Genomic DNA, 128,855 nt, shown 5'->3' with positions numbered 1-128,855 from the left:
CAGGGTTCCTTGGTTACAGTGAGAGATTTCATCACCAGATTCTGACCTCCTAACAAAAAGGTGCTCAATCTCTTTGATGTGTATAACTTAGCAAGCCAGAAGAATTCCTCTGTCTGGGGGAAGCTCAAGAGAGGCAACAGGAGGTTTCACAGGACTGTGGAGCCCAGGCAGAAAAGTCACATCTTAGGTTCTGGAAAACTGTTCCTTCAAAAGCAACACAGGACCCCAGAGATACCTATATGCCTTTTGGATGTTCATTTTGGTGAAACGGACATATTAGACCTATACTACATCATTTACAAGAAAAGTTTGGTATAACGTTTATTCCAAGAATATAAGTAGATACTTTGTCACTGCGTGTAATGCACTTGTAGCACTACCTCTAGAAGCAGCCCTTTCTGTTAAGAACCTCTTCATCCCTGAAGGATGGTTACTGAACTAGAGGGAGATTTGGCATATCTTTTCTTATTCTTTTGATTGAAATTCAAAAATAACAGCACAAACCAGGTTAAAGTTAAGTTAGAATTTATCACCATGTATTCTTTTTTACAAGATTTCTATAGATTATAGTTACTTTTTTGTTATTAATTGGTCTGGAGCAACAAACAAGGGTTTTTCCTGAATACATTTTCAAATACCTCCTAATAGGAAAAGTTCTGTGCATTTTCTTGGAAGGGAAGGGCAGATTATTTTTTCTATAAAGTAATTTATGAGTTCTAATTTTCTAATGTTCCTTAGGTATGTACCAAAAGATGGAATAGAAACAGTAAACTGATTCTTGAAAAAAAATTCTTACTTTTTTTTTTTAGCAATATTATTTGTAGGTATTTCCAAGTTAGCTGGGCTTTGCAAAATCACATCTAGAATATTTGGCTCAAGGAAAACTCAGTCCCATGTTCTGACTTTTTTAAAAAGTAAAATTTGGAGGATTAGGAATGATTTAGTCACTTTGCCATAGAAGGAAACAGGAACACGGAACATAACTGAAACAAGGTTTAATCACAGAGGGTACCGAATTTATAAGCTTTATTTTGTGAGCTATGTGATGAGTCGAGGACCTGGGAATAGTAAAAGAAGGAAGATAAAGACTATTTATTTTTAAGACCTAAAAGAAGGAAAATTACAGGTTGAGCAGAAGAAAAAACAAACATCATATTTTATTCTAGGATATATAGAGAGAAGATAAGTGAGAGTCTAAGACTGTTTTGCACAGTTTGGGTCTGTTAAACCAGCAATGTCTGTTCCTCCTATAAATATGCTTAATAGACTAAATTACTTTTGTTGCCTCATTGTTTCTTGTAAAATAAGCTACAGAAAGGGGTGGGGGTGGAGGCCCACGTGCTTTAAAATACTCCCTCAACCAGGTCCTGCCATTATTTGGAGATGGGTAAACTTTGGAATTCAGGTTAATTTATCACTCAAGGATAACCCTGGGTTACCTAAAAGCAAAGAGAGTCCTGTATATCTTTCTGAAATTTATTCCAATTTCCTGATCTTGTAGCCATTATGTAAACAGTCCTTGTTTGGAACACTAAAAATCTAATGCTGTTATTTGGAACAGCAGTTTGTCATGGATTGTGAACAGCTCTGTAAATTCTTGTGGAATGTACCAAATTGATCAGTTTCTAGAGCTAGTTTCATTGGCAACTAAGTAATTCAAACCACCCACAATTTGCTGTAGTTTGTCTTGCTTCTGTTTGCTACAATGTTTGCTGTTGGCTCAAAATGACCTTGGTTTATCTCCTTGTCAGGAAGGGGAACAGATGGAAATATGCTGATTTTTATCCTGCTTGCTGGATAATAAGTAATAATATCCTTTGTCTATTGTCCACATCTGTGAAACAGTATCAGACTAACTGGTCAGCTTGATAATAGAGTAAAAATTCAGATGCTTCATAATTCTTAATACTGTCTGTTCCCAGATTTCTCCATAAAACTTTTCACAACAAAAGACCAGTGTAGTTATCTGAGAGTCAACACTGACTTCTGTAATTAAGTATTGCAAACAAGAACGAAAGAGAATAGATAAAACAACATTTTGAGAGAGTTGTACAGATATTAGCCTTGCATTTAACTTTGTCTAAGGCAGTACTAAATATGCACAATTATTACACACACATATAAAATGATAATACATGTAATAACAATTTTTTCTGCTTAATGACAAATCTCTATTGGCAAAAAATTAAAAATACAGGCACAGGGTATGTCATTAATGCTGTCTTGTATTACCTTCTTTTTAGATCCCATGGATAACCTTGTTTGGCCAGCCATACTTTTCTGGAGTAAAAAAAAAGAGAGATCTATGGAGATATTGACTCTATCACCTTGTTTTAAGGTTATTCCTAATACACAAGACTTCTTGCTCACTGCCATGGCTGATTGATTGCTCATGCCCCAGCTTCCAATGTATCAGACACTGCTTTTCCTGGGTGTAGCTGCCTATATCCCTGATCTAGTTTCTAAATACCTTTCCTTTCACTAACTCTGCTGCCGCTACACTTGCCTTGTTTTCTTGTTTGAATATACAAAAGCTATTTCTGTTTATTTATTTTCTTCTCACTGTTTCCTGTGCCTAAATACCCTCCCAGAGATCCTAACATGACTCTTTTTTCTGCATCATTTGGCTCCTCATGACCTCTTCAGAGATTTTTCTGACCGAACAAAATATCACATGACCCTGACTTATTTCTATTGTAAAACTCATCATTAACCAGTTTCTTCTTTATATGCCCCATTTATTGTGGCTTTTCTAATCTTTCTATGCTATTGATATCACAAGAGCAGAACACCACTCACCATATTCAAAAAACATATCCCCAAAACCAAGAAAATTTCCTGAAAAATAGTGGGCAATAAATATTGTGTAATAAATGAATGTGGTTAAACCATGGCCCCTTATAAGAAAACAAATCCTATTCCTAATTCACAGCTCAGATTATCCCTTCTAAATTCCATGATGTTTTCAAAGTTTAACTCAGCTAGTAAATGCTAAATGTAGCAGGTCTATTGCCCAAAAATTGAGCAAAAGAAAGTTGATTGAAAACTGTGTGAAGTAGTTTAAGGTTTATTAGGAAAAAAAACAGGTTAAAACTCACAGCATACACAATGATACTCAATGTTAACTATCAAGTGAAAGAATTTAGACATTTTTTCTCAATAACACACAAGGACTTTGCATACATAAACCTTGATTTTTGATACTATTATCTAAAACTTCCCAAACTATTTCATCCTAAATATTTGTAATTGCTCCCCCCCCCCTTTTTTTACAGAACTCAAATTCCAGGCACTTTTATTTTTTTTAAAGGATTGACCCATTACAACACACACACAAAAATCACACTCTTTAAGAAAAAAAAACATATCTTTGATCTTTCATTACTGAATTCAATAGATAATGCTAGGTAGGCACCCAGTAAATACAAAATGAATGAATTTTGCTTGTTTCATATGAATCTATTTGATGTAAAACTAATCCTCTAATTCAATTCCTTTTGCTTTCCTTTAAACAAAGGATTAGAATGTTTGAAAGAAGAACTAAAGTGAGGTATTGGTCATGGACAGAAGTTGGGTGAATGACAGATTTCATTTTCAAATTTTTTTTTAGTTATTAGAGAGAAGAAGGGTGTCTCCCTAAAGACCTTATAATTAGAAATTCAACATTTCAGTGATGATTCATTTCACGACACATTCGTTTTCCAAGTTTGTTAGATTTGAAAACCTTACAGACAAAAAAGTTCTTTTTCCCTCCTGCAGTCTTTGGAGAACATAGGGACCTTGTAGATAAGGAAATCCCAAAGAAGGAAAGGCAAATGCAGAAGGTCGCTCCTGCAGAGCGTCAAAGTGCAGCAGGCCAGAAGGCTAGTACCCAGACTTCCAGAGGCTGAAACGAGAATTGAACCAACTTGAGAGAAAAAGTCTCATAATTTTCTAATGAAGAAGTTCCATTTTCCTAAAGTCTTGTCACTTCTTGGCTTTTTTTTTTTAATACCAACAAACAGTGAAGTATTAGGGGTATGAAATGCGGGCTCGGTGGAATGAGCTTTTTATGAAGGCGTCTTTCATGTCGGCATTTCCTCTTGGTTTATTTTATTAACCTTCTGCTTGGGATAAAATAACAACTTTAGAACTTTCCTCTACACATGTCAAATATGTCCGAGATGTTCATCAGAGTGACAGGAGTGGTGGCCACGACCACATAGTCGTGTTTCTCATACTCCAGACCAAGATGCTTGGCTAGAGGTATGACAGGCCAACAACTTCAATCTTCCCTCAAGGATTAAGGATCTTAGAAAAAGATCTTAGAAAAAGAATGTGCTTTTGTAGGAAATTGAGACTGGAATGACAATACTTAAGGAAACAGACAGATAGGATGCAGTGTCTCTATATACCGGACATCCGGGTAGCCCATGCCAAAGGCAGCTCTGTAATAATCAGTGTCCCCAATTTTTCTACCAAAATGATACAAACTAACTTCAAAATTAAGAATATTATGCATACACACACACACACAAAACCATACTCTGTCACTGGAAGACAGAAATTGACAAAACTTGTCCAAAAAAGTGAGAACCAATCTCAGCTCACAATCCCTCCTGCTCTCTATATACCACCCCCACTTGCTTCAAGATTTTGTGGTGATAAAAGGCAGATCAAGAAACGAACATAAATGAAACAGAGTGCCTAATGGTGGCAGTAGAAGGATTAAGCAAACTTAAAAAAGAAAATACTCAGTACTAAAAAAGTAATTGAGCTAAATAAAGCACAAGGTACACAAATTAAAGGAGCAGATGAAATCTGAAGAGAGAAGTGCTATTTAAATGGACAGGTGACATGTTAAGGGGCTGTCTCCCAAACACATGTTTTTTGAAGAGAAAAAATTGAAAAAAAGAAGGAAGAAGCACTCCCTGGGAATTGAGTAGTGAAGGGGAAAAGAGGAAAGTGGGGGAAAATTTAGGGACTTGCCAGAAAAGAGAATCATAGCCACTCCACCACCACCTCCCAAATCCCAAATTCCCTAAGTACCTGAATTTTATAAGAGTGACAGAGCAGGATGCCATTATATGAGGAACCTCTAAAACACTCCAGTATCATAAAATGAACCTGAAGAAACTAAAATCCATAGAAAACTATTGCACAAATTTAGGAAACAAAATTTCGTACAAAATGGCTTGGAAAAATTCCCTGCCTCTTTTCCCCTAAGAGACTAGTATGAAGCAGTAGAAAACTGTGTAATTAGGGTGGCAATCTCTTCCCCATTTTCTTGGGACTTTCATAGGTTGCACACTAAAAGATTTGCACCCCAAGAATTTGTTCAATCTTGGAAAAACTGAGTATTGTTTACCCTAAGTGTAAACATACAGTCTAGACAAATTAAACAGATTTAAACAAGCATTTGGGGTTATGAAAAATTATGTGAAATCATAAATTAAAAAAAACAACACCAGAGGGTGCACAGGTGGTTTCAGTGGTAGAATGCTTGCCTTCCATAAGGGAGACCTGAGTTTGATTCACAGATCATGCACCCAAACAACAAACAAACCAAACAGAAAAAGGCAAAAATAAAAATGGGAGAAATAGAAAAAGATTTGTGGGAAGTATAAAAAGAGCTGGGACAAAAGGACATAATTATGTAAATAGTGAATATTAACTTGAGTATTGCTCAAAGGAAAACAGAATGAAATGAAATTTAATAAGAAGCTTTGAAGAAAGCCAGGAAAACTGTAAAAAGAATGAAAATGACATAAAGGGTCATTCAGAGACCCTGAATTCTGTAATTTCAAGGGAGAAGTGGATACCTGAAAAGTTACCTTAGAACTACCATGAGTATGATATATCCTAGTAAAACTATTGCACTTCAAAGATAAATATTAAAATATTGCAGAGGCCAAACTCCGATCAAGCATTGCAGAAAGAGACACACTCTAGGGCTCTTTTCTCCTACAGAAGTTTTTAAACTTCTGGCAGAGCCAGAAGGATCTGGCAGAGCCACTTTTTTCAAAGTTCCAGAAAAGAGTTAACAGTAACAAGGTAGTGGCTGAATCAAGAAGAAAGCAGCTTAAAATTGGTAGCCACCTTGTGCTCCCAGTGAGTGTTCATGTCCTGGGCTGGAGAGAGCAGCGTAATCACTGTGTTTACATGGAACGCATGACATCCTTGCCAGTCTGTCTGGTAGGATTCTAAGGGGAGGACCAGGACACTCATTACTTGCCATCCCAGAATTTACCCTGTACCTAGAGGCAAACTTGCAGAGATCTCTCAGAAAACACTGTGGAAGAACAGTCAAATTGTGGCATCTTGGAATGGGCGGCTGCTGGCAGTGGGATATACAGTGTGGCCCCTGGGATCATGAAGAAGCTTACTACCCTGGGGAAAAGGGAACACTCAGATCCATGAAAACAGGGGAATTCCTAGGGCCACGTGCACATGCGAAGACAAGATGCATGTGCTCATGAAAAGGCCACAGAAGACCCTTTGCTTTTACCCTGAGCTGTTCTCTAAACTTATTATTAAGACAGCTGAGTGCTGAAGGACAGCCCTGAGACATGCCAAACTGCAAAGACTGATAAAAGTACTTCTCCTTGAATTTGTTTTTGCTTTTATTATTAGTGCCCAGTATTCAAAGAAAGCTCTGTCATACCACTAGCTGGACACAAGCTTGAGGAACAATGCCACAGGGCCTCGATTACAGAGACACACATTAAAACATCAAAATGTTGGGCATGCCACCATGGCTCAGCAGGCAGAGTTCTCGCCTGCCATGCCTGAGGATCCTGGTTCATTTTCCGGTGCCTGCCCATGTTAAAAAAAAAACAAAAAAACATCAAAATGTCTAGGTCATGGTTAAAGATTGTAAAACACTTAAAGAAGTGAGAAAAAAAGCAGGCTACAGGATTAGAAACCATTAATGAAGAGGACCTTACTGAGACATACCAGACAGAGATAATATGAGATGTAATTGGTTTGGGCTTTCCAGGAAGGTTGTAATAAATGATCACAAAGTGGGTGGTTTAAAACAAAAAGATTTATTCCTGGTGCCTGCCCATGCCAAAAAAAAAGAAAAAAAAACAAAGACATTTATTCTCTCATCATTCTAGACACTAGTCCCATTTCCTAGAGCAACACACTTCTGAAACAATTTGATTTCCAAGCAGTATCTGACAGTTGTTGAATCACAGTAAACTGGCTCACCAAAATAAGTCACTAGGCATAGGAGATGCTGGGAGAGAGTAAGAAGATTTCAGCAAAAATACATGTTGTTCTAGTTTGCTAGCTGCCGGAATGCAATATACCAGGAATGGAATAGATTTTTAAAAGGGGAACTTAGTAAATTGCTAGTTTACACTTCTAAGTCTGAGAAAACATCCCAAGTAAAACAAGTCTATAGAAATGTCCAATCAAAGGCATCCAGAGAAAGATACCTTGGTTCAAGAAGGCCGATGAAGTTCAGGGTCTCTCTCTCAACTGAGAAGGCACATGGTGAACATAGTCAGGGCTTTTCTCTCAGCTGGAAGGGCACATGGTGAACATGGCATCATTTGTTAGCTTTCTCTCCTGGCTTCCAGTTTCATGAAGCTCCCTGGGAGGTGTTTTCCTTCTTCATCTCCAAGGTTGCTGGCTTGTGGATTCTCTGCTCCGTAGTGCTACAGCATTCTCTGCTCTCTGAATCTCTCATTCTCCAAAATGTTTCCTCCTTTATAGGACTCCAGTAAACCAATCAAGACCTACCCAAATGAGCAGAGACATATCACCCCTAATCCAGCTTAACAACCCCTCTTGATTGGGTTACATCTCCAGGGAGATGATTTAATTACAGATTCAAACATACAGTATTGAGTAGGGATTATTCTGTCTTTATGAAATGGGATTTTGATTAAAACATGCTTTTCTAGAGTCCACACATCCTTTCAAACCAGCACACATGTATATGTTAGAAAAACATTTCAAAACACATTCTGATAGTAGGCTCATAGCTCTGATCCTGAATTGAGGCATAGAACCTTCTTACTACATTTTCAGAGAAAGTCTTGATTCTCTGTCCTTCCAAGGAAGTTGGCCTCTGAGTCATAATTTGCTCAGGGATCTCCTTTTCTGTTTTCAAAAAAAAGGTAGCCTATTTCACTACAAATTCTAGATCCTCATTAGTCCGCTGTTTTTCAAGTAATTTGCTGCTGTAACCAACATTTCTGCGGTCCTGAAATGGATTAAGCTGTTCACACATGAATCCCATGAAAAAGAGATAATGTACATATCAGAGTAAAGGCCCACAGTTTGGCTTGATATGTGAATAAGGCTTCTTAGGGTAGCTACAGTTCAAACATACATGACTGTTTTTATTTGTAGTTTAAACAATTTGGGGTAAATATTCAAGTCAAAATATGAGAAAAATTTGTTTTACCACACATTTCACTCATCCCTGCTGACCTCCAGTGTCTGGGAGGCTACACTAACCACTCTATTTAGGACTGCCCACCTCCCCTCCCTGCACTCCTGATCACCAGTTCCCTGCTCTCTTTTTTTATTTTCCAGAATATTTATCTCCTTTTAATGTATTTTTTTTAAACAATCTAACATATTTATTCTTTAATGTCTGTGTTTCTAGTATATTTGCTGCAGGAGAACAGCGAATCTTGTTTCTTCAGTACTTAGAACAGTGCCTAGCATGTAGTAGACACTCAATAAATACGTGTTGGGTGATAGAATAAATGAGTAAATGACTATTTTCTAACTTAAATGAAGGGAAATATGAATAAGGTCAAACTCATGTATATATTTAATCTTCTAGTCAAGTTTCAGTTACTGATAACCTAGAGAAGATACAATTTTTATCTAAAAGCTCATTAGGCAACTATACTTTAAAAGTATGTGCTCAGTGAGTTCAAAAGGTTACTGGTTGTATTATGATATTTATACAATATGCCTGAAGTAAAATTGTAGAAATGGAGAATAGATTAGTGTTTACAAGGATTGGGCTGGTGGTTGCATGAAGCAATATGTGTGATAAAATTATACAGAACTATATGCATATGCTTACAGCAATGAGATCTTATAAAACTAGGTGAAATTGACTAAGTTCTACAGACTGTACCAATGTCAGTGTCTTGGTTTTGATTCTATACTATAGTTATAGAAGATGCTACCTCTGGGGAAGGTGCAAAAGTGTGCATGAGACCTCCCCTAACATTTTTTCTCCAACTTTGTGCAAATCTATAATTATTTCAACATAAAAACTTGAAAGTGGTAAAAGTGGTAAAGATAAAAAATGTCAAAATTCCTGAGGGTCTGTAAGGCTGCTATAGTCCTATAGAACAGAATAGCTCTAGAATCCTGTAGAATAAATTCATCAAGTTCCAATATCATTCTCATTGTTAAAATATGAAGCTTCCAGGAAAATGTCATTGGCCCTGCCCACATCAGTCTCTCTATCCCTCATTGATCATTTGTAACCAGGATGCCAGTAGAAAAATCAGATATGGTGGCCAGTGAGGGAAATCATTTTAATACAGGCAACCATCCCAATGCCCATCTCATATAAGGCCTTCGGAAACTGTGGAAGAAAATACTGGCTCAGATCTTTCATGTTGAAAAGGAATAATTATGACAGATTATCAATCCAGTAATTATTATTTGACAATATAAATTAAAATTTTAAATATACATAACCATTGACCCAGCAATTTCATTTCTACAAATTTATCATATATATATATATACACACACAACAAACATACATGTATATAATGCATAAGTATATAAATATGTATGAATTATATGCACCTTAAGAATTAAACATTCTGTGATAGGATCTTAGAGTACACTGTTTTTAAAAGTAAGAAACTGCAAACTAAGTCTCCATCTATAGCCATTAGGGTTAAATAAATTAAAAATTTATTAATATCAAATATGCTACTCTAGAAAAATAGATATATAGATACAGATATGCACATATAGACATAAAAAAAGGTGTTGAGTAATTATTGTTCAGTATAACAATGGTAAGTTTTAGGATAGTGCCTAGTATGATCTCATTTGTTTCCTCAAAATAAAATCATAAATAGGTATGTTTCCTCCAAGTTTAATAAAAAAGATAAGCTAAACATGGGATTATAGATAATAGAGCAAATTTCATAATTACACAATAATCAAGGTTTTACCATATTAGTTGAAAGTAATGTTGTATTCATTGTCTTCAATGATTACTCTATAATTTAGCTATTTGGCATCAAACTGGTGGCTTCTTTGTAAATTCTTCCACTTACCTTAAAATTAATGGAATAGACACAATCCAATTAAGAGTAATATATCAATAGAGAGTAATATTATCTTAGGCTACTGAGAAATGGAATTTCTTGCTCATTTCCATGCTGAGTTCCTTACCATCTGTCATGGTTAGGGACAGGTGTCAACTTGGCCAAGTTGTGGTACCTGTTCATCTGATTGGGCAAGCGCTGGCCTGTCTGTTGCAATGAGGACATTTCATAGGATTAGGTCATGATCACGTCAGCTACATCCACAGCTGATTCCATTTATAATCAGCCAAAGGGGAGTGTCTTCTGCAATTAGTGATGCTAAATCCAATCATGGGAAGCCTTTTAAGGAGGACTCAGAGGAGACAGGTTGCATTCCTGCTTTGGCTGGTGAGCCTCTCCTGTGGAGTTCATCCAGGCCATCCATTGGAGTCATCGGCTTCGCAGCCTGCCCTGTGGATTTTGGACTCTGTGTTCCTACGGTCACATGAGACACTTTCATAAATTTTATATTTTCAAGTGTTCCCTGTTGATTCTGTTTCTCTAGAGAACCCTAACTAATACATCTTGGTACCGGGAGTGGTTCTTAAGGAACAGAATCTTAAAAATAGGTTTTTATGAATGGTTTTCTACTCTGACTGGGCTCAGAGACACTAAGGACTCTGATTCCCGTAATCAGAATGACACTCCCAATCCATGGACTGAGTTGGCAAAGAAGATAGTCAAAATATCATCATTCGATTCTCCTAATGCTTCGCTTGTACGAAGCCAGACTCTGGGGGATAATGTTTTTGACACCTTTACAGAGTTTTGTAGAAATAAGAGTTATAGAGATGTTGGTTGGTTGTTGTTAGATACACTGTCTACATTAAAGGGTGAAAGGGATGGGCTTAAGGCTTCAAACAAGAAGCTTAAGTGCTGTCTGAAAGATGTAGAGGTTTCTATGAGTATCCTGAAGGAAAATTTTATTTCCTGTAGCCGTAGACTTGAGATCTCTGAAAATCAGACTCAGAATCTTATTGTTAGAGTAGCAACTTTACAACATAAACTGAAATCTCAGTCTTGCATGGTGTCTGCCATTAAAGTGAGGGCATTGATTGGAAAGGAGTGGGACCCTGAAAAATGGGATGGTGACATATGGATTGATAATGATGTTGGGGGTGAGGTTGAAACCCTAGACCATGCTGAGCCTTCTTTAGATAACCCTGTAATAGTCTGCCCTGAGGACATAGCCGCCCCACCTCCAGCCTGCCTTGAGGAATTGGCCACCCAACCTCCTCCTGAAGGGATTAGCCCTAGAGTTATTAATCCTGTTTCACCAGATGAAACTGCAAATGAAAGCCCTGAAGCAAATGGCTTGGAAGATATTTCTAATTCTTTTCATTACCCACCCCCACCACCCCTCATTTCTTCTAGACCTATAACGAGACTAAAGTCACAAACAGGCCCCTAAAGGTGAGGTACAAAGTATCACACATGAGGAGGTATGTTATACTCCAAAAGAACTGTGTGAGTTTTCCAATTTATATAGACAGAAATCAGGGGAATATGTGTGGCAATGGATTTTAAGAGTGTGGGATAATGCTGGGAGGAATATAAGGCTGGATCAGGCTGAATTTATTGATATGGGCCCACTAAGCAGAGATTCTGCATTCAATGTTATAGTTAAGCAGTTAGAAAAGGTGTTAACAGCTTGTTTGGGTGGTTGGTTGAAACATGGATCAAAAGGTGGCCAACATTACCTGAGGTTGAAATGCCAGAACTGCCCTGGTATAATGTAGATGAGGGGATCCAGAGGCTTAGAGAGATTGGGATGTTAGAGTGGATTTATCATGCAAAGCCTGCTCTTACACCCCAGGAATGTCCAGAGGATGCACCTTTTACCAGAACAGTGAGAAATAAATTTGTGAGACTAGCACCATCATCCCTCAAGAGCTCTGTGGTTGCACTTCTCTGTAGGTCAGATATTACTGTAGGAACTGCTGTCACTGAGCTGGAATCCTTAAACACAATGGGGATGACAGGATCCCGAGTTGGCAGAAGCCAGGTGGCAGCACTTAATCACCAAAGACAGGGTAGACGCGGCTATTATAATAGACAACAAACTCAAAGGAGGCATCAAAATTATATGACATGCAGAGATTTGTGGCATTGGCTAGTAAATCATGGGGTGCCTAGAAATACAATAGAAGGGCAGCCTACTAAATTCTTGTTGGAGCTGTATAAACAAAGGAGTTCTAGGTCAAGGGAACAGAAGTCTAACCTGAATTACAAAAACACAGAGTCACGGCCCCTTAACCAATTTCCAGACTTGAAACAGTTTACAGACCCTGAGCCCCTTGAATGAAGGGGAGGCCAGGTCCCTATGGGGAAGAAACCTGTTACACTGCCACAAATTTATACTGTTAACCTTCCTCTAAGTCTTCCCCAAGGAGACCGACGGCCTTTTACCAGGGTAACTGTGCATTGGGGAAAAGGAAATGATCAGATATTTCGGGGATTATTAGACACTGGTTCAGAAGTGACATTAATTCCAGGGGACCCAAAACGTCACTCTGGACCACCAGTCAGAGTGGGGGCTTATGGAGGCCAGGTGATCAATGGAGTTTTAGCTCAGGTCCATCTCACAGTGGGTCCAGTGGGCCCCCGGACCCATCCTGTAGTTATTTCCCCAGTTCCGGAATGTATAATTGGCATAGACATACTGAGCAACTGGCAGAATCCCCACGTTGGTTCTCTAACTCATGCAGTGAGGGCTATTATGGTGGGAAAGGCCAAGTGGAAGCCACTAGAGCTGCCCCTACCAAGCAAAATAGTAAATCAAAAGCAATACCGTATTTCTGGAGGGATTGCAGAGATTACTGCCACTCTTAAGGACTTGAAGGATGTAGGGGTGGTGATTCCCACCACATCCCCATTCAACTCTCCTATTTGGCCTGTGCAGAAAACAGATGGGTCTTGGAGAATGACAGTGGATTATCGTAAACTCAACCAGGTGGTAACTCCAATTGCAGCTGCTGTTCCAGATGTAGTATCATTGCTTGAGCAAATCAATACATCCCCTGGTACCTGGTATGCAGCTATTGATCTGGCAAATGCTTTTTTCTCAATAGCTATTAGTAAGGACCACCAGAAACAGTTTGCTTTCAGCTGGCAAGGTCAGCAATATACTTTCACTGTCCTACCTCAGGGGTATATCAACTCTCCAGCCCTATGTCATAATCTTGTTCGCAGAGACCTTGATCGTTTCTCCCTCCCACAAGACATCACACTGGTCCATTATATTGATGATATCATGTTGATTGGACCTAGTGAGCAAGAAGTAGCACCTACTCTAGATTTACTGGTAAGGCATTTGCGTGTCAGAGGATGGGAGATAAATCCAACAAAAATACAGGGGCCTTCCACCTCAGTAAAATTTCTAGGTGTCCAGTGGTGTGGGGCATGTCGAGATATCCCTTCTAAGGTGAAGGATAAATTGCTGCCTCTGGCCCCTCCCACAACCAAAAAAGAGGCACAACACCTAGTGGGTCTTTTTGGATTTTGGTGACAACATATTCCTCATTTGGGTGTGCTACTCCGGCCCATTTATCGAGTGACCAGAAAAGCTGCTAATTTTGAGTGGGGACCTGAACAAGAGGAGGCTCTGCAACAGGTCCAGGCTGCTGTGAAAGCTGCTCTGCCACTTGGGCCATATGATCCAGCAGATCCAATGGTGCTGGAAGTGTCAGTGGCAAATAGAGATGCTGTCTGGAGCCTTTGGCAGGCCCCTATAGGAGAATCACAACGCAGACCCTTAGGAGTTTGGAGCAAAGCCTTACCATCTGCTGCAGATAACTACTCTCCTTTTGAGAAACAGCTTTTGGCCTGCTACTGGGCCTTAGTAGAGACTGAACGCTTAACCATGGGCCACCAAGTTACCATGAGACCTGAGTTGCCTATCATGAGTTGGGTGTTGTCTGACCCACCAAGCCATAAAGTTGGGCGTGCACAGCAGCACTCTATTGTAAAGTGGAAATGGTATATACGAGATAGAGCCAGAGCAGGTCCTGAAGGCACAAGTAAGTTACATGAAGAAGTGGCACAGATGCCCATGGTTTCCACTCCTGCTGCCACATTACTTTCTCTTTCCCAGACCAGAGCTATGGCCTCTTGGGGAGTTCCTTACAGTGAATTGACTGAGGAAGAGAAAACTCGGGCCTGGTTTACAGATGGTTCAGCACGATATGCAGGTACCACCCGAAAGTGGACAGCTGCAGCATTACAACCCCTTTCTGGGGTGTCCTTGAAGGACAGTGGTGAGGGGAAATCCTCCCAGTGGGCAGAACTTCGAGCAGTGCACCTGGTTGTTCATTTTGCTTGGAAGGAAAACTGGCCAGAGGTGCGTTTGTATACTGACTCATGGGCTGTTGCTAATGGTTTGGCTGGATGGTCAGGGACTTGGAAAGACCATACTTGGAAAATTGGTGACAAAGAGGTCTGGGGAAGAAGTATGTGGATAGACCTTTCTGAGTGGGCTAAAAATATGAAGATATTTGTGTCCCATGTGAATGCACACCAGAGGGTGACTTCAGCAGAGGAAGATTTTAATAATCAAGTGGATAAGATGACCCGTTCTATGGATACCAGTCAGCCTCTTTCCCCAGCAACTCCTGTTATTGCCCAATGAGCTCATGAACAAAGTGGTCATGGTGGTAGGGATGGAGGTTATGCATGGGCTCAGCAACATGGACTTCCACTCACCAAGGCTGACCTGGCTACCGCCACTGCTGAGTGCCCAATCTTCCAGCAGCAGAGACCCACACTCAGCCCCCGATATGGCACCATTCCCCGAGGTGACCAGCCAGCTACATGGTGGCAGGTTGATTACATTGGACCACTCCCTTCATGGAAGGGGCAGCTATTTGTTCTAACTGGAATAGACACATACTCTGGATATGGGTTTGCTTTCCCTGCATGCAATGCTTCTGCCAAAACTACTATCCGTGGGCTTACAGAATGCCTTATCCATCGTCATGGTATTCCACATAGCATTGCTCAGATCAAGGAACACACTTCACAGCAAATGAAGTGCGGGAATGGGCACATGCTCATGGAATTCTCTGGTCTTACCATGTTCCCCATCATCCAGAAGCTGCTGGATTGATAGAACGGTGGAATGGCCTTTTGAAAACTCAATTACGGTGCCAACTAGGTGGCAAAAACTTGAAAGGCTGGGGTAATGTTCTCCAGGAAGCTGTGTATGCTCTGAATCAGCGTCCACTGTATGGTGCTGTTTCTCCCATAGCCAGGATCCATGGGTCCAGGAACCAAGGGGTGGAAATGGGTGTGGTGCCACTCACTATTACTCCTCGTGATCCACTAGGAAAATTTTTGCTTCCTGTCCCTGCTACCCTGAGTTCTGCTGGTCTACAGGTTTTAGTTCCAAAACGGGGTGTGCTTTCTCCAGGAGAAACAACAGTGATACCACTGAACTGGAAGTTAAGATTGCCACCTGGCCACTTTGGGCTACTTATGCCTCTGGATCAACACACCAAGAAGGGGATTACATTATTGTCTGGGGTAATTGACCCTGACTATCAGAAGGAAGTAGGACTGCAACTACATAATGGAGGTAAAGGAGAGTTTTCTTGGAATATAGGAGATCCCCTGGGGCGTCTATTAGTACTACCATGCCCTGTGATTAAAATCAATGGAAAACTGCAACAACACAATCCAGGCAGGACCACTAATGGCTCTGAGACTTCAGGAATGAAGGTTTGGGTCACCCCACCAGGCAAAGAACCACGGCCAGCTGAAGTGCTTGCTAAGGGGAAAGAGAACATGGAATGGGTAGTGGAAGAAGGTATTGATAAATATGAACTTCGACCACGTGATCAGTTACAGAAATGAGGACTGTAATGCTGTTTCATTTGTGTTATACTATTTAAGTTGTAAGATATCAAGTTTAAGAATGAATGTTGCCCAAGGATTTGCACGCTATTCTGGAGAGATTTAATGTGTTTCCAGGTATGCAGGACAGTTGAGTATTGTCAGGTAAAAGAAAAAATGTGTGCTTATTTGTTTTCATTTGGAAATTAAGTATGGTCTAGGGTGATATATATATATGTGCCAAGTTGACAAGGGGTGGACTGTCATGGTTAGGGACAGGTGTCAACTTGGCCAAGTTGTGGTACCTGTTCATCTGATTAGGCAAGCGCTGGCCTGTCTGTTGCAATGAGGACATTTCATAGGATTAGGTCATGATCACGTCAGCTACATCCACAGCTGATTCCATTTATAATCAGCCAAAGGGGAGTGTCTTCTGCAATTAGTGATGCTAAATCCAATCATGGGAAGCCTTTTAAGGAGGACTCAGAGGAGACAGGTTGCATTCCTGCTTTGGCTGGTGAGCCTCTCCTGTGGAGTTCATCCAGGTCATCCATTGGAGTCATCGGCTTCGCAGCCTGCCCTGTGGATTTTGGACTCTGCGTTCCTACGGTCACGTGAGACACTTTCATAAATTTTGTATTTGCAAGTGTTCCCTGTTGATTCTGTTTCTCTAGAGAACCCTAACTAATACACCATCTTATCAGAGTTTCTAAAATAGAACAGTGTTTCACAAATCTACATACTTCAAATCCAAAAACAAACATGAACTCAAAGTAAATCCTGGTATCCAGATAAAATCTGAACTTCATCTTTTCCATTTTTGTTTTATCATAATTCTCACATCTAATCTTTCATAATCAAGAGAAGTATTTTGAAGCAAGAAGTAATGTTAGTTTAATTTATTAAAAGGGTGGCCAAATTCTCACTATGATGGTAGTATAAACTTGCTCTGCCTTAAATTTACCTTCAGTAATCCCGAACTCAGAAGGCAGCAAACGAAGAGATCTGGTCCTGAAGCCTGGCTCTACAACTCAAGGCATTTATCACTGAATGTTGGATACTTTCTAAGTAAAATGTGACCCTAAATTAATCTCAGTCAGCCTAAAAGTGAACAATATTTTTGCACAGAATGCTACTGATCAAAGAATTCCAACTTTTAGATGGCTCTCCATTTTTCATTCTTTGACCTTAGGACCTGAAAAACTTTTCTGGGTTCTCTTATAACTAAACATTTTGCAAATGTTTATCAGTTTATTCGATGCAAGAAGTTATACCTTATATGATTTTTCTACCTTCTCCAACTAATTGGGACCTAATTAGTTTTTATTATACACTGGACATTTCTGAAATTTCATTACCTTCTAGAAACATTTGAAATGTTATTTCATTTTTACTTTCTCATATTTCAACCCTCATTTCCAACTCACCTTTAAGATTTAACTCCAAAATGTATCCCAAATCTTCCCATGTCTAACCCACTTCCATTATGATGTTGTTCAAACCTCTTTCATTGTTCACCTAGAATATTATAATAGTTTCCTAACTTACATCCCAACTTCCAATCTCTTCCTTTATAGTGGGCCACAAAAAAAGCTGCATTATCTTTTAAAATATAACTCTAACCACATATTTCTTTACTTAAAGTTCTCCAATGGTTTTTTATTGTATACAGAATAAAAATCAATTTCCTATAGAAAGCATGTATTCGTACTGTAAATCGTAGCATAAAAGGCCTTACCCAACATTCCCCTGTCTACCTCTCCAACTTACTCCAGCAATTTTCCCACTGGCTCACTACAGTCGAGTTACACTGGTACTTACTTCTCTTCAAATACCTTCAGCTATCATCCATATTGCTTTCCAGTAGCGATTCTTTCTGCATGGCATTGTATTCTCCTAGATATATGCATGGTTCTTTCCTTCTAGCATAACTCAGGACTCAATTCAAATAACTATGTGAAACATAAGACTCTGTTACACTTTTTGCCAGGTAGGCTTTTAATAGTTCATTCATTTTCTTTTAATGTATATAAGGCCATTTCGGTGTTCCAGATTTTCTTGAATCAGTTTTGTAATTTGCTTTTTCTTGGAATTAAAGAATTTTACCCAAGCTTCAAAATTTAACAATAAGTTGCTAATAAAATGTTATATTCTTCTCTATACTCTATCTATAGTTAAGTCTATATTTTCATTCATACTTTTGTTTATTTGTGCTTTTTTTTCCCTTTGCCTTCCTTGATCTTGCCAGAGTGGTTTTATTGATTTATTTAGAATTTTCAGAATATGGACTTTTGATTTTGTAAGTTTATTTTCAATGTTTGGTTCTTATGTTGTTAATTGCTTCCCTTTACTATTTAATTTTTCTAAATTCTAATTTTTAAATTGGATGCTTACATCATTTGTTTAGACCTTTTTCTTTTTTAAATTTATTTATTAATTAGAAAAATTAGGAACAAACAAAAACATTAACATATAATTCCGTTGTACATATATATTCAGTAATTCTCAATATCATCACATAGTTGCATACTCATCATTTCCTAGAACACATGCATCAATTCAGAAAAAGAAGTAGAAAGACAACAGAAGAAATAAAGCAATAACAGAAAAAAAAGATTATACATACCATACCCCTACCCCTCACTTTCATTTATCACTAGCATTTCAAACTAAATTTATTTTAGCATTTGCTCCCCCATTCCTTAATTTTTTTCATTTTTCATTTTTGTGTTGTTTTAATTTATTTATTAATTAAAAAATTTAAAAACCAAATAAAACATTAACATATATAATCAGTAATTCACAATATCATCATTTAGTTGCATATTCATCATTTCTTAGAACATTTACATTAATTCAGAAAAAGAAATAAAAAGACAATAGAAAAAGAAGTAAAACGAACACAGGAAAGAAAAAAAAAAAGATTATACCTACCATACCCCTTACCCCTCGCTTTCATTGATCACTAGCATTTCAAACTAAATTTATTTAGCATTTGTTCCCCCTATTATTTATTTTTATTCCATATGTTCTACTCCTTTGTTGACAAGGTAGATAAAAGGAGCATCGAACACAAGTTTTCACAATCACAGAGTCACATTGTGACAGCTATATCATTATTCAGACATCCTCTAAAAACATGGCTATTGGAACACAGCTCTACATTTTCAGGCAGTTCCCTCCAGCCTCTCCATTACATCTTGAATAACAAGATGATATCTACTTAATGCATAAGAATGACCTCCAGGGCAACCTCTTGATTCTGTTTGGAATCTCTCAGCCATTGACACTTTGTCTCATTTCACTCTTCCCCCTTTTGGTAGAGAAGGTTTTCACAATCCCTTGATGCTAAATCTCAGCTCATTCTAGGGTTTTTCTCAATCCCTTGATGCTGAGTCTCAGCTCATTCTAGGATTTCTGTCCCATGTTGCCAGGAATGTCCACACCCCTGGGAGTCATGTCCCACATACACAGGGGGAGGGTGGTGAGATTGCTTGTTGTATTGGCTGGAGAGAGAGGGCACATCTGAGCAAAATAAGAGGCTCTCTTGGGGGTGATTCTTAGGCCTAAATTTTAAGTAGACTTGACCTATCTTTTGTGGGGTTAAGTTTCATATGAACAAACCCCAAGACCGGGGGCTCAGCCTATAGCTTTGGTTGTCCACACTGCTTGTGAGAATATCAAGAATTCAACTTGGGGAAGTTGCATTTCTCCCCATTCTCACCATTCTCCGAAAGGGGCTTTGAAAATACATTGCCACTCACTGAACAAACCACTCTGGGATTCATCAGGGCATCGTTCTAGACAAACCAACAAAATTTCATGTCCTACCTGAGATTCCAAGTACTTATGGTGTTGAATCAAACTGTCTACATAAGTTATATTAGGAAATGCACTAGTCAATATATAAATTTTGTAACAAATAAACATTTTTTGCTTTAGTCTCACATATAAGGTGACATTTTAAATTATTAATTGCCATCTATTTTCAGCACCCTGCAATAATGACATTCCTTTGTTCTTCCTCATGCAAAAACATTTTTAAAATTCATACATTTAGTCACTATTATTATACACTCTAGGCATTCCTAGATTATACCATCTCAATCTTTAACATCTATCTTTCTTTCTGATTTCATTTATGTCCCCAGCCCTCATCCCTCTATGATTCTCACATGCAGCTTCATTCAGTGTTTAACATAATTGTATTATTTTTATAATACAATTAATACATTTATTAATTTTGTAAATAATATATTTGTATTATTTTACATAATTGTATTAGGTAGCATTGTGCTATCCATTTCTGAGTTTTTGTATTCAGTCCTGTTGCACAGTCTGTATCTCTTCAGCTCCAATTACCCAATGTCTTACCCTATTTCTATCTCCTGATGGTCTCTGTTACCAACGAAATATTCCAGGCTTATTCACAAATGTCAGTTCATATCAGTGAGACCATACAGTATTTGTCCTTTTGTTTTTGGCTAGTCTCACTCAGCATAATGTTCTCAAGGTCCATCCATGTTGTTACACACTTCATAAGCTTATTCTGTCTTAAAGCTGTATAATATTCTATCGTATGTATATACCACAGTTTGTTTAGCCAACTGTCTGTTGATGGACATATTGGCTGTTTTCATTTCTTTGCAATTGTAAATAATGCTGCTATAAACATTGGTGTGCAAATGTCCATTTGTGTCTTTGCCCTTAAGTCCTCTGAGTAGATACCTAGCAATGGGATTGCTGGGTCATATGGCAATTCTATACTCAGCTTTTTCAGGAACCGCCAAACTGCCTTCCACAGCGGTTGCACCATTTGACATTCCCACCAACAGTGGCTAAGTGGGCCTCTTTCTCCACATCCTCTCCATCACTTGTCATTTTCTGTTTTGTTGATAATGGCCATTCTGGTGGGTGTGAGATGATATCTCGTGGTTTTGATTTGCATTTCTCTAATGGCCAGGGACGTTGAGCATCTCTTCATGTGCTTTTTGACCATTTTTATTTCCTCTTCTGAGAAGTGTCTGTTCAAGTCTTTTTCCCATTTTGTAATTGGATTGACTGTCTTTTTGTTGTTGAGCTGAACAATTCTTTATAAATTCTGGATACTAGACCTTTATCTGATCTGTCATTTCCAAATATTGTCTCCCATTGTGTAGGCTCTTTTTACTTTCTTGATGAAGTTCTTTGATACACAAAAATGTTTAATTTTGAGGAGTTCCCATTTCTTTCTTTCTTGCTTCAGTGCTCTTGCTTTGGGTGTAAGGTCTATAAAACCGTCTCCAAGTATAAGATTTATAAGATATTTCCCTCCAACTGTTTTACGTTCTTAGACCTAATGTTTTAGATCTTTGATCCACTTTGAGTTAGCTTTTGTTTAGGGTGTGAGATATGGGTCCTCTTTCATTCTTTTGCATATGGATATCCAGTTCTCTAAGCACCATTTATTGAAGAGACTGTTCTGTCCCAGGTGAGTTGGCTTGACTGCCTTATCAAAGATCAAATGTCCATAGATGAGAGGGTCTAAATCATAACACTCTATTCGATTCCATTGGTCGATATATCTATCTTTATGCCAGTACCATGCTGTTTTGACCACTGTGAGTTCATAATATGCCTTAAAGTCAGGCAGCGTGAGACCTCCGGCTTTGTTTTTTCCCTCAAGTTACTTTTAGCAATTCGGGGCACCCTGCCCTTCCAGATAAATTTGCCTATTGGTTTTTCTATTTCTGAAAAGTAAGTTGTTGGGATTTTGATTGGTATTGCGTTGAATCTGTAAATCAATTTAGGTAGAATTGACATCTTAACTATATTTAGTCTTCCAATCCATGAACACAGTATGCCCTTCCATCTATTAGGTCTTCTGTGATTTCTTTTAATAGTTTCTTGTAGTTTTCTTTGTATAGGTCTTTTGTCTCCTTAGTTAAATTTATTCCTAAGTATTTTATTCTTTTAGTTGCAATTGTAAATGGAATTCATTTCTTAATTTCCCCCTCAGCTTATTCATTGCTAGTGTATAGAAACACCACAGATTCTTGAATGTTGATCTTATAACCTGCCACTTTGCTGTACTTGTTTATTAGCTCTAGTAGTTTTGCTGTGGATTTTTCAGGGTTTTCAACATATGGTATCATATCATCTGCAAACAGTGAGAGGTTTACTTCTTCCTTTCCAATTTTGATGCCTTGTATTTCTTTTTCTTGTCTAATTGCTGTGGCTAGAACTTCCAACACAATGTTGAATAATAGTGGTGATAATGGACATCCTTGTCTTTTCCCTGATCTTAAGGGGAAAGATTTCAGTTTTCCCCAGTGAGGATGATCTTAGCTGTGGGTTTTTCATATATTCCCTTTATCATTTTAAGGAAGTTCCCTTGTATTCTTATCCTTTGAAGTGTTTTCAACAGGAAAGGATATTGAATTTTGTCAAATGCCTTCTCTGCATCAATTGAGATGATCATGTAATTTTTCTGCTTTGATTTGTTGATATGTTGTATTACATTAATTGATTTTCATATGTTGAACCATCCTTGCATACCTGGGATGAATCCTACTTGGTCATGATGTATAATTCTTTTAATGTGTTGCTGGATTTAATTTGCTAGAATTTTATTGAGGATTTTTGCATCTATATTCATTAGAGAGGTTGGTCTGTAGTTTTCTTTTTTTAATATCTTTATCTGGTTTTGGTATGAGGGTCATGTTGGCTTCATAGAATGAATTAGGTAGCTTTCCCTCCACTTCAATTTTTTTGAAGAGTTTGAGCAGGATTGGTACTAATTCTTTCTGGAATGTTTGGTAGAATTCACATGTGAAGCCATCTGGTCCTGGACTTTTCCTTTCGGGAAGCTTCTTAATGACTGATTCAATTTCTTTACTTGTGATTGGTTTGTTGAGGTCGTCTATTTCTTCTTGAGTCAAAGTTGGTTGTTCATGTCTTTCTAGGAACTTGTCCATTTCATCTACATTGTTATATTTATTAGCATAAAGTTGATCATAGTATCCTGTTATTACTTCCTTTATTTCTGTGGGGTCAGTGGTTATATCTCCTCTTCCATTTCTGATATTATTTATTTGCATCCTCTCTTCTTCTTTTTGTCAATCTTGCTATGGGTCTATCAATCTTATTGATTTTCTCATAGAACCAGCTTCTGGTTTTATTATTTTCTCAATTGTTTTCATGTTCTCAATTTCATGTATTTCTGCTCTAATCTCTGTTATTTCTTTCCTTTTGCTTGCTTTGGGGTTAGTTTGCTGTCCTTTCTCTAGTTCTTCTGAGTAGACAGTTAATTTCTGAATTTTTGCCCTTTCTTCTTTTTTAATATATGCATTTAGGGCAAGAAATTTCCCTCTTAGCACTGCCTTTTCTGCATCCCATTTTTTGATACATTGTGTTTGCCTCGAGATATTTACTAATTTCTCTTGTAATTTCTTCCTTGACCCACTGGTTGTTTAATGGTGTGCTGTTGAGCTTCCACATATGTGTGAATTTTCTGACCCTCTGCCTATTACTGATTTCCAATTTCATTCCTTTATGATCTGAGAAAGTGTTGTGTATGATTTCAATCATTTAAAATTTATTAAGACTTGCTTTGGGACCCAGCATATGGTCAATCTTTGAGAATGATCCATGAGCACTTGAGAAAAAGGTGATCCTGCTGCTGTGGGGTGTAATGTCCTATAAATGTCTGTTAAGTGTAGCTCACTTACTGTAATATAGAGAATACAAATTCTCTATCTCTTTATTGATCCTCTGTCTAGATATTCTGTCCATTGATGAGAGTGGGGAATTGAAGTCTCCAACTATTATGGTAGATGTGTCTATTTCTTTTCAGTGTTTGGCACATGTATTTTGGAGCATTCTGGTTTGGTGCCCAATATTTATGATTGTTATATCTTCTTGTTGAATTGTTCCTTTTATTAGTAGATAGTATCCTTCTTTGTCTCTTTTAACTGTTTTACATTTGAAGTCTAATTTGTTGGATATTAGTATAGCTACTCCTGTTCTTTTCTGATTGTTATTTGCATGAATCATCTTTTCCCAACCTTTCACTTTCAACCTATGTTTATCTTTGGGTCTAAGATGTGTTTCCTGTAAACAGCACATAGATGGGTCCTGTTTTTTAATCCATTCTGCCAGTCTATGTCTTTTGATTGGGGAGTTCAATCCATTAACATTAAGTGTTATTATGGATAGTGCTTTCTTCTACCATTTTGCCTTTTGGATTTTATACATCATATCTAATTTTCCTTCTTTTTACACTGTTCTCCACACCTCTTTCTTTTGTGTTTTTGTATCTGTCTCTAGTGCTTCCTTTAGTATTTCTTGCAGAGTTGGTCTCTTGGTCACAAATTTTCTCAGTGTTTTTTTGTTTGAAAATGTTTTAATTTCTCCTCATTTTTTAAGGACAATTTTGCTGGATATAGAATTCTTGGTTGGCAGTTTTTCCCTTTTAGTAATTTAAATATATCATCCCACTGTCTTCTTGCCTCCATGGTTTCTGCTGAGAAATCTACGCATAGTCTTATTGCGCTTCCCTTGTATGTGATGGATTGCTTTTCTTTTGCTGCTTTCAAGATCCTCTCTTTCTTTTTGACCTCTGACATTCTCATTAGTAAGTGTCTTTGAGGATGTCTATTTGGATCTGTTTTCTTTGGGATATGCTGTACTTCTTGGATCTATAATTTTAAATCTTTCATAAGATTTGGGAAATTTTCAATGATAATTTCCTCCATTATTTTTTCTCCTCCTTTTCCCTTCTCTTCTCCTTTGGGATACCCACAACACATATATTTGTGCACTTCATATTATCATTCAATTCCCTGAGTCCCTGCTCATATTTTTCCATTTTTTTCCTTATAGTTTCTGTTTCTTGTCGAATTTCAGATGTTCCATCCTCCAGTTCAGAAATCCTGTCCTCTGCCTCTCGAAATCTACCATTGTAGGTTTCCATTGTTTCTTCCATCTCTTCTACTGTGTCTTTCATTCTCATAATTTCTGTTAATTTTTTCTTTCAGACTTTCCATTTCTTCTTTTTGTTCATTCCTTGCACTCTTCATATCCTCCCTCAATTCATTGATTTGGTTTTTGATGAGGGTTTCCATGTCTGTTCATATATTCTGAATTAATTGTTTCAGCTCCTGTATCTCCTTTGAATTGTTGGTTTGTTCCTTTGACTGGGCCATATCTTCAATTTTCCTAGTGTGATTTTTTATTTTTTGCTGGCATCTAGACATTTAATTACCTTAATTAGTTTATTCTGGAGATTGCTTTCACTTCTCATACCTAGGGTTTTCTTGCTGGATAAGTTTGTTATCTATCTGTTCTTTGACATTCAGTTCAGCTTTTTCAGGACCTCTAGCTTAGGATTTGCTTAACAGAGGAGAATTTTTCTGTTCTTTTTTTCTTTTTTCTTGCCCTGCTTGTATGTTGCCCCCCCCACACACACACCCTTAGGAGGGTCTACGTAGGTATTATAGACCCCAGCCGGGTTTTCCTGAACTGTCATCCTATCAGGGAGAAGCAGTCACCTGTGTCAGTTTTCCCTGAGGGTGAGACCCAGCAGGTTAAAAGAATTTCCTGTGAAGTCTCTGGGTTCTGTTTTTCTTATCCTGCCCAGTACGTGGTGCTTGTCTGCCTGTGGTTCCCACCAGCATAAGATGATGTGGCACCTTTAACTTTGGAAGATTCTCCCTGCTGGGGGCATGGTGGAGACAGAGGAGAGTTTGTAGGCTGGTTTTAATGGCTTCAAATTACCAAGCCATGGGGTCTGAATTCCTTGAGGGAGGGATTCCACCTGAGTTGGCACGGGCTGGAAACAAACCCTGAAAGGATTTGTTTCTGTCTGTGCCTGGGGCAGTTACAGCCTGAGAAGTCCTGCTGCTTAATCCAGAGGCAGTCAAGCCTTTGTAGAAACACAGTCACAAAAACCTCTGTTTCCTTTCTTTTTTTCTTTTTCTGTTAGCCCAATGAGCAACCTCCACTTTGACCAGGTTCACCTGAGCTTGGAGCCTATTTTTAGTAGTCAGAATTTGTTAATTAATGCCACAACTGGTGTTTGGTTGGACTCAGCCCCTACTGCTGTTAAAGTCTCTTTCTTTTCCCCATTTGGAAGCAGCCTGTGGGGGAGGGGTGCTGGCTGCCGTGGCTTGGGGAACTCACAGTTTTGGGGAGGCTTGCAACCGCTCCAGCTGGTCCAAACTGGGGTATGCTGTGTGTCTACTCACTGATGTGGCCCCAGGAGCTGTTCTGTACTGTTTCTGGTTATTTAGCAGTTTATCTGGAGGACGAACTAAAATGCACATATTGCTAAACCGCCATCTTGGCCATACCTTCTCTGGCTGAAATTTTAAGGGGAGACATTTTACATGCCTGTATTCCTTGGTAGAATAGCTTGGAGACTGTAGTAATAGGGTGGGAAATCAGAGAGGAACTCTTTATCTTTCAGGAAGAGCTTATGATTTTGTGGGATATGCTCATATTATGGGCAGTTACAGGATGGTTTTATATGCTAAAATATCATCCTAAATGAGGAACTTGAGAGACAGAGAAAAGAGTTATAAGCTATCTTTTAAGCAGTAATGGGTTTCAGAGGAAGCTCACCTCTGTTTTGTCTTTCCTTAATATATCATTATGGATTTTACCTTCCGTTCCTATTCATCTCAACTGAATTTGCTACTCAAATGATTAATAAAGGTATTAATTTTTATTCATGAATTGGGATCTATTTTAAATCTGCTATGTTATTTTGCATGGCTTTTAGCTCTATCCAAAATGTTTTTGGTGGTTTGCATTGCACATAATAGCATTGTTGTTTTGATATTATTTGTGTGAATTTTTAGGTCTGTTGCTTCTTTTATTCTGTTTTTACTGTCTTTATTTCTATTGTGTTTTGGCATATTGTCTCATCTCTTTATCTTGACTATCTTGATTATGTGCCTGCCATTCTACATAAGAGTTATTTGTAAATATAATTTGATAACTATGGTCCTATTTTTCTTCACACTATTATTCTCTCACACCCAATGTTCTTCAATTGACTATCTCCTATGAGAATGAAAACAAAGATACTCAGCATATGCTGCAAGGCCCTTTATCATCCATTCCCAAGCTGGATCTTCAGCTCCATTACTTATGAATCCAGTTTTCCTTGAAATGGAAGGCATTTCAAGCTTCTGTAATTTAGAACTCACTTTTGCACTTAGAAATGCATTCTCATGCTCTCCAGGGACATTTCCTTCATTTGAAAGTTGTTCTAACCACTGCAAGATAAAATTAATCTCTCTTTCCTATAAACTGTCAGTGTATATTGTGTTTCTTCATCTGATTTTTTCCCATGTATTGTAATTATTTTCTTTACCCTTTTTGCGATTAAATTGTAAACTCTTAACCAACACAGATAATAATTTATTGCTCACTTTAACTTCCCCATCACCTAGCCAGTCTCTGAAATATGGATGTTATGCCAAATATGTTGATTGAAGGAAGGAATGAATGTAACTGAGCTGATCTTATAAAAGTAAACAATAGGAAGCTTTAACTAAGCTAACAACTGAAGCACCCATTTTCCAAGAAGGACTAAGAAGTAACGCATCCTTATCAAATTCTAGACTTAGAATAAATCCAAGCACCATTGGTTTTTCTAAACATGATAAAGGTATTAGGCTTTAACTCATACATTCTTTTCATTCTTTTTTTTTTTTTCACAGGGCAGGCACCGGGAATCGAACCCGGGTCCTCTGGCATGGCAGGCAAGCATTCTTGCCTGCTGAGCCACCGTGGCCTGCCCAACTCATACATTCTTGACAAATGGAATACACTTCTATCTCCACAATTCCTTTTAGGATCTCAGAAATTCCGGTTTAAAACTCTGTAGTTTTCTTGAGAAAGAACTGAATGTAGAGGACTTGGTTGCAGTTGTCAGACAGGCTACCTTTCAGAACATGAAAGATGACCCACAAGCAAACTATAATACTATTCTAAAACATAATGCTGGGACAAGAAAGAATGGTGGATATTTCCTGTGCAAAGGTGAGGCTTAGTGATTTATAGCAGCAAAAATTTAGGGGGATTAACAGGTGTACCCAACTATTCTCCCCACATGATACTGCCATTTGAGCCCTAGAGAGAATCTAGCATCTAACTGAAAATGAGTCTGCAGAGTATCTTTTTCAGTTCAGAGCTTGACAGTTGAGCCAGTCTAATAAATATTAAATTCGTTCCTTCTTGGCAATGTCATCCTTTTACATTTTTCAGTAAAGCTTTGTCTGAAGGTAATGGAGATATATGACTAGGAGCATTCCAATTATTATTTTCCTTTATTCCTCCTAGAACATTCTAAGAGGTAAACTTTATACTCATGGGGAAGGGTATTGGATGATTGTTATTGGCTCAGATTTCTTCATTATAAAAAGTAGAGTGGTACCTCATTTAACCCAGTCTGTTAAGCATTCAATTATTCAACATATGCAATCAGTTTCTTTGGCACAGCTATTATGTTCCAGTAGTTGTTGTCAAAAATGAATACATTTTCCTCCTGACTCCCTTATGTTTAAAAACATCTTTTTATTTTAATCACTTAATATACACCATTCCAATTCATAATTTTTACTTACACATGTTATTTATATTTTATTTTCAAACTTATTCATAATTTGACATTATGATGATGGTCAGTGATTTATACTTAATTATGTAAGGGTCTTATTGAAATTGACCCAGATATTGGTATTTACAAAATTATTCTTTTTCCTTTCATTCCATTTATCAATTCTCATTTCTCATTGCTCAAGTAGATCAAGTATAAAGCAATTCTTATGCCCATAGTAGCTTGCTATTTGTTTTGCATGCCAATAATAATGTTTACAAAAGAAAATATCATACCTGAAAATGCTAAATTCCTAGTTTTCCTAAAGAAATGTTTTAATGATGACTTAAACTTCTATAGGGTCGAATGGCAACAAAGGCAGCTCTGGGAACCCTATATATGCTTAATTTGTTTTTTTGAAAAATCTTTGGGCCTCATTTTTTTAAGTTTACATTTGAAAAAAATATATATTTCTAGGCTTGTTTTAAGAATTATTTTATATATGCAGTTTGCCTATTTTACTGCTTGGCACATATTTTAGAATTCTAATTTCTGTATATTTTAGAGATTTTTCTTCTACAGAAAGATTATGATTGAATGGTTTTGAATGGAAATTTAATAGTTAGAGAAGTAGACTACAATTACATTTACTGTATTACAGCATTCTTACATTTGCCCCTCCATCACCCTGAATAAGAAAAAGTGAGGTGTCAAACCCCATGGAAAACTAATGTCTACCTTGGCTTGGAGGAGATATGAACATGGTTTGGGGGGAACTGCTGCCTTTATTGTGCCACTTCCTCACCCAGGTGCTGTTCATTGCTTGTCCCACTAGGTATTGTTGGAGACTGGAAACATCTCTTGACCATGGAGCAGAATGAAAGATTTGACAAGATATTCCAAAGGAACATGAAAGATTTTCCCTTGGAATTCACCTGGGACCTAAGTGAGCAGTAGAACTGGAATCACAGTTCAAAAGAAACACAAAAATCTGTTACCCATGCACAGTGAATCCAAGTTAAAACGTGGAACATAGTTAATGGTACAATTTACAAAAATGTGCTATTATCAATTGTAACAAATGTTCTACACCAATGCAAGTTGTTAATAAAATGGTGGTAGACGGGAATCCTATATTTTATGCAGGATTGTTCTATAAGCACATAACATCACTAATAAAGAAAAACATCGATTACCCAGAAGGCATGTTTTAAAATGCATATTAATTTGTGCCTGTTAAGCAATGTAAATGATTAAAATTTATGAATAAATAAGAGTGAACTATGCTTCAGATAACTTGTCATGTGTTTGATGAACTGTTTGGAATTTCAAAAATCAAAATGATTTGGGAGGTATTCTGCACTGGTAAACTGCATGAGAATAAAATAGCAAAAATTGTGAGGGATGAATTGTAAATGTCTTGAAAGAGGTTCCTGTAGTGTTCATTTTTTCTTTATCTACAGTTCAATTAGGATCAGTCAAACCTTAAAAATCCATTTAGTTAAAATTTGGTTCTGTGGTTTCAAACAGTGTGAATGTCAAAATTAGATGGCGAGTGGAACAAATAGAGAACTCAAACACAAAAACATGTATCTATATAATACATCACCAAATCACAAAGTTTGCACTAAAGATCACTGGATAAAGGATGAATAAATTATTTAATGATTCAATCCATTAAATAATGGTTCAATTACTTAATGGTTTTATTTTGATGAATAAAATAGTTTTGTCTATAACACTTCATTTACCACAATAGTTACACATGTAAATAATAACTATTTATTTAAGATATAATCATGAAAAATGAGAAAAATATGGGTAAATCTGTTCATAGTACCAGAATGGGGAAACATTTTTGAGGCATAAAACAACAGAAGAAACTACAAAGGAAAAGTTTAGCAAAGTTATATTCATAAACACTACAGGTCAGCACCATTCATAACAAAAAACAAATTGACAACAATCCAATGACAACCAGGTCAATAAAATAGAAGAAAGATCCCATGTGGAGAGCCATACAAGTACAGAAAGTTCAATTTTGTCAAATACGTAAAAGCAATTATATGGAAGAGGCATAGATTTTGAGCAAATGTGTCATGAGACATTCTAAAAAGAATATTGAAATTCAACTGAAGTCTCACACATTATAAAATTCCCTCAAAGTGCATTGGAGATCAAAATGTAAAACATAAAACTGTAAAAGTTACAGGAGAAAATCTTCATGACGGTGGTATAGGCCACAAGTTCTTAGCCATAATACCAAAAGCATGATCCATAAAAGAGAAAAATAAGTTGGACTTCATCAAATTAAAAACTATCATTTGGACTGCAAAGATCTCATTAAGAGGATGAAAGGAACATTCACAGCCTTGGGAAAATATTTGCAAATCACGTCTTCCATAAAGAACCGTATTGAGAAAGTAATGAATACTTTAAACTCAACTGTAAGAAAAGAAACCATCCAATTGGAAAATGGACAAAAATCTTAAACAAGCATTTCATCAAAGGAAAAGATGGGCTGGAAAATAAAAAAATAATAATAATATATGTACCATTATTAACCATCATGGAAATATAAGTTGAAGCTACTATGTGATACCATACACTTATTAGACTAGCCCAGATTAAGAAAACATATTGACAATACTATGGATTGACAAGGAAGTCGAGCAACTGAATCTCTCAAATTACTGGTGTAATACAGAATATTACAACCACTTTGGAAGACAGTTTAGCAGTTTCTCATAAAGTTGAGTATACACTTGACATATGACTCAGCCATATCACTCTTAGCATTTATGCTAGAAAATAAAACTTAAATTCATACTCAAAACAGCACATGAATGTTACTAGCAATATTTTTAACAACCCAAAACTGGAAGCATGCCAAATGTCCTCCAAAAGATGAATGGATAAAGAAATTTAGGACAGGGTGGGCCACAATGGCTCAGCAGGCAAGAATGCTTGTCTGCCATGCCAGAGGACCTGGGTTCGATTCCCGGTGCCTGCCCATGTTTAAAAAAAAAAAAGAAATTTAGGACACCATACACAGTGGAATACTTCTCAGTAATAAGAAGTCATGAAAAATGTACAACTTGGATAGATTTTATGAGTGTGATACTGAGTGAAAAAGAGCCAAACTCAAAGTTTATGTACTTTATGATACCATTTATATGACATTCTCAAAGTGACAAAATTGTAGTGATGGTGAATGGCTTGGTGATTTTCAGGTGTAAAGTGGGGAGAGGGATATAACTATTAAGGAGCTACATGAGGGAGTTTCTTTATGGTAATGGGACAGATTGTATCCTAATAGTGCTGATGATTATATGAATCTATGCAAGATAGTGTTTCATAGAACTATAGCCAACCCCACCACCCCCCTGAAAAAAGAGTGCATGTAGAAACCCAAAGACCCAAAAAGGCATTTGAATTTAAGTTAATAGGGCTGTATCAATGTCAAATTCTTCCTTTTGACTATGTACTATGGCTATGTAAGATATTATCTGTGGGTCAAAAAAATAGAGTAGGATTTTCCATAGTATTTTGGCAATTCTTTGGAGTCTTAAACTATTTAAACGAAGTATTATACAATGTATTTTTTAATTTATTTTTTTCTTATTTTATACACAATATTTTAAATTATCCAAAATTGGATTTAGTGAAAGATTTCTAAGCTTAAATATCCACTCTTTAAATTCTTTAGACTTTAAGTACTACAGAGGAAAAGGACAGGATGACCTATAGAGTTCTATGGAAGCGGAATTCTGAAGGATGAGGAGCCAACCAGGCAAAGACTTTGGGAAACTCACTGAGGAAGGCTTCAGGGAGTCATGAACAGTGTGGGAACTGAAAGAAGCCCTGCAGATGGAGCAAGATGATAGAGGGAAATGTAGAAGTCCGTGAGTGCTAGAAGCCAGTGTAATTTTGAGCAAATTAATTAAATTCTCTATGACTCAGGCCAGTGGGATAAATGGTCAAAGAAGCTGCATTATATATTTATGAGAGATTATTATGCTTCTGTAAGAATGAAGTCATGCAGCATGTAACAACATAGATAAAACATTTTGCACCTGACTAATTTCACAAATCATTAGTCAGAAATTAGTGTGTGTAATTAGTCAGCAGTTAATCAGAAAGAAGAGGACAAATGCTGCATGAAATTAGTCAGAAACAAAAGGACAAATACTGTAGAATCTCATTAATTGAACAAACATTGAGTGTACTTTGAGAGTTAAAGTTAAGAACACAGGTTATCAAGAGATGGAAAGAAGGAAGAGATCAGACACTTGGTGCTGAAGAAGTATAGAATATGCAACAGAACTGATTTTAAAAATTCAGAAAAGATGGCACAATACTATCTGATGGTAGCACAATAATATAAGTACACTGAATGAAGCTGAATGGGCATATGGTTGAGGGAGAAGGCTGGTGGCATGTATGACACCAAAAGGAAAGATGATGGATGAAGTCTGAGATGCTATACATTACGGATCACTAGAGTAGACAATGATGGTGATTAAATGTGCAAATTTAAGAATATTTTTGCATGAGGGAAAATAAATGAATGTCAGCATTGCAAGGTATTGAAAATGGGTTGGAATACAGGAAATAAAATATCAATGCAAACTAAGGTCTATAGTCAACAGAGATATTGCAGTATGCTTCCAGTGAATACAACAAAGGCATTATGCCAAAACTAAATATCCATAAGTGGGAGGATATGGGATCATTTGCAAAAGAAAAGGAAATGTCTTTATATAGATTGTTGTGGCAAAGGCATGACTGTGATTATACTTGGAACAGTTGATTTTTTACTTAAGTTAGCCATATGATGGACAAATAAAAGTGTTTAAAAAGGAAGAGAGAAACAATTGCTAGAGAAAATGTGGAGAGAGAGAGATGTACTATTAACTGGTGGGAGGAAAGCTGAGAAGTACAACTCCTCTAGAAGGCAATGTGGTTGGGCACCAGGAGACTTGGGATGGGTTTGCCATATGATCCTGCATCTGCTGCGTTGCTAGGCATACAACTGGAGGGACTGAAAGTTGGAGACATGATTGGACATTTCATGATTTGCAATGGGTGGTGGGGGCCTAAGGGGACAATGACTGAGGACTGGAAGGGAGAATGGTGGTGTTTACATACAGTGGACTACTGTGTGGCTGCAAAAAGGAATGAAGTTGTGAGGCATACAACTAGGTAAATGAACCTTGATGACACTATGTTGAATGAAATGTCAGAAACAAAAAGACAAATATTATCATGCATCACTCATATGGACTAAAAATAATATGGAAATTTGGAGAATTAAAGTTGAGAGCATGGATTTTCTGATTGGGTCCTTTTGTAAAGGGTCCTAGACTGTAAGATTTTATACTACTCACATTATTTCCACAGTTGTAATTGTTATTTCTAAATTCTGAGATATGGAACTAACTATTTGAGTATATCCTGGCCCAAAAGTTATATTTTGGGTGGTGCATTACCTAACTTAACTTGTATGATCAGTTTATTCAAACACCTTAAAAACATGGAGTATTGAATAGAACACAAAATCTTGCTGGTTTGTACAGGTTACTATGATACCTGATATATTCCATAGTAATTTTGGCAGATAATAAAAATGAATTTGCAAAGTCCCCTTGGGCCTGGAAAGAAAGGAAGACATATCATACTTCCATATCTGAAGAATTCCTGTTATTCTCACAAGAAGTTAGGTCAAACAATTCAGGAAGTTGAGCCCTCGAACTTGGGGTTTGCCCCTCTGAAGCTTACTTGTCCAAAGAAGAAGCTAGGCCTACTTATAATTATCCCTAAGAGTCACCTCCAGAGAAATTCTTTCGTTATTCATATACGGCCTCTGTCCAAGCCAACTCACCAGGTGAACTCACAGCCCTTCTCCCTATGTGGGACATAACTCCCAGTGGTGTAAATCTCCTTGATGGTGTGGGACAAGACTCCTGGCATGAGCTAGGACTTGGCATCATGGGATTGAGAAAGCCTGTTGGCCAAATGAGAAAAAATAAAGTTTAAGTGGATGTGATATTTCAAACAGAGTCAAGAGGTTATCCTGGAAGTTATTCTTATGTATTATATAAATATCCTTTTTAGCTTTTGGCATCTGGGCATAGCTAGAGGGAAGTACCTGAAACTATTGAGCTGTATTCCAGTAGCATTTATTCTTGAAGATGACTGTCTAGTATATAGATTTTACAATGTGATGGTGTGGTTGTGAACACCTTGTGTCTAATGCTTCTTTTATCCATGATATGGATGGATGAGTAAAAAGAGGACAAAAGTAAATAATATGGGGGATGATGCATACAAAAAATTTGGGTTGATTGATGTGCTAGTGGTCAATGAGAGAGAGTAAGGAGTATGGGATACAAGAGGTTTTCTTTTTTCTTCTTTTTCTGGAGTGATGTAAATGCTCTAAAAATGGTCATGGTGATGAACACACAACAATGTGTGGATATTGTGAACCACTGATGGTATACTTTGGATGGTCACTATGAGTTTTTTAATATCTCAATAAAAATATTTTTCAAAACTGTATGATGCAAAAAGAATGGAAGATTAAAGGAAGAAAGGAAGGAAGAGAGATAGATTTAGGCAATGAATGAAAAATAGTCTCAAATATGATAGACATTAATCAACCATGCCAATAATCACTTTAATGAGAATCGTATAAATAAACCCATTAAAAGATAGACACTACTATGGTGAAAAAAAAATGATGATCAATTATATTCTGTGTACAAAAAATACATTTTAAAAATAAAGATGGATAGAATAAAAGAAAAGAAGTGGAGAAAGTTGTACCATACTAACAGTAATCAAAATAAAGCTAGAAATTTCAGACCAATGAAAACTGTAAAGAATAATGAGGGACATTACTAATTTAAAAACAGTAAATTCTCCAAAAAGAAAATTTATTACAATTTTTACAGCTGCTGAAAGTGGTTTAATTTAGATTCACTGGTTGAGTTGTGCAGGACCTTAGAATTAAAAAAATTCTAAGAAATTTTTTTAAAAGAAGAAAGAAATAAAGATTTCCCTGGAGAAATCTTCACACACATATAGTCAACCATAGTCTATGTTAGGAAAAAGGTGCACACCAGGACACGGAAACTGATGATTGCAGGTCAAAAGTTTATTTAAAGAGAAACTCTCTCAGTGGAGGGGATCTGAAGAAACAACTCAGCACAGCTATGGAAGGGTCGTAGAGCACTATATACTCTGTGTTACATAGGGTGAGAAGGGGTTAGAATAGCTGATGAGTTATTTCATGATTGGCAGGAAATTAGAGTAAGGAGTAATGACATTTTTGGATAGGTAGTGGGGCTTGGTTACATATGAGATGTTTAAAGGCCTACAAGAAACTGCTAAGGTCCTTTGCTGTCTTTGGGAAGACTTGAAAGGTTGCATTCTGGCACATAGGCTATGGTTTGCTCCCACCAGTCATAGAAGGGGGTTGTGTTATGGGGAGATAAACCACAGTTGATTAGTTATTGCCAACCTTGTGAAAGGTAGCCTCTAACTTTCTTAACTCTTTGATATAAAAATATATGCTGAGTGACCTGTATTGGAAGTATAAGGTGTTGTATTTGAAGAGAGAGGGTAAAGAATTAGGGTGTGATGTGTGGTTTTGGCAGGCAGGGGAAGTTGGGGAGTTAGCAACTATTGGCAGCATTTAAAATATAAATGCTGCCATAGTTTTGGTGGACACTGAGCACAGGAAATATCACAGGAATGCAGTTTCCAGAAGGTGGATTGTGGATTAAAGGATTATCACAGGAGTGTGGTCTGCAACTGCTGTGTGCCAATATATGTTAAGGACTAGCTACATCATTAGAGTTGGAGGAGGTTTGAGAGTCCCGGGGAATTCTAACAGTATACAATCAATGCCTCACAATATCATCACATAGTTGTGTATTCATCACCATGATCACTTTTAGAACATTTGCATCACTCGAGAAAAAGAAAAAGAGAAATGAAAACACTCATACATTCCATACCTGTTACCCCTCCCTCTCATTGACCACAAGTATTCCTTTTTTTTTTTTTTTACCACTTATACTCCCCTACTGTTTAGTTTTAGTCCTTATTTTTTACTCATCCTTCCATATCTTGGATAAAAGGTGCATCAGACAGAAGGTTTTCACAATTGCACCATTACTTCGTAAAACATTTTCGGTTATACAATTGTCTTCAAGAATCAAGGCTACTGAAATACAGTTCAACAATTTCAGGTACTTACCTTCTGCCACTCCACTACAACATAAACTAAAAAGGAATATCAATATTATTAAAAGAATAATCTCTAGGATAACCTCTCGAGTCTGCTTGAAATCTCTCAGCCACTGAAACTTTTTTCATTTGTCTCTTCCCTGCATGGGTCAAGAAGGCTTTGTCAATCATGATGCTGGATCCCAACTCATCAAGGGAGCTCTGTCCCATACTACCTGTGAAATTTACACTCCTGGGACGCCTGTCAATATAGCAGAGAAGGCCATGAATTTACCTACCAAGTTGGCTTAGAGAGAGAAAGGACATATCTGATCAAAACAGAGGTTCCCTGAGTTGTAATTATAAGTAGGCTTAGCTTCTCCTTTGCAGGAGTCTCAACTGGATAGCACATAATCTCATCTTAATTCACCAAGTTTTTATATTATAGTTTGTCAATATGATTGAGGTATGATAATATTTATCTTTTTTTTTCTGACATTTCATTCAACATAGCAGTCCTTAACTTTCATTCATCTAGCTGCATGTGTCACAACTTCATTCCTTCTTATGGCTGCTCAGTAGTCCATTGTATGTATACACCATAGTTCTCCCCTCCATTCCTGTCATTATACCCTTATGCCACCTTCACTCATGGTGGATCCAGAACATTCCCAACCATTAGGACACTTTTGTTTATCTATGTTCTTTTCTTGATCTGTTTTTTCTTACCCCAACATCTGGAGGCACTGTGGGGAATGAATAGGAAGCAGGAGGCAATGTGTATTAGTTTGTTATTCTATGGGAATGCAATATACCTTCCAGTAAACTAATCAAATTCTACCTGGAATGGGTAGAGCCACATCTCCATCTAATCAAAAAGTAATTAACCACAAAGTGGTGCGTCAAATCTCCATGTAGATAATCTAATAAAAAATTCCAAGCTACGTTATTGAATAGGGATTAAAAGAAAAGGTTTCTCCCACAATATTGGATCAGCATTAAAACATGACTTTTCTGTGGTATATAATATTTTCAAACCGACACAGAAAGTGAGCTGAGATTGGTGAATTTCTCACTTTTTATTGAAATATTTCATCAGTTTCTGTCTTTGAGAGGTGCTGAGTATGTTCTCTGTAAATGATTTTCTTAGTTTTGAAGATTTTTGTATGTTTTTTCTAGAGAAATGGGGGGCATTGATTATTACAGAGGTGCCTTTGCCATCACCTACCTGGATGTCCAGTGTACATAAGCTTTGGCTCCTATCTTTCTGGTGTCATAAGCCTTGTCATTCCAGTCTCAAATTCCAGCAAAAGCACATGCTTTCTCCAAGACCTTCATAAACTTTTAAAGAAAAGATGGTAATCCTTGAGGAAGCATTGAAGCTGACTACCTGTCATATCCCTAGCTCAATACCTTGGTTCAGAAAGTAGGAAACATGACTGTGTGATCCCGGCTGTCATCCCTGTAACTATGCTCAGCATCTTGGGCTTGTCTTTGAGCTGTGTGTGTAGGAACAATCTAATGCTGCTATTTTATCCCAAACTGAGGGACTATATAATAAACCAAATGAAGTGTCAGTATGAAACACACCTTAATAAAAAGTGCATTCCACTGAGCCCACATTTCATACCTCCATACCCCTCATATTTTTGTGCCCATTGCTATCTAAAAACCACCAAGAAGTTACAAGAACTGAGAAAATCAGAACTTTTCTGATAGAAAATTGTGAGAGATTTTCTTTCAACTTGGACCAACTTTCATTTCAGCCACGGTAAGTCTGGGAACTGCCTTTAAGGCTCTCTTCACTTTAATCCTCTAGAGGAGAATCTCCTGCTTTGGTTTTTGTTTCTTTGGAATTTCCTTACTTGGAATCTCCCTATTATCTCCAAGGACTACAGGGGAAACACAAGAACTTTTCTGCTTGTAAAGTTTTGTAACCTATCAAACTTGAAAAAATGATGTGTCACATGAAATGAATCTCCCTTAAATATTGAATTTCCAATTATAATGTCTGTAGGGACACATCTTATTTCTCCCTTCTAATGTTTTAAAAAACTCTTTTTAAATTTAAAACAAAAATAAATTGCAATTGAAATCCGTCAGTCACCTAACTATACTTCAATTCCTTTTCTAAATACTCTAACTCTGCCTTAAAGGAAAACACATGGAATTTAATAAAGAATTAAATTTGTAACAAATGGATTCATACGAGACAAACAAACTCCTTTCCATGTGATATTTAGCAGGTGCTTTCTTTGCACTATGCACTAAACTGGCCAATGAAAGAAAAAAAAGATGTAGATTTTTAAGGAGCTTTATTTTGTTGTGTACACACCTTGTAATGATATTCAATCTCCTAATTGATAAAAAGGGCCTGGAATTTGAGTTCTGTACAAAAAAAGGTGGGGGAAGGGGCAGATAAAAATATTTAAGATGGAATAGTTTAAGAAATAATACTAAAAATCAATATTTTTAATGCAAAATTCTTGTGTGTTCTTGAAAAATTTGTGTTAATTCTTTCACTTGATAGTTAACAATGAGTTACATCATGTAGGCTATGGTTACTTAATCTGTTTGTTCTCTGAATAAACTTTAAACCACTTCAGTCCTTTCAAATCCACTTTCTTGTGTGCTCAATTTTTGAATGACCTCCATGTTGCATTTGGCATTTGCTAGCTGAGTTAAACTTTGAAAACTTTCTTTACATCATGAACTTTAATAGGGATCATTTGAGATGGGAATTAAGAAAAGGATTTGTTCTCTTATACAGTGACCATAATTTAACTGCGGTTATTCATGCCGTAAATATTTATGCCTATTCCTTTTCAGCAAATGTTCTTGGTTCTTATGATACTATTTTGAATATGATGAAAGACAGTCTGCTCTTGTGATATTTATAGCATGGAGAGATTATAAAGACCATAATGCATGAAACATATAAAGCAGAGACTGGTTAATGATTGGCCTTAGGCTGGAAAAAATCAGGCTTATGTGATATTTTGGTTAGTCAGAAAAATTCTTTCTGAGGAGTTCACAAGGAGCCCAGGCTTTAATGACATGGAGAACACAGCCATGTAAAGATTTCTGGGAAGAGCATTCTAAGCAAATGAACACCAAGCAGAAAATCTTTAAAAGTATATTCAATCACCAAGAGAAGGCAAGTGTGACTGAAACACAGTTAGTGGAAGGAAAGGTATGTAGAGATCAGATTAGGGATGTAGGCAGTGGCCAGAAAGCATCATGAGGTACACTGGAAACTGGGGCATGAGCCATTAATCAGCCACAGCAGTGAGCAAGAAGTCTTGTGCACTAGGAACAGCCTCAAAACAAGTGTTCAACCTTAGATCAATGTGGTACAGTCAAATATCTCCCAAGACCTTTTTACTCCAGAAAAGTATGCTTGGATGATCACGGGTATCCATGGGAGCAAAAGAGAAGTTAAGACAAGAGAGAATATTGAGAGCACAGACTGTGACTACAATTCTTAATTTTTTTGTTTTTTGCCAAGAGAGGTTTGTCACTAAGCAGAAAAAAAAGTGTTATTACATATATCCATTTTGTAAGTATGCCTATAACAATGTGTTTAAGTTTAGTAGTGCCTTTGAAAATGTTAAATCAAGGCTAGTAACTCCACAGCTCTTTCAAAATATTTTGTACATTCTCTTTCTTTCTAGTTTACAAAACTTAAGTAGCAGAACTTAAGATAACTACACTGTTCTTTTTAATGAAAATTTATGGAGAAATTTGGAACAGACACTTAAGATCTATGTAGGGTCAGAGATTTTACTCTAATTTCAAGATAACCAGTTAATCTGCTACTGTTCCATAGATGTGTGCAGAAGACAAAGGACATTATGACACATTGCTCAGCAGGCAAGATAAAGATTAGCATATTTGCATCTGCTGCACTTGCCCCCAAATTCAATGGGACTACAAGGTAAGCCAAGCTCATTTTGAGCAAATTTCAAACATTGTAGGAAGGAGCAGCAAGCCCAAGTGCAGACAAACTGTGGTTACATTGAGTTAGTTAGCTATGTAGCTAGCTCTGGAAATTGACCAATTTGGCACATTCAGCAAGAATTTACAGAGTTGCTCACAATCCAGGACAGACTGCTGGTCCCAGTAACAACATTATATAGATGGTTTCCCAACCAAAGCCTCTGCTTACCCCAGTGGCTTCAAGAACAGGAAATTGGGATCAATTTCTGAGAAATCAAATATGGTACTCTCTTTGCTTTTAGATAAACCAGGGTCATGCTTGCCTAATAAATTAAACTGAATTACAAAGTTCACCTAACTTCAATTAATGCCAGAACCTGTTTGGGACATATTTAGAAAGCTCCACCCACCTTTTCTGTAGTTTATCTGATATGAAGCAATGAGGTCACAAAAGTAATTTGCCCTATCAAATCCATTAATAGGAGTAGCAGACATTGCTGGTTTAAGGGATTCAAAGTCTTTAATTTTCACTAAAACATGATGTTTATTTTTTTTTCTGCTCAACCTCTGATTTTCTTTCTTTCAGGGCTTAAAAGAAATAGCCTGTTTTTAATCTTCCTTCTTTAACTATGCTCATTTCCTCAACTCATCACATAGCCCACAAAATAAAAATTACAAGATTAGTACCCTCTGTGATTATACCTTGCTTCAGTTATGTTCATGGCTTCCTATTTCCTTCTATGGCAGAATGACAAATCATTTCTGCTCTTCTAGATTTTAATTTCAAATAAGTCAAACTGCAGGACTCAATTTGTTCCTATTTAAAACAGTAATTAAGGACTGGTGTTTTCCTTGAGCCAAGTCTATGTGTGGTTTTATACAGTTCAATTATCTTAAAAAAATCTATACAAAATAATGCCAAAAAACAGTAAGTATTTGAGTGCCTGAACTATGCTAGATTTTATTAGGATTTTATACACATTATTTGATTTAATTCTCAAAGTAGCTTTTAAGGAATTCAGAAGGTAATGAAATTTATGATCACTGTAAATATCTTTTTCTGAGTTATGCAGTAAATGCCCAAATGGAAGGCATTCAAAACCAGAATTCTTTTGTCCTAATCTGAACTCTTTTCATTCTTTTAAAGTTAATTATTATTTAATTGATTGTGTGTATTGCTTAGTTAATTTGAAACATCTAGTTTAACTGCCTTTTGTATGTGACAATGTAATGTTTGATTGTGTCTGATTTACATAAGAAGAGTAAGTAATAGGTAAGTTCTCTAATCTGTTTGACTTTTGTTTTAAAATTAGATTTTATAGTAACATTTATAAATATGTACATTTAAGGAAAGGGGCACATGCTCTCCCTCAACTAAGGCATCTTGGGCAGTGCTGGGAGAGCTCAGCGTGATGGGTCTTCTGAGATACTTACAAAATGATGAGGGTTGAATAAGGAGGTAAAGTTAGTGGCAATTTGGTTAACATTTCTTTCTGAGTCAAAACTAGTAGGAAGTTGGGTGGGCCGCGGTGGCTCAGCGGGCAAAGTGCTTGCCTGCTATGCCGGAGGACCTCGGTTCGATTTCCGGCCCCAGCCCATGTAACAAAAAACGGAGAAACAGAATACAATAAAACAAGAAAATGTTTAAAAAATGTTTCCCTTTCTTCCTTCCTTCCTTCCTTCTCTCTGTCTTTCCTTTAAAAAAAAAAAAAAAAAAAAAAAAAAAAAAAAACTAGTAGGAAGCTTTGCCCATTCATCAATGATACTCTGTATATAACCAGAACATTCACCTTGATAGGTCACACCAGTTGTGGAAAGTTCACACACCTAATGGGGCCTCAGAGGAGGGAGACCCTGAAGAATCTCCTAGAGCAAGTGCCAAGTATTCCCACTAATGCCACAAAAGCAGGGTCCTACCTGAATGAGAGGAGGAATTGAGGGGTTTTAGGGATTAGAATTTTATAATTGGGAGGCTTTAGGAGCTTGTGACTTTTTTTCTATCTTACTGAAATTAATGGAAGTATTTCTAGCATCAGACCCAGAGAAAAGTATGAATTGCCCCTTTTATTTCAGTACATTGCAACCACACATTTTTTTTTAAAAATTAAAAATATTTTATTTTGAAGTAGTTTCAGATTTATAGAAAATTACAATAATACTACAAAGATATTCCATATCATGTCCACCCAAGTTTCCCAAATGTTAAAATTTTACCACATTAGCCCCATAACATTTATCTCCATGTATGCAGTTGTACAGATAGATGTAGACATACACACAAACATAAATTTGATGTATAAAAAACAGACATAAGAATAGATGTGATTTTTCTGACATGATATATCCTATATTACTAACACATGGCTATTGCAATGAGGATATCAACATGATACAACACTGTCAACCTATTCAAAGTCCCCATTTCATATGCTGCCAAGTATCTTAACATTGTTTTTTTATCTTTAAGGTCCAGGATCCTTTCCCACAACATGTGTTACATTTAGTTGACATACCTCATTCATTCTGGAACAAATTTTCAGTCTTTTCCTAATTCTAATATCGTTGGCAGTCTTAAAGAGTAGAAGATTTACATTCTGCTGTTAGTACTTGATCTGCATCCATCAGATCTTCCCTAATAATCAGGCAAATGCCTCCTATTCTGAGCTGAAACACAACAGAAATAGTGCTGTTCTCTTCATGCATCACAGAAGAAACACATAAGGTCAACTTGACTCATTTTGCTTGAGGTTAACCTTGATCACATGGTTAATTTGTGCCTGTCAGATTTCTCCACTACAACATCAACATTTTCACTTTCTCTTTTTTTTTTTGTATTTTTGACTCTAAATTGGTGTTAAAATTTAGTTATCCATCAAACATTTAATCAACCAGACTAACAATCTATTGAGGGAAGCTGTTTAAATCAACTATTAATGTAATGGCTGTCAAATAGTGACTTGCTATTTGTAACATCCTTTCTATAATCACTTTCTCTAATCACTGCTAGTATTTCTTTAACATTAACTTTCTCTAATCACTGTAATTACTAACTAAGAATTACAAGGCCAGCAAAGAACCAGGAAATGATGACCCATCCAAAGGCAGATGATAGAAAATCTGGAAAACATCAATGAAGAAGATCAGACTGAGGACATAAAAGAAAAGACTTAAAAAAAATCTTCAATATTCTTAAGAGAGGAAGGAAAACACAGAGAAAAAACTTAATAATATCAAGATATCCCACAATGAATGAATAATATGAGAATCTCAATAAAGATAGAAGCTTTAAAAAGGAATGTAACAGAACTGCTGGAATGAAAAATTCAGTAATTCGAAGACAAGATACTTGAAATGAGTCAGGCAGAGTTCTTGCCTCTCATGTAGGAGACCTGGGTTTGAGTCTCAGTGCCTGCCCATGCAAAAAAAAAAAAAATACACCTCATCACATACTAATCAAATTGTCAAGTACAAAGGACAAGGAAAGAGATTCTAAAGCTAAAGAAAAATGCAATGTGCAATGTACAGGGGAGTACCAATTAAATTCTGATTTCTCACCAGAAATCATGAAGCAAAAAGACAGTGGGATAGAATACTTAAAGTATTTGAAAATAAATTGCAAATGAAAATCTGGCAAGACTTTCTCTCAATTATGAGGGGAGATTAAGACATTTCCAAATAAACAAAACTGAAGGAGGTCATCACCACTAGATCTGCCCTACAAACAAGCAATGCTGAAGGTACTTCTTCAGAAAGAAACTACTGGACAGTAGACAATAGACATTAGACAATTTATGCACCTTTAGTGGAACTAAAGAACTATTTTCATTATTTTAAAGAAGCATAAATAATAAAGATTTCTAATAAAGGTAATCGTTTGGATAATTCTAAATGCCAGTACTATTGCATTGTATGTTTGGAATGTAACTACACTTATCTCTTACAGGTGCTAAAATGCAAATGCATACATGTAATGAAAATCTATGGTTTTGCCCATACAATGCATAAGCATATAATTTGTAAAAGAACTCAAAATAAGGTAGGAGGATGGAGAGATATGTGAACAGTGTAAGTGTATTCTATGGACTTTTATTTTATATCAAATAAAATGACTATCATATACTTAGGATGCTAAACATGATCAGGGAGATGAATATAGAACTATAATGATATTCTGAGCCACAGATTGTGTGCCACGTATGATGTGTGAAGATGTGTGTGAAGATTTCTCAATAAAATTATTTTTAAAGAAATAATTTCTTTAAATTATTTTTTAAAAAATTCAATACAAATTGAATTTTACACCATGTTCATGGTTTGGTATGAATTTTAAGATGTCAATATAAGTCAAGGTGATTTACAGTTTCAAGGCAACCCCAATCAAAACTCCAACAGCCATTTTTTGCTAAAATATAAAAGCCAATCATCAAATTCATATGGAAGTGTGAGGCTCCTAGAATAGCCAAAACTATCTTGAAAAGGATGCAGGTGTAGAGCTCACATTTATCTTTTTCAAAAGTTACTACCTAATGCATTCTATGAAGCCAACATCACCCTCATACCAAAACCAGGCAAAGATATTACAAAAAAAGAAAACTACAGACAAATCTCTCTAATGAATATAGATGAAAAAATCCTCAACAAAAGTCTAGCAAATCAAATCCAGCAACACATTAAAAGAATTATACATCATGACCAAGTAGGATTCATCCCAGGTATGCAAGGATGGTTCAAAATAAGAAAATCAATTAATGTAATACACCATATCAACAAATCAAAGCAGAAAAATCACATGATCATCTCAATTGATGCAGAGAAGGTATTTGACAAGATTCAATATCCTTTCCTGTTGAAAACACTTCAAAAGATAGGAATACAAGGGAACTTCCTTAAAATGATAGAGGGAATATATGAAAAGCCCACAGCTAATATCATCCTCAATGGGGAAAAATTGAAAACTTTCCCCCTAAGATCAGGAACAAGACAAGGTTGTCCACTATCACCACTATTATTCAACATTGTGTTGGAGGTTCGAGCCAGAGCAATTAGACAAGAAAAAGAAATACAAGGCATCAAAATTGGAAAGGAAGAAGTAAAACTATCACTGTTTGCAGACGATATGATACTATACGTTGAAAACCCGGAAAAATCCACAACAAAACTACTAGAGCTAATAAATGAGTACAGCAAAGTAGCAGGTTACAAGATCAACACTCAAAAATCTGTAGCATCTCTATACATTAGTAATGAACAAGCTGAGGGGGAAATCAAGAAATGAATCCCATTTACAATTGCAACTAAAAGAATAAAATACCTAGGAATAAATTTAACTAAAGAGACAAAAAACCTATATAAAGAAAACTACAAAAAACTGTTAAAAGAAATCACAGAAGACCTAAATAGACGGAAGGGCATACCGTGTTCATGGATCGGAAGACTAAATATAGTTAAGATGTCAATCCTACCTAAATTGATTTACAGATTCAATGCAATACCAATCAAAATCCCAACAACTTATTTTTCAGAAATAGAAAAACCAATAAGCAAATTTATCTGGAAGGGCAGGGTGCCCCGAATTGCTAAAAACATCTTGAGGAAAAAAAACGAAGCTGGAGGTCTCGCGCTGCCTGACTTTAAGGCATGTTATGAAGCCACAGTGGTCAAAACAGCATGGTATTGGGATAAAGATAGATATATCGACCAATGGAATCGAATAGAGTGCTCAGATATAGACCCTCTCAAAGACACAAACGCACATTTGCACACCAATGTTTATAGCAGCATTATTTACAATTGCAAAGAGATGGAAACAGCCAAAATCTCCATCAACAGAAGAGTGGCTAAACAAACTGTGGCATATACATACGATGGAATATTATGCAGCTTTAAGACAGGATAAACTTATGAAGCATGTAATAACATGGATGGACCTAGAGAACATTATGCTGAGTGAGTCTAGCCAAAAACTGAAGGACAAATACTGTATGGTCCCACTGATGTGATGGACATTCGAGAATAAATTTGGAATATGTCATTGGTAACAGAGTCCAGCAGGAGGTAGAAACAGGGTACGACAATGGGCAATTGGAGCTGAAGGGATACAGACTGTGCAACAGGACTAGATACAAAAACTCAAAAATGGACAGCACAATAATACCTAATTGTAAAGTAATCATGTTAAAACGCTGAATGAAGCTGCATCTGAGCTATAGGTTTTTGTTTTGTTTTGTTTTGTTTTTACTATTATTACTTTTATTTTTTTCTCTATATTAACATTCTATATCTTTTTCGGTTGTGTTGCTAGTTCTTCTAAACCGATGCAAATGTACTAAGAAACAATGATCATGCATCTATATGATGATGTTAAGAATTACTGATTGCATATGTAGAACGGTATGATTTCTAAATGTTGGGTTAATTTTTTTTTTCCGTTAATAAAAAAAAAAAAAAGAGAAGGGGTAATTGGAGCTGAAGGGATACAAACTGTGCAACAGGACTGGATATAAAAACTCAGAAATGAACAGCACAATACTACCTAATTGTAATGCAATTATGTTAAAACATTGAATGAAGCTGCATGTGAGGTATAGGTTTTTTTCTTCTCTCTATTATCGTTTTAATTCTTATTCTGTTGTCTTTTTATTTCTTTTTCTAAATCGATGCAAATGTACTAAGAAATGATGAATATGCAACTATGTGATGATATTAAGAATTACTGATTGTACATGTAGAATGGAATGATTTCTAAATGTTTTGTTAATTTTTTTAATTAATAAAAAAATGAAGAAAAAAACAAAAAAAACAAAAACAACAACAAAAAAGTTACTACAAAACTATGTTAGTCAAAACACTGTGGTAGTGGTACAGGGGCAGACAAAGAATACAATGGAATAGAACTGAGGGTTAAGAAATAAAACCATACATTTATGGCCAATTAATTTTCAACAAGTATGCCATGCACATTCATTGGAGATAGAACAGTTTCTTCAACAAATGATGATGGGAAAACTAAATATCCACATGCAAAAGAAATTGAACCCTATTTCACACCATTGATCTATTAACTCAAATGGATCAATGCCCAGATGCAATTCTTGGACCCTGCACTTCACCCATAAAAAGAATAAAAAGCCTCTTTTGGTGGTGCAAGGGTAGCTCAGTGGAAGAGCTCTTGCCTTCAATGCAGGAGACCCAGATTCAGTTGCTGGACACTGCCCTCCCCCCCCACCCTTCCTCTGGAAAAGAAAAAAAACTGGATCAATGACCTAAACATAAAAGCTAAAACTATAAAATATTTTGAACAAATATGGGGGGAAATATCCACAACCTTATTAGACCATGAATTCTTAGATATGCCACGAAAAGCATGAGCAAAAAAAGAAGTAGATAAACTGGACTTCATCAAATATGTGCATAAAAGACATATTTAATAATGGAAATAGGTAATATACAGAATGGGAGAAAATATTTGGAGGTTGTATATTTGTAAGGGATTAATATGAAGAATACATAAAGAAACCCTCCAAGTCAATGATAAAAAAGACAAATGAACTGGTTAAAAAATTAGTGAGGTCCAGTTCGTCCTCCAGAGCAACTACTAAATAACTAGAAAGAGGACAGAACAGCTCCCGGAGCCACAACAATGACCAGACACACAGCGTACCCCAGTCTGGACCAGGTGGACTGGCTGAGAGTCCCCGGAATAGTGAGTTCCCCAAGCCGTGTGCAGTTCCCCAAACTGTGGTGGCTGGCACCCCTCCCCCACAGGCAGCTTCCTGGAGGGGGGATTACACATGCTGCAACTGCCCCAAATGCAGAAACAGGCTGCTTTCAGGGCTGTCTCCCATCTGAACCTTCCCCACTGGAGGGGTGAAACGCAACCCAGGTGGAATCCCACTCTCAAGGAATTCAGACCCCAGGGATTCATAATTTGAAGTCATTAAAACCAGCCTAAAACTTTTCCTATGTCTCCACCATGCCCCCAGCAGGGGCAGCCTTCCAAAGTTAAAGGAGCCATAACATCTTTTGCTGGTGAGACTCGCAGAGAGACAAGTGCCACATACTGGGGAAGATAAGAAAAACAGAGCCCAGAGACTTCACAGGAAAGTCTTTCAACCTGCTGGGTGTCACACTCAGAGAAAACTGATGCAGGTAATTCCTTCCCCCCAAAAGGAGGCCAGCTTAGTCTGGGAAAACCTGGTTGGAGTCTGTAATACCTATGTAGACCCTCCTAAGGGTGGGGAGAGAAAAGGCACATTACAAGCAGGACAAGAAACAAGAAAACAAGAACTGAAAAATTACCCTCTGTTAAACAAAACTTAAGCTACAGGCCCAGAAAAAGCTGAACTGAAGGTCAATGAACAGATAGACAACAAACTCATCTAGCAAGAAAACCCTAGGTAAGATAAGTGAAAGCAATCTCCAGAATAAACTAATAAAGGTAATTAAATGTCCAGACACCAGCAAAAAATAACAAATCACACCAGGAAAATTGAAGATATGGCCCAGTCAAAGGAACAAACCAATAGTCAAATGAGATACAGGAGCTGAGACAACTAATTCTGAATATATGAACAGAAATGGAAAACCTCTTCAAAAACCAAATCAATAAATTGAGGGAGGACATGAAGAAGGCAAGGAATGAACAAATAGAAGAAATGGAAAGTCTGAAAAAACAAATCACAGAACTTATGGGAATGAAAGATACAGTAGAAGAGATGAAAAAAAAACAATGGAAACCTACAAAGGTAGATTTCAAGAGACAGAGGTTAGAATTAGTGAACTGGAGGATGGAACATCTGAAATCCAAAAAGAAACAGAAACTATAGGGAAAAGAATGGAAAAATATGAGCAGGGGCTCAGGAAATTGAATGATAATATGAAGCACACAAATATACATGTGGTGGGTGTACCAGAAGGAGAAGAGATGGGAAAAGGAGGAGAAAAACTAATGGAAGAAAATATCACTGAAAATTTCCAACTCTTATGAAAGACCTAAAATTACAGATCCAAGAAGTGTAGCGCACCCCAAAGAGAATAGATCCAAATAGACGTTCTCCAAGACACTTACTAGTTAGAATGTCAGAGATCAAAGAGAAAGAGAGGATCTTGAAAGCAGCAAGAGAAAAGCAATCCATCACATACAAGGGAAATCCAATAAGACTATGTGTAGATTTCTCAGCAGAAACCATGGAGGCAAGAAGACAGTGAGATGATATATTTAAATTACTAAAAGAGAAAAACTGCCAACCAAGAATTCTATATCCTGCAAAATTGTCTTTCAAAAATGAGGGAGAAATTAAAACATTTTCAGACAAAAAGTCACTGAGAGAATTTGTGACCAAGAGACCAGCTCTGCAAGAAATACTAAAGGGAGCACTAGAGACAGATACGAAAAGACAGAAGAGAGAGGTGTGGAGAAGAGTGTAGAAAGAAGGAAAATTAGATATTATATACAAAATACAAAAGGCAAAATGGTAGAGGAAAGTACTACCCAAAGAGTAATAACACTAAATGTTAATGGACTGAACACCTCAATCAAAAGACATAGACTGGCAGAATGGACTAAAAAACAGGATCCTTCTATATGCTGTCTATAGGAAACACATCTTAGACCCAAAGATAAACATAGGTTGGAAGTGAAAGGTTGGGTAAAGATATTTCATGCAAATAACAACCAGAAAAGAGCAGGAGTAGCTATACTAATATCCAACAAATTAGACTTCAAATGTAAAACAATTAAAAGAGACAAAGGATACTATCTACTAATAAAAGGAACAATTCAACAAGAAGACATAACAATCATAAATATTTATGCACCAAACCAGAATGCCCCAAAATACGTGAGGCATGCACTGCAAATACTGAAGGGAAATAGACACATCTACTATAATAGTTGGAGACTTCAATTCCCCACTCTCATCAATGGACAGAACATCTAGAAAGGGGATCAATAAAGAAGCAGAGAATTTGAATACTACAGTAAATGAGCTAGACTTAACAGACATTTATAGGACATTACACCCCACAACTGGAGGATACACCTTTTTCTCAAGTGCTCATGGATCATTCTCAAAGATAGACCATATGCTGGGCCACAAAGCAAGTCTCAACAAATTTAAAAAGATTGAAATCATACACAACACTTTCTCAGATCATAAAGGAATGAAGTTGGAAATCAAGAATAGGCAGAGTGCCAGAAAATAAACAAATACATGGAGGCTCAACAACACACTCTTAAACAACCAGTGGGTCAAGGAAGAAATTACAAGAGAAATTGGTAAATATCTCGAGGTGAATGAAAATGAAAACACAACATATCAAAACCTATGGGAAACAGCCAAGGCAGTGCTAAGAAGGAAATTTATTGCCCTAAATGCCTATACCAAAAAAGAAAAAAGGGCAAAAATTCGGGAATTAACAGTCCACTTGGAAGAACTGGAGAAAGAACAGCAAACTAACCCCAAAGCAAGCAAAAGGAAAGAAATAACAAAGATTAGAGCAGAAGTAAATGAAATTGAAAATATGAAAACAATAGAGAAAATCAAAGAGACCAGAAGTTGGTTCTATGAGAAAATTAATAAGATTGATGGGCCCTTAAGAAGATTGACAAAAAGAAGAGAGAAGATGCAAATAAATAAGATCAGAAATGGAAGAGGAGACATAACCACTGACCTCAGAGAAATAAAGGAGGTAATAACAGGATACTATGAACAATTTTATGCTAATAAATACAACAATGTAGATGAAATGGACAAGTTCCTAGAAAGGCATGAACAACCAACTTTGACTCAAGAAGAAATAGATGGCCTCAACAAACAAATCACAAGTAAAAAAATTGAATCAGTCATTCAAAAGCTTCTCAAAAAGAAAAGTCCAGGACCAGACGGCTTCACATGTGAATTCTAGCAAACATTCCAGAAAGAATTAGTATCAACTCTGCTCAAACTCTTCAAAACAATTGAAGTGGAGGGAAAGCTACCTAACTCATTCTATGAGGCCAACATGACCCTCATACCAAAACCAGACAAACATATTACAAAAAAAGAAAACTACAGACCAATCTCTCTAATGAATATAGATGAAAAAATCCTCAACAAAAGTCTAGCAAATCAAATCCAGCAACACATTAAAAGAATTATACATCATGACCAAGTACGATTCATCCCAGGTATGCAAGGATGGTTCAACATAAGAAAATCGATTAATGTAATACACCATATCAACAAATCAAAGCAGAAAAATCACATGATCATCTCAATTGATGCAGAGAAGATATTTGACAAGATTCAACATCCTTTCCTGTTGAAAACACTTCAAAGGATAGGAATACAAGAGAACTTCCTTAAAATGATAAAGGGAATATATGAAAAACTCACAGCTAATATCTTGCTCAATGGGGAAAAATTGAAATCTTTACCCCTAAGATCAGGAACAAGACAAGGATGTCCACTATCACCACTGTTATTCGACATCGTCTTGGAAGTTCTAGCCAGAGCAATTAGACAAGAAAAAGAAATACAAGGCATCAAAATTGGAAAGGAAGAAGTAAAACTATCACTGTTTGCTGATGATATGATACTATACATCGAAAACCCTGAAAAATCCACAGCAAAACTACTAGAGCTAATAAACGAGTACAGCAAAGTAGCAGGTTACAAAATCAGCATTAAAAAATCTGTAGTGTTTCTATACACTAGCAATGAACAAGCTGAGGGGGAAATCAAGAAATGAATTCCATTTACAATTGCAGCTAAAAGAACAAAATACTTAGGCATAAATTTAACTAAAGAGACAAAAGAACTATACAAAGAAAACTACAAGAAACTGTTAAAAGAAATCACAGATAGCTAAATAGATTGAAAGGCATACCATGTTCATGGATTGGAAGACTAAATATAGTTAAGATGTCAATTCTACCTAAATTGATTTACAGATTCAATGCAATACCAATCAAAATACCAACAACTTAATTTTCAGAAATAGAAAAACCAATAAGCAAATTTATCTGGAAGGGTAGGGTGCCTCGAATTGCTAAAAGTATCTTGAGGAAAAAAAACGAAGCTGGAGGTCTCATGCTGCCTGACTTTAAGGCATATTATGAAGGCACAGTGATCAATACAGCATGGTACTGGCATAAAGATAGATATATTGACCAATGGAATCGAATAGAGTGTTATGATATAGACCCTCTCATCTACGGACATTTGATCTTTGATAAGGCAGTCAAGCCAACTCACCTGGGACAGAACAGCCTCTTCAATAAATGGTGCCTAGAGAACTGGATATCCATATGTAAAAGAATGAAAGAGGACCCATATCTCACACCCTAAACAAAAGCTAACTCAAAATGGATCGAAGATCTAATCATTAGGTCTAAGACCATAAAACAGTTAGAGGAAAATGTAGGGAGATATCTTATGAATCTTATAATTGGAGGTGGGTTTATGGACCTTACACCTAAAGCAAGAACACTGAAGAAAGAAAGAAATAAATGGGAGCACCTCAAAATTAAACACTTTTGTGCATCAAAGAACTTCATCAAGAAAGTAAAAAGACAGCCTACACAATGGGAGACAATATTTGGAAATGACATATCAGATAAAGGTCTAGTATCCAGAATTTATAAAGAGATTGTTCAACTCAACAACAAAAAGACAGCCAATCCAATTACAAAATGGTGAAAAGACTTGAACAGACACTTCTCAGAAGAGGAAATACAAATGGCCAAAAGGCACATGAAGAGATGCTCAATGTCCCTGGCCATTAGAGAAATGCAAATCAAAACCACAATGAGATATCATCTCACACCACCAGAATGGCCATTATCAACAAAACAGAAAATGACAAGTGCTGGAGGGGATGCGGAGAAAGAGGCACACTTATCCACTGTTGGTGGGAATGTCAAATGGTGCAACCGCTGTGGAAGGCAGTTTGGCAGTTCCTCAAAAAGCTGAATATAGAATTGCCATATGATCCAGCAATACCATTGCTAGGTATCTACTCAGAGGACTTAAGGGCAAAGACACAAATGGACATTTGCACACCAATGTTTATAGCAGCATTATTTACAATTGCTAGGAGATGGAAACAGCCAAAATGTCCATCAACAAACAAGTGGCTAAACAAACTGTGGTATATACATACGATGGAATATTATGCAGCTGTAAGACAGAATAAACTTATGAAGTATGTAACAACATGGATGGACCTAGAGAACATTATGCTGAGTGAGACTAACCATAAACTAAAGGAGAAATACTGTATGGTCTCACTGATATGAACCGACATTAGTGAATAAACTTGGAATATGTCATTGGTAACAGAGACCATCAGGAGATAGAAATAGAGTAAGATAATTGGTAATTGGAGCTGAAAAGATATGGACTGTGCAACAGGACTGGATACAAAAACTCAGAAATGGACAGCACAATTCTACCTAACTGTAATGTAATTATGTTAAAACACTGAATGAAGCTACATGTGAGAATGATAGTGGTAGGAGGGCAGGGGACATAAATGAAATCAGAAAGAAAGATAGATGCTAAAGATTGAGATGGTATAATCTAGGAATGCCTATAGTGTATAATAATAGTGAAATGTACAATGTACAAATTTTAAAAATGTTTTTGCATGAGGAAGAACAAAGGAATGCCATTATTGCAGGGTGCTGAAAATAGATGATAACTAATACTTCAAAATGTCACATTATGTGTAAGACTAAAGCAAAAAATGTTTATTTGTTACAAAATTTAGATTTCGACTAGAGCATTTCCTAATATAACTCATGTAGATAGTTTGATTGAATGTCATAAGTACTTGGAATCTCAGGTAGCACATGAGATTTTGTTGGTTTGTCCAGAGTGATCCCCTGATTAATCCCAGAATGATTTGATCAGTGACTGGAAAAGTATTTGCAAGCCACCTTCAAGGAATGGTGAGAGTGGGGAGAAATTCAACTACCCCAAGTTGAATTCTTGATATTCTCAGAAGCAGTGTGGACAACCAAAGCTATAAGCTGAGCGCCCAGTCTTGGGGTGTGTTCACATGAAACTTAACCCCACAAAAGATAGGTCAAGTCTACTTAAAATTTAGCCCTAAGAGTCACCCCCAAGAGAGCCTCTTTTGTTGCTCAGATGTGGCCTCTCTCTCCAGCCAATATGATGAGCAGTCTCACCATCCTCCCCCTCTCTGCGTGGGACATGAGACTCCCAGGGGTGTGGACCTTCCTGGCAACGTGGGACAGAGTTCCTGGAATGAGCTGAGACTCAGCATCAAAGAACTGAGAAAAAACCTAGAATGAGCTAAGAATTAACATCAAGAGACTGAGAGAACCTTCTCGACCAAAAGGGGAAAGAGTAAAATGAGACAAAGTGTCAATGGCTGAGAGATTCCAAACAGAGTTGAGAGGTTATCCTGGAGGTTATTCTTACGCATTAAGTAGATATCACTTTGTTGTTCAAGATGTAGTGGAGAGGCTGGAGGGAATTGCCTGAAAATGTAGTGCTGTGTTCCAATAGCCATGTTTCTTGATAATGATTGAACAATGATATAGCTTTCACAATGAGACTCTGTGAATGTGAAAACCTTATGTCTGATGCTCCTTTTAGCTACTATATCAACAGGAGAGTAGAACATATGGAATAAAAATAAATAATAGGGGGAACAAATGTTAAAATAAATTCAGTTTGATATAGTGGTAAATGAAAGTGAGGGGTAAGGGGTATGGTACATATAGTTTTTTTTTCTCTATTATCATTTTATTTCTTTTTCTGTTGTCTTTTTATTTTTCTAAATCGATGCAAATGTACTAAGAAATGATGAATATGCAACTATGCGATGATATTAAGAATTACTGATTATATATATAGAATGGAATGATTTCTAAATGTTTTGTTTGTTAATTTTTTTAATTAATAAAAAAAATGAGTGAGACTTGAATGGGCATTTCTCCCTAGAAGATGTACAAATGGCAATAAGCATGAAAAGATGCTCAACATCATTTGCTACTAGGGAAATGCAGATCAAACCCACAATACGATAACATCTCATATCCATTAGAAAGGCTATTATTTTTCAAAATAGTAATAAAAAACCAGAACCAGCAATAATGCAGAGAAATAAGAGTACTAGCAAATATTGGCCATAAGGGAGGGCAGTTTCATTGAGTCGAATTATTTTCACATTTGTTAGGTGGTGGTTCTTCCTTAGGAAAATAAGTGTATTTAGATTTTTAAAGTAAATTTCATTGAACTATTTTAACTAATACAGTTAAAGATGCTTTTTTCCATTATATTGCCTTTTTTTACATGCAGTTTCTTAATTTTATGCAGATGTCAGACAACACATTTAAGTCTACATCTTTCCTATTAAGCTTATAATTAGTCCAGAACATTATACTTCAACTTAATTTCCTGCACTCTTCACTTTTTAATTTATTGATAGATTTGATCAATACATTTGAAATCAAGACTAGGTTTTCAAATATATGATAAAATGACAACATTTGGTATTGAATTTCACTAATGAATCATTTAAAAATATATGAAATTCACATTGTGGTCTCAATACTTTGCTATATGCATTATGCAAGTTCTTTTTAACAATCTGTGACCACTTGCGTTTCCATACGTATTTGAAGATCGGATTTTCACTTCTGTCAAAAGCTGCTGGAATTTTTATTGGGATTGAATTGGATCTGTAGCATTGACATCTTAACAAAATTTAGTTAATTCCAAGCCATGAACATAGGATAACTTTCATTTATTTAGATCTTCTATAATTTCTTGAAGCAGTGCATTATAGTTTTCTATGTACAAGTCTTTTACACCCTTGTTTAGACTTATTCCTAGATATTGTATTATTTTAGATGCTACTGCAAATAGAATTGTTTTCATGATTTCTTTTCAAATTTTTCATTGTTGGTGCACACAATTGCAAATGATTTGTGCATGTTGATCTTATACCTTACAACATTGCTAATTTGCTTCAAAAGAATTCTTATGGATTCTCAAGGATTTTATAAATATTGGATCATGTTATCTGCATATAGAGATGGTTTTACTTGTTCAGTTCAAATTTTTATTACTTTTGTTTCTTCTTCTTGCCTAATTACTTTGCATAGAACTCACAGTATAACGTTGAATAGCAGCGGTGAAAGGAAGCATGCTTGTCTTATTCCTGATCTTTCCTGGAAGAATTAAGGCTTTCACCACTGAGTACGATACTAGCTGTGGATTTTTCATATACATCCTTTATGATGCTGGGAAAATTTCCATCTATTATTGGTTTTATAAATGTTTTTATCAAAAAGTAGTGCTGGATTTCATTTGATGATTTCTCTGTACATTCTAGATGACCATGTAACTTTTTCCCTTCATTCGTTACAGTGATGCTGAATTGATTAATTTTTATATGTTGAAACTCCTTTGCATCCCTGGATATATGACAATTGATCATGGCCTGTAATCCTTTTAAAGTGCTTTGGGATTTAATTTTCTAATATTTTGTTGAGGATTTTTACATTTATATTTTTAAGGAGTATTGGTTTACAATTTTCTTTTCTTGTAATGTCTTTATCTGGCTTTAGTATTAGATGACCCTGGATTCATGGAATGTGTTAGGATATGTTCTGTCCTCTTTAATTTTTTGGAACAGTTTGAGAAGGATTAGTGCCAGTTTTGTGACTGTTTGGTAGAATTCAGCAGTAAAGCCATCTGGTCCTGGACTTTTCTTTATTAGGAGGATTTTGATTACCAATTCAATCTCTTCACCTGTCATTGGCCTTTTGAGATTTTCTACTTACACCTGTGTCACTTTAGATTTTTTGAGTGTTTCTAGGAATTTGCTCAAGTCAACCAGGTTATCTAATTTGTTGGTATACATTTGTTAATAGTACCTTGCCCAAACTCATTTGATAGTTATGATTTCTGATTTTAATAATATATGTTCTCTCACTTTTTATCATTGTCACTTTTTTTTACATCTATATCCCTTTTCTTTCCCCTTGTAAACCCTTATTCACAGGACACATTATAGAATTAGAATAGCCTATACCCAGTGGTTTTATCCCACTTTAACACACAAAACCGTATCAAAATAATACTGAGAATACAACTACCAAATACAATTTTTATGTGGTATCCTCATTCTCTCTTTTCACAGTTGTATTATATACGGTCATTATATATGGTGCTCTCCTTTCTCTCTTTACCTTAACCTATAGCCTTCATTCTACAAGCAGACATAATTAATGATTACTAACAACTTAGGTTGATGTCCTTCCAGTCATTTTGGATGTCTGAAGCTTGTTTTCTAGATATCTCAGGAAAGGCTTATGAGAAGTCTGTTTCCCACCTTCTTCCATGTTGATGCTACTCAGTGCCCAAAAGTCTCAAACAGAGAAAAACAATATATTGGAAAAACTGATAAATACAAGTAAAGCCATAGGTTACCAGTGTTACTTCCTTAATATTGATAAATGACTAGGATGAGTTAAGATGTTAATGTTGGGGGTGGCTGGTAAAGGGGTATTGAAACTCTGTAATATCTTTGCAAATCTGTAAATCTCTTATTTCAAAATTAAAAAGGTAAAAAAAAAATAGGTCTTCTAAATTGTAGATTGAATCCTTCAGTTATGTTCCCTTTCATGATTATCTTAGATGATCAATTGTATTAATATTTTATTGGAAAGAGTTTAAGACACCCATGTACATGCAAAAATAATACAGAAAATCCTGGTGTACTCTTCACCATTGACCCACTGATAAGATCTTACATAACCATAGTACACAATCAAAGGCAGGAAGCTGACGTTGATGCAGTCTTATTAACTCATCTATAAATGCCATTTGGATTTCACCACTTTTGACTTGCACTCTTTTGTTCCGGTGGCGTGGGGAGGCTATAGTTCTATGAAATAATATCACATATGGAATCATGTATCTATCAGCAGTGTCAGGACATGAAACCATCCCATTACCACAAAGCAACTCCTTCAGGTTGCCCCTTATCAGTCACATCCTTCTCCTAATTTCACACCTGGAAATCACCAATCCTCCTCCATCACTATGATTTTGTCACTTTGAGAATGTCATATAAATGGAATAAAACAGTATTTAATCTTTGAGTTTGGCTTTTGACACCAAGTATCATGTTCTTAAAACTTTTCCAAGTTGCACATTTTTTGTACTTTTTGTTACTGAGTAGATCCATGGTATAGGGTCTACTACAGTTGTTTTTAACCTTTCGTAGTTTGGAGAACATTTGGAGTGGCCCAGTTTTGGGTCATAAGAAAAAAAGCTACTAACATTTATGTGCTGCTTTGCGTATGAACAGAAGTTTTATTCTCTACCATAAATACGTAACAGCATATTGCTGGGTCATATGTTAACAGCATGTTCAAATTTATGAGAAACTGCTAAGCCGTCTTCCAAAGTGGCTGTACAATTACTATATGGTATTCCATCAACAATGTATGAGAAATCCAGTTGCTCTGCATCCTTGTCAACACCTAGTATTGTCAGTGTTTTTTCTTAAGTTGAGCTAGTCTAATAAATGTGTAGTTATATCTCACAGTAGCTTTACTTTGTATTTCCCTGATGGTTAATCACAGTATGCATATCTTTATTTTCTCATTTACCTTCATTTCTTCTTCTTTGATGAAGTGTTTGTTTAAGCTTTTTGTCCATTCTCCAGGTGGATAGCTTGTTTCCTTACTGTTGAGTTTACAGAGTTATTTATATTGTGGACACAGTCCTTTACGGGAAACGTGACATAATAATTAATGAATTACTATAAAGTGAACACCTATAACTGACATGTATGTAAAGAAATTGAACAATGCCAGTATGCCAGAAACCCCCAAACACGTGCTTTTCCTAATCACAAACCTTTCCCTTCCCAAAAAGATAAACACTAATTTTATATTTTATGATAATTATTTCTTGGTTTTATTTATAGTTTTTCCACATTGGTACGAATCAGTCAACATTATAATATAGTTCTGTTAATGCTTCATATAAATGGAAAACTTGTGCATTTTTTTGCATCTGGATTCTTTTGATCAATCATATGATTGTGAAATTCATCAGTGTTTTCACATATATTGGTAATTTGTCATGTTATATTGCTGTGTGGTATTCCAATGTACGAATATATAACTGTTTATTTACCAATTCTATCACTGTTGAGAAATAAGACTGAAGTTTTAGGTCATTATGTAAATGCTAATATAAACGTTCTTGTGCACATCCCCTGATGCATGTGTACCCACATTTTATAGGCATACTTACATGTGAATTGATGAGTGTATCTTTAATTGAATAGATAAAAGCCGTGTTTTTGGAGTCCTTTCCAAAATCATTGAAATTAAATGGCAGTATCTTACTCCATGCAAGGTAATCTCACAAACATAGCAGAAGATCAGCAGTTTACCTTCCATTTAACTGCATATTGCTGGACTTTGGGGACAAGGAAGTACACATAGGTTCTGCATGGTCCTATGGTCCTGAGGATATGATCACCTGCAAGTCAGTGGGAAATGTGCATGATCTTCTGAGATAGGCTATATTTTCTTTGGGTGTTTCTGCTGGGGTAATCATAGGAGAACCAGGTATACAACAGTATCAGGCATAAATTACCAAGATTGTCAAGTACAGTAGCAGACAAGGGCACTGTGGAGGGGGTTCTCTCAGGACAAGCTGCCATCTTCCCCTTTCACCCACAAATAAACCCCTGCTCAGGAATGTGTTATCCTGGCTTCTAGGATGGGCTGATGAATATGTGTTGATTCCTTGCTCAGGAATGCCTGGTGGTACTTCCTAGCAGATAGTGGACAATCAGTGTGATCCTTCCTGTTTGACCCAAGCTTATGTTACCATTCACTGAAGATAGTCTAGCTAAAGTACGTGCATTACAAGGCAACCAGTTCATCCCTCTGGTATATCAGATTCCTGGTGGGGAGGGAGCGGCATTCCTCCACTATGGCACAAGCCCAAGGGGTGCATACATCATCTGTCTCCCTGTATTGATAAGTGGTGACCATGGAGGACCAATGCCCACTAGTGAAGCCAAACTTGTTCTGTCTCTCCTCATATGAGTAAACATTTTACTCCCCAGTGCCTGCAGGTGTTATGCTTTGGCTGCTGACCCCAAAACCTGCAAACCATGTAGTGGGCTGGGGCACTGGGACTGCTGTTCCTCCTGACAGGCATTTTTAAGCTCTTTGCAAACCTCCATTCAGTAAGATCCCCTCTCCCAAAAGTGGTAAACGTGTCTTTCTTTCTGACAGACAGTTTGGCATGGTAAGCAGAGAGCCGACAGTTCAACAGGAAAATTGTCAAATTTATTGTAACATTGATGGATGCCTAGTCACTTCAGAAACCTGGGATCTTTAGAAAGACCTCTAAAAACAGGAAAACTTGATTTGAAACCAAAGGGTCTATCTCCTTTGCAGAGACTTTTTTAAAACACTGTCTTCCCAATGCATGGTAAGAAAAAAAATTTCCTTCAATGGCTGGAGAAAAATCTATATCAAAATACTTAAAGTGTGGGCTATTTGATAGAAGATAAAAGAAAAATGATATTGGTGATAGAAAATGTGGAAGAGATGATAGAAAATGTGGGATTTTGTGTAGCTTACTCTGTAGTCTTTGCTCAGATTTTCAGTTAATTCTATTATTCATTAATACTTTTGTGGGAGCCCAAAAATTATGTAGAGTTGGGCAGGCCATGGTGGCTCAGTGGCAGAGGTCTCACCTGCCCTACCGGAGAGCCAGGTTCTATTCCCAGTGCCTACCCATGCAAAAAATATACTTATAGTCATAGGAAGAGAAGCAGCTTCTGTGGTAAAAGTGGTGAATTTTATTCTGGACATGGTTTCTTTGAAGTTCCAATGTTCAATAAAGAATTAGGTGTGCAGAAGCCAGTTAAATATGTATATATATATATTTGGAGGCATTCAAGCATGAATAAGGAGAGAATCAGATTTTCAATTGAGATGAATTCTTCAGGTTGAAGAATGAGGAATAAAAGAAAATGAAGTGAGGTTGAAGAAAGGTAGACTAATTCAGCAGGTGCTGTAGAAACCCAGCAAGAGATAACTGCGACCTGGCCTAGGGAAGGGGCAATATGAATGGAGATAGTTTGTGTTTTACACAAAGGTTTCAGAGGTGGAAGTAGCAATGACTCTGTTTCCTTGGCAGACTCATCCCTCTTTACTCAAAGTTTGCATGTTAAAATCTCTGAGAAGTTACTCCCCAGTTCCTCTTTAATTCTCACTCTGTGCCTTATTCCAAACCCCTTCTGTTTTATCCCTATTCATGGTTTCAGTTTTATACTAAATAGTGATAATGTCCAAATTCATGTCTTCAGCCCAGCCTTCTTCTCTACTTTAAACCTGTATTTTTCACTTATTCCTCAATATATCCTGTCCTGGTCTGCCAAAACTGTCAGAATGCAACCCATCAGAGATGGTTGGCTTTTAATAAAAGGGAATTTTTTATTTAAAAATGTATAATTCTTCAGAGGAAAGGCAGCTAACTTTCAACTGAGGTTCTTTCTTACACGGGAAGGCACAGGGTGATCTCTCCTGGCCTTCTCTCCAGGCCTCTGGGTTCCAACAATCTCTGCATCTCCAAAGGTCTGGGCTGAGCTAGGAATTCTGAGATGAAGTATGCTGAGCTGCTTGGACTGTGCTGCATTGAGCTCTTTCATTCAAGTGTCCATTCAATTAAATCAAATATCATTCATTGCACCAGGCACGCCTCTAAGTCAACTGCAAATGTAATCAGCAACAGATGAACTTCACATGCCATTGACTCATGTCTACAGCAACAAAACTAGGCACCTTCACCTGACCAAGTTGACACCTGAACCTAACTACCACATATCCACTTAGATATTTCTAAGTTACGTTATTCTCTACATATCATAACAAACTTAGAATTTACTGTACCTAACCTGAACTTTCTTTAATGTTCCCTAAACAATTTCATACATGAAACCATCTACAATCAAATCTATGACTGTATCATGGAAGCTCTCTCATTCTTGTTTTTCCTTAATATAATCCCGATCCTTTTTGCCTCTTAAATATGTATTAAAACTCTGCATTCCCTCAAATCCCAATGTGGACACTCTAATCCAAAGCCAGATTGTTTTTCAGTAGATTAACATACTATCTCTAACTTGTCAGCCTATACTCACTAACCTCACTTTTCAACCTGTTAAAGGAATGATGTTCAAAAATATTAATTTCATTATATCGTTATCCTTCTTATAACTCCCACAGGCCTCCTTACTGCTTTTAGGATTCAAAAGATATCACTATCATTAACCCATCATATAGACTTTGCACAATTGTGCTCCTACATCCCTTTCCATCTTTATCTTTCACCACTGTAAATTACTTCCTTCAGTTCTTCCACGGTGGAAACATCCTGAATTACGGAATTTGCACATTGTTACCTTGGTTTGGAATATTCCTCTATACCTCTTGGATTTGTTAGCTCATATTTATCTAGCTTTGCTGTTCCCATGCTACTTCTTCTGGGAAATGAATCCCATCACCTTTGATAATATCCAATCATCTTGTTACATATAGTAGCATCATACCTACACTTTTCTTCATAATACTTACCAGGAGTTTTGAATTATATACATGCTTGTTTTCCCTGTTAGAAGATGAACTGTGAGAATAAAGAGACTAATTCACTTTTATTAATCATTTAGTGCCCGCCACATAGTAGCCATTCAATATTTTTAAATAAATGAATGGATAATGTATTAATGAATCAACTTAACAATCAGAGATGTCAAAATAATGAGCTTCAAGTGTGTTTGTGTGGTTTACACAATGTTTTAATATAGTTTTGATTTGATTACTAATATTTTAAAAATTAAATGATTTCATATGGAATCTGCATTTCATGGTTCTCTGAAAAATAGGAAGACTTGCATCCCAGGGCACAAATTCTCTGGCAATAAGGAGCCTTGTCTTAGTAGTGGCTTCTCACCCCAGCACTCCACAGTACCCTCCTCTTTATTTATAATCTGGCTGCTCATGACATCTGGGCTTGCGTTTATTGCTGCAGGAAGATCCAAGAGAGAAAAATCATAAGAGAAGATCATGCATAGTAAGTGGAGGCCTGGAGGAGAGCCCTGAGGAAGATGGTAATTAAGAGTTGGGCAAGAAATTAGAAGACCAGAAAAAGCATGAGTAGGAGTATTTACGTGCGAAGGGGATCAAGACAGGAGAATGTAGTTCACACTAACCAAGAGAAGAAAGAATTTTAAGGAAATAATTATTTAAAAAAATAACTAATCTTACTTTCGTCATATCTTCATACTTCATGAACAGAATATTGAAGTCATGTTTGTGCTCATACCATCCTCTGATGTGATCAAACCAATGGCTTCTGAACACAGTGGGAAAAATTATATAATGAGGTATTCCACTTATTACACCATAAATTATCATGTTCTTTTTCTGTTTTGGAAGACTCAGAAAGGAAAAATACAGCCTCCGCTTCTAGACATCCATATCATTTCCTGTGGTGTAGCAATTAGGTTCAGGGGTCAACTAGCCCAGGTGATGGTGGCCAGTTGTTCTGTTACTATGGACTGAAATCATCATATGTGAAATTCATCTATGGCTGATAACATCTGCTGTTGGCTAAGGAAGTGTCTTGCACAAAGAGTGATGTCTAATTTAATTACCTAGAGGCTTAAAAGAGAGATCAGGAGAGAGCTGAGCAGCTCAGACCCAGACATTTGGAGATGCAGAAAGGAACCACCCCAGGAAAAACTGAACCCAGAAGCTAGGATGGAAGCCCGGCACACATCACCATGTGCCTACCCACATGACAGAGGAAATAGGATCACAGCCTCCTACCTTTCCTCAGAAGAACTGTTTATATATATATATATTAATATATATATATATACATTTATGTATATATATATACACACAGATATATATATATTATATATAACTAATTAAATGCCCTTTATAAAAGCCAATCCACCTCAGGAGTATTGCATTCCAGAAGTCTTAGCAAACTAAAACAAATTGTTAGTGCCTCGGAAAACAATTTCCTGGGGGGCTTAGGAAAGTCACTCTATGTATGTAAGAAAATAGCAATACACGAGATGAGGAAAGCAGAGATCAAATTTTGAAGATTTCTTTAAGGTGAGAACTTTCCTTCTCCTACATCCTCCACCTGAAAACAGGTCTCTAGTTTCCTCCTATTCTCTATTCTAAAACACTTTTCTCTATTCTAGCAACATTAGCTGCCAACAAAAGGACAGAAAATTAAGTATAGTCTTCTAAATGTGTGAGAGCCCCAAGTGCATACTCCACAAGACTCTTGCACCAACCCACCCTCCTCAGTGGTGAAATGAGAATTTCCACAGCTGCCCATAGCAGGGCACACTAACTACACCCACCATGTAACTACACTCACCATGAACATGAGCTGTTCTGGAACATATAAAGATACGGATCTAGATCATCTGAATGGCTAGAATGTTTATAATTCTTTTATAGTCTGGTAAAAATATTTCCTAAAAAATATGCCTTTGCAACCTTGACAACCTCTAAAGTAATCCTGGCAGGGATAGAAGATGAAGATAGAGTAAATTGATGGACAATAGTAACCACTCATCTGCATGCATTCTTCCTTCTATTACCCCCTTCTCCATTTCCTCAAAATATATTCCCTGAACTGGATTTGGGTAAATGGCAACATGATCTCATAAACATGCTGTTTGATACATAAATTCATATTTATCATTTCCATCTAGAAACTATTTTGTGCATTGTTCTAAATTCTCTGGAACTTGCAATGTAATCACCAAATTTAAAAATTGATGAGTTCAAAATGTCCTTAGGATTTTTGTAGATGTAAACAATCTGCATTTTGGTTATCCTCTCAGATTTTTTAACAACTGAATAATATTACATTATATGAATGAAAGTTATTTATCCTGTCTGCTATCCATGGAAATTTAGATTATTATCAACATTTTGCTATGACAAAGAGCATTACAATCATGACCTTATTCACATGACATTTCACATGTGTGACAGCATATTGGATAAATTCCTAGAAATTATTCAGTTGTAAATTTGATAAATACTGCAAATTGCCTTCCGTATTAGTGGTGGCAGTACCCTTCATGAGAATTTTGTGGTATTCAATTTACAGTCAAGATGCCACTGGATAGCAGCAAAGAAAGAAGAAACTATTCAACAGACAACTTTTAGGCAAATGGTTATATATATATGGAAAAAAGGAAAATGGTTCTCTATCACACAACATATTTAAAGTTTAAGGACTGAAATAAGACAGCAAGATTTGTCATATAAGAACATATTGTAGAATGCCTTTCTGATCTTGGATCAGGAAAGATTTTCTTAAACACAAAAAAATTATTTAAAATAAAAAATAATTGATCACCCATAAAGTTCATAACATAAAATTATGAAGAGCAAGAAAATGTGAGAAAAGACCCATTATTGGATGGAACTTTATGATTAGGTTGTTTCCATGGTGATATGATCCACCCAGTTGTGGGTGGAACCTTTTGAGTAGGTTGTTTCCATGGAGATGTGCCTTTACCCATTCAAGATGGGTCTTAATCAATTACTGGTGTTCTTTAAGAGGGGGACATTTTAGAGAGAACACAGGCATTTGGAAATGCAGAAGGAAAAAGAGTCCAGAAGGGCCTGTAAGAGTTGAGAGACCCACTTGAAACCAGAAGCCATGAGAGAAGGACAGCAGACATTGCCCTGTTCCCTCCATGTGACCGAGGAACCAGAATGCCAGCTGCCTTTCTTCCAAGAAGACGTCTTCTTTTTGGTGCCTTAACCTGGACATTTTCATTGCCTTAAAAGTGTATCTTGTAACCAATAGATCCCCTTTATGAAAACCAATCCATTTATGGTATTTTGGATTCTGGTAGCTTTAGCAAACAGAAATGGTTATGTAGAAATATTTTGTGAGGATATATAGTGTTTACTACTGACACTTACACTCACTATTATTAACATCCATTGGTGGCTTTCATTCCATCATATCTTCTCTTTTTATTACTTCATATTTAAGTTTAAGGGAGAAATTTCTCTTCTCATCTATTTAAATCAACATAGAGTGGGCATTGGCAAATGATGCTCTGAGCCAAATCCTACTCATTTCCTGTTTTTGAATAAGTCGTGTTCAAAGGTTTTTGTAATTTTAATTACTTGAAGGATAATTAAAAGAATAGAATCTTGTGAGATGTGCCAATTTGAAACTATTACATACGACAGAAAAGACATTTCCTTTCAATAATGCTCATATCTTGTGGAGCCAGACCTATTGTTTAGGATGGAACCATTGATTAGACTATTTCCATGGAGATGCAGTATACCCAACTATGGGCGTGACTCTTATATTAGATGGAGATGTGGCTCTGTCCATTCAAGTTTGGACCTTGGTTAATTTACTGAAGTCCTTGAAGGGGAGAGATATTTTGGAGTTGCTTCAGAGCCAACAGACATTTACAGATGCTTGGAGTGCTGACAGAGAGAGTACATGCTTAGACACAGATGTTTGGAAATGTGAGTTCAGCAGATGTTCCTATGTGTCTTGCCACGTGACAGAGATTGGCCTTCCCTTAGTCAAGATATCTGTCTCTGTATGTCTTAATTAGGACATGTCTATGGCCTTAGAACTGTGTCTTAATACATTTCCTTTTAAAAAGTGTTTCATTTCTGGTATAATGCAATCTGACAGCATTTAGAAAACTAAACCATGAGACAGGAATATTATATGAAATACAATTGATAGTGTTAACAAATGAAATTTTTTGGAATGCAGGTATCTTTATTCATTTACAAGTTTCTTATGGCTGCTTTTGCACTACCAAGGCAGAGTTGAGTAGTTGCAACAAGAAAAGACAGAGACTATATGGAGCATTCTACCCTTTCATTAATGTGTACTGCTGTTTGTCCCATTACAAATCAGGATGATGTCCTTACAACTAATTCAACAGTGTTTCAGTGCCATATGTTTTGCCTTACCACAATTTTATTTTCTAATGCTAGGATATACCCTCCATGTAAAAACAAGGTAAGCAGAGAAAATGGTTTTTGAATGTCACGCTTTTATGGGACAGTGTAGTGTGGATTATTTTGTTATTGAACAAAATAGCCAAACCTTATGTTTATTCAATGACATTTAGATGTGCCAAAAAAAAATACAGTATACATTAATCTTACCAGACTAAGCCTTCCCCCAAATATTCCTAACTCATTGGAAAGAAATGGATAGAGAATGTAGAAAATTTATTCCAGAATATCTTATCATAGCAGAACTTCTCCATTAAAGCATAATATGCAAATGAGGTTGCAGCAAATAACTTTCAGAGTGGTTTCTTTGTTAGCCAAGTAAATTAATTCATTTACCAATTATGAATTAATTAAATTGGGTTTGATTAAAGCTACTAAGGTAATGCATGCAGTAAAAATAATCTTGTCTAATGGTATTAGGCCCCCCACAGCAAATCTATTCCTCTCTTTCATAGACATGTATGACAAAAATTATTTATAATTATTAATATATTTTGAATTTTTAAATAAAAATTTGTGGAAATGTGTCCTTTTTCTTGTTATACAAGTACTTACAAGAATCTTTGATTAGCCTTTGACCTGTTGACCTGAAAACCTAAAACATGAACTTTCTGGCCCTTGACCAAATGTGTTTGCCTGCTCTTGTTATAGACTCATTTTTCCTTATGTTACTCAGGGGTTATAATTCATGCTGTCATTATGCTTTTTAATATTAAGTCATCTCTATATTGGTCAGTTGCAGTCCTTCTAAACTGGTTTCATGTCCTTTGGAAATGTCTCCAGGATTCTCTGAGCACTTTCTAACATTCTGGTACAACTAGATGGCCCAGGCGCAATCGTACTCTCCCTGCCCCAACTCTGCAATCAGCCATTTGTATTGGCTCCTCTAAATGGAGAAGGGCATCTAGAAGCCAGAATCTGGGCTTCAGTCTTGATCAGTGCTTCTGCTTTGTCATTGCTTTTATGTTCCATCATTAGACAGATTAGGAAATATGAAATGATGTGATGTGATATCCTCTCAATGTCTTCATTCTTTGAGCATTTAAAAGATATAAAAAGATGAGATGAACTAACCCTGTGGAGTGGGGAAAAAGAACGTTTCATTGTATCACAATTACACTGGGTTTTCCGAATTCTCTCTTCTTTTTTGCCCTTCGTTAATATTTCGGGCAGAGCATTATTTAAATAAGGGGCCTCTCCCATATCTTAGAATTCCACACTTTCACTAAGCATTGGAAAAGCCATGGAAACCAGATGTTCTAGTTTGCTAGCTGCCAGAATGCAATATACCAGAAATGGAATGGCTTTTAAAAAGGGGAATTTAATAAGTTGCTAGTTTACAGTTCTAAGGCCGAGATAATTTCCCAATTAAAACAAGTCTAAAGAAATGTCCAGTCAAAGAAATCCAGGGAAAGATACCTTGTTTCAAGAGTGCCAATGAAGTTCAGGGTCTGTCTCTCAAGTGAGAAGGCGCATGGCGAACCCTGTCAAGGTTTCTCTCTCGGCTGAAAGGGCACATGTCAAGCACGGTGTTATCTGCTATTTTCTCTCCTGGTTTTCTGTTTCATGAAGCTCCCCAGGAGGTAATTTCCTTCTTCATCTCCAAATCACTGGCTAGTGGACTCTCTGCTTCGTGGTGCTACAGCATTCTCTGCTCTCTCTGAATTTCTTTCATTCTCCAAAATGTTTCCTCTTTTACAGGACTTCAGAAACTAATCAAGACCCACCCAAATGTGTGGAGTCATACCTCTACTTAATCCAGTTTAAAGGACAGTCTTGATTAAATCACATTTCCAGGGAGATGATCTAATTACAGTTTCAAGCATACAATACTGAATAGGGATTAGAAAAAACAGCTGCCTTTACAACATAGGATTAGGATTAAAACATGGCTTTTCTAGGGTACACACAACATTTCAAACCAGCACACCAGAAGACTAGTAATATTCTTAGCTGCAATGGACATTATCTTACTGATGCACACTATGTTACTGTGTGGTATGGATAAACAGCAAATAAAACCATTGTTTTGGTAGCTTTTTCATTTTGCTTTAAGGCCACACGTGTGGTGCTGACTTACTCACTCTGATGCCAATGACAATTGGTCCAGAAGTTTCATGGCTGATAATCAGAAGTTGAAAAAAAGAGAAGAAAAAGGAGGTAGATTGGTAAACAGAGAGTGAAGGTGGGAGGAAGGAAGAAGGAAAGTAAGGGAGAGAAATCAAAGAAAAGATCTCAAGCATCTCAAAGGCCTCTAAAAATATTTGCTCAATGAAATTTCATGTTATGAAATCAGAAATTACGTTTGAGCTATTCATTTTACTAAATAATCCACCACCACTGTTCTCTACTCTCTAGGATATATAACCCTTACAGAATGGATTATTGTCTTCATTTACAATTACTGTGAGAAACAAGATACAGGGTGAACATTTAAAAGTTGAAATTACTCTCAGATTAAAACCTATTTCCTTACAAGTAAAGATTTGTATACTGAGTGGATTAATAATCTCCTCTAGGATAATTTTACTATTCAGTGGAAACCTGAGAATCATTAGCAAAGGGCACTTTATGTAGACAAGAAATAATTAAAAATGGGTGAGGAGTGTTTGGAGAGACTATAGACAAATGACAATTATTTTAGAATGCGAAAAACAACTGATGAAATTTTATCCATAATATCTGCATCTATGAATACATCAGCAGACGACAGGCATGATTTAGGAAAGACAACCCTGAGCTTTGCATAAGGAATGTAAATGCTTAGTGAATTTCCAGGCCTCTGGGACCTTCTATAGCCATAGGCAGTATAAATAAATAAGTGTTGTGCTATTTAGAGTAGAACAAAGTACACCAAGACTGTGGGAGCAGTCTAGGTATGAACATCAGCTCATGAAGCTAGAACTAAAGGTTATTATTAACCCTTCCTCATGTCCAATAATGAAGGGCCCAAGAGATATTACTGTAGCTTTAAAATACACCTTGTTGTCAGTTTCGTAATTGCCAAGGTTCGCTAAATGTTACTACTGTTTACTCACAGTTCTCTTTTCATTTTTTTCAATAGACTTTAGGACTCTCATGTCCCTGGAGTAACATGACATTCGTTTCCTAATGTCAACAAACCCACAAGAGCTTAAATTGCCCTCAGATGTCAAACAAGCACAGCCAATCATTGATTCCCCAGAACGCTTCTCATTGGCCAAAACTAATTTGGTGGGAAATACTTATTTCTCAGCAACAGGTCTACCCTCGAACCCTACAATTGTGTCAGAGGCGGATTTTGCTTCATCAGCTGATCTTCAACAGTGAGTTCTCCCAGGGTGGACCTAGACCCTCTGTCAAGTCAGTCTGTCTTCAGTGTAACAAATAGACTTAGTTATATCTCCTGAATTCCTGCTCCCCTCCTTTTCTTTAGGAGTCAGTGAAAACGTAGAAGGGAGTAACAAGACATCCTGTCTCTCTATGCAATCTCTTCCTCCTGTGTTCCTCAGGGAACACAGTGTCTTTTGCAGTGTCTGTACACAGTTCTCTAGAGGGCTAGATAGTGTGTCAATAAGAAAGTCACATTTTAGTCTTTGTCTTTCTCATTAACTCTGTCTCCTACTTATGAACTTCTCCATTTTCCCATGTTATGCAGGGCAAATTCTCCCTCACCATCCACCAAAATTGAGTTCTCCAAGGTGCTTCCTGGAAAATTTGTGATCCCAATGTCAAGATAACTCTCCTTCTACTCCTATTGAAACCATTTTTGTGATTTGTCAGCCAGGATATTCTACCCCAATTATCCATAGTTCATGTTACCTCAACTCAACTTGCAGTGAAGAAAGCAAAATTCTACTCTTATAGCATGTGTTTCTTAATTGGAGTCAAGTAACACTCCATAAACCACAAATTCTCTTCTAGAGGTTGAGATAAAATTTCTTTTGAAATCAGGACACTTTAGTACTACTTTGGGTTTCAGTGTGAGTAGCAGAGTTTCCTCTGTTGTTAAAATGAAGATTTCCTGGCCCCACTCTCCAGAAATTCTGATTCTGCTTATCTACTATAGGGCCCAGAACCATGAGAAACCCAGATTATTTTAACACAAGTCATTTTATACTCTTACTCTGCAAAACAGAAATCTCTGACTTCACTTTATTGATTAGGTAAGTTAGACTTTTGTAAAGGAATTAAATATGCTTCTTAGGATACAAATTAGACAAAGCCATAAATAAAGTTTTTTGACAATTTATTATCTTGGTGTGCACAAAAATTTAAAAAAGTAAATAACTGAATTATAGGGCAGTTGTTCTTAAATCTAATAATGTTATCAGAACTCCTAGGATCTTATTCTAGTTTGCTAGCTGCCTGAATGCAATACACCAGAAACAGAATGGCTTTTAAAATAGGGAATTTAATAAGTTTCTAATTTACAGTTTTAAGGCTGAGAAAATGTCCCAGTTAAAACAAGTCTACAGAAATGTCCAATCAAAGGCATCCAGGGAAAGATTCCTTGGTTCAAGAAGGCCAATGAAGTTCAGGGTATCTCTCTTAAGTGAGGAGGCTCATGGTGAACACAGTCACGGTTTCTCTCTCAGCTGGAAGGGCACATGGTGAACACAGTATCATCTGCTAGCTTTCTCTCCTGCCTTCCTGTTTCATGAAGTTCCCTAGGAGACATTTCCCTTCTTCATCTTCAAAGCGCTGGCTGATGGACTCTCTGCTTTATGGTGCTGCAGCATTCTCTGCTCTCTTTGAATCTCCATTCTCCAAAATGTTTCCTCTTTTATAGGATTCCAGAAACTTATCAAAACCACCCAAATGGGTGGAGACATGTCATCACCTAATCCGGCTTAACAACCACTCTTGATTAAATCACATCTCCAGGGAGATGATCTGATTAGTTTCAAACATACAGTATTGAATGGGGATTATTCTGCCTTTATGAAATGGGATTTAGAGTAAAACATGGCTTTTCTAGGGGACATACATCCTTTCAAACCAGTAGAAAGCTCCTCATCTTCAACATTTAACAATAGACATCTCAGGCATAAATAATAATGCTTAATGGGTCTGTTTTGGGCCGATGTGTCTTTAGCTATTTGTTTCCTTTTTTTTTTTTTTTTACCTTTCTCATTTAGATTTATGTTAGATTTCTGATTTAAAAATCTCCTACTGTATATTATTATAACAATTACCATTTAATATCTTAAAACCATAAAGGCAACATTTACAAAATAAAACGTTATTACTTGTTTAGAAAAATTTCTACAGTCACTTGAAATGGTATAACATATCCCAAAGCCTCAGAAGCTTCCTTCAGATGCAGCAGATTATTCATGTTCTAGGGAAAATCAGAAACGAAATGTCTATTGATGGGGTGCACAGATGGTTCAGTGGTAGAATGCTCACCTTCCATGTGGAAGACCTGGGTTCGAATACTGTACTGTGCACCCCCCCAAAGAAAAAAGCATGTTGATGAAAGAATGATTACTTTTATTGTTTACATTGTAAAATACTGAGACTCCTCATAGTAAACTGATTAAAAGCATCTTGGCACTATGCTGTGCTAGCTGAAGGAATTTGCTTAACCTTTCTGTGCCTTAGTTTCTTCATCTTTATGTTCAGAATCATGGTAACATGTCTTTCATGGCATTTCCAGGAATGCTGTTTAAACTCTTACCATGTCAGTTTCTCCATTTTCAAAACAGTGATAAAAACAATACCTGCTTGTTTGGGTTGCTGTGAAGATTAAATGATTAATATACATATGTACATACATATGTAAGCTGTTTACTATGGTAAATGAATTGACACATATAAGACATTTAAGAGATGCCTAGCCTATATGAAGTACTCTATAAGTATTATTCATTATTAGAAACTAATAAATATTGAAAAGAATTTCATCTATTTTTATTTGTAGGTCAACAATCATGGATGACATTGACACATATTTCTTGAGCTTTAAAGGTTATGATTTTGAACCTTCTTTAGTTGATATTGACCTATTAGAAAATCTAGATGATTTTGAAATTAGAGATAATGATGTCTTCATAATCGCATATCCAAAATCTGGTAAATTTGAGAAATGAAGCCACCTGTTGTCATTCTCCATTCTGGATTTTTAATAGATATATATATATTTATATAGTGTCTTTACATATCAAAAACAGCCTAGCCTACACTTAAACAACCACTTACAATCAGAAACAATTACATAAAACTCAAATCTCTAGATAATAAGACCATTTTCAAAGTATGAATAGTGTCAATTCTGAGGTGTGCTGGTTTAAATCTATTATATACCCCAGAAAAGCCCTGTTTTAACTCAATCTTGTGGGAGCAGCTGTTTCTTTTAATCCTGATTCAATACTGTTGGGCACTTACTTTTAATTAAATTATCCCCACAGAGATATAGCATGCCCAATTTTGGGTGGGACATTTTGATTGATGGAGATGTGACTCTATCTATTCCAGGTGGGACTTGATTAGTCACTGGAGTCCTTTAAAAGAGGAAACATTTTGGAGAGAGCAGAGCTGACAGAGTAGAGCTGATGTGACATTGGGAATCAAGACAGAAACAGCCTGGGTGCTAAGCAAGGACACAGAAATAGCCAGAAACTGAAGAGGATAAATCTCCAGCCCTGGCAGGTGCTAAGTTAAGTGATGAAACCCAGAGTTTTTTCCCAGAGCAGCTAACTAAGTAAGTGCCCACAGACAACTAGAAAGGAAACCATTGGCATCAGAAGCTGGTAGCAATGGAACCAGGAACAAGGACCAACAGATGCCAGTCACGTGCATTCCCAAGTCATTGTATCTTGAATTAAGGTACCTTTTCCTGGATGACTTAGTTTGGACTTTTGTGTGTGTGTGTGTGTGTGTGGGCAGGCACTGGGAATTGAACCCGGGTCTTCAGCATGGCAGGCAAGACTCTACGTGCTCAGCCACTGTGGCCTGCCCAATTTGAACATTTTCATAGGCTTAGAACTATAAACTTACAACTTATTAAATCCTTTTTTTAAAAGCCATTTCGTTTCTGGTATATTGTATTCCATCAACTGAACAAACTAATATAGATGGAAAATAGGAGCCTGGCATGACCAATTCTTTTAAATAAAACCAAACCTTAGTGCCATTATATTTGATCACATCTAGGCTCATTTAAATGGAAATAACATTATTCAAAACACTGACATGAGTTTCCCAAATCCCTTCATAGCTAATGAGCAGGATTGATTGGTTAAGAAACTGAGGGTCAATAAGATCTGCCATTTTTTCTTCCCACCTTCCCCTAATGTGTAATGGGAAGTCAAAGACTTTCTCTGGGCATTTGGTAGTAAAGAAAAGAAAAACCTACAAAATGTAGAAACCTGAAAATGTTGAGTAGCAGAGATGAGGGAGAAATTGAACATATTATCATATTGTTTTGGAGAGGCATCTGGGCCTTGAGGTATATTTTTAAAAGGTACATTTCTGAGAATAGAAATTAAGCAGGCATAGTCAAAGAAGATGGTAGAAAGGGACCTTACATGTAGTACAAGAAACAGCAAGAAGGAGCCAAAGAATTAACCTGAATCACCACTATCATGGAGTCAGAATACCCATAACTCTTCAAAGTGAAAAAGGAACTATTAGTCCTTGATTTAATCTTTATTCAGTTTTATGTGAAACAGAAACAAACAACAAAAAAAACCTGGTCAAATTAACAGGCGTACTTAGAAAAGATAAAAAGAAAAAAAATCTCCTAATGATTTTAAAATGGATGGTATTATTGTTGAAATTAATCTTTAGAAATTAATTCAGAGTTGAAAACAAGGTTATTCATCTTGACAGGTATCATCTGGATTCAGCAGATACTAAGCTTGATTTATTTTGAGGGACATCATAACAGAACTGAGAATGTGGATACCCTTTGCAGAGCCCCCTTCCTGGAATACGATATACGCAAAGTGGACTTTAGCAAGACACCATCACCTCGCATCCTCACTTCCCACCTCCCACATTATTTAGCACTGAGAGGTCTCAAGAACAAAAAAGCCAAAGTACATCATAGAAATAATTTTTTGTCTCATCTCCATGTCTTGTTCTTGGCTCCACTGATCTAAAGTCTTTCAAATGTTGTGCTTATTGTATTGTTATGATATGGTCATTCATAAATATATATATGCTGTATGACAGGGTCACATTTCATTATTCTTCTATGTGAGTATCCTATTATTGCAGCACCATCTGTTGAATTTTTGCTTGTTTTTTGTTGGCTTGTTTTTGGGGAAGTGTATGGACTGGGAATCAAACCCGGTCTCCTGCATGATAGATGAGAATTCTACCACTGAACCACCCTGACACCCACTTATACCTTACATCTATTTTTTAACGTGATGAGTATGTTTATATTAATTAGGTATGGAATTATAAGTATATGCATATACTGGGCCCCCATATACATTATTTTGCAATTTAATTATATCATCTATAGCAAAAAAAACCTGTCATGTCAGCACAGTAAACTCCATTTTTCTTAAACAGCATTTTATTGTATAGCTGTCCAATATTTAATTGTATTGATGGAAAGATATCTTTCAGCAAATGTGTATGTTATATTGTAATAAACATTCTTATATGTATTTGCACTTTATAATTCTGGTGAAATATGTCTAAAAGTGGAATTTTCAAGAGAAAGTGTCCAAATATTTTATATGTTGGTAGGTGTTATCTATTTGCCTTCTATAGTGTATTAACATATTTCATTAAACAGCATGTAGGAATGCTTCTTTCCTCATGGACTCACCAATGAATGGAATTATCAATCTCTGCTAATGTGCAGGTTAAAAAAAATCTTATTCTTGAATAATTTGCTTTTGATTTTAATGAAATTGAGTATTTTTGGTGTAACTTTAGGCCTATAAATACCTTTTATATTCTTTGCTTAGTTTTCTTTAATTTGTCTCTGTGTTATTTAGATTCAGTTGTCAACTTGGCCAGGTGAGCATACCTAGTCTTGTTGCTGCAGATATAAGCCAACCGTACGTGAACCTCATCTGTTGCCAATTACATCTGCAGTCAGCTAGGAGGCGTGTCTGCTGCAATGAGTGATGTTTGACTTAATTGGCTGGTGCTTCAATGAGAGATTGCAACGTAGCACTGCTAAGCAGCTCGGCATTCCTCATCTCAGCACTTGCATCTCAGCCCAGGCCTTTGGAGATACAGAAAGAAGTCACCCCGGGGAAAGTTGTTGGAACCCAGGGGCCTGGAGAGAAGACCAGCAGAGACCATTCTGTGCCTTCCACGTAAGAAAGAACCTCAGTGGAAAGTTAGCTGCCTTTCCTCTGAAGAACCAACAAAATAAATCCCCTTTTATTAAAAGCCAATCCGTCTCTGGTGTGTTGCATTCTGGCAGCTAGCAAACTAGAACAGTCTCTTATTTAATGTTTTGTAGAAGGATTTACATGGTACAAATATTTTCCCAATTAATGGCTTAACTTTAAAATTTTTGAAAGCTTTTAATATTATGTAACCACTCTGTTAATCTTTGCTTCTTGGCCTCTGGCTCTTTTTGTTTTGCTAAGAAAAGATTTCGCCACTACAAAGATCATGCAAATACTATCAAGGCTTTTTCTAATTAGTTTATGCTTTTATTTTTTACAATTATAAATTATATCTGATATTATATGTGATATGAAGTATGAATATTGCACTATCTTGGCCCAAAGTTACCTAACATAATTTATTGAAGCATTCCACTTTTTCCCCATTATTTTGAAGACTACATTTGGATATAGTAAGTTTCCCAGTTTCTCCTTTCTGATTCTGCATTTTTTATTCCAAAAAAAATTCTGACAGGACTAAACCAGGCCATTTCTTCAGTACTTTCAACATACCATCATTTAAATGTTTTCCTATCTCATAAGTCAATCCTCCATCGACTTCATTTCCTAATATGTTAATTCCCCTAATAACTTTCAGATGTTGTTTTGAATTGATTAATTATAAAGGTTACTTCTGAGACAATCATTAGCCTTGCAATACTCTTAACATTCCATCCAGTGTCACTCATGGATCTATGTTTTAATCAGGTCTATATTTGTGTCCTTCAAATAAGTTACACATTGTTCTTCATATACTGCTTACTCACATTTTAACTAAGTTAACTCCTAGTTTTTTGTTTATTTTTAAATTGCAATTATGAATTAGAATTTTTATCTCTATTTTCTTTTCTATTTAATTATTGCTGTTGTAAAGAAAAAGACATTGGTTTTCTTACTCTACTATATCTAGTCCCCTTAAACTCTTTTATTAGTTTTATTAATTTTCCTTTTATTCTCTCAGATTTATTTCATCAGCCTAAAATGATAATAAATTTGATTTATTTTTACATTTTAATATTTATACTTAATTTTTCTATTGTTACCTAAAAAAAATCTGTGAAAAAATTGATTAATAGAAATGATTGATAATAATCTTCTCTCATCCTTGATTCTTGAGAATGTTCAGTAAAGTATTTTTTTATGTTCGTTGTTTTGTTCTGCTATTGAATTCTTATGTAAATAATGCTGAGAATTATTTTTCCATTCTTAAATTAATTGGGGATTTACTTCTATTTATGCTTTATCTTAGAATAGGTATAATCATATCAAATGACTTTTTGTCAACTGTGAAGATGTCATGTATTTTTTCCCCTATAATCTATAATGAAATGAATTCATTAATTAACTTAATAATGTTTTATTTCCAGAATAAATCTTACTTGCTTATAGATACTAGAAAAATTTTACACACTGCCATAAGTGTTTTGTTAATTTCTATGCAGAATTTTGTTAATCTATAATTATTCAAAAATTTATCTCTAATTTTTATGATTATTCTATCTTTATTTATTCTCATTGTCAAGGTAATTCTCATCTTGTATGACAATCTTGAAGGCTTTTTAAATTTCTCTAAATTCTAGAGTAGTTTTTCATAGATTAACTGGTTTTGTGTATTTGGTTAAAGTCCCTTATAAATACATCTGGTCAGTTTATTTGCTGGCTGCTTCCTCTAAGCATTTGTTATAATTTTATTTTCAAAGTTAATTTTTCCTATCTCATCTAGAAAAACAAAAAACTTAAGACTTGTTCTTTCATCATTTAATGAATTGCTGCTAATTGTATGATTTTCTTTTTCATTCATTTAAAATGGTGTAAGTTTTTATTGTCTTTCTTTTTCACATTTTAAAAAAATTATTAGAATTGTTCTATTTTATTACCTTTTCCTCTGAAGAACTACCTTAAAAAAATTAGTATTTTTTACTTCATTAATATATGCTCTCTTTTATTTAATTATTTCCTTATACTTTCATTGCATTTATTTTCCTATCACCTCTAATTAAATAATATATTTATTCCCAATATTTATTTTGAAAATATTAATATTTTAAAACTATGGATAGTCTTTTGAATCTAGCTTTAGATATAATTTGTTAATATTTAAATAATATGTAATCTCAGTATTAATTTTCTAATTTGTCCAAGTTATTTTGAACACTTTTTGTTTCCAAATTTTATATAGTTTTATTTTTACTTTTTCAATGATGATTTTAGTATTACGGCACTATCATCAGATAACAATATTGTAGGAGTTCTAATATGGGGAATTCATGCATAAGTTTTATGACAAAAAAAATGGTGAATTTCTCAATATGTTCCATGACTACATAACAAAATTATGTATATTATTTTCATGGGGTAACAATGCAGAGGTATATGAAATTAATTTTGTTTTTTGAATTATTCATTTCCTTCTATCCTTTTATCTGAAATTAGGTGTGTATAAGTCTACTATGATTATTACTACGTCAAAATCTTTAGACTCACCAGATTGTGCCATCTAAGTAACTCTGTTATGTTACTCAGTTTACAAAGATTCCTGTTCTGTTGTATGTTGCAAAAAAATTATTACTTCTCATATTGAATCATTTGACTTTATTTTATTTAACTTTATATTTATATTGTCACTTATTCTCCATTTCTCTGAGGTTTTGTTTGTTTGTGATTTTCAATACTATTTTCACTGCTGTATACTTTTACAAGCTCCATGATTTTATCACTTTTGTGCTTTTCCTTCATTGACTATTTTGCTATTATGACATATTCTGCTTGAACATTCTTGAACATGTACCGAGTACACATTCACACTGCACGAGCTTCCCTACGATACACACCCATGAATATAATTTAAAAACCATAGAAAAAAATATTAAATCTTATAAGATGATTTTTTTAAGAGTACAGTCATACCAGTTGATGTCATTACTGCTTATTTTTCCTTATCCTACAGTACTTTTTCCTGTCAGATTTCTTAATTTTTGCCAATCTGGCAATTATAAAATAATAGTTCAACTATTATTAAGCACACTTTCCTATGTTTATTGATCATAATTATGTCTCCTTTAGCGAACAATCTGTGACTTTGCTTAATTTCCTCTGTTTTTCTTTTTATTGTTGATATGCTCGATATATATAATTCGTTATGTGTGTTTCTTCTCTCACATTTTGTTGCTTTTTTGTGACTTTCTTTATGGTATATTTTGATGGATAACTTCTTTAATTTTAATGTAGCCAAATTTATTGTTTTATTTTAAATAATTTTTTCTTCTTTAAGAAATCCTTCCCTGATCCAAGAAGAGAAATACAATATACAATATGATTTTATATAACAAAGTCTTGCTGTCATTTATCAACCCTTAATCTTTAAATATGATGTGCAATAGAGGTCTAGTTTCACTTATATCTGGCCATTTGCCCAAATACTGAATGGTGAATAGTTTCCCCATTTCTCACTGATATCCAATGCCATCTTGACTATCAATTGAATATCACATAATACTCATGGGGTTAAACTGACATAATTTGCAATATTTATCAACTTCACAAATAAATAATTTAGCTTCTAGGAATTTATCCAATATGCTGTCAAACATGAAAAGTCATGTGAATAAAGTGTGATTGCAATGCTCTTTGTATTAGCAAAATCTTGATAACTACCTAAATTTCCATGGATAGTACATATAATATTTCATTCATATAATGAAATATTATTCAGGTATTAATAAAAATCTGGAGGATAACCAAAAATTGTTAAAACTACTTCTTTATTCTCCCTGCAGATTGTTTACATCTATAGAAACCCTCAGGATTTTGATCTCCTGTTGTCATTTTTCAAATTTGATGCTTATATTAAATGCTCCAGAGAATTTCGAACAATTCATGAAATGGTTTCTAGATGCAAGAGATAACTATGAATTTCTTTAACACACAATATGTTTATGAGATAATTCTGCCATTTAGCCAAATTCTCAAGTGTACAGAAGACATTTGGAGGAAATGGAAAAGGGAGATAGAGGGTGGGATGCAGATGAGTGGTGGTTACTGCCCATAAATTTATTCTGCCACCCAAAGATCTTTCTACTCTTAGCAGGGCCACTTTAGAGGTTGTCATGATTGCAAAGGCATGTTTTTTTCAGAAATATTTTTACCACACTATAAAAGAATCATAAACATTCAGACGCTCTAGATCCATATCTCTGTATGTTCCAGAACAGCTAATGTTCATGGTGGGTACAATTAGTTTGCTCTGCTTTGGGCCTCTGGTAGACCTCATAAGGCAGCTGCGGAACTTCTCATTTTACCACCAAGAAGTCGGGGGTTGGTGCAAGAGGCTTGTGGAGAGAGCACCTGGGGTTCTCAACCGTTTGGAAGATTATATTTAGTTTCTCTCCTTTTGTTGACAGTTAGCGGTGCTATCCAGGGATTTTAGAAGAGAGAATAGGAGGAGAAATGGAGATGTGTTTTCAGGTGCAGGAAATTGGAGAAGGAAAGATCTCACCTTAAAGAAAGCTTCAAAATTTGGTCTATGGTTTCCTAATCTCTGTATTGCTGCTTTCCTTCATATGTAGTAACTTTTATGGGCGTACTCTTATAAAAATCAGGAAATTGCTTCCAGGCACTAACCATTAAAAAGGTATGGATGTGCAGTATTAGGGGATGGATTTTCCTTTCTGAGGCCTCTTAAAAAGAAAAATTATTGTGCAATAACTGCAACATCTTTGTCTCATCGCATATTAATTTTTCCCACAGTTGTAGGAAGCTGTTGGTTTGATCATATCAGAGGATGGTATGAGCACAAATACGATTTCAATATTTTGTTTATGAAGAATGAAGATATGAAGGAGGTAAGATGAGAAGGTTATGTTGAAGAAAATAATTATTTCCTCAAAATCCTCTTCACTTGGTTAGTGTGAACCATTTTCTCCTGTCTTGGTCACCTTCCCACTTAAATACTGCTACTCAGGCTTCTTTCTGGTCTTCTAATTTCTTGCCAATCTCTTAATTTCTGTCGTCCTCAGGGCTCTCCGCCAGGCCTCCTCTCACAACGCCCAATTTCCTTTCATGATGTTTTTCTTTTGGATCCTCCTGAAGCAATAGAGGCAAACTCAGATGTCCAGAGAAGCCAGATATAAATAAAGAGGAGGCACTCTGGTGCACTGGGGTGAGAAGCCACTACTAAGACATGGCTCCTTATCGCCAGAGGAGAATTTGTGCCCTAGGATGCAAGTTCTCCTATCTTTAAGAGAACCTTGAAATGTAGATCTCATGTGAAATCACTTAATTTGTAAATATTGGCAAGCAGATCAAAGTTATCTTAAATATTGTGTAAATAAAACAAAATATATTTGAAGGTCACTATTCTGTGATCTGATTGACAGTTGATTTACTCATACATGATGTATTTATTCATTCCTTTATTTTAAAATATTGAATGCCTAATCCATGGCAGGTACTGAATCATAAGAAAAAGAAAATTAGCCACTTTATGCTTGCAGTTCATAATCTAAAAGGAAAGACAAGTGTTTATCAAGCATGTGATTGAACTCAAACCTGTTGTTAATCTTATGAAGAAAAGTACAGGTATGATGTCACTATATTTAACAAGAGGACTGGATATAGTCAAATGTGATAGAAGAGATTTTCCAGAAGTAACATGGGAACTGCAAAGCTAGATTTATATGAGGTAACAGAGGCATGTGAGCTAGAAGAACTTCCAAACCAAGACAACAATATGGAAATTCCCTGGAACAGGAGTTTTCTTCCTTTGTGGATTAGAAGGAAGTACCTCACAATGGTGAAAGGTATAGATTGAGAGCTGTGTAGGATTCAGATTGTACAAACTTTAGAGATTGTGTTAGTGATATTTTTAAAATCCTAAAAGCAGTGAGGTGCCCTTCAGGAGTTATAGTAGGTAACAATATAATAGAATCAATATTTTTAAATATCATTTCTATTAGTGGGTGGAAATGTGATGATAGTGAATATGGGCAGACTAAATACAGAGCAGTGTAAATCCAGTGAAAACCAACCATGCGTTGGATTAGAGTGGTATCATGGGAATCTGAGAGAATGCAAGTTTTAAGATGTAATTAGGAGGTAAAAAGGAAAGGGATTACTTTTAGGAACAAAAGAAAGAGCAACCAGGAGATTTTCTAGCTTTTTTATTGATTTATTTGTGCAGATGGTGCTGTACATGAGGTCTTTAGGGAACACTGAAGAAGGTTAAGTTTAGATAGAGGAAATGCTAAGGTTGATTTTGACATGTGGATTTTAACGTGACTTAGAAGCATCTAAACAGATATATTGAGGAATAAGTAGAAATTACAGGTTTAAAGTAAAGAAGAGTCTGGTATAAAGGTATTAATTTGGGCATCAACACTGTACAGTATATAATTGAAATCATGAATATGGATAAGATAGAGGAGGTGTTGCTGCAAAGGGTGAGACATAATGAAGAACTGGAATAAACTGCTCAGAGATTTTCACATATCAAATTAGGATTGAGGGGTGAATCTACCTTGGAAACAGAAAAAGGAACAATCAGAGAAGTGGAAACAAATGAGTATTATGGTGACATGGAAGTCAAAACAGTGTCAAAAACGAGGGATGGATAATATTTCCAAGGCTACCAAGAAATTCAGTATGAATTAGAGTTTAAAATGTCCCCTGAATTTAGTGACATGAAGTAGTGTGACACGTACTAAATCCAATTAGAGTGAGTTGGGGGAATAATTTGGTGTATCCCAAATCTACATCATCAGCCCAGATCCTTGACACATGCATATCATTGCCCTCTTCACACATAATCTATTATCTAATATTGGGACTTCAAACAAAAATTCATCCCCTTCCCTGAAGAGGCTCCTTCTCTTCCTGTGATTCCCCAGTATTTAAGTGGTCAAGTCAGAAATCAGATTAAATCTTTGACAACTCCTCCTCCTTAACAGCTTCATTTAGTCACTAAATCAATGAATCGTTTCTACTTCTACCTCTGAAATCTTTGTGGAAAACGAAAATGATATCAATCCATATTTCCCCTTCCCTAGGCCAAGTCACTGTTATCTCTTGATAAATGTCTTCAGCACCTGCCTAATCAGTCTGCCTGTCTCCAATCTCACCTCAGTCCGTTTAGTCCACGTTTTTCAACCTGAAGAATCATTCTCAAAATGAAAATCTATCCTCTCCTTATTTTTATATTTAAATTCCTTCATAATAATTTTTTGCTCACACCAAAGCCTTAATGAACAATAGAATTTACTGAAAATTTGGACAATGACATCACAGAGTAAGTAAACAATACAAAGTGCAAATGCTTATCTGTTCCATATTTTCCATCTTCAATATCACTTTTGTTTTACCTTGTACCAACTAGCCATAGTTTAGGTATTTTGATCTAGGTTTTTCTTCAGCCATTCAAAGTCATTTTCTTACCATAAAATAGAAGGAGAGTCTTTTTTGGCTCTGCAAAGAAGTTAGACCTTTTGGGGTCAACTCAAGTTTTTAAAGCTGTTTCTAAGGATCACAGATTTCTGAATTAAATAGGCATGTTTCAAAGTTTTAGAAAAGTTTGAGGATCTTTCTGTTGAATGTTTAGCCCCCTGCTCACTGCACCAAACTGTCTGTCAAAATGAGAGACAACTTTACCACCTCCAGGGGAGGGGATCTCACTGAATGGAGGTTGGCAAAGAGCTTAACAAAGTCTGTCAAGAAGAACAGCAGTCCCAGTGCCCCAGCCCACTCCCTGGTTTGCAGGTGCTGTGGTCAGCAGACAAAGCCTAATCCCCACAGGCACTGTAGAGTAAAACATTTACTCACACAAGAAGAGTCAGTTAAGTTTGGCTTCACTAGTGGGCATTGGTCCTCCATGGTCAGCGTTTTTCAATCCAGGAAGATAGATCATTTATGCACCCCTTGTTCTTGTGCCACAGTGGAGGGTTGTTACCTCTCCCACCAGCTGGGTGAACTGGTTGCCTTGAAATGTCTTCAGTTAATGTTCACATGTATTTGGGTCAAAATTGGAAGGAACATGCTGGCATTCACTATTAGCTGTAGAATAACACTAGGCACTCCTGAGAAGAGGGTCAACATGCACTTACCCCGTCCTAGAAGCCAGGCTAACTGGATCCTGAGCACGGAGTTTATTCTGGGTGAAAGGGGAAGATAACAACTTGCCCTCAGAGCATCCCCTCCACATTGCCCTTGTCTGCTACTTTACTTCAAGATTTTTTGGTAATTATGCATGATGCTATTGTATATCTGGTTCTCCAATGGTTACTCCACCAGAAAAACCCAAGCTCATGAAGTGTATCTCAGAGCATTATGCATATTTATCACTGACTTGGAGGTAAAAATATCCCTAGAACCATAGGACCAAGCAGAGCCTATTTAGACTGTCTTGTCCCAGTTGGGGGGAAGGTAAGCTGCTGATTTTCTCTTTATGTTTGTTAGTTTTCTTTAAATGTAGTAGAATGCTGCCATCTAATTTCAATGATGCGACTCTGAAAGTACTACTTAAATCTATTCAGTTTTAAAATACACCCATCCTAATATACAGTAATTCATGTGTGCATACCTATAAAATGCAAGCACACATGCATCAGGGGATGTGTACACGAATGCTTACACTAGCATTGTACATAATGGCCTAAAACTTGAAGCATTGCAATTTCTCAACTGTGATGGAATCGGTGAATTAACTTAGTATATTCATACACTGGAATACCACACAGTATTAAAACAAAACAAATTACCAATATATGTGAAAACACTAATGAAACTCTCAGTCTTTTTATTGATATAAAAATATAGAAGCAAAAATAAATATTGGGTTTTCCATTTAGGTAATGTATTAACACAGAAGTAAATTATGATATTGAGGGCTCAGTAGTAAGTTGGAAAAAGTAAAATTAAAAGCATGAGATTAATTTTCATAAAATTCAAAGATAGTGTTTATCATTTGGGGGAGAAAAAGATTTATGATTAGGAAGAACAAGTGTTTGAGGGGTTCTGGGAAACCGGCATTGTTCAATTTCTTGATATGCATGTCAGAGTCATGGGGGTTCACTTTATAGTAATTCTTTAATCAAATATTTTAATGAGTTCTCTGCATGTGTTTTTTTTTTTATTTTAACATTTGTTCCACCTATTATATATTTATTTTTAATCCATATGTTTTACTCATCTGTCCAAAAGGGAGATAAAAGAAGCATCAGACACATTTTCACAATCACATAGTCACATTGCAAAATATTTCATTATACAATCATCTTCAAGAAACATGGCTACTGGAACACAGTTCTATATTTTCAGGCATTTCCCCACAGCCTCTTTGTTAGGCCTTAGCTGAAAGGTGACATCTATTTAATGCGTAAGAATATCCTCCAGGATAACCTCTCAACTGTGGAATCTCTCAGCCATTGACACTATTTTATCTTATTTTTCTCTTCCCCCTTTCAGTCGAGAAGGTTTTCTCAATCCCTTGGTGCTGAGTCCTAACTCGTTCTAGGATTTATGTCCCACGTTGCCAGGAAGGTCCACACCCTTGGGAGTCATGTCCCATGTAGAGAGGGGGAGGGCAGTGAGTTTGCTTGTCATGTTGGCTGAGAGAGAGAGGCCACATCTGAGCAACAAAAGAGGTTCTCCTGGGGTTGACTATTTGGCCTAATTTTAAATAGGGTTAGCTTATCCTTTGTGGGGTTAAGTTTCGTATGAACAAACCACAACCTATTGCCTTGGCTGTCCCCACTGCTTGTGAGGATATCAAGAATTCTCCACTTGGGGGCTCACTTCAGCAGCACATATACTAAAATTGGAACAATACAGAGGAGATTAGCATGACTCCTGTGCCAGGATGACACGCAAATTCGTGAAGGGTTCCATATAAAAAAAAAAAAGAATTCTCCACTTGGGGAAGTTGAATTCTCTCCCTTTCTCATCATTCTCCCAAGGGAACTTTGCAAATACTTTTTTATTCACTCTTTAAATCCTTCTGGGATTTCTCAAGGCATCACTCTGGACAAACCTACAAATCTCATGCCCTACTCAAGTTTCCATGTACTTATTCTGCATGTATTTTATTTTACAATACAAAATCTTTAAAATTATTTTATTTATCTAAATATAAATGAGATCCTATTTACTGCCACATCATTGGGGAAAGTGAAATATGAGAATTTTTAAATAATACTAACAAATTTTCGTACACATACATTCCATACATGGTGTATAATCTGTGCCTCACAATATCATCACATAGCTGTCTATTTATCACCATGATCATTTCTTACATTTGCAATATAGTGAGAAATGTAATCTTTCTCCTGTTTTGATCTTTTTCCTCATATGTCATAATTGGCTGAAGTTTTCAGAGAAGAAATTTTACATAACTGATTCCTTGATGGAATAGACTTTGGAGACTGAAGTAATAAAGTGGGAAATATCGTGTAGGAAGAGTTTATCATTTTGTGGGAGATGCTCAGATTATGGGCAGTGATAGGTGATAGCGTCGGGAAATGGCACATATGCTAAAGAACCATCCTAAGTGGACAACTTCAGAGACATAGAAAAGCCTTATTTCTGCAAATTCTTAGGTCTGTTGCTTCTTTTATTGTTTCTGTTGTCTTTATTTCTATTGGTTTTTGGCCGCATTGTCACCTCTCTTCATCTTGCCCATCTTGAGTATGTGCGTGTCATTCAACATAAGAGTTATTTGTAACAATAATTTCATAATCATGGTCCTATTATTTTAAGTACCCTCTCATGCTCAATATTCTTCTGTTGACTATCCCCTCTCAGAAGTAATCAAAGATACTTGGCACACTCTGCAAGGCCCTTTATCATCCGTTCCCAACTTGCATCTCCAGCTCCATTCCTTACAAGTCCAGTTTTCCATGAAATGGAAGGCATTTCAAGATTCTGTAATTTGGAACTCACTTTAAACTTAGGCAGTCTCATGCTTCTCCAGGGACATTTCTTTCACTTGAAAGTTGTTCTAAGCACTGCAATCTCTCTTTCCGAAGAAATGTCATTGTGCATTTCATTTCTCTGTCTGATTTCTCCCATGTACTGTAATTATTTGCTTTACTCTTCTTTTTTTTTTTTTTTTTTTTTTTTTTTTACCAATGACATATTCCAAGTTTATTCTCGAATGTCGGTTCACATCAGTGGGACCATACAGTATTTGTCCTTTAGTTTTTGGCTAGACTCACTCAGCATAATGTTCTCTAGGTCCATCCATGTTATTACATGCTTCATAAGTTTATCCTATCTTAAAGCTGCATAATATTCCATCGTATGTATATACCACAGTTTGTTTAGCTACTCTTCTGTTGATGGACATTTTGGCTGTTTCCATCTCTTTGCAATTGTAAATAACGCTGCTATAAACATTGGTGTGCAAATGTCTGTTTGTGTCTTTGCCCTTAAGTCCTTTGAGTAGATACCCAGCAATGGTATTGCTGGGTCGTATGGAAATTCTATATTCAGCTTTTTGAGGAACCGCCAAACTGCCTTCCACAGTGGTTGCACCATTTGACATTCCCACCAACAGTGGATAAGTGTGCCTCTTTCTCCGCATCCTCTCCAGCACTTGTCATTTTCTGTTTTGTTGATAATGGCCATTCTGGTGGGTGTGAGATGATATCTCATTGTGGTTTTGATTTGCCTACACAATGGGAGGCAATATTTGGAAATGATATATCAGATAAAGGTCTAGTATCCAGAATTGGTAAAGAGATTGTTCAACTCAACAACAAAAAGACAGCCAACCCAATTACAAAATGGGAAAAAGACTTGAACAGACACCTTCCAGAAGAGGAAATACAAATGGCGAAAAGGCACATGAAGAGATGCTCAATGTCCCTGGCCATTAGAGAAATGCATTACTCTTTTTGTCATTAAATTGTGAATTCTTCATGAGCACAGATAATTTATTCTTCACTTTAATTTCCCCATCACCTAGCACAGTCTGAAGTATGGAATTTATTCCCAAAATGGTGGTTGAATGAATAAATGTAACTGAGCTGATCCTTATGCAAGCAAACAGTAGGAAGTTCCAACTAGTTTGACAACCAAAGCACTCATTTTCAAAGGGTTAAGAAGTAATGTATCCTTGTCAAATTTCAGACTTAGAATGAATCCAAGCACCATTAGTTTTTCAAAACATGATGAAGTTATTAGGCTTTAACTCATACATTCTTTGTAAATGGAATAGACTTCCAACTCCACAATTCCTTTTAGGATCTCAGAAGTTCTGTGTTAAAACTTTGCACTTTTCTTGAGAAAGAACTGAATGAAAAGGACTTGGATGCAGTTGTCAGGCTACCTTTCAGAATATGAATATTAATCCACTAGCAAACTATAATGCTATTCTAAAAGATGAAATTGGGACAAGAAACAATGATGGACACTTCCTGTGTAAAGGTGAGGCTTAGTGATTTATAGCAGCAAAAATTTAGGGGGATTAACAGGTGTTCCCAACAGTTCTTGCCACTTGATACTGTCATTTGGGCCCTAGAGAGAATCTAACTTCTAATTGAAAATGAATCTGCTGTATATTTGCTTCAGCTCAGAGACTGACACTTGAGACTGTGTAATTAATATTAAATTCTTTCCTTCTAGGCAATGTCATCCTTTTACATTTCTTAGCAAAGCTTTTTCTGAAGGCACTGGGGATAAATGAATAGGAGAGATCCAATTCTTATTTTCCTTTAGAACATTCTAGGAGGTAAACTTTATACTTGTTTTCACATGGGGGAGGAGATTGGACTAATGTTATTTGCTCAGATTTCTTCATTATAAAAAGTAGAGTGGTATGACATTTCACCCAATCTGTTAAGCATTCAATTATTCAACATATGCAATCAGTTTCTTTTGAGTATCTATTATGTTCCTGTAGTTTTTCTTAAGAATAAATATATTTTCCTTCTGATATCCTTTATGTTTAAAAACTTTTTATTTTAATCACTTTAGTACATACCATACCAATTCATAATTTGTAGTTATATATTTTATACTTTAATTTCAAACTTATTCATAACTTGACATCATGATGATGGTTAGTGATTTATACTTAATTATGTAAGTATCTTATTGAAATTGACCCAAATATTGGTATTTACAAAATTGTTCTTTTTCCTTTTCTTCCATTTATCCTCAACTCCCACTTCTCATTGCTGAACTAGAATCAAATATACAGCAATTCTTATGCCCATAGTACCTTGCTATTTGCTTTGCATACCAATAATAATGTTTACAAAAGAAAATATTATACCTGAAGATTCTAAATTAGAGATTTCCTAAAGAAATGGGTTAAGGACGACTTAAACTTCTATAGGGTAGAACGACAACAATGGCCGCTCTGGGCAGCCTATGCATTTTTAATTTATTTCTTGAAAAATGTTTGGACCTCATTTTTTTTTAAGTTTACATGTGAAGAATATATACTTCTAAGCTCGTGTTAAAACTTACATGATGTTTCGCTTCCCAGTGCCTGGCCATGCCAAAAAAAAAAGTAGAAGAAGAAGAATTACATGGTATATGTAGTTTCCTTGGTTATTACTTGGCACATAGTAAAATATAATTTAAAATTCTAATTTCTGTTTATTTTAGAGTTTTTTCCTATAAAGAAAGATTATGATTAAATTGTTTCAAATGGAAATTTAACAGAGCAGTAGACATGAATATATTTACGTATTGCAGCATTCTTAAGTTTGTCTCATCATCACTCTGAATAAGGAAAGGTGAGGTGTCAAACCCCATGGTAAACTAACACAGATATCTAGCTTGGCTTGGAGAAGATACGAAAGTGGTTTGGGGAGAACTTCCTCACCCAGGTGCTGTTCACTGCTCATACCACTAGGTACTGTTGGAGACTGGGAAACATCACTTGACTGTGGGGCAGAATGAAAGATATGACAGGATATTCCAAAGGAACATGAAAGATTTCCCCTTGGAGTTCACCTGGGATATAAATGAGGAGCAGAATTAGAATCATAGTCCAAAAGAAATATATAAAAATCCCTTACTCATACACAGTGAGTTCAAGTTAAAACGTGGAACACAGTTAATACCACAATTATAAAAATGTGCTTCCATCAATTGTAACGAATATTCCACTAAAACGAAAGTTGTACATAAAAGGGTATTTATGGGAATCCTATATTTTATGTGGGATCGTCCCGTAAGCAAATAACATCTCTAATAAAGAAAAAAATTGATTACCAGAAGGTATATATTAAAATGCATATTAATTTGTGCCTCTTATGCAATGTAAATAATTAAACTTTATTAATAGATAATATTAAATTATGCTTCAGATAACTTGCCATGTGTTTGCTGAACTATTTGGAATTTCAAAAATCAAAATGATTTGGGAGCTATTCTGCACTGGTAAACTGCATGATAATAAAATAGCAAAAATTGTCAGGGATGATTGTCAATGTCTTGATAGTTTTCTGTAGTGTTGATTTTTTCAATATCTACTATTGAATTATAATCACTTAAACATTAAAAATCCTTTTATTCATTAGTTAAAATTTGTTTTGTGGTTTCTAACAATGTGAGTGTCAAAATTTGATGGTCGGGTGCACAGGTGGTTCAGTGGTAGAATGCTCACCTTCCATTCAGGAGATGTGGGTTTAATTCCTGGCCCATACACCCAACAAAAACAAGAAAAAATTGATGGTAAGTGGACCAAATAGAAGTGTAAATAACAGTTGTATATTTAAGTTAAAATCATTAAAAATGAGAAAAATATGGGTAACTCTGTTTATAGTTCTAGAATAGGGAACCATTTCTGAAGCACAAAAGCAATGGAAGAAACTAAAAAGAAAAGTTGAGTAAAGTTACATTCATAAACACAACAGGAAAACACCATTCATAGCACTAAACAAATTGAAAACAATCCAATGACAACTAGGCCAATACAATAGAAGAGAGATCACATATGGAGAGCAACACAAATATAGAAAACTGAATTTTGTCAAATATGTAAAAAAAAATTCCATGGAAGAAGCATGAATTTTTGAACAAATGTTGCATGTGACATTTTAGAAAAAAATATTGAAATTCGACCTAAATCTAAATACCTTATAAAATTCACTCAAAGTACATTGGAGATCAAAATATAAAGTGTAATCTATAAAAGAAACAGAAGAAACAGGAGAAAATCTACAAGATCTTGGTATAAGCAAGAAGTTCTTAGTCATAATACCAAAAGCATGATCCATAAAAGAGAAATATAAGTTGTACTTCATCAAATTAAAAACTAACATTGGGACTGCAAAAGATCTCATGAAGAAGATGAAAGTAAAGTCCACAGTCTTGGTTGAATATTTGCAAATCACATCTTCCATAAAGGACTGTACCCAGGATATAATGAACACTTTAATCTCAACAGTAAGAAAAGACTGTTCCAACTGGAAAATGGAAAAAAAAGGCTTAAACTGCCGCGTCCTCTTTTTCCTCCCCAGTTTAACACGGTTCCCTGGAAGGAAGGGCGGTAGGCAAGGCCTTCAACGCCCCAAAAGAAGATGAGGCATAAAATGGTGTAATAGAAAAATACTGGGATTAACGACACTAATTGTGTGTTTCTTGTTGCTGGTTGTGCTCCAAGCATTATATCAAAACGAATCAGAAAGCAAAAGAATTGGAAAAAATGATACAAATTGTACAAAATGCAAAACCTTATTAATGACTGTTTGGAAAAAATTAGGTTGGGACGCCCCCGTTAAGCAAGTCATGCTGCAGATACAGCAGGCAGAAGTGCTTTTAGAACAAGTCACAGAAAAGTACCCCATAGAAAGTAAACACTTACAATTAAAAAACCCTGCATTGAGCCATCCTAGAAATTTACTCCCCACCACGGCACCGGTCCATTGCTATAAAACAATAAAAAATCTAAGTAAACAATGTAACCTTTTAATCAAAACAAGCTAACCTTTAACCAGACTAAAATAAGTCTTGACATATTGCCTCACCTGTAGAATAATAGGAAAAGAAAGTCTAAACTCAGAAAACTGCAAACACAATGTCTGTGGTTTAAGCCAATATCTTGCTGCTATTAAAATCTTGTGTAAGTGTTCCTAAGAAAATCAAAACGTGTACTTTCGCTTTGCTTCCCTGAACCTGTAACTTTACCTAAAACGTAAGCCATGACACAACCATGATTCTGTGATACCTGTTTCCTTGCCAAGAATAAGGGTATAAAATCAGTTAAGCAAAAATAAATCTAAGCAACTCTTCTCAGAAAAAAATTCTCTAAGCTGTCTCTTGGTGTTCTTCTCGTGCCGACGACCCTCCACACCTTCAAGCCCGTTCCCTCTGCTGCGGCTGGACCGCAGCATTAAACAACATTTAATCAAAGAGGAAAATGTACTGGAAAATAAGAAAATAAAAATAAGTGTACCATTATTAACCATCATGGAAATAAAAATTGAAGGTACTATGTGATGTCACTATACACTTATTAGAATATCCCAGCTTAAGAAAAAATACTGACAATACATTGTGCTGACAAGGATGCTGAGTGACTTGATCTTTCAAACATTGCTGGTGAAATACAAAATATCACAACCACTTTTGAAGAGGGTTTATCAGTTTCTCATAAAGTTGCATATACAGTTAACATATGACCTAGCAATACCACTGTTAGATATTTATGCTAGAAAATAAAACTTATATCCATACTCAAAACAGCATCTGAATGTTACTAGCAATATTTTTAATGGCCCAAAACTGGAAGCATGCTAAATGTCCCCCAAAAGATGAATGGATAAACAAATTGTAGGACACCCTATACAGTGGAATTCTACTCAGTAATAAAGAATGAAAGATGTTAAACTTGAATAGATTTTAAGAGTGTGATACCGAATGAAAAAAAAAGCCAAACTCAAATGGTATGTAATTTATAGTTCCATTTATATGACATTTTCAAAGTGACAAAATTATAGTGATGGAGAATGGATTGGTGGTTTTCAGGTGTGAAGTGGAGAGAGGGATATAACTATTGATGGCTTACATGAGGGAGTTTCTTTGTGGTAATTGGACAGACTGTATCCTAATAGTACTGATGGTTGCATGAATCTACGTGTGATAGAATTTCGTAGAACTATAGTCAACCCCACCACACTCCTGAAAAAAAAGTACATGTAGAAACTCGTGAAACCCAAAAGGGTATTTAAATTTGAGTTAATAGGACTGTGTCAATGTCAAATTCTTCCTTTTGATTATGTGCTATGGCAATGTATGATATTATCAGTAGGTCAAGTGATAAAGAATACACCAGGATTTTCTGTATTATTTTGGTATCTTGTTTGGAGTCTTAACTATTCTGAAATAAAATATTATTCAATATTTTATTTAGCTTTTTATTTATTGTTTTTCTTATTTTATATACAATATTTTAAATGATCCAAAATTGGATTTGGTGAAAGATTTCTAAGATTAAATATTTACTTTTTAAATTCTTTTGCTATTTAAATTGTATCTCATGCTTAAAAGTTCCTATTAATATCTGCAAGAACTTGCTTTGTACAGCTACAACCTCCATGGCCTCTGGACACCCATGTTCACAGGCATCAGCATAACATCCCAACCTGTGCCTATACCTGCCCTGAAACAAATCCCTGCACTGAGTGCCCCACCCAGTACCCTGCTCCCTGCTGTACAATCATCCCACAAACACATGGCCTTAGACTACTGAAATAAGTCAATTCCCAAAGTATATCAATCAAGATTTTAAATACCTCATAGACATCAGAAGATCACTAAGCATATCACAATGCAGACAGGTATAGCCCTGCTTAACGACCAAATTAAAACACCACAGGAGACACGGACATTGGAACAACTATTCAAAGATGTTCATACAACTCTACTTAACAAAATAAGTGAGATAGCAAATGACATGAAGGGGATCAAGAAGACAGCAGAAGAGCACAAAGAGGAATTTGAGAGAATAAATAGAAAAATAGCAGAATTCACAGAGATTAAAGATTCTGTTGACAAAATAAAAAATATACTAGAGGCATACAACACCAGATTTGAAGAGACGAAAGGAAGAATAAGTGATATAGAGGACAAGAAAGCTGACTTCAAAGACTCAAAACAGCAAATGTCAAAAAAAAAAAAGAAAAATTTTGAATTGGATCTAAGGGGAATGAGAGAGAAAACAAAGTGCACAAATATAAAAATTGTTGGTGTCCCAGAAGGAGAAGAGAGGAGTAAACAGCTAGGAAGTGTAGTTGAGGATATAATGGGGGAAAACTTCCCAAACCTCATCAAGGACATAAATATACAAGTCAAAGAAGCCCAATGAACTTCAAACAGAATAAATCCAAATAGGCCTTCCCCAAGAAACATACTAATCAGTCTGTCAAATGCTGAAAAGAAGCAGAAAATTCTGAAAAAGCAAGAACAAACAATCTCCTACATACAAGGGAACCCAAATAAGACTGACTTCAGAATACTAAACTAGCACCTTGGAGGTGAGAGAGGGATGGTATGATATATTCAAGATCCTGAAAGAGAAAGACTTCCAGCCAAGAATTCTGTACCCAGCCAAACTGTCCTTCAAAACTGATGGAATGATGAAAGTTTTCAGAGACAAACAAGTCCTGAAAGAATTTGTCAACAAGAGACCAGCCCTATAAGAAATACCAAAAGGAGTTTTGCTGGCTGAAAAAATAAGACATGAGAGGAAGGTCTGGAGGAGGGTACAGAATTGAAGAGTACCACTAAGAGTAATTTAAAGAATACAAAGAGTAAGAGGGAAAAAATAGATAAATTGGGACAAATAAAATAAAGACATGCTGGTGGATTCAAGAAACACATTTTCAGTAATAACTTTGAATGTTAACAAACTGAACTTACCAATTAAAAGATACAAATTGGCAGAATGAATTAGGAAACACAATCCCGCTATATGCTGCTTACAAGAGACTCATCTTAGACACAAGGGTAAAATAGATTGAAAGTGAAAGAATGGAAAAAGATTTTCCACGCTAGTTGTAACCAAAAGAAAGCAGGAGTAGCTATACTAATATCAGACAAAATAGACTTTAAATGAAAAGACATAAAAGATAAAGGACAGGGACTTCCTGGAAGATGGCGGCTTAGTAAGACGCGCGGATCTTAGTTTCTTCTCCAGGACACCTACTAGGGGAGTAGAAACGATACAGAAAGCGCCCAAAGCCACAACAGAGATAAAAAAGACAGCGTACCACATCCTGGAACGGCTGGCTGGCTGAGAGAAGCAGCTCGGGTGAGATCGCCGAGGCGCGCGGGCCTTACCGGGCGGGGTGGCAAGCGGCCGGAGTTACTCCCTTCCCCCTTCCCGGGCCGGCTGGGAGAATTGGAGAGGCGGTCCCCTGAAACAAAGACGGCTGGCGCCCACACCACGCGCAGCCCCCGGACCAACTGAGAGAATTGGATCGGAAACCCCCAGGCCGCGGAGAACGGTGACGGGTGCGGGAGGCCCCTTCCAAACCCGTGACTCCCGGGGAACGTGCACTCTCTCGGGCGGGCCACTGCCGCTGGCGCCCTCCCGCCACGCTTGTGGCCCAGGGCCGACTAGGAAATTCGGACGGGCTCTTTCCCTGGCTGCGGCGACCAGCAACCCTCCCTGCGTTCGGACCCCGGGCCGGCTCAAGCCGCTTCGGCTAGCGAACCCCCAGGACGGCGACAGTTTTCCAAAGTTTAAGGTCCCACAGCACCTTTTACTGGTGGGACCCGAAGACAAACGGGTGCCACGAGCGCCACCTACTGGGCAGGATAAGAAAAACAGAACCCAGAGATTTCACAGAAAAATATTACAACCTTGCTGGGTCCAACACCAAGAGAAATCTGAATAAATGCCCAGACGCCAGCAGCAGAAGATAACTGTCCACGCTCAAAAGATTGAGAATATGGCTCAGTCAAAGGAACAAACCAATAGCTCAAATGAGACACAAGAGCTGAGACAACTAATGCTGAATATACGAACAGAAATGGAAAACCTCTTCAAAAATGAAATCGATAAATTGAGGGAGGACATGAAGAGGACATGGGCTGAACATAAAGAAGAAATAGAAAAACTGAAAAAACAAATCGCAGAACTTATGGAAGTGAAGGATAAAGTAGCAAACATAGAAAAAATAATGGATAGCTACAATGATAGATTTAAAGAGACAGAAGATAGAATTAGTGATTTGGAGGATGGAACATCTGAATTCCAAAAAGAAACAGAAACTATAGGGAAAAGAATGGAAAAATTTGAACAGGGTATCAGGGAACTCAAGGACAATATGAACCGCACAAATATACGTGTTGTGGGTGTCCCAGAAGGAGAAGAGAAGGGAAAAGGAGGAGAAAAACTAATGGAAGAAATTATCACTGAAAATTTCCCAACTCTTATGAAAGACCTAAAATTACAGATCCCAGAAGTGCAGCGCACCCCAAAGGGATTAGACCCAAATAGGCGTTCTCCAAGACACTTACTAGTTAGAATGTCAGAGGTCAAAGAGAAAGAGAAGATCTTGAAAGCAGCAAGAGAAAAACAATCCATTACATACAAGGGAAACCCAATAAGACTTTGTGTAGATTTCTCAGCAGAAACCATGGAAGCTAGAAGACAGTGGGATGATATATTTAAAATACTAAAAGAGAAAAACTGCCAACCAAGACTCCTATATCCAGCAAAATTATCCTTCAAAAATGAGGGAGAAATTAAAACATTCTCAGACAAAAAGTCACTGAGAGAATTTGTGACCAAGAGACCAGCTCTGCAAGAAATACTAAAGGGAGCATTAGAGTCAGATACAAAAAGACAGAAGAGAGAGATATGGAAAAGAGTGTAGAAAGAAGGAAAATCAGATATGATATATATAATACAAAAGGCAAAATGTTAGAGGAAAATATTATCCAAACAGTAATAACACTAAATGTCAATGGACTGAATTCCCCAATCAAAAGACATAGATTGGCAGAATGGATTAAAAAACAGGATCCTTCGATATGCTGTCTACAGGAAACACATCTTAGACCCAAAGATAAACATAGGTTGAAAGTGAAAGGTTGGGAAAAGATATTTCATGCAAATAACAACCAGAAAAGAGCAGGAGTGGCTATACTAATATCCAACAAATTAGACTTCAAATGTAAAACAGTTAAAAGAGACAAAGCAGGACACTATATACTAATAAAAGGAACAATTAAACAAGAAGACATAACAATCATAAATATTTACGCACCGAATCAGAATGCCCCAAAATACGTGAGGAATATACTGCAAACACTGAAAAGGGAAATAGACTCATATACCATAATAGTTGGAGACTTCAACTCACCACTCTCATCAAGGGACAGAACATCTAGACAGAGGATCAACAAAGAAATAGAGAATCTGAATATTACTATAAATGAACTAGACTTAATAGACATTTATAGGACATTACATCCCACAACAGCAGGATACACCTTTTTCTCAAGTGCTCATGGATCATTCTCAAAGATAGACCATATGCTGGGTCACAAAGCAAGTCTCAACAAATTTAAAAAGATTGAAATCTTACACAACACTTTCTCGGACCATAAAGGAATGATGTTGGAAATCAATAATAGGCAGAGTGCCAGAAAATTCACAAATACGTGGAGGCTCAACAACACACTCCTAAACAACGACTGGGTCAAAGAAGAAATTGCTAGAGAAATTAGCAAATACCTCGAGGCGAATGAAAATGAAAACACAACATATCAAAACTTATGGGACGCAGCAAAGGCAGTGCTAAGAGGGAAATTTATTGCTCTAAATGCCTATATCAGAAAAGAAGAAAAGGCAAAAATGCAGGAATTAACTATCCATTTGGAAGAACTGGAGAAAGAACAGCAAGCTAACCCCAAAGCAAGCAAAAGGAAAGAAATAACAAAGATTAGAGCACAAATAAATGAAATTGAAAACATGAAAACAATAGAGAAAATCAATAAGGCCAGAAGTTGGTTCTATGAGAAAATCAATAAGATTGATGGGCCCTTAGCAAGATTGACAAAAAGAAGAAGAGAGAGGATGCAAATAAATAAGATCAGAAATGGAAGAGGAGACATAACTACTGACCTCACAGAAATAAAGGAGGTAATAACAGGATACTATAAACAACTTTACGCTAATAAATACAACAATTTAGAGGAAATGGACGGGTTCCTGGAAAGACATGAACAACCAACTTTGACTCAAGAAGACATAGATGACCTCAACAAACCAATCACAAGTAAAGAAATTGAATTAGTCATTCAAAAGCTTCCTAAAAAGAAAAGTCCAGGACCAGATGGCTTCACATGTGAATTCTACTAAACGTTCCAGAAAGAATTAGTACCAATTCTCTTCAAACTCTTCAAAAAAATCGAAGTGGAGGGAAAACTACCTAATTCATTCTATGAAGCCAACATCACCCTCATACCAAAACCAGGCAAAGATATTACAAAAAAAGAAAACTACAGACCAATCTCTCTAATGAATACAGATGCAAAAATCCTCAATAAAATTCTAGCAAATCGTATCCAACAACACATTAAAAGAATTATACATCATGACCAAGTAGGATTCATCCCAGGTATGCAAGGATGGTTCAACATAAGAAAATCAATTAATGTAATACACCATATCAACAAATCAAAGCAGAAAAATCACATGATCATCTCAATTGATGCAGAGAAGGCATTCGACAAGATTCAACATCCTTTCCTGTTGAAAACACTTCAAAGGATAGGAATACAAGGGAACTTCCTTAAAATGATAGAGGGAATATATGAAAAACCCACAGCTAATATCATCCTCAATGGGGAAAAATTGAAAACTTTCCCCCTAAGATCAGGAACAAGACAAGGATGTCCACTATCACCACTATTATTCAACATTGTGTTGGAGGTTCTAGCCAGAGCAATTAGACAAGAAAAAGAAATACAAGGCATCAAAATAGGAAAGGAAGAAGTAAAACTATCACTGTTTGCAGACGATATGATACTATACGTCGAAAACCCGGAAAAATCCACAACAAAACTACTAGAGCTAATATATGAGTACAGCAAAGTAGCAGGTTACAAGATCAACATTCAAAAATCTGTAGCATTTCTATACAGTAGTAATGAACAAGCTGAGGGGGAAATCAAGAAACGAATCCCATTTACAATTGCAACTAAAAGAATAAAATACCTAGGAATAAATTTAACTAAAGAGACAAAAAACCTATATAATGAAAACTACAAAAAACTGTTAAAAGAAATCACAGAAGACCTAAATAGATGGAAGGGCATACCGTGTTCATGGATTGGAAGACTAAATATAGTTAAGATGTCAATCCTACCTAAATTGATTTACAGATTCAATGCAATACCAATCAAAATCCCAACAACTTATTTTTCAGAAATAGAAAAACCAATAAGCAAATTTATCTGGAAGGGCAGGGTGCCCCGAATTGCTAAAAACATCTTGAGGAAAAAAAACGAAGCTGGAGGTCTCGCGCTGCCTGACTTTAAGGCATATTATGAAGCCACAGTGGTCAAAACAGCATGGTATTGGCATAAAGATAGATATATCGACCAATGGAATCGAATAGAGTGCTCAGATATAGACCCTCTCATCTATGGACATTTGATCTTTGATAAGGCAGTCAAGCCAACTCACCTGGGACAGAGCAGTCTCTTCAATAAATGGTGCCTAGAGAACTGGATATCCATATGCAAAAGAATGAAAGAAGACTCATCTCTCACACCCTATACAAAAGTTAACTCAAAATGGATCAAAGATCTAAACATTAGGTCTAAGACCATAAAACAGTTAGAGGAAAATGTTGGGAGATATCTTATGGATCTTACAACTGGAGGCGGTTTTATGGACCTTAAACCTAAAGCAAGAGCACTGAAGAAGGAAATAAATAAATGGGAACTCCTCAAAATTAAACACTTTTGTGCATCAAAGAACTTCATCAAGAAAGTAGAAAGACAGCCCTCACAATGGGAGACAATATTTGGAAATGATATATCAGATAAAGGTCTAGTATCCAGAATTTATAAAGAGATTGTTCATCTCAACAACAAAAAGACAGCCAACCCAATTACAAAATGGGAAAAAGACTTGAACAGACACCTCTCAGAAGAGGAAATACGGATGGCCAAGAGGCACATGAAGAGATGCTCAATGTCCCTGGCCATTAGAGAAATGCAAATCAAAACCACAATGAGATATCATCTCACACCCACCAGAATGGCCATTATCAACAAAACAGAAAATGACAAGTGCTGGAGAGGATGCGGAGAAAGAGGCACACTTATCCACTGTTGGTGGGAATGTCAAAGGGTGCAACCACTGTGGAAGGCAGTTTGGCGGTTCCTCAAAAAGCTGAATATAGAATTGCCATACGACCCAGCAATACCATTGCTAGGTATCTACTCAAAGGACTTAAGGGCAAAGACACAAACGGACATTTGCACACCAATGTTTATAGCAGCATTATTTACAATTGCAAAGAGATGGAAACAGCCAAAATCTCCATCAACAGAAGAGTGGCTAAACAAACTGTGGTATATACATACGATGGAATACTATGCAGCTTTAAGACAAGATAAACTTATGAACCATGTAATAACATGGATGGACCTAGAGAATATTATGCTGAGTGAATCCAGCCAAAAACTAAAGGACAAATACTGTATGGTCCCACTGATGTGAACGGACATTCGAGAATAAACTTGAAATATGTCATTGGTAACAGAGTTCAGCAGGAGTTAGAAACAGGGTAAGACAATGGGTAATTGAAGCTGAAGGGATACAGACTGTGCAACAGGACTAGATACAAAAACTCAAAAATGGACAGCACAATAATACCTAATTGTAAAGTAATCATGCTAAAACACTGAATGAAGCTGCATCTGAGCTATAGGTTTTTGTTTTGTTTTGTTTTGTTTTGTTTTGATTTTACTATTATTACTTTTATTTTTTTCTCTATATTAACATTCTATATCTTTTTCTGTTGTGTTGCTAGTTCTTCTAAACCAATGCAAATGTACTAAGAAATGATGATCATGCATCTATGTGATGATGTTAAGAATTAATGATTGCATGTGTAGAATGGTATGATCTCTAAATGTTGGGTTAATTTCTTTTTTTCCGTTAATTAAAAAAAAAAAAGAGAAGGGATAATTGGAGATGAAGGGATACAGACTGTACAACGGGACTGGATATAAAAACTCAGAAATGGACAGCACAATACTACCCAATTGTAATGCAATTATGTTAAAACACTGAATGAAGCTGCATGAGAGGTATAGGTTTTTTGTTTTTGTTTTTTTTGTTTTTTTTCTTTCTATTATTGTTTTAATTCTTATTCTGTTGTCTTTTTATTTCTTTTTCTGAGTCGATGCAAATGTACTGAGAAGTGATGAATATGCAACTATGTGATGTTATTAAGAATTACTGATTGTACGTGTGGATTGGAATGATTTCTAATTGTTTTGTTAATTCTTTTTTTAATTAATAAAAAAAAAACGCAAAAAAAAAAAAAGATAAAGGACACTGTATAATAATTAAAGGGTCAACACAAAGAAGATATAACCATCATCAATGTTTATGCTCCCAATCAAGGAACTCCAGAGTATATGAGACAGTTTAAAAACACTGAAAGTATTCAAAACACTTTCACTGATCACAACAGGATGAAGCTGGATCTCAATAGCCACCAAAGAATGAGAACATTCACAAATATATGGAAATTAAATAACACACTCTTAAACAACCAATGGGTTAAAGAAGAAATTGCTTGAGAAATCAGTAGCCATCTGGAAAGGAAAATGAAAATGAGAATACAACTTATCAAAATTTATGGGATGTGGCAAAATCTGTGCTGAGAGGGAAATTTATTGCCCTAAATGTCTATATTAAAAAATAAGTAAAAGCAAAAATTGAGCACTTAACAACACACTTGGAGGAACTTGAGAAAGAACAGCAAACTGACCCCAAAACAAATAGAAGAGAAATACCAAAGATTAAAGCAGAGATAAATGAATGGGAGAACAAAAGAACAACACAAAGAATCAATAAAACCAAAAGTTGGTTCTTTGAGAAAACCAGTAAAATTAATGGGACACTAGCAAGACTGACAAAGGAAAAAAGAGAGAGGATGCATATCAACAAAATCAGAAATCAGAAGGGATGCATTACCACAGACCCTGAAGAAATAAAAGAAATCATAAGAGAATACTATGAACAACTATACATCAACAAACTAGGCAACTTAGGTGAAATGGACAAATTTCTGGGGACATGCCAACAAGCTACACTGACTCAGGAAGAAATAGAAAATCTCAACAAACCAATCACAAATAAAGAGATTCAATCAATCATCAAAAATCTTCCTACGGGGCGGGCCACGGTGGCTCAGCGGCAAGAACGCTTGCCTGCCATGCCAGAGGACCCGGGTTCGATTCCCGGTGCCTGCCCATGTAAAAAAAAAAAAAAAAAAAAATCTTCCTTCAAAGAAAAGCCCAGGGCATTGCACAGGTGGCTCAGTGTAGAATGCCCTCCTTCCATGCAGAAGACCTTGGTTCAATTCCCAGACCATGCACCCCCACCAAAAAAAAAAAAAAAATAGCCCAGGGCCAGATGGCTTCACAGGGGAATTTATTAAACATTTCAGAAAGAACTAATACAATCCTGCTCAAATATTTCAGAAAAATTGAGGTAAAAGTAACTCTACCTAACTCATTTTATGAAACTGAGTTCGTTTTAATACCAAAACTGGGCAAAGATACCATATGAAAGGAAAAATGTAGGCCAATATCTCTAATGAACATAGATGCAAAAATCTTCAATACAATATTAGCAAATCATATCCTACAGCACTTTAAAAGAATTATACACCATGATCAAGTGGGGTTTACACCAGGAATATAAGGACTGTTCAACACAAGAAAATCAATTTATGTAATATAGCATATTAATAAATTGAAAGGGAAAAAAATCACGATCATCTCAATTGATGCTGAAAAAGCATTCCACAAAAATTCAGCATCCTTTTCTCATAAAAACTCACTAAAAGATAGGAATCAAAAGTAACTACGTCAATATGATAAGGGGAATATATGAAAAAATGATATCCAGCATCATACTCAATGGAGAGAGACAGAAAGCATTCCCCCTAATATTAGGAACAAGACAAAGATGTCCACTGTCACCACTGTTTTCAACAGAGCAATCAGGCAGGAAAAAGAAATAAAAGGCATCTAAATTGGAAAGTTAGAAGCAAATATCTCATTATTTGCATATGATAGGATACTATGCTTGGAAATTGCTGAGAAATCTACAGCAAAGTTACTTGAGCTAATAAACAAATTCAGAAAGGTAGCAGGATATAAAATTAATGAGCGAACAATCAGTAATATTTCTATACAGAAATGTTCTAGTTTGCTAGCTGCCAGAATGCAACACACCAGAGATGGATTGGCTTTTAATAAAAGGGGATTTATTTTGTTAAAAATGTATAGTTCTTCAGAGGAAGGGCAGCTAACCTTCAACTGAGGTTCTTTCTTAAATGGAAAGGCACAGGGTGATCTCTGCTGGCCTTCTCTCCAGGCCTCTGGGTTCCAATAAGTTTCCCCGGGATGATTACTTTTTTCATCTCCAAGGGCCTGGGTTAAGCTGTGAGTGCTGAGATGAGGTATGCTGAACTGCTTTGGCTGTACTACATTGATCTCTCTCATTTAAGCACCAACGAATTAAATCAAACATCAATCATTGCAGCAGGCATGCCTCAGCTGACTGTAGATGTTATCAGCAACAGATGAGGTTCACATGCCATTGGCTCATATCCACAGCAATAGAACTAGACACCTTCACCTAGCCAAATTGACACCTGAATCTAACTACTATAACAAGCAATAATCTAGCTGAGGATTCATTTAAGGAAAAAATTCCATTAAATTTAGCAACTAAAAGAATCAAGTACTTAGCAATGAACTTAACTAGTGACATAAAGGACTTGTACACAGAATACTAAATAACATTGCTAAAAAAAATCAGAGGAGATCTAAATATGTGGAAAGACATTCCCTGCTCATGGATAGGAAGGCTAAATATAGTTAAGATCTTAATTCTTCTTGTGGGAAGCAAGATCAGTAGACAGGGCAAAGGAAGGGATCATGTAGATCCTTCCAGGACTTATTGATGCAAGATGGACATAAATTTATGCCCACAGTTAATGGTGATTGGGTCTTTCAAATAGTCCAGATGGCTAGACTCCTCTAGAGATTATCCACGACTGTCACAAACTCTATTGAGCCATGAACAGAAATGGTGAGCACTTGTGTTTCTTAAGGTGAATCAATCTCCTTAGAATTAAGACACAGTAAGAAGTGGATATCCTCTCCAAACCTTGTAGACTGACAAGATTTAGGTTGTGTTATTGTCAGCCCTTAGCTTCAGAAGTAGCTGCCAAGAAAGATCTACATTTTGCAGTCCTATTCAATTAGCCCATTGGAAGTTACATGTGACTTTTTTCTTCAGGGAGTAATCACAGATGGAAACAAATCATTCCTGTACAATGTAGAGGTCTGAAAAATACCACCTCAACTTTACCAGTGATGAGAAAAACTGATGATTTGGACACGGTGGTTCATGACCTCAGGCCTGAACTTTCTTTGTTGATTTTTTTTTTCTTCTTTTCTGGAGTGATGGAAATATTCTAAAATGGTCATGGTGATGAGCATGCAAATATGTAATGATGATTGCAAACTTTGGATGGTCTCTATGAGTTTGAAGATATCACAATAAATATATTTTTCAAAACCATATAATGCAGAAAGAATGGAGGATGAAAGAAAGAAAAGAAGGAAGGGAGATAAATTTAAGCAATGAATGGAAAATAGTTCCAACTATGATAGATATTAATACAATAATGCCAACAATCACTTTAAGGAGAATGGTATAAATAAACCCATTAAAAACCAGCCGCTACCATGGTGGGAAAAAAATGAAGATCAACTATATTCTGTCTACAACAAACACACTTTAAAAATAAAAATAGATAGAATAAAAGAAAAGGAATGGAGAAAGATATTCCATACTAATAATAATGAAAAGGAAGCTGAAAATTTCAGACCAAGGAAAATTATAAGGAATAATGAGTGGTATTACTAATTTAAAAACAGGTAAATTCTCCAGGAAGACAATTTATTACAATTCCTACAACTGATGAAAGTGGTTTAACTTATGGTTCACTGGTTGAGCTGTGCAGAAACTAAGGTTTTAAAAAAATATTTCCATTGAGAAAATTTCACATGCATATAGTACAACCATGGTATATGTTAGGAAAAAGGCACACACCAGGACACAGATACTGGTGACTGCAGGTAGGAATTTTATTGCAGAGCTCTCTCTATGGAGGGGATCTGAGGAATGGACTCAGCCCACCTCTTGGAGGGTCGTAAAGCATTATTATACTCTGTGTTACATGGGGTGAGGAGGGGTTAGAATGGCTGATGGGTTATTTTATGATTGGTAGGGAATTAGGGTAAGGAGAAATGATATTTTTGTATAGGGAGTGGAACTAGGTTACAGGGAAGTATTTAAAGGCCTGTAAGGAACTGTTGAGTTCTTTGCTGACCTTAGGAAGAATGGGTGGGTTGCATTCTGGCACGTAGGCTGTGGTTTGCTCCATCAGTCATGGATGGGGGTTGCATTATGGGGAGATGAGCCACTGTTATTAGTCATTGCCAACTTTGTGAAGGGGAGTCTCTGACACCCCTAACACTTTGATATAAATATATGTGATGAGGGACCTGTACTGGAAGTATAAGGTGTTGGATTAGAGAGGAGGGTAAAAGAATTAGGGTGCAATGCATGGTTTTTTCAGGCAGGGGAAGTTGAAGAGTTAGCAACTCTTCATTGTCAGGGTTTAAAATTTAAATGCTGCTGTTGTTTTTGTGGACACCGAGCAAGGGAATTATCACAGGAATGCAATTTCCAGAAGGTGGATTCTGGGTTAAAGGATTATCACAGAAATGTGGTCTGCAACTGCTGTGTGGCAATATATGTTAAGGACTAGCTACATCATGTGAGTGGTAGAGGGTTTGAGGGTCTAACAGTACACAATCAATGCCTCAAAATATCATCACACAGTTGTGTATTCATCACCATGCTCATTTTTAGAACATTTGCATCACTCCAGGAAAAAAAAAGGAAAAATGAAAGAATTCATACATTCCATAACTTTCACCCCTCTCTCTCATTGACCACTAGTATTTTGAGGTACCCGTTTTTTGATTTTTTTTTTTTACCACTTATGCTCCACTATTATTTTGTTGTTGTTGTTGTTCTTAATTTTTTACTCATTCTTCCATGCCCTGGATAAAAGGAGCATCAGACACAAGGTATCACAATCATACCACAACATTGTAAAATATTTTTAGTTCTACAATTGTCCTCAATAAGCAAGGCTACTGGAATGCAGTTCAACAATGTCAGGTACTTCCCTTCCACCACTCCAATATGCCATAAACTTAAAAGGGATAACTATATAATGTGTAAGAATAATCTCCAGGATAATCTCTCGAATCTGCTTGAAATCACTCAGCCACTGAAACTCTCTCATTTGTCTCTTCCCCACATTGGTCAAGAAGTCTTTTCAATCCCATGATTCTGGGTCCCAGTTTATCCTGGTAGCCCTATCCCAACCTGTGAGATATACACACCTGGGATGTGTGTTGACATAGAGAAAACGGCTGTGAATTCACCTAGCAAGTTGTCATAGAGAAAGACAGGACATATCTGAACAAAAAAATAGGTTCCCTAAGTCATAATTATAAGTATGAGTAGCTTGTCCTTTGTAGGAATGAGTTTCATAGGGTCAAACTGCATGATCAAGGGCTCTGCCTGTTAAATTGTTTGTCCCCATTGATTGTAAGAATATCAGGCATTCTCCAGATAGGGAGTTTAATATTTCCTCCTTTCTTCACAGTTCCCCAAGATGTTTTTTTCCAATACTTTTTAAATCTCTGTGCAAATTACTCTGGGATTTATGGGGGCATCATAGTAACCTGGACCAAGCAATAAAAATCCGTACTCAAGATTCCGTGTACTCATGGTGCTCAACTAAAACCAGCCACACAATTTAAATTAGATAATGCACTACCTAACATATAAATTTGCACCCCTAAACATTTCTCCCTTTGGTCTCACACAAAAATGGAAGTTTTAAATTATGTACCTTATTACCCTTTACCCTGTATTCTCATATACCTTAGTCCTATCCAGATCATTTCATTCATGTCTGTACTCAAAGTCTGATCACTTTTTAAACTTTTTAAACAGGTCCTGTATGGGGTACTGCAGACTATGATAGCTTCAAAGCTCTAACTCTGAGTTTCGGGTGTCATGTAAATACTCAAAATTTCTGCAAATGACCATGCTATATACAAATTGCTCAGTATCTCAGAATTTAGAATTAATAGTTAGACCTCCTGAATGTATGTGATTACTGTAAGAGCTTACAATCTAGGACCCTTACAATAAGTTCCAACCTGATAGCCCATGATTTTGACTTTAGCTCACTGAGTTTTTATATTATATTTAGTCTATATGATTGAGGCATGATAATATTTGTTTTCTCATTCCTAACATTTCATTCCACATACAGTCCTTAAAGTTCATTCACATAGCTCTGTGCTTCCTAACTTCATTACTTCTTGTCACTGCTCAGTAGTCCATTCAATACATACACCGTATTTCCCCTTCCATTTCTCAGTCATTATACCCTTAGGCCACTTCCATTCATTGTGGCTCTGCAACATTGCTGACCATTAGGCCACTTGTGTTTTACCTATGTTCTTCTCTTGACCCACCTTTTTGTCACCACAACACATTGAGGCACAGTGACGAGTGAACAGGGAGAAGAGGGGAATGTGTATTAGTTTGTTAAGCTATGGGAATTCAATATACCAGAAATAGAATGGCTTTTACAAAAGGAATTCAATACATTACAAATATACAGTTTTAAAGCTGAGAAAATTCCCAAATTAAGGTACAAAAAAAAAGCTTACCTTTACTCAAGAAAGGCTGGTGCCTTCTGATATACCTCTGTCAGACAGGAAAGGATGTGGGTGATACCTTTTCATCCTTGTTCCCTGGTTCCATTGCTTCCAGCTTTCGATGCCAGCTTTTTCCTCTATAAACATCTGTAGGCCTCCACATTTCTACCCGGGGACACAACTCTGAGTTCTGTCTTGCTTAGCTTCTCTGAGAAAACACATTGTCATGTCTGCTGGGATCCAAGCAAAGCAGCTGTTTTCTAAGCATAGAATCTAAGTGAGAAAGTTATATGTACATAAATAAAGGAAGAGCATTTGAGAAGAAATAAATGAAAGTCAAAGAAAATTTTTTATTTTTCTTATGCTTATCTTATGAAATAAGTTATAGCTCATTCAAAAATAATAATAGAAAGAATGTATTTGCTGATTATTGATTATGGATAAGTGTAATGAATGATAGCAAAGTTATAATGGATGGGAGTGAGAGACTGGAGATTCACCGTATTAAGGTACATGCACTATCTTGAATTTCTATACTGTTTATTTGAAAGTGACTTAGGTTAATTGTAAATGCATGTTGAACACTCTAGAAAAAGGACAATAACAACCTTAAAAAGGAGTGAAATTCATATACTAAGATAAGAGAAAAGAATAATTGTAAAATTCTCAGTTAAAACCATAGAAGGCAAAAAGAAGGAGAGAAAGAAAAAGAAAGAAAGGAAGGAAGGAAGGAAGGAAGGAAGGAAGGAAGGGAAAGAGAGAGAGAGAGAGATAGAAGAGAGAGAGAGAGGGAGAGAGAGAAAGAAAGATCCAGGCCAAAAATTAAATAGCTACAAATATAATAGGTATTAATTCAATTATGTTAATAACCACTTTAATGAGAAGGTTTAAATAAACCGATTATAAGACAGATACTACCAAAGTGGAAAAACTGAAGACCAAGTACATTTTGCCTACAAGAAACCCACTATAAATGTGAAGATATAGATAGATTAAAAGAAAATGGATGTAGAATGTTACACCATGCTAACCCTAATCAAAAGAAAGCTGAATATTTTGGACTAAAGAAAATTATCATGAATAAAGAGGGGCAATACTCAATTAAAAATGGAGCAAATTCTCTAGGAAGACATAAAAATACAGAATGTGTATGCATTTTAACAACAGAGCATCAAAATATATGAGGCTTAAAAAAATGAAAGTTTGGGAAGTTTAATGTCTTTATTTCTTTGTATACTCCTTCTGCCTCCTCTTTTTTTTTTTTTTTTTTTGTCCTTCTGGAACTATCATAATGCATATATTGGTACACCTAATGTTATCCAACAGGTTTCTTAGTGTATTTTCACCTTTTATCATTTTTTTCTTTCTTCTTCTCATCATAACTCATTTTAAGTGTCTTTTCTTCAAATCACTGAATTTTCATGCCAACAGTTTGTTTCCATTTAATGTGATTCTCATATTGTTCATTCATTGTGGGGTATCTTGATAGTCTTAGGTTTTTCTTTGTGTATTCCTTCATCTCTTAAGGATATTGAAGATCTTTTTTTTTTAAGTCTTATCTGTTATGTCCACAGTCTGGTCTTCTTCATTGATGTTTTCTGGATTTTCCATCACCCACCTTTGGACAGGTCATCATTTCCTGGTTATTTGCTGGCCTTGTAGTTCTTAGTTAGTAATTATACTGATTATAGAATGTTAGTTAAAGAAACACTAGTGGTGATTAGAAAAAGCGGTGAGAGATACGTTGATAGAAATAGCAAGCCACTATTTGGCAGCCATTATATTAGTAGTCGATTTAAACAGCTTCCCTAAATAGATGCTATGGTGGGTGGTTAGATGTTTGATAGAAAACTGGATTTTAATATTAATTCAGTGTATCTTCAAAAATATGCATAAAAGAGAAAGTGAAAATGTTGATGCTGTAGTGGAGAAATCTGACAGACACCAATTCACCATGTTGTCAAGGTTAACCTCACGCAAAATGAGTCAAGTTGACCTTATGTGCTTCTGCTGTGAGGCATGAAGAGCACAGCACCATTTCTGTTATGTTTCAGCCCAGAATAGAAGGCCTTTCCTTGATTATTAAGAATGATCAGATGGATGCAGATCGAGTACTAACATACAGAATGAAAAGCCTCTACTCTTTAAGACTGCCAAGGATATGAGAAATAGGAAAAGACTTAAAATTTGTTCCAGAATAAATGAGGTATGTCAACTAAATATAGCATTTATTGTTGGAGAAGATCCTGGACTTCAAAGGAAAAATGCAATGTTAAGACAGTTCACAGCATATGAAACATGGGCTTTGAATAGGATGACAGTGGTGTATCATGTTGATATCCTCACTGGAATAGCTACGAGGTAGTAATATAGGAAGCATCATGTCTAAAAAAATCATGCCCATTTTATGTCTGTTTTTTTCCACATCATATTTATGTATATATGTATGTCTACATCTATGTTTCCATCTGCATATACAGAGATGCATGTTATGAAGCAAATGTGGTGAAATGTTAAAATTGGGGGCTATTGGGTTGAGGTGAAATGGAACATCTGTATACTATTATGTGTTAGGAGGAACACCGCATTTGAAAGTGAATAGTGTTCACCTGACTGTGGAGAAGAAAATAATTTATTCACAATCTTGCAAGAACAGGTGCCCACACAAACAGTGGTGGCCGGTGCCAAACAAGAGAATGTCACAGGTTTTTATAGCCTAAGCTTAGCCTGCAGGCACCTCCCCTGTTTCTCTGCTGACTGGATACTCCAGAAGTTACAACCTATCAAGATTGTCTAATGAATTTAATTTTCCCACAGAAGGTTCCTGCTTTAGTTTACACTCTACATTTCAAAACACTGGCAGTTATTTATTTAAACTTTGTCTTATCTATTCTGCACCAATTCTAGACTTACATCAGAGACACTTTTCTTGCCAGCCTGAAAAACCAGTGTGAGTTGTTCTGCAGCCCTTCCCTGCACCATGTTGTGTGAAAGCTAAACTTAATTTTCTTACTTTATTTTAAAACTCAAATCTCTAAAATCCCCCAATTCCTTCTCTAATTCAGGTAGGTGCCTGCTTTTGTGGCACTAGTGGGAACACTTGACACAAATGTGCTTCAGGAGATTCTTCAAGGTCTCCCTCCTCTGAGGTCCCACTAGGTAGGTGAACTTTCCACAGTTGCTGCATCTCAACAAGGTGAATGTTCTGGTTATACATAGAGCATCACTGATGAATGGGCAAAGCTTCTTATTAGTTTTGACTCAGAAAGTAAAGTTAACCACATTGCCTCCAACTTCACCTCCTTATTCAACCCTTGTCATTTTATAAGTATCACAACAGACCCATCATGCCGAGCTCTCCCAGCACTTCCCAAGATGTCTTAGTTGAGGGGGAGCTTGTGACCCTTCCTCTAAATGTACATATTTATAAATGTTACTATGAGATCTAATTTTAAAATAAAGGTCAAACAGATTAGAGGAATTTAACTATTACTTTCTCTTCATCCCTAAATCAGACACAGCCAAGCATTCCATTGTCCATACAAAAAAAAAACAGTTAAGCTAGATGTTTCATATTAGCTATGCAATACACAAAATCAATTATTAAATAATTAAGTTTAAAATAATGTAAAGAGTTTAGGTTAGGATAAAAGAAATCTGGATTTGAACCCCTTCCACTTGGGCATTTACTACATAGTTCAGAAAAAGCTATTTACAGTGATCATAAATTTCATTACCTTTTGAATTCCTTAAGGTTTATTGTTCTGATTTGCTAGCTGCCAGAATGCAATATACCAGAAATGGAATAGCTTTTAAAAGGGGGAATTTAGTAAGTTGCTAGTTTACAGTTCTAAGAGATAATGTCCCAATTAAAGCAAGTGTATAGAAATATCCAATCAAAGGAATCCAGAGAAAGATACCTTGGTTCAAGAAGGCCGATGAAATTCAGGGTTTCTCTCACAAGTGAAAAGGCGCATGGTGAACACAGTCAGGGCTTTTCTCTCAGCTGGAAGGGCACATGGCGAACACAGCAACATCTGCTAGCTTTCTCTCCTGGCTTCCGGTTTCCATGAAGCTCCCCAGGAGAGGTTTTCCTTCTTCATCTCCAAAGGTCTCTGACTCATGGACTCTCTGAGTCATGAGTGCTGCAGCATTCTCTGCTCTCTCCAAATCTCCCATTTTCCGAAATGTTTCCTCTTTTATAGGACTTCAGAAACAAATCAAGACACACCCAAATGGGTGGAGACATGCCTCCCCAATCCAGTTTAATAACCACTCTTCATTGGGTTACATCTCCAGGGAGATGATTTAATTACATGCAGTATTGAATAGAGATTATTCTGCCTTTATGAATTGGGATTTTGGTAAAACATGGCTTTTTTAGGGGGCATACATCCTTTCAAACCAGCAGTTATTTTGAGAATTAAATTAAATAATGTGTATAAAATCTTAGTAATACTAGCATAGTTTAGGCACTGAAATCATTACTATTTTTTAGCAATATTATTTATAGATTTTTCAAGTTAATTGGGCTTCATGAAACCACATCTAGAATATTTGACTCAAGGAACACTCACATCCTTAATTGCTGTTTTAAATAGGGGCAAATCCAGTCCTATAGTCTGACTTATGTTAAAGTAAAATTTGCAGGAGTAGGAATGATTTAGTCATTCTCCCACAGAAGGGAACACAGGAATGAAGAACATAACTGAAACAAGGTATAATCACAGAGGGTACTTAACCTTGTAAGTTTTATTTTGTGAGTTATGTGATGAGTAGAAAAAAATGAGAACAGGAAAAGAAAGAAGATTTGTAAAAGGCCATTTCTTTAAAGGCATATAAGAAAGGAAATTATAGGTTAAATAGAGAAAAAAAGAAACATCGTATTTTATTCTAGGACATACAGAGAGATGATAGTGTTGGTTTAAGAGTGTGTATTCACTGATTGAGTCCCTTAAGCCAGCAATGTCTTCACCTCCAAATAATGGACTTGATAGAGAAAATTACTTCTGTGACCTTGTTGTTTCTTATCAGATAAGCTACAGAAAATGCGGGTGGACCTTTTTATTTTGGTACATGTTCCACTCCAATTTGGGTCTCCCACATGGAAGGCAAGCATTCTACCACTGAACTACCTATGCAGCCGAGTGCAGCTTTGTAAATATGCCCTAAACATGCTTACATGACATTAATTGGAACTAGGTGAGCTTTATAATTCAGTTTCATTTATTATCTAAGCATAACCCTGGGTTATCTTAAAACAAAGAGAGTCCAGTATTTGATATCTCTGAAATTGATTCCACTTTCCTGGTCTTGAAGCAGTTTTTGTAAGCAGAGGCTTTGGTTGGGAGACCATATATATAACGCTGTTACTGGGACCAGCTGTATGTCCTGGGTTGTGTGCAGCTCTGTAAATTGTTGCTGAATGTACCAAATTAATCAGTTTCCAAAACTAGCTACATTGTAACTAAGTAACTTAATCCAAACACAGTTTGTCTACAATTTGACTTCATGCTCCTTGCTATAATGTTTGCTGTTTGCTCAAAATGAGCTTGACTTATCCTGTAGCCCCATTGAACTTGGGGTTAAGGAGAGCAGCTTTATCCTGCTGCTGGACAATGTGTAATAATGCCCTTTGTCATCTGTGCACATCTATGGAACAGTAGCAGGCTAAGTGGTTAGCTTGAATGCAGAGTGACATCTCTGACCCTTCATTGTTCTTAATAGTGTCTGTTCCAAATTTCTCCATGAATTTCCATTAGAAAAGTCCAATGTGGTTATCTGAGTGAAAATTAAGTTCTACAACTTAAGTTTTGTAAAGCAGAAAGAGAGAATGTGCAAAATAGCATTTTGAAAGAGCTGTGGGGTTTTTAACCTTGAATTTAACTTTTTCAAAATCATTACTAAAAAACACACATTATTATAGACATACATACAAAATAGCAATATATGTAATAATACACTTTTTTCTGCTTAATAACAAAAGTCTCTTGAAAAATAAAATTAAAAATATAGTCACTGTCTTTGCCCTCAATATCCTCTCTTACTTCAACTTCTCATTAGCTCCCATGGATTCCCTTGTTTGGCCAGCCATACTTTCGTGGAGTACAAAAGTCTTGGGCAATATTTAACTCTACCGCGTTGGTCTAAGGTTTAACACTTGTTTTAAGACTTTTCCTAGTAAACGAGGCTTCTTGCTCCTGCTAGGGCTGATTAATTGCTCATGCACCAGCTTCCTCCCTATCACATGCTGCTTCCTTAGCTGCTACCTGTATTCCTGACCTGGTCTCTATATACCTTTCCTTCCACTAACTGCATTTCAGTCATGCTTTCTTTCTTTTGTTGCTTGAATATACTAAAGCTTTTTCTGTTTAAAGATTTTCTGCTGTTTGTCTGCCTGGAATGCTCTTCCCAGAGATATTTACATTGCAGTTTTCTCCGTATCATTAAAGTCTGTGCTCCTCATGAACTCCTAAGAAAGAGTTTTTCTGACTAATGAAAATATCACATGACTCTAATTTATTTCCAGTCTAAGACACATTATCAACCAGTTTCTACTCTATCTGTTTCATGTGTTATGGTTTTTACAATCCCTCTAACCTATGAGTACAGCAAGAGCAGGATGTCTTTCATCCTATTCAAAATAGTATCACAAGAACTAAGAATATTTTCTGAAAAAGAGTGGGCATACGTAACTGTGGAATGAATGAATGCAGTTAAATTATGTCACTGCATAAGAAAACAATGCCTTTTCTTAATTCCCAGTTCAAATGATCCCTATTAAAGTCCATGCTTTAAAGAAAGTTGTCAAAGCCTAACTCAGCTAGCAAGTGCCAAATGCAATGTACAGATCATCCAAAAATCGAGCATGCAAGAAAGTGGATTTGAAAGTACTGATGTGGTTTAAATTTTATTCAGAAAGCAAACAGATTAAATAACCATAGCATACATGGTGCTACTCATTGTTAACTATCAAGTGAAATTGTAACAAGCAGGCTGCTTACAGCAGGTGGGCCCCACACCCCTCCTTCCACATTTAAACTACCTCCTGTTCAAAAATTCTCCAAATTCCCCTGAGCAGTCAGAACTAAACATTAACAGGATGTTCACCCCGAGAACAGGTAAAGCTCCACATGGGCAAGATAAGACAAATTCCTGTAAAGGAACCCTTCACCTAACCATTCATCTGTTTCTGTAAACCCAGCTTCATGCCCTTCCTGATTTAAACCAGCCAATCATTTACCTTGTCTTTAAGGTGTCATCCTGTCCATAAAAACTGATGTGAATCTCTTTTTCGGGGCTCAGACTTTCAGAGGCTACTTGGCTGAGCCCTATGGCAATGGATGAATAAAAACCTGCTTCCTGAAACTTCAGAGCCTCAGCCTTGGTGGGTTCTGTTTCTGTGTAACATTCCAGGAGGCTTGCAGCCTTGTCCCTGTTTCACACAACAAAATAATTAAGATAAATTTTTCAATAACACACAGGATTTTGCATTTAAAAACATTGACTTTTTAGTATTTCCCCAACTATTCCATATTACATATTTGTATCTTCCTCCCCCCCCCACACACACACACTCTTTTTATTTACAGAACTCAAATTCCGGGTACTTTTATCAGTTAGAAAATTCAATATCATTGCAAGGAAAGTACACAACAAAATAAAACTCCTTAACAAGCTACATCTTTTTTCTTTCATTGCCTAGTTTAATACATAATACAAAGAAGGAACCTACAAAATATGAAATGGAAAGAAGTTTGTTTGCCTCATATGAAACTATTCAGTGTAAATCTAATTGTTTAATTAAATTCCTTTTGTTTTCCTTTGAAGCAAATGTAATAATTTAGAGTATTTGAAGAGGAACTGAAGTGCTGTTAGGTGAGAGATTTTATCTGAAAAAAATTTTCATTTTAAATTTGAAAGAAAAAATTTTAAATCATTAGAAGGGAGAAATAGCATGTGTCCCTAAAGACATTGCTATTTGAAATTAAACATTTCAATGATGATTCATTTCACGTAACACATTATTTTTCCAAGCTTGTGAGATTAGAAAACCTTATAATCAGAGAAGTTATTGTGCTTCTCCTGCAGTCTTTGGAGGAAATAGGGAGATTCCACAGCGGTTGCACCATTTGACATTCCCACCAACAGTGAATAAGTGTGCCTCTTTCTCCACATCCTCTCCATCACTTGTCATTTTCTGTTTTGTTGATAGTGGCCATTCTGGTGGGTGTGAGATGATATCTCATTGTAGTTTTGATTTGGATTTTTCTAATGGCCAGGGACGTTGAGCATCTCTTCATGTGCCTTTTGGCCATTTGTGTTTTCTCTTCTGAGAAGTGTCTGTTCAAGTCTTTTTCCCATTTTGTAATTGGATTGGCTGTCTTTTTGTTGTTGAGTTGTACAATCTCTTTATGAATTCTGGATACTAGACTTTTATCTGACCTGTCATTTCCAAATATTGTCTCCCACTGTTTAGACTGTCTTTTTACCTTCTTGATGAAGTTCTTTGATGCACAAAAGTGTATAGTTTTGAGAAGTTCCCATTTATTTATTTATTTCTTCAGTGCTCTCGCTTTAGGTGTAAGGTCTATAAAACCGTCTCCAATTATAGGATTTATAAGATATCTCTCTACATTTTCCTCTAACTGTTTTATGGTCTTAGATCTAACGTTTAGTTCTTTGGTCCATTTTTGAGTTAACTTTTGTATAGGGTGTGAGATACAGGTCCTCTTTCATTCTTTTGCATATGGATATCCAGTTCTCTAGGCACCATTTATTGAAGAGACTGTTCTGTCCCAGGTGAGTTGGCTTGACTGCCTTATCAAAGATCAAATGTCCATAGATGAGAGGGTCTATATCTGAACACTCTATTCCATTCCATTGGTGAATATATCTATCTTTACATGAGTACTATGCTGTTTTGACCACTGCGGCTTCACAATATGCCTTAAAGTCAGGCAGTGTGAGACCCCAGCTTTGTTTTTTTTCCTCAAGTTACTTTTAGCAATTCGGGGCACCCTGCCCTTCCAGATAACTTTGCTTATTGGTTTTTCTATTTCTGAAAAGTAAGTTGTTGGGATTTTGACCGGTATTGCATTGAATCTGTAAATCAATTTAGGTAGAATTGACATCTTAACTATATTTAATCTTCCAATCCATGAACACGGTATGCCTTTCCATCTATTTAGGTCTTCTGTGATTTCTTTTAACAGTTTCTTGTAGTTTTCTTTGTATAGGTCTTTTGTCTCTTTAGTTAAATTTATTCCTAAGTATTTTATTCTTTTAGTTGCAATTGTAAATGGAATTCATTTCTTGATTTCCCCCTCAAATTGTTCATTACTAGTGTATAGAAACACTACAGAATTTTGAATGTTGATCTTGTAACCTGCCACTTTGCTGTACTTATTTATTAGCTTTAGTAGTTTTGTTATGGATTTTTCAGGGTTTTCAACATATGGCATCATATCATCTGCAAACAGTGATAGTTTTACTTCTTCCTTTCCAATTTTGATGCCTTGTATTTCTTTTTCTTATCTAATTGCTCTGGCTAGAACTTCCAACACAATGTTGAATAACAGTGGTGATAGAGGACATCCTTGTCTTGTTCCTGATCTTAGGGGGGAAGTTTTCAGTTTTTCCCCATTGAGGATGATATTAGCTGTGGATTTTTCATATATTCCCTCTATCATTTTAAGGAAGTTCCCTTATATTCCTATCCTTTGAAGTGTTTTCAACAGGAAAGGGTGTTGAATTTTGTTAAATGCCTTTTCTGCATTCATTGAGATGATCATGTGATTTTTCTGCTTTGATTTGTTCATACGTTGTATTATATTAATTGATTTTCATATGTTGAACCATCCTTGCATACCTGGGATGAATCTTACTTGGTCATGGTATATAATTCTTTTAATGCATTGTCGGATTCGATTTGCTAGAATTTTGTTGAGGATTTTTGCATCTATATTCATTAGAGATATTGGTCTGTAGTTTTCTTTTTTTGTAACATCTTTGTCTGGTTTTGGTATGAGGGTGATGTTGGCTTCATAGAATGAATTAGGTAGCTTTCCCTTCACTTCAATTTTTTTGAAGATTTTGAGCAGGGTTGGTACTAATTCTTTCTGGAATGTTTGGTAAAATTCACATGTGATGCCGTCTGGTCCTGGTCTTTACTTTTTGGGAAGCTTTTGAATGACTGATTCAATTTCTTTACTTGTGATTGGTTTGTTGAGGTCATCTATTTCTTCTTGGTTCAAGGTTGGTTGTTCATGCCTTTCTAGGAAGTTGTCCATTTCACTTACATTGTTGCATTTATTAGCATAAAGTTGTTCATAGTATCCTGTTATTACCTCCTTTATTTCTGTGAGGTCAGTGGTTCTGTCTCCTCTTCCATTTCTGATCTTGTTTATTTGCATCCTCTCTGTTCTTCTTTTTGTCAATCTTGCTAAGGGCCCATCAATCTTATTGATTTTCTCATAGAACCAATTTCTGGTTTTATTGATTTTCTCAATTGTTTTCATGTTCTCAATTTCATTTATTTCTGCTCTAATCTTTGTTATTTCTTTCCTTTTGCTTGCTTTGGGGTTAGTTTGCTGTTCTTTCTCCAGTTCTTCCAAGTGGACTGTTAATTCCTGAATTTTTGCCCTTTCTTCTTTTTTTGATATAGGCATTTAGGGCAATCAATTTCCCTCTTAGCACTGCCTCTGCTGCATCCTATGTTTTGATATGTTGTGTCTTCATTTTCATTTGCTTCAAGATATTTACTGACTTCTCATAATTTATTCCTTGACCCACTGGTTGTTTAACAGTGTGTTGTTGAACCTCCACTTATTTGTGAATTTTCTGGTGCTCTGCCTATTATTGATTTCCAACTTCATTCCTTTATGAGGTGAGGAAGTGTTTTGTATGGTTTTAATCTTTTTAAATTTAATGAGACTTGCTTTGTGCTCCAGTGTATGGTCTATCTTTGAGAATGATCCATGAGCATTTGAGAAAAAGGTGTATCCTGCTGTTGTGGGGTATATTGTCCTATAAATGTCTGTTAAGTCTAGCTCATTTATTGTAATATTCAAATTCTCTGTCTCTTTATTGATCCTCTGTCTAGATGTTCTGTCCACTGATGAGAGTGGGGAATTAAAGTCTCCAATTATTATGGTAGATGTGTCTGTTTCCCTTTTCAGTGTGTGCAGTGTTTGCCTCATGTATTTTGGAGCATTCTGGTTCGGTGCATAAATATTTATGATTGTTATTTCTTCATGTTTAACTTTTCCTTTTATTAGTACATAGTATCCTTCCTTGTCTCTTTTAACTGTTTTACATTTGAAGTCTAATTTGTTGGATATTAGTATAGCTACTGCTACTCTTTTCTGGTTATTATTTGCATGAAATATCTTTTCCCAACCTTTCACTTTCAACCTATGTTTATCTTTGGGTCTAATATGCGTTTCCTGTAGACAACATATAGAAGGATCCTGTTTTTTAATCCATTCTGCCAGTCTATGTCTTTTTATTGGGGAGTTCAATCCATTAACATTTAGTGTTATTACTTTATGGGTAGTACTTTCTTCTACCATTTTGCCTTCTGTATTTTATATGTCATATCTAATTTTCCTTCTTTCTACACTCTTCCACATCTCTCTCTTCTGTCTTTTCATATCTGTCTCTAGTGCTCCCTTTAGTATTTCTTGCAGAGTTGGTCTCTTGGTAACAAATTCTCTTAGTGATTTTTTGTCTGAAAATGTTTTAATTTCTCCCTCATTTTTGAAGGACAACTTTGCTGGCTATAGAATTCTTGGTTGTCAGTTTTTCCCTTTTAGTAATTTAAATATATCATCCCATTGTCTTCTTGACTCCATGGTTTCTGCTGAGAAATCTACACATAGTCTTATTGGGTTTCCCTTGTATGTGATGGATTGCTTTTCTCTTGCTGCTTTCAAGATCCTCTCTTTCTCTTTGACCTCTGACATTCTGCATAATAAGTGTCTTGGAGAATGTCTATTTGGATCTATTCTCTTTGGTGTGTGCTGCACTTCTTGGATCTGTAATTTTAGGTCTTTCATAAGAGTTGGGACATTTTCAGTGATAATATCCTCCATTAGTTTTTCTCCTCCTTTTCCCTTCTCTTCCCCTTTGGGATACCCACAACACGTATATTTGTGCACTTCATATTATCATTCAATTCCCTGAGTCCCTGCTCATATTTTTCCATATTTTCCCTATAGTTTCTGTTTCTTGTCAGATTTCAGATGTTCCATCCTCCAGTTCACTAATCCTAACCTCTGTTTCTTGAAATCTACCATTATAGGTTTCCATTTTTTTTATCTCTTCTACTGTAACTTTCATTCCCATAAGTTCTGTGATTTGTTTTTTCAGCTTTCCATTTCCTCTTTTTGTTCATCCCTTGCCTTCTTCATATCCTCCTTCAATTCATTGATTTGGTTTTGATGAGGTTTTCCATGTCTGTTTGTATATTCTGAATTAATTGTTTCAGCTCCTGTATCTCATTTGAACTATAAGGTTTGTTCCTTTGACTGGGCCATATCTTCAATTTTCCTAGTGTGATTTGTTATTTTTTGCTGGCATCTAGACATTTAATTACCTTAATTAGATTATTCTGGAGATTGCTTTCACTTCTCTTACCTAGGGTTTTTTTGCAAGATGATTTTGTTGTCTATCTGTTCTTTGACCTTCAGTTCAGCTTTTTCTGGGCCTCTAGCTTAAGTTTTGCTTAACAGAGGAGATTTTTCAGTTCTTGGTTTCTTGTTTCTTGCTCTACTTGCAATATGCCTTTTCCCTCCCACCCTTAGAAGGGTCTACCTAGGTATTATAGACTCCAGCTGGGTTTTCCTGGACTAAACTGGCCTCCTATCGGGGGAAGGAGTCACCTGTGTCAGTTTTCCCCGAGGGTGAGACCCAGCAGTTTAAAAGCCTTTCTTGTGCAGTTTCTGGGCTCTGTTTTACTTATCCTGCCCAGTATGTGGCACTTGTCCACCTGCAAGTCCCACCAGCAAAAGATGTTGAAGCACCTTTAACTTTGGAAGACTCTCCTTGCTGGGGGCATGGTGGAGACAGAGGAGAGGTTGTAGGCTGGTTTCAATGGCTTCAAATTACCAAGCCCTGGGGTCTGAATTCCTTGAGGGAGGGATTCCACCTGAGTTGGGCTTCACCCCTTCCCTGGGACAGCACAGGTGGGAGATAGCCCTGAAAGCAATCCATTTCTGCTTATGCCTGGGGCAGTTGAAGCCCAAGTAGTCCCACTGCTGAATCGAGAGGCAACCAAGTCTCCATAGAAACACAGCTGCAAAAATCTCCATTTCCTCCCCTTTCCTCTTTTTCTGTTAGCCCAATAAGCGACTTCCGCCTTGACCAGGTTCGCCTGAGCTCGGGGCCTATTTTTAGTAGTCAGAATTTGTTAATTAGTGCCACAATTGGTGTTTGGTTGGACTCAATCCCTGCTGCTGTTAGAGTCTCTTTCCTTTCCCTCTGGGAAGCCACCTGTGTGGGAGGGATGCTGGGTGCAGGCACCAGGCTTGGGGAACTCACGGTTCTGGGGAGGCTCACAGCTGGTCCAGCTGGTCCAGACTGGGGTACGCTGTGTGTCCGGTCACTATCATGGCTCTGGGAACAGTTCTGTACTGTTTCTGGTTATGTAGTAATTGTTCTGGAGGATGAACTAAAATGCACACATTGCTAAGCTGCTATCTTGGCCCCTCCACAAAACTCCCTCATTTGTGAAGGACAATTTTGCTGGATATAGAATTCTTGATTGGCAGTTTTTCTCTTTTAATAATTTAAATATATCATCCCACTGTATTCTTGCCTCCATGGTTTCCGCTGAGAAATCTATGCATAGTCTAATTGGACTTCCCTTGTATGTGATGGATTGCTTTCTCTTGCTGCTTTCAAGATCATCTCTTTCTCTTTGACCTCTGACATTCTGATTAGTAAATGTCTTGGAGTATGTCTATTTGGATCTATTCTCTTTGGGATATGATGTACTTCTTGGATCTGTAATTTTAAGTCTTTCATAAGAGTTGCAAAATTTTCAGTGATAATTTCCTCCATTAGTTTTTCTCCTCCTTTTCCCTTCTCTTCTCCTTCTGGGACACCCACAAGATGTATATTCATGTGCTTCATATGTTTCCTGAGTCCCTGCTCATATTTTTCCATTTTTTCCCTATATTTTCTGTTTCTTGTTGGATTTCAGATGTTCCATCCTCCAGATCCTTAATCCTATGTTCTGTCTCTTGATATCTACCATTGTAGGTGTCCATTGTTTTTTTCATCTCTTCTACCATGCCTTTCATTCCCATAAGTGCTGTGATTTGATTTTTCAGACTTCTGATTTCTTCTTTTTGTTGATTCCTTGCCTATTGCTTCCTATGAAATGGAGCTCAAATGATATTAAGGAATGATGAGAAAGAAAGAAAGAAAGAAAAAGAAAGAAAGAAAGAAAGAAAGAAAGAAAGAAAGAAAGAAAGAAAGAAAGAAAGAAAGAAAGAAAGAAAGAAAGAAAGAAAGAAAGAATGAAAGAATGAAAGAAAGACAGGAAGGAAGGAAGAAAGGAAGAAAGAAAGACAGTATCTGGGGGTCTGAAGCTTAGCTATAACAGTCAACAGACAGCTTTTTCTTACCTGGTTCCTGCTTATACACTGCAGGATTTATGTGACTAAAAGCATGCATATATTTCATGATAAAACAGAGTGCCTACTTTTCAGTATATCACTCCCTACATACAAAGAGATAGCTAACAAGACCTTGGGGTTTAAGAAAAACCAAACATTCTCTCCCTCTCAGACTTTCCTCCAATTAAGCAGATACCAGTCTCCACAGTTTAGTGCCAATGCCACTCTGAAGCCAGTCACTCCCAATAAATTCCACAGGTTTTCCATTAACCCCGGCTCCTACATTTCCCCCTTTTTATTTTATAAGCTGAGGTGACTGTGCCTGTCTTAGGTTGCCCTTAAGCTCTAAAGGAAGGGTCTTACCCATCATTTGCTTCTACTCAAGCTCTCTGACTTCGATTCAGGAGGGACCCAAGGGCTTTCGCCAAAATCACAGTGTTAGCATGGCTCTGCTTGGTGGCATGGCTTGCTATTTTGAACATTTGTGGTTTGACACAGCTAAGGAGGAAGAGAAAGAGTATAAACAGCCCCAAACCTAAGCCTATAGTAGTCAAAAAATGATGTGATTTCCACCAATAAATAGAATTAAGGTTTTTTAGCTCTTGGGCAAGTGATTGTATAACATCATCTCTGTCAGTTATATGTAAATTACTCTGAGATATTTCTAATACCTGCTTTTGTAATTTTAAAATATCAAGACTTAAAATATCTGAATGCCCCAAAAGATGCCTTTTTACCTTTTCCTATTCTATTTCAGAATGATTATATCTTAAAGGGGTAACACAAAAATTGCTCACATTCCAGTCACATCTTAAACTTCCTAAAAAATTTAAATTATACATTTGATCTCCAATATGAACAAATGCCATCTCTATATTATTTAGTATATTATTAATTTGCTCATCAATATGAGATAAACTATGCCAAAGTTCACTGGCATTTTTTATGCTATTCTCTAGCATAATGCTGTGTCTGTGTAGTTTGATGCAGTGCAGTTCCATCAACCACAGTCACTGTGATAATTCCAATGATTTCAATAACAGCTGCAATAATGAGTCCAATTAGTCTCTTAGTCCTTTTCAGGTATTCTTTTACCAAATGTATCAGAATTTGTGTTTCTGGGGAGGATTACCAAGATCTTGACATCTGTACTGGTAGCCAAATACCTCTTCTTCTCCTTGCTGCTACAATCATCTCATTTTCCTACAACATAAATGCTTGGAAACAAGTGAATATGGAACAATTCTCACAATTAAAAGTTTGATTTCTTATATACATATGACCTTTAACAAATATATATGGATCTCTAGTACATATATGCATATAGTGTTTATGGCTGCTATTTAGAGAAGTTATAGTTACTAGAATTTGCTATAAAAATTGATCCCAGTCCTAGGAAAATTTTCCATAAATTTCTCTGATTAATGTTATATTTATCATCCCATGGATTTGGCACAAATCATCCTCTATGTATTAAACTCTGATTTAGCTTGCCTGTGCATATAGTCTCAGTTATCTTCAAGTTAGAGATGGGAGGCCCCATAGGGGCCTTCTCTCTTACAATTCCATAAGAATCATTAATTATGATAACTGCTCGATCCATATGACATAACTGCCATCCATTCCAACTTTCTTTCCCATCTAACAGGCAAGTATCATTTGATTCCACAGAGTTAAAAGAGGGATATACATGTAAGTAATTACGAGAATCATTCTTGATCTTAAACCATGTAGTTCGATTATTTGTTGTCAAACAAGGGAATTCATTACTTATGCATTTGGGTCTTTCTGAAAATGGAAGAGTTAAATTTGACACCATTTTCCCTTCTTCCTTAAGTAGTTTTGGAAGCCTTGAATCTACCGGACCTGGGAATCCTAAAATAATATTCAGATATTTTGGTAAAGTTGGACCCACCCATGTTAGGAACTGCAGCAGAGGTAGGTTAGGAATATAAACCCAATAAGTATAAATATGTCCCTGTCCCCCAGCAATTAAAATTATATGTCCTATAATGCACATTACCCATTTAGCTATTTTCATCAGTGTCGACATGTCTGAGTTTTATTCTTTTCGAGGGAATCCAAACCGAGTTTCCATGATCTGTAATGATAAGAGCAAATCCCCCACCCCACATCTTTATCATGTCTTGTTTCTATAACTCATCTTTAACATCTTTCCAATAGATCGACTGCAGCTGCAGTTCTGTTTGGGTTGTATCACTTTTCTTTTTCAAATTACTAAAATGCTTTTCTGCAGGAGTCTGTGATGAATTATCATAAATGTTTAAAAATTTAAACTAAACAGTGCTTTTGCTAAATGATCTTTTGATGTACTTATTTTCACATCATCTTCCTAATCTCTCCCTTTTTGTTTTATGAGCATAGACTTTAGTGTCCAGTTTGTTCATTCAATAATTCATTGCCCAGAGGGATTATGTGGAATTCCTAACATGAACATTATGAAAAGTAGTATAAAATTTATGAAATTGCTTCCCTGCATAAACAGGACCATTGTCCATTTTAATAGATTTAGGGCATCCCATAACAGCAAAAGCATTAAGTAAATGTGATCGAACATGGCAAAAACATTCTCCAGATTGTGCGGTAGCCCAGATAAAATGAGCAAAGGTGTCTATGACAACATGTACATATTACATTCCACCAAAATGTGAAATATGAGTAACACCCATTTGCCATAACTCATTTGCTTTTTGACTTTGAGGATTAACACCTGATGCAAATGGGAGTGTATTTAAATGCCCACTTGTTGGACAAGTCCGAACAATGTCCTGAGCTTGCTGTTTAGATAAAGATGGGAATTTCTTTCTCAGCCCTTTGCTATTAATATGAGTCAATTTGTGAAATGTTGTGGGATCCTAAATTACCCCCACAAGAGTATCTGCTTGCTGATTTTGTAATGACAAAGACCTTTAAGACTAATATGAGCTCTGATATGCATGATAAAAAGAGGAGTAATTCAATTTCTGACTAATGTTTGTAAATGTAAAAACATTTGGGACAGCTCAACTCCTTCAAACAAAGAAGCTGTCTCAATGTGAGTAACTGTTTGGCAGATATACTTAGAATTAGAAACAATATTAAGAGATTGTGGAAAATTTTGCAATACCTGAATTACAGCTGCTAATTCAGTACATTGGGCTGAGGTATAAGATGTTTTCTAACTTTTGCTTTCCCCTAGGGTGACATATGCAGGCTGCCCATTATTATTACCATTAGTAAAGACAGTAATGGCTCTTTGTAGCAGGGAAGCCTGAATTATTTTAGGCAAAATCCATTGTGTTCTTTTTAGAAATTGTAAAAGTTTGTTTATTTATTTATTAAAAAAATTAACAACAAATGAACAAAAACATTTCCAACATATCATTTTTCCATTCTATATATATAATCAGTAATTCACAATATCATCACATAGTTGCATATTCATCATCATGATTAAGAAATTGTAAAAATTTTGACATAGGTAAATGATTATTAATTTGTCCTTTAAAATTACTTAATGCTATTTGCCAAGAGGTATTGAAGATAAATAGACTTTGAACCTCTTCTTTTGTGAGGTTCACACACTATGTGATAAGGATTATGATCTCTTAATTGATATCTTTGGTGACCTTTGGCTATTAAAGAAATGATTTTTTGCAAATATGTATTTAAACTTTTTTGTCAATTATTTGGTAAAAAAAGAAAAATTTATTTTAAAACATTATTTTGCCAAAATAGGCCTGTGGGAGATTACAAGGTAAAGAAAATAATAAAATCAATAGGTTTTTCTAAATCTATTTGAACAAGATATCCTTCATGAATGCATTGTTCAATTAATTTTAATTCTTATTAAGCTGCAGCTATTAACTGCCTTTTGCTTAATAAATCAGAATCTCCTTGTAAAACATCAAGCAGGTTTTGTAACATAAAGAATCAATAGTGACATATACCCATAGCAAATGACCAGATTTTTAAAAATGAATTCATTGGATTGATTGAAAAGGAATGCAGGAATGAGGATTTTTTAATAATTGACTGTGCATTTTTGGTCATTTTAAATTTATTGCATGCAGTTTTTATGATATTTTTCTAAAATAGTGGCCAAATTCCAATTTGCTTACATGACTGGGCCCAGTTGGGACCTCTGGGAACTGGCTAGGGACCAAGAGGAGCTTCCTGGGACTTAGATATTTTATTAAAGTACACCTCCTTCTGGGAGGATAGCCAGTCCTCCCAGTTAGAGTGAACATTTTAACTGTTTCTTACCAGGTCATGTGATAGCAACATCAAGTGAACAGAACAGACTCCACAAGTGTATTTTTCCTTGCATTCAGTCCTCAGATTTGATCTACTTCCAACATAAACCATGGTTATTCTGGGATAAATTTAGTTTATACATATGTAGTTTATATAAACACTGGACAAAGCATTAAAATATTTTGGCTTAAAGGGAATTTAGGTATTTATATTATATGAATATTATTTAGCCAGTAATAGATTCATTTATAGCAGTATAACTTAGATTAATAGATTAAGCCACCTGGTTTGGGGCAAAAAAAGAAACAGTTTCCTGCCAGTATAATGATATCCAGGAGAAAATCCGTATTTTTTGTACAGATAATGACGTGATAAAAGTTAATATAAGTTATTTTGATAAAACACAGACTTTTTGCTTTTTACACTGATTATCTAGAAATTTTTTTTTATATCTTTTCATTAGAACAGGCTGAGAGTTCACAAAAATGTTGTCATTTTAGACTCATTAAATCTTTCTTGATTTTGACCATAATTTCCATTTTTACAATCCCTCAGCAATTATTGTATTGGTTCAGGCTTTGTTCTACATTTTTC

The 128,855-nt window shown here is 36.2% G+C and overlaps 2 long non-coding RNA genes and 1 other non-coding gene across 3 annotated transcripts; 2 read left to right on the top strand and 1 right to left on the bottom strand.

Annotated features, from left to right (window-relative positions):
- Positions 1-7,636: 7,636 nt before the first annotated feature.
- LOC143682895 (uncharacterized) lies at positions 7,637-113,537 on the bottom strand. The gene is made up of 3 exons (XR_013175349.1): positions 113,301-113,537; positions 109,393-109,653; positions 7,637-7,727 (listed from the first exon to the last, which is right to left on the bottom strand). It is a non-coding gene; the product is annotated as an uncharacterized LOC143682895 (long non-coding RNA).
- Positions 71,214-82,096, top strand: LOC143685108 (uncharacterized). Its single transcript, XR_013176378.1, has 3 exons — positions 71,214-71,295; positions 72,039-72,135; positions 81,114-82,096. It is a non-coding gene; the product is annotated as an uncharacterized LOC143685108 (long non-coding RNA).
- Positions 87,113-87,219, top strand: LOC143685365 (U6 spliceosomal RNA). The gene has a single exon (XR_013176608.1). It is a non-coding gene; the product is annotated as a U6 spliceosomal RNA (small nuclear RNA).
- Positions 113,538-128,855: the final 15,318 nt, after the last annotated feature.

Source organism: Tamandua tetradactyla, chromosome 5 (genome assembly GCF_023851605.1).
Source record: "Tamandua tetradactyla isolate mTamTet1 chromosome 5, mTamTet1.pri, whole genome shotgun sequence".
In the NCBI taxonomy this organism is placed as follows: domain Eukaryota; kingdom Metazoa; phylum Chordata; class Mammalia; order Pilosa; family Myrmecophagidae; genus Tamandua; species Tamandua tetradactyla.
This window is presented reverse-complemented; position numbering and strand designations above follow the sequence as displayed.